At 46.3% G+C, this 144,179-nt stretch overlaps 1 protein-coding gene and 1 long non-coding RNA gene across 2 annotated transcripts; one reads left to right on the top strand and one right to left on the bottom strand.

Annotated features, from left to right (window-relative positions):
* Window positions 1–36,706: 36,706 nt before the first annotated feature.
* On the top strand, window positions 36,707–52,963 carry RAX (retina and anterior neural fold homeobox). The gene is made up of 3 exons (XM_069627068.1): window positions 36,707–37,519; window positions 39,980–40,215; window positions 51,435–52,963. Exons 1-3 carry the CDS (start codon window positions 37,231–37,233, stop codon window positions 51,891–51,893), a joined length of 984 nt encoding a protein of 327 aa, XP_069483169.1. The 5' UTR covers window positions 36,707–37,230; the 3' UTR covers window positions 51,894–52,963.
* Window positions 52,688–126,731, bottom strand: LOC138511405 (uncharacterized). The gene is made up of 2 exons (XR_011280613.1): window positions 126,399–126,731; window positions 52,688–56,768 (listed from the first exon to the last, which is right to left on the bottom strand). It is a non-coding gene; the product is annotated as an uncharacterized lncRNA (long non-coding RNA).
* Between the last annotated feature and the right edge of the window lie 17,448 nt (window positions 126,732–144,179).

The following is a 144,179-nucleotide window of genomic DNA, read 5'->3' as shown; positions in this document are numbered from 1 at the left end:
GACGTCCAAAGACGTATGTGCCGAACTTGCCGCAGTGCGCCGTGTGCTCACTGAGCTCTCACAAACCCTTAGGGACATGCATGGACGTGAGCAGGCAGAGACATCATCCGTTGCAAGTTCCGGCCAGGGCAGCCCCCAACGTAGATCTGGGAGGAACCTGCGCTCCACAGGCAGGGGTGCCCCTGATACCCGCAGAGGGGGCTTGCAATAGCGACAGCCCACTGACAATGAGCATCTTTGGACACTGGTGTTCGGGGGGGAGGTAGGAGGGTGGAGGGGGTGTGTTGGGCTCACTTGGGTGGCGGGTCGATAGGGTGTTCAACATGATATCACATATGCCATAAACAGTGCACGATCAACCAATGAGATGTGTGGACAATGATCTTTGTGTACTAGGCCATCATAGGCGTACAGTCCATATTGTGCATGTACCAGACACACACAGTGCCACGAGTCCCGTGTCCATGTATCAGCCACCAGGCGTGAGTGCTAGAAGCATGCATCAATGAGATGCTGACGAATGTCACGGCCCTCAGGTGCCTCGCATACTCCATGAGGTGCTGCCACATCCCCACCCTCATCATGACCATCATCAGGTGCTTGCAGTTCTGCGTCAGGGGGCATGGGCACATTTCTACGTACACACATGTTGTGGAGCATGACACATGCCATGACCATCTTTGCAACCTTCTCATGGCGGTACAGGAGTGCCCCGCCAGACCTGCTGAGGCAGCGGAAACGAGTCTTCAGTAGGCCGAATGCCTGTTCAATGACTACACGGGTACGTGAGTGGGCATGGTTGTAGTCCTCCTCATGCTGGTCCCATGGGTTCCGGACTGGTGTGAGGAGCCATCTCTTCAGTGGATACCCAGCATCACCTGTATGTGGACGATAAACGTATGATGTGGAATGCCATTGCTACGTAAGCACACCCCCCCCCTTCCTGCCAGGTCATTGCCGCATCACATACCCCACATCATCATGCATGAAATGAGACTCACCGAGTAGCCAGGATCTGTTCCCTGCGTGTCGCTCCATGTAGCGTGGTATAGTGGAGTTCCTCAAGACCATAGAATCATGGGTTGATCCAGGGAATCTGGCACAACAATGTGTAATGATCCTGTTGGAGTCACACACCATTTGTACATTCAGGGAATGGAATTGTTTTCGGTTGCGGTACTGGGCCTCCATGGCATGTGGGACGACCAATTCCACATGGGTGCAGTCGATGGCACCAATGCAACCCGGTATGCCGGCAAGTGCATGGAATCCCACTTTTGTGTTGGTAATTTCCTGCTCCGAGCGTGGTAGAGAGATGTAGTCGTCTGCGTGCTGCAGGAGGGCATCGAGCACTTGCAATAGTGTCCGTGAGAACAGTGGCTGAGAAATGCCATGCAACTGTCCGACTGTGTGCTGGTAGGTGCCTGTGGCCAGGAAGTGGAGTACAGACACCACCTTCAGTAGGGGTGGGATGGCGGTTGGGCTATCTATCATGCTGACAAGGTCAGCCTGTGTCATGTCCACAATGGCGGCTATGGTGTCCCGGTCCAAACGGTAGAGGGTGTGGATCTGCTCATCAGTGAGGTTGAACGGATGTGCTCGGAGGCGTGGGATTGCGGGCTGCCTGCGTGGTGGTAGTGGCTGTGCTGGCGGCCCTTGCTGGCCCTGCCTTGGCCTCCTCCTCCTCCTGCGTCTCCTCCGTGCGGCCGGTTGTAGTTGGTGTTCGTCTTCTTCTTGGAGTTGGAGTACTTGCAGTGCTATCAGGTCCCCCAGGGCCAACATCGCGAGTCCTGCCGGTAGCATTTCGGAGTGGGTGTGGTTGTGGGAGGAGACCGGGTGTGCAATTCATGTGTTTTCAGGCTGTATGGCCTCCACCTGTGGTGATTCATTCCACCTGTGCAAGCAGCTCTCCCCTTTGGGCGAGCACGTCCCGCACACAACGCTGCAATTCGAGGAATGGCATCTTGCAATTGCAATCATGTATTTGTACCCGATGGCCGTGTAACATTTGTTGACATGTACATTCGGCTATGGTCCCATTGTTTCACATACAATCTTTGCAGTCGCGAACAGACTTGTGATGGGTCAGTGGAACGTAGTACTCGAGTAACGGTGGGCCCTCATGCATCACTGTACCGAGTTGCGACGACGGGCGGGGCGTCCCATTAGTGGGTGAAGGCAGTTGCCATTTTCACACACAGCCGCACTAGATGGATTAATTTGTGATTTCAAACGGCCACAGATGCCTTTTCGACGTGATGTTGCAAATGAGGAATTCGAAGGGCGGCGCTTTCGGTTTTCAGCTAGCGGCGAGAAGATTCCCACAGGTCTGACTGCAAATATAACGTTCTATTGTTCAATGTCCTTGAGACAGGGGCCATGGCGAGGAAGCAATGATTGATATGAATAGTTTGGGATGCGCAATAGCGACGTGGGCGATGAGGCCGGACGTTCCCAAATACATGTTACTTCACAACACTGGAATTACGGGCTGGGGCACTGTGGATTTTGCAGGCTGCATAACGCACAGACTCAATGGAAATTTCTAATGTTATGTGAGTAAATATTCAGGCGTTTTTATACCGGGATGAGGGAATGATGAATGGATGCATGGGCAGGTGATTTGATACAGGGTTTGCCATGTACAGGGCTTGTTGGAATCTATCCGCCTCCCCTGCGCTATGTGATGCAGGGCTGCCATAGTGGGACCATCGTCTATCTGGCCTTGTTGAGCCCTCCCTGTCTCGACGCGCCTTCAGACACTTGTGTCCATGCACGTTAACATTCCCATCTGATGGAATCTGTTTTGACAGACGCATGCACAGGTACACTCGTTTGTGATGGTGTTTACACCTCGATATAGATGGTTATGAGTCGCAAGTGGTTTTGGGGTGGTGATGATCCTTTGGAGTGGGCTAGCATGCATATGGCTGTGGATTTAGTGTGATCATTGAAGTGAGTTGTTCGAATGTAGTTCTGATGGCCATTCTGTTCTTTTTCTTTTCTTTTGGTTGACAGGTATCTCCTCCCCTTTTGCCACTGCCATCTGTATGCCACTCCTGCAGATGGCTTTTACTCCCGACACCTGCTGCTTCGTGTTAATCAGTGGAGCAGCATTACGATCTTATGGGACGATCGCCAATGGGCCACATGCCCTTACGCAGTACTAGTGGCTCGGAGCAACATTTCGGCCTTTCAGCTGGACTAGTGCCTCCCCATTGGGACGGCCCTGCGGTTCTGTGCGCTTCCATGTTGCCTTTTCGTACGTGAATGTGGCTCTGTGTACCATGATGGAACAGGGCGTCTCACAAGTAGTAGCTGGTCATTCCTTGCGGATGCAGCCCACAATGGTGATATGTGTTTTGGAGTTCATGGACTAATGGCTGTATGGGCTTGGTGATTTTGTTGTGCATTAAATTTCTATTCTGATATGGGCCGTGTAGCGTTCTTCTTTGCGAGTGATGTGGCATATTCCTATTTGGGGAGCGATGTATTGTGAGGAGATCTGCATTGGGTTCCAGCTTCGGAGTTTAGTTGCGTGGTACTGTGCTGGGCGCGTTTGCCTACGGAGCCCAGTGAGGTCAGGGATGGGGGCTGCCAATATGACTGTTTGAATGTTGTCATGCTCAGGGGCGGGGGATTGGGTTTTGTGTAACAGATGCCGGTCAGCCAGGTGGACTGGTGGAATGTTGTGATTTTCGGAATATTGCTGGTCACAGGTGCCTGTGTTTGCGTGCGTTTCGGGGGGGGGGACTGTGGTCATGTCCATTGGAATGGCTTCTGTATTCGTGCCATCTGTGCCCTGCAGCTCCCATTGGCCCCTCTTGTGATTCTTTTGTTCGTTGGCATGCATGGGTGACTTGTACATTTCACTGGTTGCATTGTGACTTCATTGCACCTACGGGGAGTTGTACTTTGTGGGCCGGGAGCGGTGTACAGGCACTCAGTGGGGCCGTTTACGGTTGATTCGCGATGCCTTACTTCTCAACATGGCGGAATGGTACTTTCCGCCATGCTTGATGGCGTTAGGTACATGTCCGCTAGGGTCGGAATTCGCGTACCCTTGCGCCATGGTGGTATTAACGGTTTGGCATGGCGCGCGCGCGTACTTGGTGCAGTTAGCGTTGGCGTTCACTACGGTGTCGCTAATGGATTCGTACTTTGCGGTGACGGGTCATAGTCGCACCGAGCGCTATTCGATGGCGGTATTGCATTTCCGCCATCGTTTTCCGATTTCCGCCAGGGTCGTAATGAGGCCCAGAGAGAGTTAAGGCAGGTAGAGGAGAATGTGCTACAGAGGCAAAATTTCGGAGTCAGAATTAGGAGATATCATTCAGCAGCTAAAGGAAGAGTTGGCAGTGCAGCAACAAATTAATTCAAAGCTAGAGTCCCAATACTCTGCGCTGAAAGAGGAGTGCCAAGAAGGGGTTGAGAACCTAAAAGAGAGTCAGCTAAAATTGAGTCAACGAGTGACATACATTAGAATTTGCTTAGAAGACATATCCGCTTTTCAAAATCAGATTAAGCAATAAAAAGAGGAGAATAACCAGTTCATTATTAAAGAGGTCCATTCGCAATAGGAATTTGACCAGGAGCGCCGGAGGTTGAGCACCATGAAAAAGCAGAGAAATCACCTCGGTGAACAGAATAGCACACTGTATCAGGAAAAAGATGCCCTATGCCAGGAAGTGTGCCAGTTAAAGGCAGGCCTGGAGAAAGGCGAGTCATGTTTTCAGGAATTGACTGAGATAAAAGTACAAAATGAAAAATTGATGGGTGACAAATTGAATGTGACCTAGAACAGACAACACAGACCAGAAAGGCACAGAGTGAGGAGATTAGCCTCCTGCAAAATAAATGGTCGGAGTATTCCCAGACAATGCAAGACTCACAGAAAGAAAAGGAGGCCCTTTATGATGAGAACAAGGGACTCTATGGCCAAGTAGTGGCACAAGGTAAGGTCATAGACGCCAGTCAAGCCCTGATAGCAGAGCACATAGCTCAGGCCTCTGCATACTACCAAGAAATAGGGGCTAAGAACGACAAATTAGAGAGATTAGAACAAGAACGGGCTAGATTTAGTCAGGCCTTGAGGAAAAATTAACAGTTAGGGAATGGAAGGGCAACTCCGTATCACAGTGTGATGTCCTCTGTACCAGGGGCCTCAAGCTAATTCACTACCATGTATGCGCAAGATGCTGCTAGCTTCATGCCTATGAGTTCACAAGAACAGGGGAATATGATACAGCTAGATTCAGGTAGGCCTAGCATGACTGAGCCGAAAGGCCAGCCCCATCAGAGATTGATGGACGTGCATTGTTGCTTACGTTAAAAAACATTTGGGCAAATACATCTGATCAGGAGGACTCCTATTAAGAGAGGATCAGGGAGCTAGACTGGCAGAGACACAGGTTACAAAGGCACCAACAGGTCCACTTTGAAGATAAAGAAGAGTCTGAGTTTAAGCCCCAAAAGAGCATCCTGAAAACCTCCACGCAATCAGGGAGGTGAGGGGAGTTCTCTGCCATGCCCGGAAGAAGGGAGGAGTCAGATGAGTACTCCCCTGTGCGAAAAAGGGAGTTCAAGGGAAGTGAACCAGGGAGCCCACAATACAGTAGGGGAGAAGAGACTAGACCCCATCATTCTGGGAGAGACTCCCAGTCTCAAAGAATCCGGGAGCGCCTAGAGGATAGGGGCGGAAACACAAATAGTAGCAGCTCTGAGTCTGAGGGTGATGGACTCAGGTGCAGTGGGAAAAAAAAGGCTGCCAAACAAAAGAGAACTCTAGTAAAATAACCCATTCAACAAATAAAAGCCATCCGAAACTTCATGACTCTGTACCACAGAAATGCCAAGTACTGAGTCTGTGAGAATCTGTAGTAGTATGACCAGATGATGATGTCATTTGGCATGAAAAATTGCCATAATTCCATGGGAACATTCTCCCCAGAATACTCCACCTTCTTTGCTGGGCTGGAAGATCAAAATCATTCAAAATGGTCTACCTACAAGGCGACCATCTTGAAACACTTATCCGTGTACAGGAGCACCCAGAAGGCACGCAGGGCGGTCTACAACCTGCAGTGTGGAGAGGACCAGGCACCGAGAGCATTTGTGCAAGAATTGAAGCGGGCATTTTCCCAAACCTCTAGACGGGTGCGCACAAATAGTAGGGAGTTTATTAGTACCTATTTTCATGCCCTCTCTAAATACTTCATGACACAACTGGTTAGGGACTTCCATGATGAAAGGACCCTGTATTGGGTAATAGAAGAGGCTACCGCGATCTATGAGGTCCGAAGGACGGTGGAAAACATAAATTCTCCCAAAAATCCCAAACCAACCAACATCCGCGCTGCCACCAATGTGGCAGAGGTGAAGAATACCCCATTTTGGACTTAGAAATTAGGGGGCCTAAAAATACCACTCCCTCCAACAAACCAAATGAGAGGAAGAGAAGACCCTCTGACCAGTCCCAAGTGAGTGGTAGCCAGACAGGATATCCCAGCAATGTGTCACCTGACTCTGCCACCTACGTTAGCCCAAGGTACAAGAGGAATAGACCGGCCCCAGGCAATTTTCCTCCAAACTTCCCTTCAAATTTCCCACAAAACTTCCCTCAGGAAGGAAGTAATATTCCACCCTCCAATTTATGCTTCATTCCTAGGTACCCTCCAAACCCCAACCTTCAGAACAATCCTCCTCTCTCTCTCTCCCCTTTCAGGATTCTAGACCCGCAAATCAGGGAGAATGGTGGACAAGAATGGAGGGCTTCCAGTGAAACCCTCAATACCCAGGCTACTCTGGAAGAAGGGACAGTTAACCTTCCTGAGAGCAACAAAGGTTTGATCCTAGACCCCCATATCAACCAGAGAGGATGTCACAACTGGAGAGCCAGGTCCAAAGCTTGACCCAAGACCTGAGTCGCATGTTGAGGCTTAGCAGAGCCCTCAAATGAACATGGCTGCCCAGAACAGGTCAAACCCAGGGTTGGGTGTCCCGGAGCAATGACGGGGAGAAAACCCTGACAACCAACAGGTTTCAGAGGAGGAGGCCCGTGGGGTAAGGGAATGCAAAGCCCTAGAGGAAACTTCCTTCCTTGCCTGTGTAAAGCGCCTAGAAACCTCTGAACCTAAACTACCCCCGCAAGGCTGCAACCTAGGGAACAGAGGGTAAGTAGGAGAAACCAAGGGACAAAGAAAACCCATTTTTTGGAGGAAGTCGCATCCTCCAGTTTGAAGGGGATGAATCCCTGTAGGATTCAGGGAAGAAAGTCTTCTCTTTCAAGGAAGGGGGATTCCTCTCAAAGTAAAATGAGTTCCAAAAGACCCTAATTTAGACTGGGTAAGTATGGGGACTGACCCAGAACAACTAACTCTTGAGCCCCAAAAATATCTTCCTGATGACTCTGAAATAAATGAGGCAGCCTCCCCCAAAACTGGTTCAAGTTACTGTCTCCAGGAAAATGGGGGACAGCACAGAATCAGGAGAAAAAGGGAATTCCCAAATCCACCAAATCTCAGGATGCCAAATTTTCTTTACAGATTTCCGTACTCCGACACAGAAAATTGTCCAAGATCACAGTGTCGGAGTTCAAAATAAAGAAATTAACTGCCCTGATTGCCCAAAATGCACATTTCCTTTGCCTCCTTGAGGAGAGGGAAGGCCGGTTTTATTCCCCTGTCAAGGTACAAGGCCATTGTGCATTTTCAACGCTGGTGGATACAGGATTCCAAGCCACCCATCTCTCCAAAAAGGCATTTGATCAAATCAATTCAGGAAGGGGGGAGAGTCACCAAATTCCCCTCACACCTCTTCCTAGACACCTCCAAAACTTCGATGGAAATGGCATTCCTGTTGAGGGGACTGCGGATCTGGAGATCAAAATTGGGCGACATAAGGTGAACCACCCGGTCATAGTCGTCACTCCAGATGGCACACCTTGCCTCCTAGGGAATGGCCTCCTTCGGAGGTTGTCACCCCTAATAGACTGTGTGAACAAGGTCCCCTGGACACAGACTAACCAGCCAATAAAACTAAAACAGAGCACGAACTATGTACGTTTAAATGGCACATGCCATAGGATTGAGCAGCGGTCTGAAAATTGAATTCCACTTTAGGAACAATCAAGTCCCCGACATAACTGTAATCTCAATAGGAGAACAATCTGGTGATGGGAACCCGTCTCCATTTTGAAAATCAACCTTCCTCCCAGTTTGAAGTGGCATTCCATACTGGAAGGAATAACCCGAAATTTTATACTGATACATTCTTTGAAGGTAACCCAAATCCCATTATAAAAGGTGATGAAAAACCAGCCCAAGGTTTGGCTGAGATTCAGAAAAAAGGTGAACAGCTGTTCCTCCCCATTCAGGTAAATGAGAGAGGGTGGGGCGGCCTGTTCTAGCCAGATTATGCGTGAATAAATGAAAAAGCTTTATCAGCGAAGCGTGCTTCAGGAACCTCCCAAAAGATCTCCTGCCTAGCAGGTGCATGCTAAAAGTTTCCATTGGTGATAAAAGCATAGATCATAATTTTTGGCTTGTAGAAGATGTCCCCTCTGCATTTTATTTAGGGAGTGACATTCTCAATCGATTTGCAATGAATTTGGACCTAATTAATGACAACGTCTGGTCCCGACTGGGGTGTAACCCCGTGGGCTTTGACAATCCTGAAAAGCATTTTAGTCAGCTCAATTGCTGCCATATGCCATTGAAATTCAAACTGGAGAAGAGGTCACCATTCCAGGACTGGTCCAACAATTCACGATAAAGAGAGGACAGAAACTCCAAAACCCGGATACTTATGTAAATTTAAATGATCACATCCAACAGCAGGGGTTGTATTTGAACCCAACACCACTAGTTGACCTATAACGCAACGCCATTCGAATATTGGTGGATAACAGCGACCCTAGGAGTATCACTCTGGGAACAGACTCCTTCATTGGAATGGCGTTTGATGCCCAACATTTCTCCATTGACTTAGGGAATGAAATCATGGGACAGATAACCAATGACTGCTTCGATTATGCCGATGACTTTCTTCCAGAAAGGATTTTCACCTGGCAAGGGGGGAATTTCCTGGTGTACTCTTTCTGCCCTTACGGGGGGGAAGAGGTGATCTGCGACATCAGGAAGGATGAGGCGGTATTTCAGGTCAACAGTGACTGCCTCTCCTACTTGAAACCTCCTGTCCAGGCTAACACCATAACAATAAGAATAGAAACCTCTCCACGCAGTTGGAGGATACCGTGGAAATTGCAAAACCCAAGGTATTTCCAGGCTTCGGGCAGATGGTTGAGGAACGGATCAACCTCGCTGATGCCTGTGAGACTGAGGAGCAAAAGCAGAAGCTGAAAAAGATGTTTCTGGATTTTCAGAAATCTTTGCCGTGGACTCGTACAACTGTGTTCGCACCGAGATACATTTTACATCCATCCCCATGGACCCTGGGATAGCTCCCGTATTCGTTAAGCAATATCAGCTGCATCTTGGGTCTATGGAGTCACTTACAGAAATCATAAAGAAGCTAGAATCTTGTGGGATAATTCATCCAGTCCACAGTATCTTTAATATTTGTGCACTGGGGATACTAAAACCCAGTGGCAAATGGAGACTGTGCACAGACCTTAGTGAGTTGAACAAACGGGTCCACATGTCCGATGGCCTCTTCCCTACATTGATCATGGACTGGTCCAGAATCAGGGGTCAAAGGTGTATACCGCCATTGACCTCACCAACCGTTACTGGGCAGTACCTGTGAGTAGGGAAGACCAGTACAAGCTGGCCTTTAGCTGCGGGGGGCAGCAGTACACTCAGATCCGTACCCCCGTTGGATATATAAACTCTGGCAATGAATTTTACATTTTTCTACACAAGGCCAAGCCTGACTTGGGTGAAAAGGAAAACCTGGTCTATCTAGATGATCTTCTCATTAAAAGCTCAACCGTGGGGGAACATATAGTTGAAATCCGCTATGTTCTGACCGAGTTGAGGGGAGCCGGAGTGAAACTGTCCTTCCAGAAGGTTCAGTGGTGTAAGACCAGCGTTAACTTCCTAGGGCATGAAATCACCCCTGAGGATCTCAGTCCCCAGGCAAAAAAAGGTGGCAGCCTTATTTAAATTGAAGGACCCTAAGCCTTCTTGCACATACTAATTATAGAAGAAAGTTCATAGGGGACTACTCAGAAGTCACAAGACCCTTGGTCCATTTACTAAAGGCCAGGGTCAAGTAGGAGTGGGGTCAAGAGCAAGCCGAGGCAGTGAAACAGCTGAAGAGAAGCCTCTCACAGGCACCTTGTTTGGCTTACCCCATCAAAAACAAGGAGTTCTTCATGGAGACAGGGTTTTCAAATACTTGCTTAACAGCAGTATTATACCAAAAGAATAACAAGGTGAACAAAGTCATCTGCTATGCGAGTAAGACTTTGTTGTCTGTGGAGGAAAAGTTCAACGATTGTGAGAAGGCACTCATGGCAACAGCGTGGCATTGAAAAATTACCACCCGTTCATCCAGGGGGAGCACATCATTGTCGAGACTCCTCACCAGCCTTTGTAATATCTCCAAAGTGACAAAATCCAGACGGGAATGTGAGTAATTCCAGAATTACCTCCTGATTTTGTCCATGCAAGGCTTTCCTGTGGAGGTCAGATATGGCCAAAACAAAAAGATTGTCCTCACGCAAGGTTTGGCTGACTTGCATGATTGTGCTCAGGAAAACTGTCTCAAGGATGAGAGTCTAAAGACGGATGGATTTCAGATGTTTCAATTTCTCCCATTGAAGTACATGACACGTTTAGTCAGTAAGCTCTGGCAATGCAAAGGAAAGTGTTACAGGTGATGGTAGAGTATCTACAAGATGAATTTATGAAGAGAAAGGAATGTTGTCCCGCAGATTTGATGGTTATTTATAAAAGAGCATTTTAGCCCGATACTTCTTAGACTACAACAACATGGAGGCGTACCTGATTTCCCCGCACAAAGTCTATGAGGAAGACACATCCCAGGGAATACCCACAGTTTATGTGGACGGGTGCACCTACCATGTTGATAACAACAGGGAAAAGGAACTGATGGCCGGCGTTGGGAATGCCTGGGTGAATGATGCCCCAGAGCCCTCTGCTGGGTACAAGATTGGTCGCCTAAGTAGTCAGGTGGTAGAGTTTATGGCGGTTCATCAGGCCATCCTCATTGCCGCGCAACACTGACTCCACAAACTAGTCATCATCAGTGAGTCAGATTATTTCAGGAATGGATTTGTGGAGCACCTGATAAATTGGAAAACCTGAGGCATGCTATGTGCAAACGACAAACCACTCAAGCATGGCAAATTCATACAATCTATTGACAATCTGGTCAGCTCTAATAAGATGACCATCTACTGGAAGAAGATCAAGGGACATTGCAGAATAGAGAAACAAGACAATTACCAGTTGGCCAAAACCAGAGCCTTCCATGGGGATCTCCTTGAGACTGAGTCCCTGTTGGGGGAAAGCCAGGTCGCTGCTGTCACCAGGTCCCAAACACTTGCCCAAAATGAACTCTCAACTGCCCAGTGGAGTAAGGAAACCCCAGATGCTGATTTGATTATGGCACAAAAAGGCGATCCGATTGTTGAGTAGCTTTATCAACACATTTAAGACCCCATTAATTTTCCTCTGACCAGAACCAATTACATCAGGAAAGAGGGTCTCTGGGTGTTGATGAAGGTTCCCAAAATGTTCTGAATCCAAGACAGTTTATTGGTATGGTGATCCATCTCTGGATGTGACCAGTGGGTGGTACTTACCTCATTCCAAAGCCTGATGTTAAGTCATGGTCATGATGAGCCACAGCCGGCCATCAGGGGTTTCATACTACTTTGGAAATCTTGCAAGAGGTCGCATACTGGCCACACATGGGTCAGGACCTCGACCAATACTTGAAGGGGAGTCTGGTGTGTGCGCAATTTCAGCCAAGTTCCCTCACACACCGAGCTCCCATACAGAAAAGGAGGATGGCACTGCCTTGGTAAGATTGGCAGGTAGATTTCATCTTGCCCATGATTCGCTCCTCTAGAGGAAACAAGTACATGTTAACGGTAACATGCTTGTTTACCAGGTGGGTGGAATTTCTCCCGGCCCCAAATTGCAAGGCAGAAAGAGCAGCTGCCCTGATGATCATCCACATCTTCTTGTGTTTTGGCCTTCCCCAAAGGATTGTGTCAGACCAGGAAGTCACTTTACGAGTGAGGTGATTACAAAGATGTGGGAAATACTTGGAGTAAACAGAAAGCTCCACATTGCCTACCACCCAGCCTCCAGTGTAGGAGTTGAGAGGTACAATAAAATGATTGTGGGCATACTAACGAAGTTTGTGGTGTACTCTGGGCCTAGTTGGGACATCCGACTAGTGCTTGTCCTGATGGCCATCAGTTCTACACCCTCTTCTGCGACTAAAATGTCTCCATTCGAGCTAATTACTGGATGAAAAATGGTTCTACCTCAGCATCTGCTCTGCAGAACACAAGAGCAGACTCTGATCAATGCGTCCACGACACATGAATATATTGAGAATTTGAGAAAACACCTTCAAAATGCGTTTGCTTACGCTCAACGCAATCTGGAGAAATCGGCAGAGGGGATGAAAACCCACTATGATTTAAAGACCACTAAAAAAGAATATCAAGTAAGAGACAAGGTCTACTTGTACAATTTTCAAAGGAATCAGACCAAGGAGTGGAAATTCCTTCCCTCCTGGCATGGCCCCTTTGAAATTGACGCAATATCTCACCTGTCGCCTATAAGATCTGCATCCCTAAAGATGAACAAATGGAAGAGAAATGGGTGCACATCAATCAGTTGAAGCGCTGCCATCCCAGGCAGAAATTGTGACTGATTGAAGAACCAAGTAAGGGTAGATCCCAGGAATCCTCCGATGGGTAAAGGTAAGGAATTGGAACCTGGATTAAGAAAATCATACCTTTACAGGGAGTAGAACAATTATTCTTATTTTGAAATGTGTATTTACAATGGATAGGTAAAACAAAAATGTGCATTTGCAATGGATATGTAAAACAGAAATGTGTGTTTGCAAGGTCTATGTCCGAAAAATGTGTGCTTCCCATGTATACCTTGAATGTGTCTCTCCTGCTGTTTAGTTGTCCATGTTCAGGTCCCTACCTGGGAAAATGGTATTAAATGAAATACTTAATCTCTCTGTTCTTCTTGGCAGATGCACTAATTTTCTTGCCTCTACAGGCTGGAGGGGAGCCGCCTGAAGGAGAGAGTCCCAGGACCCACAATCTGACAGAAAAACAAAAATCCAAAGACAGGAGGCGAAAACCAGTGCACCACTCCATCAGGACCAGGAATAGAGCAGACGCGCTCTGAAGGAGAGCCCGGGGACGAACCCAGGCCATAATAAAATGAACACCCCACTCTCTCCTAGATCTTCTCTCTGAATAAAGTTCCCAAAGAGCTAGGAAGGGGGACTTTGTGGGGTGGAATAGCCCTGAATGCCATAACTAAAGGCCAGAGTCAGTATTGATTAAATAAGCCAAGTCTATTTCTCTTCCCCTACTGAATACTGATAGCGAATTTTGAATAGCCTTTCCTTCCCAGTGCTAGAGATTGCCTGTCATTTGCAGCCTTAGTAAAAATGAGTGTCATTTACATTTTCATTTTCCTGGAAATGTAGCAGAAATTACGCGAAATTTCTAGGATCCTCCCCTGGTCAGTTTGCCCACAAATCTATATTTGATTCAAATACATCCTTCCCAGATATACAATTACATGTGCACATTATATATTCCTTATGGTCCATGCTTGTCCGCCTCTGATCTTCTTGGGGGCTTGCATTCAAAAAATGACAACATTTTGCGCTTTTTAACTGGTTTTGCAATATCGGATATTTACCCAAAATTACACACATGTGCGCAAGGAGTATGGACATTAATTGATGAAGTGTCCGATTTTTAACATGCAGACATTTGGAGTGAGACCCTATTTTCCGCTAGCAACCCCCCAGAATACACCACAGGGTCCTAACGCCTCTCAAAATGTTCACAGAAAAATCACAAAAATAATGATATTACATATATAATTCTGACAAGTCCGCACTATGAGTTATCTATGTTTTTAAAATTATGCCCTGGTCAAAAAGGGGTGTGGCTTCCCACATCACAGGGTGGAATAACTGGTTTATCCACTTCCCCAAAGCTCAGCTGCTAGCAGAGGCACTGCCCCTCCCAGTTTCCCCTAAGAGGAAGCCACTTTACGGCCCCCCAATATAACATTTGCCTGAGTCCAGGCAGGCCTTTGTTCAACTCCCTGTAGTCCTCAGCTGCTCCACCCCTAATCTAATCAGAGAGGTGACAACTCCTTTTGGCAAGGGGAGTGGCTGAGCAGGTTTCAACTCCTGTCGGGGGTAGTTGTCAGGCAGAATCCAGTTTCATTAAGCCAGGTTTCAGCTAAATGTCACTTTTTGTTCCCAGTTTTCTACATTCAAATCAAACTGACAATTTTTACATATACATTAATTAATTACTTCCTTCAAGTCATTTCAGAATATAGTTTTACATTGTATCCACCTCTTAGCAAGTCTTTCCTTGGTCTGGTTTTGTTTCATTTGTTCAGTTTTACACAAAAGTCTGGTGGTTTTAAAACGCTGGCTTTCTGATAGTGGTGAGTACTGGTAATGCAACCATTTTTGGGATTAAGAAAATGAATTCCCCACAGTTCTGAGTTGCTTTTTTGGCAATCAGCATTGCCATTCCCAACGGTTTCAGGCTACTGTGTGTGTAGCCCACTGGTGGTTTTAGGCAGTGCCCTCATGTGCTCACAACATAGGCACAAATGGGTGGCAGCCTATTCTTCATGTTTTCCCTGTGCACTCTCTGGGGAGTTCTGGCCATCATGATGTTTTCCATGCCAGTACTGCACAGTTTTATTGTAGGGCTTGGATGCATGGGTAAAAACATCCCACAAGCCCCCCCTCTTGCGATGGCCATTCTGTCCTTTCACTGATGGAACACGCAAGATCTGGGATGTTCGCCTCCTCTTCTTCCAATTCCATAGGTGGCACAGTTCAGCATCTTTTCCTCCCTCCAGTCGATCAATCAGTTCTCCTTGCTGGTCCTGATGGGAGGATTGGGCGGTACCCCGGGCCCCTTGGGTCTCTGCTCCCGGTCTCCGGATCGTCCTCCTTGGCCAGTCTCCAGGTTTTCTTTCTCCTAGGACGACAAAGGAAAAGCGGCAATACCTATTTGTAGACATTTTTCCATCACTACTAATGGTGTGGTAGACATATACATTTTATACTTTAACATACCTAACATTTTACTTTTGAGATACAAGTTATCATTCAAAGACAGTAGCTTACAAGAGTATAATATTTTAGAGACTATATGTGGGATATTTTAGGGTTGGAACTGAATTAATCTGGAGCGGTCCCCTCTGGTATTGCAGAGGACTCCTCCAGTTGCTGCAAAGTGTGCCTGGGATGGCAACACTTTAGCTGGTTAGTATGGACCCACTTGTCTTCCCCTTCCGCCAGACTGCCTTTGGGGATGCAGATCTTATAGGCAACAGGGGAGATCTTGTCTATAATTTCAAACGGTCCCTTCCATGTAGGCAAGAATTTTCGCTGTTTGGCCTGGTTCCTTTGGAAATTGTATAGATAGACCCGATCACCCACCTTATATTCCTTTCGGGTACTTTTTAAATCATAGTGGGTCTTCATGCTCTCGGCTGGTCTTTCTAGATTCCGCTGAGCATAGGCAAAAGCATGCTGAAGGTGTTTCCTTAAATTCTCCACATACTCATGAGTTGTGGAGGCATTTATCAACGTTTGCTCTTGGGTTCTGTAGAGCAAATGCTGGGGAAGCACCATCTTGCGTCTAGTCATCAACTCAAATGGTGACATTTTGGTTGCGGATGAAGGGGTAGATCTGATGGCCATTAGGACCAGAGGTAATCGGATATCCCAACTTGGCCCAGAATCTGCCACAAACTTTTTTAAGATGCTCACAATGGTTCGGTTATATCTCTCCACTGCTCCAGAAGAAGCTGGCCGGTAAGCAATATGTAGCTTTCTTTTGACCCCCAGTATCTCCCACATCTTTGTCATTACTTCACTGGTGAAGTGGCTACCCCTGTCTGACTCAATCCTTTGAGGTAGACCAAAACGGGAAAAGATGTGGTTAATCATCAGGGCAGCTGCTGTTTCTGCCTTGCAGTTTGGGCCTGGGAGACATTCCACCCACTTGGTAAACAAGCATGTAACGGTCAACATGTATTTGTTTCCTCTAGACGAGCGAATCACAGGGCCTACAAAGTCGATTTGCAAATCTGACCATGGCAGTGTCATCCCCCTCTTTTGGAGAGGCGCACAGTGTGTGAGGGATGATGGCTGAAATTGTGCACACACAAGACACCCCTTCAAGTATTGGTCGAGGTCCTGCCCCATGTGTGGCCAGTATGCAACCTCTCTTAAGATTTCCAGTGTTGTGTGAAACCCCCTATGACCGGCGGTGGCCGCATCATGGGCGTGACTTAACATCAGGCTTCGGAATGAGGTAGGAACCACCCACTGATCATGGCCAGCTTGGGATTTCCTTACCAACAAACCGTCTTGGATTCGGAACATTTTTGGACATTTCATCAACACTCTTAGGTCCTCTTTCCCAATGTAATCGGTATCCGTCAGGGGAAAGTTCTCAGGGCCCTCAAGGTGTTGGTAAAACTTACCAATAATTGGATCCCCCTTCTGAGCTGTAATTAAATCAGCATCAGGGGTCTCCTTACTCCATTGTGCAGTTGAAAGATCATTGTGAGCATTTCTCTGGGACCTAGTGATAGCAGTGACCTGGATTTCCCCCAACAGGGACTCTATTTCTATTAGATCCCCTTGGATGGCCCCGGTTTTGGCCAGCTGATCAGCTAAGTCTTTTCCAGTGTTGTCTGGTCCCTCTACTTTGGAATGACCCTTGATATTTTTCCAGTAGATGGTCATCCCATTCGAAGTGACCAAATCATCAATATTTTGGATTAACTTCCCATGTTTCAGGGGTTTGTTATTAGCGCATAACATGCCTCTGGTTTTCCAATTAACCAGGTGCTCCACGAACCCGTTCCATACATAATCCGAATCGGTGTTTATGACCAGTTTGTGGAGTTGATGTTGGACAGCAGTGAGGATGGCCTGATGCACAGCCATCAACTCTGCCACCTGACTACTTCGGGGACCAATTTTGTATCCAGCGGAGGGTTCTGGAAACTCCTTCACCCAGGCATTCCCTACGCTGGCCACCAGTTCTTTCTCCCCATCGTTGTCAACATGGTAAGAGCATCCATCCACATAGACAGTAGGCATTCCCTCACACTTGTCTTCTTCAAAGACTTTGTGTGGGGAATTAAGGTATGCCTCCATGTTGTCCTTGATTTTTAGACTTTCGTCCTCGAGACAGTTTTCTCTGGCACAATCATGCAAGTCAGCCACACCTTGCGCGAGGGGGCTCTTCTTGTTTTGGCCATATCTGACCTCCACAGGAAAGCCTTGCATTGACAGAATCCAGGAAGTAATTCGGGAATTACTCACATTTCCGGCCCGGATTCTGTCACTTTGGAGATATTGCAGAGGCTGGTGTGGAGTCTCCACTATGATGTGTTCCCCCTGGATAAACGGGCGGAAATTCTTCAATGCCCACACCGTTGCCAGGAGTGCCTTCTCACAATCGTTGAATTTTTCCTCCACAGAGGATAAAGTTTTGCTCGCATAGGAGATTACTTTATTGACCATGTCATGCTTTTGGTATAATACTGCCGTCAAGCACGTATTAGAGAACCCAGTCTCCAGGAAGAACTCCTTGTTTCTGACAGGGTAAGCTAGGCAAGGCGCTTGTGAGAGGCTTCTTTTGAGTTGTCTTACCGCCTCGGATTGTTCTGGACCCCATTCCCACTTGACCCCCCCCTTCAAGAGATGAATCAGGGGTCTAGTGATCTCTGCGTAGCCTTCAATGAACTTTCTGCTGTAATTAGTCAGTCCAAGGAGGCTCCTTAGTTCCCGCAGGGTTGTGGGGTCTTTCAGTTTCTGGAGTGCTTCCACTTTCTTTTCTTGGGACAGAGACCCTGAGGAGTAATCTCATGCCCCAAGAAATTAACACGGGTTCTACACCACTGTGCTTTCTGAAAGGAAGGTTTTGCTCCGGCGGCCCTCAACTGTGTCAGAAGATAACGGATCTCTGCTATGTGTTCCTCCACAGATGAACTTTTGATGAGGACATCATTTACATAAGCCAGGTTACCCCTTGCACCTAGGTCGGGCATGGCCTTATGTAGGACAATGTTGAATTCATTGCCGGAGTTGAGGTATCCGAAGGGAGTCCGGGTCCATGTGTACTGCTGGCCTTCAAAGGTAAAAGCCAGTTTGTATTGTTCCTCCCTTCTGACAGGCACGGTCCAGTATCCATTGTCAGGTCTATTGCTGTGAATACCTGTGACCCCTGAATCTGGGCCAGCCCTTGGTCAATGGAGGGCAGAGGCCATCGGGAAGTATGGACCCGTTTGTTGAGCTCCCTAAATTCGGCGCAGAGTCTCCACTGGCCGTTTGGCTTCAATATTCCCAGCACCGGATTATTGAAGGTGCTGTGTACTGGACGTATTATTCCCCGGGACTCAAGGTTCTTAATTATTTCAGTAAGGGACTCCATGGATGCGAGAGGCAAACGATATTGCTTCACAAACACTGGAGTCATTCCAGGGTCCGTGGGAATTGTTGTGGTGTGGATGTCGGTGCGACCACAGTCATATGAGTCTACCGCAAAGAGATCTTGGAAATCCAAGAAAACTTGTTTCAACTTTTGCTTCTGTTCCAGAGTTACATAGGCATCAGCTAGGTCGACTCTCTCGTCCACCATCTGCCTGAAGCCTGGAAAGACTTCTGGTTTGACTATCTCAGCGGCCTCCTCCAGCTGGGTGGAGAAGTCCCTGGTCAGAGTGCTGATTTGGAAAGGATGCTTCAGGTGGGAAAGGCAGCCCTCATGGACCTGGAAAATCACCTCATCCCTCCTGAAGTCACAAGTCACATCTTCCTTACCATAAGGGCAAGAAGTGTACACCAGGAAGTTCCCCCCGTGCCGGGTGAAAATCCTGTCTGGTGTTGTATTGTCCTCACTGTCACTGTCAAAACAGTCCTTGGGGATTGGTCCTAACAGTTCATTTTCTAAATCAATGGAGAAATGTCGGTCATCAACCGCCATTCCAATAGTGGTGCCTGCGGCTAGAGTAATACTCTGTAAATCGCTGTTATCCACCTCTATTGGAATGGTGTCATGTTCTATGTTGACTAATGGTGTTGGGTTTACCCCTAACCCTTACTGTTGGAGAGAAGCATTTAGATGAATATAAGCATCAGGGTTTTGCAATTTTTGTCCTCTTTTAACTTTCACTTCCAGGGAGAATTGTCAGGTCCTTTCTGGGATGGTGACTTCCTCTTTGATCTGAATTTCAACTGCATAAGGTAGCAATTGAGCTGACCTAAATGCTTTTTCTGGATCATCCAAGCCCATGGGATTATCCGCTAATCGGGACCAAACTTTGAAGTTTATTAGGTCCAAACTAATGGCAAAGCGATTGAGAATGTCACTGCCTAAGTAAAAGGCGGCAGTGACGTCTCGCACGACCCAACATTTATGGACTATGCTCTTGTTGCCAATGGAGATTTTGAGCATACACCTGCTTGGCAGGAGATGTTTGGAATTAGGTGCTTCCAGGTCCATTTACCATTTGTCTATCAGTTTGAATGTGGGAATGGCTGGATCTTTTGGGCGTTGGCGGAACATGGCTTTGCTGATGAAGCTCTTACCGTTGTTCACACAAACTCGAGCGAGAACAGAGTCCTTCCCATCATTTAACTGAACAGGGATGAACCACTGCTCTCCAATTTGCTGAATATCAGCCAGGCTCTGAGCTGATTTCACATCTTTCTGGACTATAGGAGTGGGAGTGTCTGATTGTGGATTAGTAAAGAATTTCAGGGTGTTTCCTTCCAGTGTGGAATACCACCTTAAACTGGAAGGAAGGTTGATTTTCAGAAATAGAGAGGACCCCCCATCACCAGTCTGTTGTCCTACTGCTATTACTGTCACATCTGGAGTTTGGTTGTTCTGGAAGTGAAATTCTACTTGGTCAGATTTTTGTTCAACCATGTGGCAGGTGCCATTTAAACTAACATGGTTGACACTCTGTTTTAATTTTATTGGTCGGCTAGTCCGGGTCCAGAGGACCTTGTTTACACAATCTATTAGGGGTGGCAACCTTCTCAGGAGGTCATTCCCTAGTAAACAAGGGGTGCCCTCTGGAGTCACTACGATGACCGGGTGTTTCACCTTGCGTCGCCCAATTTTGATGTCCTTCCCGTCAAAGTTCTGCAGTTGTCCAGGAAAAGAGGTGAGAGGAATACGGTAATTCTCCCCCATTCCTGCATTTAGTTCCTCAAAGGCCCTTCTGGACAGAAGGGTAGCTTGGGATCCAGTGTCCACCAGTGCCAAAATTGTACCCTGCCCCTGTACTTGTACCGGGGCATAATATCTTGCCTCCTTCTCCTCAAGGGGGCACAGATAATGCATATTTTTGGACAACTGGTGGGCTAACTTTCTGGTTTTGGACATGGCGAGAGACGAGATTTGGGCAGAATTCTGTGGAGAGTCTTGGGAATCTGAAAGGAAAAGTTGGCAACTGGAGATCAGAGCCATTGTGGGTTCCCCTGGTTTCGGTTCTGGGCCGCCCCCCCCTTTTTGGAGGCAGTCACCAGGATGGGTTTGAACCAGGGGATTTCGGTATTGTGGGTTCTGGGATGAGATGATGGGCGGCGGTAGCTCAGTCTCCACATCTCCCCAGTCTGGATTGGAATTCCTTGGGACCCATTTTTCCTTGGGAGGAGTTCCCCCATCTCTGAAGGAGAAGATCCTTTTCCCAGGATCTTCTGAGGATCCCCCTCCCTCAAATTGGAAGACCTGTACCTCCTCCACAAAGTGGGTCTGTTTGGGTCCTTTGTTTCTCCTACCTCCTTTCTGCTCCTTGGGTGGCAGACTTTCAGGGGCAGGAGATTTTGTTTCCAGTTCCTGGTTTTCCAGGGGCTATTTACAAGTTGGGAAGGAAGCTTCCTCCAAGGCTTTACACCCCCCTTCCCCTTGTGCCTCCTCCCTGGGAACCGGTGGGTTATCGGGGTGCTGCCCCCGTCATTGTTCTGGAGCACCAGGTCCAGAGTTTGGGGCATTCTGCGGTGGCATGCTCATCTGAGGGTTCTGTTGAGCCATCAGTATGTGACCCAGATCTCGTGCCATATTTTGGACCTGGCGCTCAAGTTGTGAAACCCGCTCAGGCTGATACGGGGCTCTATTTTCTCCCCTGGGCTGATCCCGGGAAGGGTAGCTATCCCTTCTCTGGTAGTACCCCTGGTTGGGAAGATTTTGGTACCCCTCCACCCTCGGCCGCCCCTCTCCCGGATTAGGTTGTCTGGGCTCAGGGAATTGGGGAAAGAAGGATGGATGATTTTGGGGCTGGAAATTGGGTGGATACCTGGGGAAAAAGTTCTGCCCAGGATTTGGAGAATTTCTGCCCTCCTGTGGGAAGTTGGGAGGGAAGTTCCCTGGGTTAGGTGCTTGGCTGGATCCTCCCCCTTGGGCTGGAGGAGTCCACACATAACCCAGGATTGGTCGGTTTCCCTTGTAGCGGGGACTTACATAGTCAGGGGAGCGGGGGACCCCATTTGTGGGACTACCTCCTCGACTCCCTGTCTGTGACTGGCCCGAGGGCCTTCTGGGCTGTGAATTATTTGGTGCAGGCAGGTTTTTAGGCCCCCCCATCTCCAAATCTAAAACGGGGGCAACCTTTACCTCTGCCACCTTGGCAGCAGCAGGGTTGCTGTTGGTTTTGGGGTTTTTCGGCGCATTATTTTTATTTTCGATGGGCTTCTGCACCTCATAGATCCGGGTCGCCTGTTCAATGACCCAGTCTAAAGATCTTTTCTCATGAAAATCTCTCACGAGCTGGGTCATTATGTATTTGGGTAAGGCATGGAAAAACGTATTGATAAATTCTCTGCTATCCTGGTGGTCTGCGCAAAAGCACGCTTTAATTCTTGCACAAACTCTTGTGGGGCCTGATCCTCTCCACATTGCACATTGTAGGCTGCCTTGCGAGCCTCTTGAGGATTTCTGTGAACAGAAAAATGTTTCAAGATGGCTGCCTTATAGGTGGACCATCTTAAATGATTTTGGTCCTCCAGCCCCGCAAAGAAACTGGAGTATTCTGGGGAGAATGTCCATTTGACGTACTGGATGCAGCTACTGCTGTCCTTCAAATGGAAAGTCTCCATCATTTGCTCATAGAGCTCCAAGTGTTCCCAAACGGAATACTTGGCGTTCTTATGATAAGGAGTGATGACACTCCTGATTGCCTTGATCTGCTTTAAGGGGTCCTTAAGCAAGGCCCTTTTTGCCTTATTGGCCTTTTTGGTTCGGGTAACCCTGGTCCATTCATCCTCCGACTCAGAAGCACTGCTCCCAGAGGTGCCCGTCTGATCTTCCAGGTTTTCCTGGATTCTGCGAGCCTGGGAATGGCTGGCAGAATGTGGGGACCTGGTCTCCTGTGTCCTGTAATGCTCAGAGGAGTCTTCAGACCCCTCCTTGCTGCCAGGATTTGCTGGGTACCCCCCCCACTGACCTAACTGGGCAGAGGTTTTCAGGATGCCCTTAATGGGCCTACTCTCCTGGGGTTCCCCACTAAATTGCACTGTGCTTGGGTGCCCATACCCGGATGCCCGCCCATCCATTCCTGGGAGGTACTGGCCTATGAGCCATCCCCGTGGCTCTGGGCTCATGTGCGCGAGGGGACATGGGGGTGGCAGAGTCCAGGACTGGGAGAGATGAAGTCCTCTGGTACTAGGGCTCCTGAGGTTATGCTCAGGAGTTTCTCTTTCCCAGCGAACCTCATCTCTATCCGCCCCTGCTTCCTGTTGCAATGCAAGAGCCTGCGCTTTCAGTTCCTCAGTTAAGGCCTTACTAGACTCTATTATGACCCAGGCGGTAATCTGCCGACATTACTGCCATGGCGTAATGAGCGTTTACGCCGTGGGTCGATGGCGTAAAGAGCGCCACATTACGACCCATCGTGCACGAGCATTACACCATGGCGGTAATGTAAATAACGCCATGGCGGAAAAGGCCCCTACCGGCATCGTAGGGCGAGCAAGGTGCACTTCCGCCACCGTAAGTAGCGGCCACCGTAATTAGCGGCCACCGTAATTAGCGGTGGCCGCAATTAGCGGTCACCGTAAAAAGCAGAACCGGAAATAGCGTCATCGCGGCGGAACGGGAAACAGCACGTTGGCCCTCTTTAAAAACACAATCCATTGCCATCCTTCCGAACAACACCAGATCCAACCCTGACACCTGTCCCAACCCATCACCCACCCATCACCCACCCATCCAACCACCCAAAAATGCCTAAAGTTGTTAAGAAAGCATGTGACCGCCAGCGCCAGGAAAGATTTAGCCGGGAGGAACTCTGCATGCTGTTGTTTTCTCGCCGGAAATTACCAGGCCAGCGATAGCAAAAAAGAAGGCCATATGGGCCCTGGCGGCCGAGCACGTCAGCGCGGTGGGGACCGTACCCCGCACCCCACAGCAGTGCAGGAAGCGCTGGGATGACCTTCGCATACGGGTCAGAGCCGTCATCTCTGCGAACCGCAACCTTGCCCTGGGTACCGGTGGAGGTTCGGAATCCCCACTGAAACTCCAACCATGGGAGGAGATTTGTGCAACCACGATTGGCATGGAAGGCATTGAAGGCGTCGGAGGGATGGAAAGGGGAGTTCCGACATCAGGCGATGAAGGTAGGTGCCTCAAACAAGACATGCCATAGTCACTGCAGTCCATTCATGTGTAGCACAATGTTGCCCGAGAGTGTAAATGCAACACATTAGCTCGACACTGCCCATAGTCACATGCGAGCTCCACCCTGTATACACTGCTGGCACCCACATACCTGCATCCACATACCACACAAAAAGGAGACAACCTGCATGGCCCTGCCTGAAATCTGCCTCATCTACTGACCAGATGCATGTCAATCATTGTCATTCCAAAGTCCGCAGACCCATCAATAACGCCCTCCCTCCTTTGCTCCACCACAGGCACAGATTCACACCCCGAGGACCAGGACACCCCTGCGACGAAGAGAGCCAAGAAGGCCAATAATACCATCCCCGCACCCTCAACCTCAGCTGCAGTGAGGCAGACCCCTCAACAAGCAGAATCCACTGCAAGCAAACCGGACGGCCCAGTAGGCAGCAGGCCAGCAGCAGCAGCTCCACCTGTGCCAACATTGCCTGCCACAGAAGGCACCGGGTCTGCGGCCAGCAGCAACATGGGTGAAACAGCTGCAATTGCTGCATGTTCAGACTCTGACATTGAGGAGCACGAAGTCAGAGGCCCCACTGACCTTCTACACTCCCCCTGTTTGTCGAATGCCAGCCCCCATGAGGATCACACACAGGGGCACACAGAGGAAGAGGAGTGGCCTTCTACCCCATGCCCAGTCCTCAGTCCACAGGAGGGGAGCAGCCCCTCCATCACACCACCAGCACTGGGCATGGCCCAGCAGGGGCAGCAGTCCCTCGAGGACATCATAGAACGGCAGCAACATCTGTCCACGATGCTGACTGAGCATGCTGGGGAATGTGTGGGGGCTAGGGCAACCGTTGAACAGGCCACGGAGACCCTAAGGGCCGAAATAGCGCAGAGCACTGCCACCCTGAGGGATGCTATGCAGGCCATGTCTAGGGACATTTGTGGTGAACTTGCCGGGTTGCGTTGTGCGCTCACTGAGCTCACCCACACCCTACAGGGAGTGCATGCACGGGGGCAGGCAGGGACATCCTCCGCTGCCAGTTCTGCTCAGAGCAGCCCCGTCCGATGTTCCGGATGGAACCTGCGCTCCACAGCCAGGGGGGGGGGGGGGCGGGAGAGGGGGCTTGTAACAGCCTGTGGCCACTGTCACAGGCATCTGTTGACACTTACATGGGGTGTATTGGGGTGTGCAGGGGGGAGGGGGGAGGTGGGAGGGGGTGTGTTGGGGTGTGCAGGGGGGAGGTGGGAGGTGGGAGGGGGTGTGTCACAACCTTTTATGATTGAAATACACTTTTTGCTTTTCCGAAATGAAATGTGTGGACATTTTCATTGCATATGTCTGCTTTATTGGTGTACAGTCCACAGTGTGCATGTCCCAGAGACACACAGTGCCCCAAGTGCAGTCTCCATGTGATACACACCAGCCGTGTGTGCTAGAAGCAGTGGTCGATGATATTTTGGTGCATTGCACGCCCCTCCTGTGCATCGCCTCCTCCATGGGGTGCCGCCCCATCTGCACCCTCCTCATCCTCATCGTCAGGTGGTTGCAGTTCTGCGTCAGGGGGCAGGGGCACATTCCGTCTGACGCACATATTGTGTAGCATGACAATCTTTGCCACCTTCTCATGGCGGTACAGGAGTGCCCCACCAGACCTGCTGAGGCATCAGAACCGTGCCTTCAATAGGCCGAATGTCTGCTCTATGACCACACGGGTACGTGTATGTGCACGGTTGAAGTCCTCCTCGTGCTGGTTCTGCGGGTTCCGGACTGGTGTAAAGAGCCACCTCTTCAGGGGATAGCCTGCATCACCTGTATGTAGGCGAGAATGTATGTGTCAGTCATGACGTCTGAACAAGAACATGATGTGCCATCATGGCTTGCATCCAACTGTTACTTTGGCTCACTTCTACATGCACTAATTGATTCACACAATCCAACCAGTAAATGCTCATGGCTCCCATGGCCTGTTTTGCATGCCATCACCCAATGTATGCAGAGGGGTGTGGTGCATTGTGAGTGCCCATCCACTGTCTCTGTTCATGCCGTTTGGTTAGTTGGCCTGGGACATGTCCTGTGATGGCAATGCGCACATCATTGCAACATTGCTGTGGGCCTCATCATGACCCCAGTGAGCAATGCTGATGTAGACAGGGACATTTTGGGGGCCCTGCTGTCTGTGTAATTGTGTGTTGATGTTTCTGTCTGTCATGTGCCTCCTTCGTGGACAGTTATGGGGGACAGGCCTATCGGTTGATGGTGTTTGGTGACGTGCATGTAGGTGCTTTTCATTGTTGACAATGTGGTCTGATTTGGTAGAATGCACTTGCAGATGGTTGTGTCATGGTTGGGACACAACCTCATTCACATGGTAGGGCTGCATACATTGGGTATTGGCTTTACTGGTGTTGGGTGGAGTTTGGGTTGCTTTAGGGTATCATCTGTCTCCGTTCTCTCTGCTACTCACAGCCAATTGGTGTATGCATCATTCCCCCCCCTTTCAGCCAGGTGGAGTATGCATCATTCCCCCCCCCTTTCAGCCAGGTGGAGTATGCATCATCCCCCCCTTTTAGCCAGGTGGAGTATGCATCATCCCCCCCCTTTCAGCCAGGTGGAGTATGCATCATTCCCCCCCTTTCAGCCAGGTGGAGTATGCATCATTCCCCCCCCTTTCAGCCAGGTGGTGTATGCATCACCCCCCCTTTCAGCCAGGTGGAGTATGCATCGGTACGTCATTCACCTACCCACTTCATATTTCCATGGTCATGACATTGGACTCACCGAGTAGCCAGGATCTTGGGCCTGCATGTCGCTCCATGTAGCGTGGTATTGTGGAGTTCCTCAGGACCATAGAATCATGGTTTGATCCGGGGAATCGGGCACAACAATGTGTGATGATCTTGTTGGAGTCACAGACCATTTGCACGTTGATTGAGTGGAACTGTTTCCGGTTGCGGTACGGTACCTCCATGGCACGTGGAACCACCAATTCCACATGGGTGCAGTCGATGGCACCAATGCAACCAGGTATGCCGGCTAGTGCATGGAAACCCACTTTGGTGTTTGCAATCTCCTGGGCAGTCCGTGGTAATGAGATGTGGTCGTCTGTGTGCTTGAGGAGGGCATCGAGCACTTGGATGAGTGTTCGTGAGAATAATGGTTGTGAGATGCCATGCAAGTGCCCCACTGTGTGCTGGTAGGTGCCTGTGGCCAGGAAGTGGAGTACAGACACTACCTTCAGTAGGGGTGGGATGGCGGTTGGAGTTTCTATCATGCTGACGATGTCGTTGTGTGTCATGTCTACGATGGCGGTGATGGTGTCCCGGTCCAAACGGTACAGGGTGTGGATCTGCTCAGCAGTGAGGTTGAATGGATTGGCTCTGATGCGTGGGATTGGGGGCTGCCTGCGTGGTGGCACTGGCTGTGCTGGTGGGGCTTGCTGGGCCTGCCTTGTCCTCCTTCTCCTCCTGCGTCTCCTCTGTGCTGCCTGTTGTTGTTGTTGCTGTTGTAGCACTTGCATTGCTATCAGGTCCTCTAGCCCCAACATTGCTAGTCGTATTGGTATCATTGTGGAGTGTGACTGGGTGTGGGAAGGGGTGGGGTGTGCTCTTTTTGTACTTCCTGAGTCTGTATTGCCTTCACCTGTGCTGTTTCTGTGCACCTGTGGCAGCTGCATTCACTTTACATGGCCATTTACGGTTGGTTCGCGATGGCGTAATTAGCACCATGGCGGTAAGGTACTTAACGGGCTGGGTGATGGCGTTAGGTGCATGTCCGCTTGGGTCGGCATTCGCGTACCTTTCCGCCATGGCGCTAAGTACGGTGTGGGAGGTCGCGTGCGCGCGCCCTTGGCGCAGTTAGCGGCAGCGTTAACTACAATGCCGCTAATGGCATCGTAGTTAACGGTCACGGGTCATGATCGGACCTAGCGGAAAACGATGGCGGTAACCATTTACCGCCATCGTTTTTCACTTAGCGCCAGGGTCGTAATGAGACCAGTCTCTCCTGCATGGCTACCTGTTGCTGGAGCCTATCATTGTGCTGACAGAGAGCCTCATTTTCTCTCTGTGCCTCCTGATTGGTCCTGGAGTACTGGGCCAGTCTCTGCTGCAGGAGGGTTACCTCCTCAGACCCATCCCTACTGGCCTGTTCCTTTCTTACCAGAGCCTCCTCCACCCTCCTGGTGTGCTCTAACAAGTTCGGGTGTTCTTTTTGGAGGTCACCCAGTCCCTGGAGGGCCAGGTGATTTTCTTCCATTTTCCTTTTTAAGTGGCAGACTTCCTGGCCTAAGGTATCCCTTTCCTGACTAAGAGCCTGCATCTGTGCCGCCAGGTCGTCCCTTTGCCTTTGGGAGGCACCAGCTTTCTGGCGCTCCTGGTCAAACTCTGCCTGGGTATCCAGGTCTTTCAAAATCAGTTTATTGCTCTCTGCCTTCTCCCTATCTAGGAGGCTTTGCAGGGTGACTACCTGCTCAGCACATGCCCTATTGAAGTCTAACTGTTGCTCCAGCTTTTTCTGGCTCTGCAGTAGGGAGTCCAAACCTTCTTGGTACTCCTTCTTCAAGGCCAGAAATCTGGTATCCTGGTCAGCCTTTTCCTGTTGCAGCACATCCATATCCTCCTTTATTTTAGTGATGTACTGTCTGCTGTCCTTTTCTGACTCCTGGCTCCTGAGCAGCCTCTGCTCAGAAGAGTCCAGATCAGATTGGGCCTTCTCTAATGCCATCTGCTGCCTATTTGCCAGATCTTGGCCTTCAGCACATTTGTCCTGCATGGCTCCCATATATAGGTACAAATATGCCGCTATCCTGGCAATCTTATTATGTTCATCTTTGGCTTTAGTGGCCATATAGAGTTCACTCAGGGCCACATGTAGGGGACCCTGATCTCCCCATAAATCTGACCCTGTTTCAGTGACCTGTTGCGCGATTGCCTGCAACCAGACCGTTTGGTCCTGATGAGTCCACTCACCTCTCACAAATAGCTTATGTAAGAAGTGCTCTCTGGCTATTTTGATGTCTACCAGTGTCGTCATTCTGGAATTTGAGTTCCTTCCTGACTTACAGAAGTTTGTATTTTATTTTGCAAAACAGACCGTTTCCTTAGAGTGTTCCTTTGAGGGATGCTTTCACAGTGTAAAACAGTGTGGTGATCTAACCGGATATGTGTATCTGGTCAGTTGGTACACTATATTAATCTGCACAAGTGGTAAGTCTAACCCAGAATATCCCAGCTCGAGCCCCCACTTTGTAAGAGGATTCAATTCAACACTACAGCTAAGTCAATGCCTATTCTGGGATACTGAATGGAAACCCTTATTGATATATCTTTATGTCCAGTTCATGAGTTCTGGATGACTACCCCTATATAACACCCCTCTCTTAGAATCCCCCTGACCCCACTGAGCCAAGAAGTAGTTCTGTTTTGCAAGTTTAAAAGGTTTATTTGAGAATGTAAACAATATATATATATATATATCACACTTTATAATAAATGAATATCTGATAGTACACTTAGACATATGATGTTGATCAACAATGGGTAATCTGGCACTAGCACACTTCTTTACAATCGATGAGGAGTTCGTATCGGATGGATAAAGTAGCAAAAGTAATTTTATGATTTCAAGGGGAAAAGCAATGAGGAATAAAATGCAGTACAGAAATACTTGATATGAGTTTAGCAAAAGATAAGATAATCACTTTTTCTGTGGCAATTCACCCCCCTCCCCTATGCAATGTAGGAAATGGAAGGAGATGGAAAGAGGAGCACACAGTTCTCAGGAATGCAATCAAATACAATACGAAATTCAGTTCCCCCCAGCAAGCTTAGAGGAAACAGGTAGGAGTTTGAAACACAGGCCCAAAATGCTTTTTAAATGTGATGGCAATGGATGAAAAATATGCTGAAAAAGCTTTTAATTCCCTTTAGGAGGTTCAGGGTGAGTGAGAGATACTTGGGATGAGCACAGGCTCGCTTTAGCAATGATTCAGGGATGGTTATTAAGAGACAAACGAATTTTTAGCACAGGAAAGCAAAAAGCTGCTATCTTTTTACAGGTAAAGAAATCAGGCCAAATCGCAAATCGCGGCAAAATTCGCGAGTGCGTGAATCGCGATTACGGCAAAACTACAAGGAGTAGCACATCGGTTTTAGATTTGTTGGAAAGCTTAAATTTCGTTCCTAGCCCAAACGGTTCCAGAGATACGGACGATTAAATAAAGGTAGTTTTTCGGATTTAAAGTAAACTCAAAATGACAGGTGACAGCTTGCAGCTGCAGAATTGACAGGTGACACGATTTCTAGGAGGCAGTTCTATTTAGGTTAAAATAGTTTGGATTAGATTATTTTAACTAAGAGATTGGTTCTGCACAGTTCTGCTAGGTACTCACAATATAAATTTGAAATAGGCCTTGCCACGGATCTGGTCAGGTTTTGGACTGGACTCCGGTTCTGGTCTCGCCACTTCACAGTGATCTGGGTCAGCTCTCTGGTTCTGCTCACAGCGGTCTGGGTCAGCTCTGCTCTGCTGTCTAGCCTCTCTGGATTCTGGATGTAACACTGCTTTCTGGGTACTGCTACAGGTTCTTGCAAAAGAATTCAGACAGCTTGCCCGGCTGTGGAATAATTTGCAAATGATTTTAAGGTTGCTGAGGCCTTTTGAGAAGAGTTCTCAGTTTGTGGGTTTAGGCCCTTGCTTTAAGTTCTGAAGTAAAGTTCTGGTCTTTGGAGATTGATGGATTTGAAGTCTGGATCTCTGGATGTGAAGTCGTCGGTCAGCATGCTCCGCAGCAAATGGTATTGAATGTCTCTACCTGTCCCAGCAGTCTCTTTTTATGTGTTTTGAAAATGGGTGTGTGCCTGGGCCTAGCTAAGCCTGCCCCTCTCTACTTGTCATTGGCCCAATTCTCCCCTCTCCCATGATTGGGGGAAGGAAATGGATTGTCAGCATGATGAAGTCTGTTTATGGGTCAGAGGATCCTCCCCTGGTCAGTTTGCCCACAAATCTATATTTGATTCAAATACATCCTTCCCAGATATACAATTTGTTGAAATTACATGTGCACATTATATATTCCTTATGGTACATGCTTGTCCGCCTCTGATCTTCCTGGGGGCTTGCATTCAAAAATGACAACATTTTGCACTTTTTAACTGGTTTTGCAATATCGGACATTTACCCAAAATTACACACATGTGCGCAAGGAGTATGGACATTAATTGATGAAGTGTCAGATTTTTAACATGCTGACATTTGGAGTGAGACTCTATTTTCTGCTAGCAACCCCCCAGAATACACCACAGGGTCCTAACGCCTCTCAAAATGTTCACAGAAAAATCACAAAAATATTGATATTACTTATATAATTCTGACAAGTCCGCACTATGAGTTATCTATCTTTTTAAAATTATGCCCTGGTCAAAAATGGGTGTGGCTTCCCACATCACAGGGTGGAATAACTGGTTTATCCACTTCCCGCAAGCTCAGCTGCTAGCAGAGGCACTGCCCCTCCCAGTTTCCCCTAAGAGGAAGCCACTTTACGGCCCCCCAATATAACATTTGCCTGAGTCCAGGACAGGCCTTTGTTCAACTCCCTGTAGTCCCCAGCTGCTCCACCCCTAATCTAATCAGAGAGGTGACAACTCCTTTTGGCAAGGGGAGTGGCTGAGCAGGTTTCAACTCCTGTCGGGGGTAGTTGTCAGGGAGAATCCAGTTTCATTAAGCCAGGTTTCAGCTAAATGTCACTTTTTGTTCCCAGTTTTCTACATTCAAATCAAACTGACAATTTTTACATATACATTAATTAATTACTTCCTTCAAGTCATTTCAGAATATAGTTTTACATTGTATCCACCTCTTAGCAAGTCTTTCCTTGGTCTGGTTTTATTTCATTTGTTCAGTTTTACACAAAAGTCTGGTGGTTTTAAAACGCTGGCTTTCTGATAGTGGTGAGTACTGGTAATGCAACCATTTTTGGGATTAAGAAAATGAATTCCCCACAGTTCTGAGTTGCTTTTTTGGCAATTAGCATTGCCATTCCCAATGGTTTCAGGCTACTGTGTGTGTAGCCCACTGGTGGTTTGAGGCAGTGCCCTCCTGTGCTCACAACATAGGCAAAATGGGTGGCAGCCTATTTTTCATGTTTTCCCTGTGCACTCTCTGGGGAGTTCTGGCCATCATGATGTTTTCCATGCCAATACTGCACAGTTTTATTGTAGGGCTTGGGTGCATGGGTAAAAACATCCCACATAATGGAAAACACAGATTTGCACAATTCCTTCAATATTTATGCCAAAATGCACTCTACTTCACAGTAACTGTAGCTCAAAATGCTGCCGTCCAGTTTAGGGTTCTGTTATGGCATCCATGGCTATTTCACACCACAGCTAACGGAATTGGCTAGTCTTTACTACCCCCTCCCACCTGTGTGCTGATAGGACAAGGGATGGGGGAGTGCTTTGGGATAGCTGTGGGAGGAGAGAGCTCTATCTCACTTTGACAGGTGGGCTTGGCACACTTTTAGGACATAGAAATCTCACTACATGGCAAGTACCATACATTTCCAAATCTTTACATGTCTGAATATATTTACAAAAACCAACATTTTAAAACAAATCAGATGAAACTAGTCTGGAGTCTGCACGTCCTTTCTGTGCAGAGATACGTTTTTTCTTCATTTACTTAGGAACTATATAAAAAAATATGCCATTTTACAGTGGTCATATTAATTACTACCGACTTGCTTTTACCAACGTTTGCATCTATTGGCATCACAGGAAGACCCAAATCACATTTTCATCAATAACTTTAGCTGTATTTAGCCCACCAATATTGTTTTAGCATGGTTATAAGGAGTTGGCTGTCACCTTTCATAAAAGCATGGAATGACGGTTGTGCAATGTATGCTCTCCATTTTATGGGATGAAATGTGTTTCTCGCATTATAAATCAAGGTGCTGTTTCACTTTTCCTTTGCTTGGCCCCCACCTTTTTTTTAAGTTTCTCTTTTTCTCTTTAGGCATGTGATCTAAGCACAGATGCCTGTGTTTAGATTCCACCTCCCCCTCCAATGCCTAATGGCCATTTTTTTATGGGACTTGTGACCTCGAGGTCACAAGAGCTGCCAGAACTGACATGGCGTATCTGGTCTTCCCCGTGTTTTCAATCTAAGAGTATATTCTTTCATGTATTTTTAAGGAAAGGCTCTGATTGATTAAGACAACTAGTCCTGAATCTCCAGGGCAAAAGAGGGAGGTCCTGGAGTTTAGTTTCACATCTCAAGAAATGGCCAGCAGCACATGGCCTTTTAAACTCACCCACAATTACTTCTTTTAAATTACTTCTTATACGGCACACAATTCAACAATATATGTGTATTGCTTCTGAATGTTACATGTACATGAGAACACCATGCCCAAGCTTGAAAGACTGGTGGGTATTTCGATTGGCATCCTGTCAATTCAGAGGGAAAAACTAAATTACATTCTTTTACTTAATTTACATGTGAAATGCTCTGTTTCCTTGCAGCTGCTTGGTGCACAATTCTGGCATCCCATTGAAGATTGTGCACTGCTGTTTCATATATGTGAGTGCAGCTCGCCATGGATTTGTCAAAACATCATTCCCACATGCCTTTCTCTTCCTTCATGAAATGCATTTTGCATATCTGCACATTTTGAAATGGAAGCCCACTATCTTTGCTTTGGGATTCAGGTTCACTATGTTTTAGGTCCAACAACATTTTGTGCTAGCTTTTATTTTGGTGCGTGTTCACAAATTACTCTGGCTTCTTTATTTCTGGCACCCTGGGGCTATATATCACCCCACAGGTATAACCATAGGACACAGCCTGCCCCAGCTGTAACAGTACACTTTACAAGCTTAGGTAACCTGACAGTGTATGGTAATTATGGTATAGTGTGATATGCTTAGGTATGGTAGCAATCGTATGATATGGTATGATACTGAACAGCACAGAACAGTACAGTATATTATGACATGGTATTCTGCGGTGTTTTGTGAAGTGGTATGGTCTTGTATAGTTTAGTACAATTAGGCTTAGCATGGAGTATGGTACGGCACAGATGGGATGGTTGTCATAGTATAGTACGCTAAGGAATGTTATTGTATGGTATGGATTTGGTATGGCATAGAACAAAATGGAATGGTACTCTAGGTATGGTATTGTATTCTAATTTATAGTATGGTATTTTATGGAAACATATGGTATGGTATGGTATGGTATTTTAGCTAAGTATGCTATGGCACAGTATTGTATGCTAAGGTATGTTAAGATGTGGCATGGCATGGTATGGGGTGGTATGGGATGGCATTATATGCTATGGTGTTTTATGGAAAAATATTGCATAGTACGGAATGATATGGTACTGTTGGTAAGTAGATTATGACACAGTATTGTATGGTAAAGTATGGAAAGATATGACATCATTTGATGCAATGCTGTGTGACATGGAACACTATGGAATGCTGTGGTAAAATAGGCTATTCTTTGGTGTGGTAAGTATGGTAGGAAATAATATGGTTTGGCACCACATGGAAAGGTCAAATACATTATAGTATGCAATGGCATGTTTTGTTTTGTATGTATGACATCGTTTGATGTGGTGCAATGTAATATGTCCTATGTAATGTAATGTTATATCATATTCCATTGTATTTTTTTGCGTTATATATTGTATGGGAATGTTTTTGTTAGGTGGCGTTATGTACTCTCATATAGTGAGTGTTCAATTGAATTAGTTTGTGTTTTACTGCTGTGTTGTAATGTGTCATTTGGTGTTATTTTGTACTATATCACACAATGTTTTAATATGTGTTGTGTTTTGTTTCATATTTTATTAAGTGGAGTTGCCGTTTTATGTTAGGCTGTATTATCACACCACTTTAGTATCCAGGATTACAGTGAAACGACCGCGTGACAAACAGGTGTTCAGTACACACAGTGATATTGCCATCCTCATAGAGCTGGGCTTCCCCCCCCCTCCACCCCCCAGTGCGAAGAAGCAGCCTCAATACCTTGCAGGAAATCGCATTAGCTTCGGCTGTGCCGGTACAGTACACCTCACTAGTTAACTCCATAAAGGAAGAAACGGTATGTGTTGCTTTTAGATTTATTCCAAAATATGGTTTCTTGGCCGTTTGTAGGATTTCTCTGAATAGTTTTCTTATTTATAACAGCAATGTGGTATATATTGGCATGGGTTGGACTTTTGGCATGGGCATTACCTTAAAGAAGGGCCCGGGGTGTCGGTCCCTTATGATATACCCGTGTCCACCTGACAGAAATGGGAGTCATTCAGTGCACTGCAAACACCGTTTCTGGAATTTTCCAACTGGGAACCGTGAAGCCAGAAGCTCTCATCCAAACCATGAGAGAAAGTGGTTTGTATGTTACTTATATTGCAAGCAGTGGGAACCAAGCAAAGTAACAGTGTGTTTTATCATAGTATATGGCACCTGCGTTGGACAATATGTGCTGCATAGAATATTCATGAAATTTTATGCGTGGTAAATAGGGATTTTGCGTGCCAAACCGCGTGTGAAATCCTGTTTGCTGATTCATGGAATTGACTGTGCAGGACTTTTGCGTGCTCTGCAGGGAATGTGCACAGGCTCAGCGGCATGTCTCTGCAAGGGTCGAGTGCCCTGCGCGAGACACCTCGCAGAGCGTTGGCATGCGCATAGACCGGAGTAAGCGGCAGAACTCGCAAAATGGGGAAAAATAACAGAAAATGTGGGCGTTCCGGGGACGGCCCACGCAAGTCGATCGCACGCCCACAACTGTGCAGGTAAAATCATATTCATGGATCTGACAGCGCAACCTCACGTCAGGGAAATGACCATGCAAAACGGTCAACATAACCTCCACCCAAAGGCAAGCGTACAGACACTTGCACATAGGAATTATTGCACATGTTGAATTTAGGGGTGTGTGCGAGCAGTCCGGGTTCCGATGGAATTTAGGGTGGCACACAAGCAGTGTAGCGGAGACAGGGACGGTTTACGGGGGTTTTTACGCATACTTACTGGGAAATAACTTTTATGATACATGTTGCGCGCATGTTATTGGGGGCTGGGAATAGTTATGGGGACCCCGCGTAGTGTCGCTGAGGTGCAGATTTGGTTGCAGGGGATTCCCATCACTGTTTCAGGGGTGCATGTGTTCACTGCTGCAGAGCACGCAAAGCTAGCTGTATCAGGCTCTTTTTGCTTTGCCAGGGAAGTGTCGGGGTTGTTCCAGCGGAGACTTGCGTGTACGGTCACTTTGCGTGAACAATTCCATGAATACGCGGACCACGCAGAATAACTTCTGCATGCAGGCTCACGCAGAGGCGTTCTCAGCGCAGCAATTACGGGATCTCTGCGCACTTTTCCATGAATCAGGCCCTTAGTGTTTGAAAGAGAGGGGCTACTGAGAGAGCAAGGGATAGGTAGAAAGGGGGAGAGTGAAAAAGCAGAGAGGGGGAAGAGACAGACATCAAAAAGCGAGAGTGGGGATAGAAAGAGAAGCGCAGCTGACAGAGCGAGAGAGAACATTAAAGAGCGAGGGAGAGGAAGGTGGAGAGTGAGTGAGCAAAGAGAATGTGAGAGGGAAGGTGAGCGGGAGGCGTGGTGGGGAAGATCAAGGGGATCCTAAAGAGAGAGAGAGAGGGGGGGGGCGGGAGAAAGTAACGGAGAGATAAGAGATAGGACCCAAGAGAGGGTGGATGGGCGATGGAGAGAGCGCTGTGTGTCAGGAGTGGGTATTAATTTTACATTAACTGCGTAATAATGATATATGTTATGTGTTGTTCGCTGGGTGTTTTTTTTTCTTCTTTCCAAGTGCATTAGCGGTCAGAGGATGAGATGTGCCGTGAGGAGGGCTCGCCTTAAAAGTCCATGCTGGGCAGGACAGAGCCATTCCTGACAGGGGGTCACGGGGAGCAGCTGATCCTCCGCCCCAGGGACAGGCGGAGCCTCTGGGGGGAGCTGCGCGAGTGACTCAGAGCAGATTAGCGGAATCCCAACTCTTCTTAAGAGAAGCTTGTGCGGCGCGCCCGGCCTCAGAGCGCCCGGCCCTTTCTGCAGGACTCGCAGTGCTCGGCCTGGGTAATGCGGTACATTTCTAAACTTTGCGCGACTTTGACCGAAGCTCTATTGGAAGCGTAGTTCAGCCGACTGCACTGGAGTTTTCGGACTGACCACTTGGATGTGTGTGGTGACCGTTTGGGATTAACAGACCGCTCCTGTGCATCTGATGTGGTTCCAAAGCGTTTAGACAGCGAACGACTGCGAGTTCCTTGACGCAACGCAACTCAAGCAAGGGCTGCGCCTCCTCCATGCACCTGCACAGCCCCTCGGTGAACATGGCCGACGGCAGCTACACCCTGGCCGGCCACCTAGGCAGGAGCCCCGGGGGGCACCCGTCCAGGCTGCACAGCATCGAGGCCATCTTGGGGTTCACCAAGGAGGGCAGTCTCCTGGACTCGCTGCAGGGCGAGGAGGAGCCCAGGGGACCCCAGGAAGCAGGCAAGGGGGGCCACCGGCACTGCTTCCACAAAATGTCCGCTAGGGAGCAGCAGCCCCAGGTCCCGCAGCTGGGGGGCTCCGAGATGGAGGGCTTCGAAGGTGAGTGCGCTTAAAGAGAAGGCCAGTGCAATATTTGGGACGACCGTACTTCGCTATTCAGTAAACCCCAATACGGCTTTCTGAGATGGGGGCAGCGGGGTAGAGGGAGGGCGGTGGGGGTCATCCCTGTCGCAAGTGCCAGGTGATCCTTACAGGTGTTCTCTACTGCATCCAGCTGCTGGCACGTGGGGTTTTGGCATCAACTGGACTTTTTATTATGGCGAAAGCGACAAGGGGTGGCTGGCTCATTGTGACTGTTGTTTTCATTTTTGTGTAACTGGTAGTACTTTCCTTTCCTCCCCCTCTGGGCATATATAGTTGAACAGCAAAAAAAAACATAGGTCAGTGGTATTCAAACTTTTTTGCGCCACCCCTTGAGTAAAAACATTGCTGCGCCCCCTCCCCCTAGATACAGTATATGCTTACATGTTCTATTAAAGGCCGTCACCTACTCCGTGCACCCTCCCCACACACCCTTCGCGCCCCCTGCGGGGCCAGCCTCACAGTTCGAAGACCACTGACCACCGCCATAAGGCGGAACTGGGGGCAGTAGAGCCCACGTGTAGGCAGTTTGCTGGAATTTGCAGCATGGAAGGGAACTTATTCAAGCCCACGAGCCCTCCCCCCCCTTAAACGTGAGGGACGCTTGGAGGTGGCAAGCGCTAGCGTCACGCGCATGCTGCGTGCTACTATGTTGCATTCCTGTTCGGAGAACCTAATGACACATTGGCACAGAGGTCCGTTTGCAGGTGTGCGCATCCCGCGCCCGCTTCTTGCTGTAGCCTCAGGGCACAGGGAAGAACCCCGCGTGGACGCGAGAGCTGCGGCGCCGCGCCACCCGCGGGGCACTTCTGCATCCGGGGGCCAGGTGGCAGCATTGCACGTCCTCGGCCAGCCATCCCCAGTGTCATGCCGGTCTCGATAAAGGAGCGTGTCTCAACATTACAGACACCAGGCGGGCAACTTTACAGGTGTGTGTGTATGTTTTTTTTTAGAATTTCGGCTCTGCCCTGCCGACTTCTACAGGTAAAATGATAACAATTCTTGCTTGAGAAGGCATGCTTGTGTGTACTCCTGGTATGAAATATGTACATTAAAACTAAGGGCTTTATTCGTAAAGCGTTTTTCAGTTGGTGCATCGTATTGAAACCGCTTTGTGAACCAGACCCTAAATAGCCCATGTGTTCTATATTTATTTATTGTGCATTTGTAAGGCGCGTATACAGCAAGAAACTGTGTTTCAAAGCGTGCTGGGCCTCAAAGCATATACACGCATTGGTGTATTTTAATATGTGTAAACTGCCACACACACCAAAGCTTCAGAGCACTACGAGACAAGACACGACACAACGCCTGTCATTTAATAACTATAAGACATGTAGTTTACAAGCCTCGGGCGCACCTACGCGGCCGACGGGACCTGTGGAAGTCTTTACCGGAGGCGCATAAACGCGCCGAGCTGTCTTAGCCAGCCTCTAGATTTGCTTTCTGTGGCCGACGTCACCTGTAGAAGTCTCCACAGGAGGCGCATAAGGGCACCGAGCTCTCTTAGCCAGCCTTTAGGTTTGCTAGCGGGGACTATCGGCAGGCTCTCTGATAACGAAAGAAAAACGGTGCACGACATGCCAGTCTTGTTTTAATGTGTAATTATTATTTGTAATTTTCCGTGTTCCAAATAATTGCCTCGGTGAACACGTGCCTCTATAGCGCAATGAGGAGGGACGTTTGGGCACTTTAAGTCCTCGGTGTCAGGTGAATTCACCGGCCGCGTGTGGTGTTTCTGGCGCACCTCTAGGCGGGCCGTGGTTGACACGGCGCTCATATGAAGACATGTTACTGTACCCGAAGACCGCTGACTGCAGCGGGGGCAAGTGTCAGACACGGTGGCCGGCAGAGGCGGCGGTGTTACAAATAATTCCTTGCATTTTGCAAATTGTATGGGGGGGGGGCATGTTTCTTTATCTTCGTGCGTACCAATACACAAACCAAAAAACATCGCCGTTTGTTATCATCATTATTGTACTGTACTGTAATACAATAAGTAAATAAATAAATACAATTACAGCAATCATCATTCAAACGGCAGGCAGGGAGGTGCGCAATAGCAAACACAACAGACGACACATTGTGTAATCAAATTCAAATTAGATTTTTTTTATCCATGCAACAGTCGCGTGAATCATTGATTGATCGATTGATTTATAGAGCGCTTTACACCAAGGCGCTGGTTTGTGACTAACATTTACAAATGTCGGAAAGAAAAGTGTCAAGTGCGATTTTTGTCTTGGGAATACAATTGCATAACAATGCTGGGTATTTTGATGAAAGAAATGACAGAAACATCGATATAAATGCATGGGTTCTTGTGATTAGTGACGCATGATAATAATAATGGCGGGCCGTGGGCCGTGCCTCTTGTGTCAGTGCACCGCTCTGAGCCTCCTTTCCCTGTCTCCGCAGAGAGCTTCGGCAGCGCCCCCTCCGAGGAGGGCCTGAGCCCCGGCCTGTCCCCCTGCAGCGACGGCAAGGGCTCCGACGAGGAGCCGCCCAAGAAGAAGCACCGGCGCAACCGCACCACCTTCACCACCTTCCAGCTGCACGAGCTGGAGCGCGCCTTCGAGAAGTCCCACTACCCGGACGTGTACAGCCGCGAGGAGCTGGCGCTCAAGGTCAACCTGCCCGAAGTGCGCGTGCAGGTACTGTGCGGGTGTGGCGTGCGGGCGTGGCACGGCCTCGCGGGGAGGGCGTGCGGCAGAGGGGGGCACGGGGCATCACAAGGCAGCAGGCACACAGGCATTGCATTTCAGAGCCTGGCAGTAGCTCTGGAGAGCGTCACGGGACACCGGCATAGCTTAGCATGACGTGAAAAATCACAGGTCAGCAGCGCATATGCATAATTCAGCGGGGTGTGGGGGGGGGGTGCTAGATGACAGCTGAGCAGCGCGGGGGGATGCTAGATGACAGCTGAGCAGTGCACACTGCACCGGCATAGACAGCAGGGCACGCTAGATGACAGATGAACCGCAGCAAAGTCATATTTTAGCAAGGAATATTAGATACCAGGCGAGCAGCCATACACGCACAGTTTAGTAGGGAATTTCAGATCAAAGAGAATTAGCCGCACAGGTATAGTTTAGCAATAAATACTAGATAACTGTTGAGCAGCAGCCCAGGCATAGTTTAGCAAGAAAGAGCAGCTGTGCACGCATAGTTTAGCAGGGAATGCTAGATGACAGATGAACCGCGGCAAAGTCATATTTTAGCAACACATACTAGATAACAAGTGAGGAGAAACCCAGACATAGTTTAGCAGGGAATGCTAGATGACAGAAGAGCAGCTACGCAGGTATAGTTTAGCAGGGAATGCCAGATCACAGGGGATCACCCACACTGGCATAGTTTAGCAGGGAATGCTAGATGACAGATGAACCGCTGCAAAGTCATATTTTAGCAATACATACTAGATAACAAGTGAGGAGAAACCCAGACATAGTTTAGCAGGGAATGCTAGATGACAGAAGAGCAGCTATGCAGGTATAGTTTAGCAGGGAATGCCAGATCAGAGGGGATCACCCACACTGGCATAGTTTAGCAGGGAATGCTAGATGACAGATGAACCGCTGCAAAGTCATATTTTAGCAATACATACTAGATAACAAGTGAGGAGAAACCCAGACATAGTTTAGCAGGGAATGCTAGATGACAGAAGAGCAGCTATGCAGGTATAGTTTAGCAGGGAATGCCAGATCAGAGGGGATCACCCACACTGGCATAGTTTAGCAGGGAATGCTAGATTACAGGTGAGCAGCAGCAAAAGCATATTTTAGCAGAGAATGCCAGTTCACAGGGGATCAGCCACACTGGCATAGTTTAGCCGGAAATGCTAGATCAGAGGTGAGCAGCCACATGGGCATAGCATAGCTGTTGCAGCGTGAGATGTGCACTGCCAACTCTCCGGTGTAGAACGGTAGCATTGAGCAGCAGCTGTGTGTTTCTTGTATATTATATTCAGGGGGGGGACTGGGAACCAAAAGAGGCCCTGGAAATAATGTTCAAAGTGGTCCCATATTACACATTTTCAGCAAGCCCAACCCTTTTCCTATGGGAACGTGTGGAAATACCACACAAAAGAGGCCCAGGGTGTAGAGTCCTACAGGGAAATCTCCAGAGTTCCATATAGGCCAGCCCACCCCTGATTATATGGCACACTGCCTGATCCCGAACTAGCAATTCCTAGCGCCAAGACTATCTTTCATCTATGCAGAGACCCCCAGCCCCACCCCTGAGTTCTGCGGATGGTTTCACGCTAGAGATGTGTGTTGTTACTATATGTGTTCTGTTTGTATAGTGCCAGTTGTCCCCGGAAAGGATGGGGCAGGGCCCCCAAGCTGCCTAATACATATGCATAGCACGTGCAATAACCAAAATGCAAAACCTGGTGCCAAATTCACAAACAAGCCCAGCAATAACACTACTCGTGACTGGAAAATAGCGGTCATAAAATGCGCTACTTGTGTCCCGCCCTCAGTACAAGAGGGGATCGAATACCGGGTGATGTGGGCAGGACGCCTCCTTACTTCCCCTGGGGCAGTTCACTTCATAGATCCATGACACAAGCGCGCAAAAGGGCACACACCGACACACGAGGACAGAAAGAAAACGGGGGCAACTCGTCGGGCCGATATGCAGAGCGTTTCATTGATTAAAATGTGTTTGGGGCCACAAACCCTGATTCATGGAACCGTGCAAAGTTTATTTTTTCCGGGCAAAGTCATTTTGTACTGCAAAAATCACTATGATGTGACTTTGCCTGGACTTTGCACAGCAAAAATACACTTTGCACGGTTCCATGAATCAGGGTTTGTGTCGGCGGTGCAGTGTCACTTTGAATTGGGCAAATATTCCATGAATCGGGCAGAAAGTGACACTGGGCGAATTGCACCTGAGTCACAAAACACAAAATAGTCCATTTGGTAGAACCTATCCCCGAACAGATCACGTCGTCAACGTGGGAAGGAGCGGGTGTGCAACTCTGCGAACATCCAATTTGCATATGCAAAATATATGCGTGTGGAGGACTGGCCAGGGGGGCGGGCAGTGCCAGTGAGCCACACACCTACAAACACAGGCAGGGCATCCGGCTGAAAACGATGCGCCAACTCACCATGTGGCCTGGTCCAAACTTGCGCAAGTGACGCTTGGGAACTGGGCACATCCGCAAGGACAAAGGCAACTTTTGTTAAAAATGGTTCCAAGGCGCAGATTTCCTGAGCGAAACGAGTACTGCTCACTGAGAACAGGGGGGCAGCTGCTGCCCCGACTCAGGCTCGCGGCCGCTGAAACATGTTTCATGCCACTTTTTTACCTTCTCACATGAATGTTCCCTACCGAGAACTTGCACGTGGAGACAGGCTCATTTGTTGTGGGTCAGGATGTTTATAGGCAGTTCAAACCCCACACAGGCTGCAATATTTCTTTTGAATCAAAATCCGTGTGAATGCATGAATGTACAAAGTTATTTTTTTGTGAATTACCGTACACCTCCCAAAGAGTTTCAGAAATTGGCCCGTGTCTTGCAGAATGCAATACCTTTCATAGAATTTGATTATTTGTATGGCAACGGGGTGCAGTACATTTAAGGCCAACGGGGGAGCTCATTGTTGCAAAAAACAATGAACAAACATATCGATAACTGTCCTTAGCATCGCAGTAAGTGTGGCTGCCACGCAGCGCCCCGAAGCGCTCGCCGGCATCATGAGGGCGCTTCAGGCACAAACGAATACGAAGGGTCTGATTTACACCAATGTTTTAAATGGGAAAGTCAGTGGTCAGTACTTCTTTTCCGTGCCCGCCATTCCAACCGCACAACCCCGGGCGTCTTATGTGTGGACTTTTAAAACAAAAGCACAATGGCCTTCACTTTTCTCACGTGTCCACCGTTTTACCAAGCGATGCACAAGTCTAGGCTGACCGGCCTTATTTAAAAGATTCATGGAATTTGTAGCGCGGTGCAACACACACCGTATTTAATACACTTTGCACTGCTCCATGAACCTTTATAGTGTTTGTTGGCAGTGCAAAGGCGCTTTGCACCAGTGAAAAGGCGCTTTGCACCGCGCGCTGAACATTCCACGAATCAGGCCCATGTTTTCGGCCCCGAGCTAAGTGGACTCGTCTAATCCTGAGGAGGCGGGGGTCAATGCTTATGACTTGCTTTATTCCCATGGCTAAACTTTTCTTTTTCTATTAAGCCCTTTAATTAGGGCCGGTTTATCTTTAATCCACGGTCATTAAAATGCTGAAAACCCTACATTATTTACTGGTCATCTGTGAAAAATCTGGGCGCGCCTCCAAGTGGTTAAAGATGTGTGTGGGGGAGGGGGCGCCAGAGCGGGCACCCCCGCTCCTGCGGCGACGTCTTCTCTGGCAAAGCGTCACCACACGGCACATGCACAGGAGTTAGCGAGTTCTCTAGTGGGAGCGCGCTTTTATTGCTGTGCAGTGCTCTTGCTGGCATGCTAGGTGTTTTTAGCATGCAGGCCCATCCCGTCCGTCAGGTTCTCAAATATTTTGACTTAAAACACAAAACGCGGGTTCGCGAGGAGGTTGCAATAGCTCGGTAGGGTCGCCCTTCCTCCTGAGCAGTGCTGGAAAAGGAAATAAATAATAAATAACTGCGGGATCACTGGTGTAGTCTGGCGAGGGGGTCGGGGTGGCGGCGGCAATGGGTGAGGGCGGGGTCGGGGAGCTGTTGGCGTGCTGGTTGTTGGTGAACGTGGAGATTTTCCAAGCCCCTCTGCCCCTCCCCCTATAAATAAACATTTATATTTCGGGACATTCATTCATAAAGTAATCAAAGAGAGGAGGAGTGTTTCAAATAATGTTGCAAGCAAAGTATAAAAGGTGCACACCTTTTAAACCTACACATCTGCTTAAATAATTTGTGCAAAGTGCAAACCTAACACGCACATTCTCTGTGTTTCGACCAGACATTCAAGAGGTCTGGTAGTTAAGTTTCTCCTTTGAGCTTTGGACGTGTGTTCGCGTCCTGGCTTTGGAAAAAAAAAACAAATTGAAACCCTTGAAGGACACGGGATCCGGGAAGACATGTTTTGCCGGATCGCGGATCGGGGGAAATCCGGCCCAAATGACCAGAGCTGCTGCTGAGTATTCTGTGCATGTAGGTGTTTTGGGATAGAAGGGAATAAATCAAGCACACTTCCCTACACATTCACTGAGAAAAACACAAGTGTTGGCTTGCAGTGTAGCCCGCGTCCGTCAACGTACATACACAATAATATGAAAACGCGAAGATGTTGAGACAATACATCAAAAGTGACCCCATTTACCCTCGGAAGTGCAAACACCACTGCGTTTGGACTCCTAATCCATGAAATCCTTTGGAAGCATTTCATCCTCTGAGCTTGACCCGAGGGAATGAAAAGAGCAGACTTTGGTCATAAATGCCATGGCAGGCAGTGCGGGGCTTGGAGAGGATGAGGTGGGTGCTTGAGGGGGGGGGCATGGAAGGTTTGCGAGAAGTCACGATATAAATGCATCGGGAGTGGGCAGTTCAAAGGCGCAAACCTTAATAAGAAATGCATTCCCAGAACTTTAAAATGGTGACCGATTCATGAATATTGAAATGGGACTCACACTCCTGAGTGGAGCCAGTGAACGTTGTCCGATAGCCCTTTTTAAAATTCCTCTAGGTTCTGGCACATTTTATCGTCTAGTCAATGCTTGGAAAATGCTGATTCATGGAATTATTTGCGCCGAAAAACGGGGATTTGTGCGCCATTCTGCCCGCAAATCCCCATTTATTAAACGGATTTGCGGGCAGGACGCACAAATCCCCGTTTTTCGGCGCAAATAATTCAATGAATCAGATTAACCTGTTATTCAAATTATTTTCTTTCAGAATTTCGACTTTGAAGACATTGCGATCCAAAAGATTTGTCCATCTGAAGTGCGCCTTGTGTGTCACAGTAAGAAAGATTATGGTAGTAAAAGGGAACTTGTTATGGAAAGTCATAAGAAAGTCAGCCAGCTGAGATCGAAGTCAGGAGGAACTAAGGGGGACCGAATTCAACTTCACTCTTTATAGTCACACTACTCTTATTGCAACCACAGTCACAGTTTCATAACTGTACTTTTTGCATTTAAAGCAGAACCTTTTGACTTTACTTGATAGTTTCTTTTAAGCTACTCAGATGGCTGAGCGGGCAAGCAGGAAATCGGTGCATAAGACCTTGGTAAATGCTGCTTCCTGGCTCCTGTGCGTGTGGCTGGGGATGCTGGGGGGAGGCGCTTGCTCTGTTGAAAGATGTCGATCTTGGGAAGTATGCTGTACAAGTGAAGAAGGGACCCGGATGTGGTTGGTGATTCCTTCCGGACTGCTTCAGAACCCCTTCCAGGAGAGAGGGGAAGACGATGAGGGCAAGTTTGTATGTGTCGCTTGCACCTTCCTGGGAGAGGCCTGCTTGTAGGTTGAGCATAATGGGGACAAGGTGAGCCCTATGCTGGGCACAACGTCTGCACAGTGCGGTAGAGTGCAGCATGGATTAGGGGTAGCCAGGCTACGATTGGCCCCTAAGCCTTTCGGCCCGTAGCTGGCCCGAAATCGTTCCTGGGAAGTGGGGGCCGGTTTCTGCCCATGCCTGGGACGGTTTTTGCAACACCATATTTTTTGTAGTGTACTTAGGAACAATGCTATCTGATGCCACTCCCTGTTTTGTTAAAGGGTGAAAGGTCGTGTTTCATCGCTTCTCGGGATGTCACTTTGGGGTGGGGGTCAAATGACATCACTTCCGGTGATGTCATCAGTGGTCAGGTGTCGTGAGGAGAGGGGTGGGCCACTTTTTGGAGGCGAGGGGTGGGCCACTTTTTTATGGGTGTCCGGGCCTATTTCTTGTCCCAGTCCGACCCTGAGGGTAGCGTGCAGTTGCAGGAGGCATCCAGTCCCTATTGCTCGATAGTGTAGCAATGCTGGCCTTCTAGGTGTCGCTAAAGCGCCATCTCTAAAACAAAACTATTGCATTAGAGTACAGCTAGGGAGAAATGGCATATGATGAGGGACACAAAGCTTGTGGGTATTGTTTGGATGCTTTCCCAGTCATTGACTGCTCACGGTCATCCTAATCCCTATGGCCATTCCCATCCAGTTCATTCCCCTCCCCGCCCAAAAAACCTCATCAAAGGAACTCTTTGAGCTCTCTTTAATCAAGCCTTAGCATCAGACTTTGCACTCGAAGTGCCTACCAGTCTTTTCTCAAAGCAGTCTTCTGAGAGTTATTGACTTAATTGGAGTTGTAAACATGCTACTGGTGTAATAAAAATGTCTTAACCAAGTCTGCCTTCAGGCACTCCATTTATGAGCACTATGCATGTTGTTCACTGAAGTCTTGCTTAAAACAAGCATTGGCAAAGCCATCAGTTTTGGCTTCTGCACAAGTATTAGGCATTTCCAGGCACTGCTATTAGATGCCCAGGTACTCGTACCATTTTGCACCTGCTACCATCAATAGCCAGTTAATAATACTACAGTAGTGACTGGCAAGTGCTTTCCCCAGGCCTACACTAAAACACCCAAACTGTTGGCATTTCCAGTGCTTGTTTTTTAGTTGGTGGGGACAGACGGGGCAGTCTATGCCCAAGGAAGCAGTCTTCTAAAAGAAAAGATGTGAAACGCCTCCTCCTCTTCCTCTGATGCTAGATATCAGGAACGGTGCAGAAGAAGGCTCAAGCGATCTAGACGGCCGATGCCCCGCTCCATGCCCCGCTCCATGCCTAAACAAGGACCGGCAAACGTGTTCTGTATTCTGTGAAGGAGGCAAGTGCAGACAAAAGGCAGAAAAAAGCAACCCTTCGCATGGAGACTTTCCACGAACCCCTACTTGTGCGCAGAATCAGAAATGTTTCATTGAGGAGGGGAAAGAGTCTCCACTCAAAATGGAGGCGTAGTATGGTTCCGTGTAAATCATGCCCAACAAGCACTTAATACACCACGTGATGAGTCGCCTACAGCCGTAAAACCATCACAATACTTTTCAATATGTTCTTTATTGCCCCACACCACTCCTCCCTTGTGTCTAGAGACTGAATGTGTGGACATGTGGGCCCCTATATTTGTGCTGCCCTGCTTGGTTTTATACACCTATAAGGAGAGGAACCCAACAGGAGGACTGTACTAACAGGTGTAATTCATTCCCTGTTTCATAATGGCATTGGATTGGTCCTGTGCAATGTGATATGATAGATTTTTTATAACGCCCTTAATACCCAGAGGTTTATAAGCGCGGACCAAACCTGTGTTGCTGTGTCATCTTGTTTCCAAGGTGAGCACGTTGCCCCTGAGCTATCCTCCCAAGACAATAAGCACTTGGTCTTCCCCCAGGAGTTTCAAGAGCCAATGACAGAACACATTCAGAGAGAATTTAATTAGCAAGTCAAAATTGGGTGCCCTCTGTTCATATCCATGGATAAGTTGATCCTCAGGGAATGGCAGCGACCCAGGAAGATCATTCGGCCCCTGTTCATGTCAACATTATATTCATTTTCAGCAAAGCAGAACGGTGATGTCTGGAAGGTTTTGAAATAACCATGTCGAGGGTCTTAAGTGGGGTGGTTATTTCTGGGGCCGGGCCCCAGCAGTCTCCAAACATTTCTAATGAGCCGGGGCACATATTGGGCTCCTTCAGTCGCCACAAAAAAGCACAAGCCAGGTTTTTTCCTGAGCACGTACTAAATTGGGTGACAGGATTTTTCCTGAGTGAGCACTAGATTGAGTGATTACCAAGCTGTTCGCAGAACACATTAAGGGAAGTGAGCATCCATTGCTAATCAAGCAGGAGAGCCACCACCACAATCCAAAAAGCAAGGTTGTCCAAAAGACTATGGCCCTGATTCATGGAATTCATTGCGCAGTAAATAGGGACTTTGGACGCCAAACCACGCACTAAACACCTTTCGGCAATTCATGGAATCGACTACGCTGAACTTCTTTTTTACTTTGCAGGGAATTTGCGCCAGCTCAGCATGTCTCTCTTATCCGCCGAGTGCTTTGTGCGAGTCACCAGGCAGAGCGTGAGTGTGGCCTGCACAGAGGCCAGAGTAGGGGGATGAACACAAGAAATGAGGAAGAACAAGGGAAAACGTGGGCGTTACGAGGGATGGCCCGCAAGCAGTCCAATGCAAACTCAGAAATACGCACAACCAAGCGTATTCATGGATCTGACTGCACAACCTCACATCGGGGAAATGCCCATGCAAAGCTCTCGATCTATCCGCCAACCGAAGGCGGGCATACAGACACTTGTGCATAAGAAGCACTGTAGGCTTGAATGTTGGATGTGAACGCAGACGGGGGTCCGATGTAAGTTAGGGGTGTGCGCACGCAGTGTAGCGGGGTGCAGGAACGGTTTACAGGGGTTCGAACGCAGATTGACCTGGAGTATTACCTGAGTTACGGAAAATGGTACGCATGTGGTTGGGTTGCCGTTAACAGTTAAGGGGGGTCCCGCGCAGTGTCACAAAGGTGATAGCTTAGTTGTGGGGTACCCTATGCAGTGTTAGCAGGCTGCATGAGTATGCACACGTGGGGAGCACGCAAAGGTAGGAATATGTGGCTGGATTCGCTTTGCGTGGGAGTGTTTCGGGGGCGTACTGGCTGCAACTTGCAGATAAAGTTACTTTGAGGGAAAAATCTATGAATACGCAAAGTGCACAGGATGGTGTAATATTAATTATCTTGATACACTCTCAGGTTCAGTAGCTGATACTTAGGGCCTCCAGGGAGCCTTCGTTATGGGCATTAATTGGTGATACTCTTGGGACTTAAAGGTTTTCCTCTTGATCGATCCTCAGCAAGGTCTTTGGTTCCGGCCTCGGATTTACCATTAGTATTGAATGTTCTGCAGTCACATCCCTCTTGGGCCCTTAGAGTCGGTAGATGTTACATGTTGTTCAATGGATTTGATCTTCACGATGGCTATCACTATAGCTAGGCACCTGGGTGGATTGGTCTCCTTGTTAAATAGGGAGACCTTCCTAGTAGTGAGAGCAGCTACTCTGGGTTGGTTGGAGAGAGGATCTAGCCTTTTGACCTAAGATTCTGCCATCATTCTAAAGACATGTCCTTCTTCCATGGCCTATGCTTTGTGGGATGAGTGTAGGTTGTTACATTATATGAATGTGAGACGAGGCATCTGGTCTACTTAGAGTGGAGCGTCTCCTTTAGGAAGTCATGGTTGGTTTGTCGAGCCTGGGCAGAACGGCTCCTTCCATGAAATTGAGGTGATTCATTAGATTCCACAATTTTATTGTGGACCAAATATAGTGGTGTTGCTTTCATCTGCAATTCAGGGAGGCTCTACAAGAGGCATAGTGTCTTCATGGGCCAAAGTCAAGGTATCTGTACGGCAGCCACATGGCAGCACGTTTGGTAGAGGTGTGCTGAAGGCTGCTGTTCAGTGATCTTTGTATACTGAGTTGTTTAAAGTCACTGGTGTTGCGTCAATTCTGGAAAAGTGTTGATTGATGGACTGAAGCCCATGGACCTGGGCCTGGCTCAGTTTAAGGATTTACGCAAAACAAAACAGGTGATGGCTGGATGGTTGGAATGAATCCTAACCTCTGGCATTGCTCTGGGGAACCCTCCAGACCATCGTTCTTCGCCTGCCAAGCCATTACAGAAGGGGAAACAACCATATGCAAATCAGGCTTGGTCTGAGGAGCGACATAAGGAAAAGGGAAGGATAGGTAATCACTAGATTACTTACTGGTAACCCTCATTGCACTCCTGGTTCTACCCTTTCTTGGGAAAGTCTTCACATCCCACCTTCATCCCAGAAGTTGATGGGCTTCATCCTTGAGACGGGGTGAGTTACAGGATGCTAATGGGGTGAGGGTAAGCTTTATACCAAAAATTGTCAGTTTCACTGTATTCAAAAGTGTTCCTGTCTTGAGGCGGATCAAAACATTTTTAAGGACTGCAACGAATAAGAGGCAGACTAGGAGTAATGAGGATTACGGGCAAGTAATTTAGGCACTCATGATATGACATACAAAATTACTGATTATGTCATTCATGAGGACAGTGATATCATCACATATAACACCCGCAATCGCATTTTGTATAATAGATTACGTATCTTTTTTGAATTTATAATAACACTCGTGGTTTTCTGCTGTAAAGTGCATCTTACAAAACACAGCGTTAAACAAAAAGCAAACTATTGTAGCAAAATATGACACACTTCTAAAGGACATAACACAATGCACATTAGGGTGGGCATTGGAGTGATTTGTAATGTTGCAGGAGCCACGAAGAAATGTTTGCTCTCACAGAGCACGGTGCTGAAAGCCTTGTCCTTGGCACAGTGTCTGCTTGGCATTGCTGCCGGCACGGCGAGGAGGTTCGCTTTGCAAGACACAAGGCTGCCTTTAGGCCACGCCTGGGAATCGTTAGAAGAGGGACACTTTGAATATCTACAGCCCGCCTCTCGGTGTCTGTGCCGGAAACGCCTGCACCTCCCTGTCTCGGTACTAACGCTGCATATATAAGATTACTTTGGGGGGGGGGGGGGCAACAGTCCAAGAGCAAGACCCGATGAAGGGATCCTCCTTCATCAGTGTCCGCATTGCTCTTTCTGGGGGCCTATTTCATGCTTACAATAAACGATAAGATATTGATTGATTGAGGGGGGAGATGTCCAGTTATGATGCAGCAAACGTTTTAATGCCCAAAAAGACATAATAAACAACAGGACATGTGGTAACTGCTATTTTCTGTGATTGTCGGTGACGCAGGATTGGGTATAAAGTAATTGATTTTCCCTGCTCACCAGATGGTCCCTCATAGTTTTCATCAAAACTGTCAAAAAGCTTCTAACAAATGTCAATTTCAATTTTCTAGGTCTGGTTCCAGAACAGAAGAGCGAAATGGAGAAGGCAGGAGAAGCTTGAGGTCACCTCAATGAAGCTGCAGGACTCACCAATCCTATCCTTCAACAGGTCCCCCCAGTCATCCACCATGGGTCCGTTGAGTAGCAACCTCTCCCTAGAGTCCTGGCTTAACCCGCCGTTGCCCAGCAGCGCCCCCTTACAGACCCTGCCAGGATTCATGGGCTCACCACAGAACCTTCCCAGTAGCTACACCCCACCTCCCTTCATGAACTCAACCCCCATGTCCCACAACCTGCAGCCTATCGGGGCCATGGGAATGGGCCCTCCTCCACCATACCAGTGTGGGGGCAATTTTATGGACAAGTTCCCCCTGGAAGAAGTGGACCCTAGAAACAACAGCATAGCTGCCTTGAGGATGAAAGCCAAGGAGCATATCCAATCTATGGGCAAACCCTGGCAGACAATATGATTTGGGCGGGAAACCGACGCGGGTAACTGGACAGGCATTTTGCCTGAGTGAAAGACTATTTCAAAGCCTGGCATACAGTCTGACTCAAGTGGAAACATTGGGCAAACCATGGCAAAATATATGACTTGGGCAGACATGTATGGCAAACTGTAGAAGACAAATGTATTATGGAGGAACAACATTGCCAACAGTGGACACACGAGGACAATCTATGGCAAACAGTGGCAGATAACCTGACTCCATAGGACACATATGACAAGCAATGGTCGATAATGAGGCTAACACGAAAGAGTAACGCAAGCCCCGGGTGACAGTGTAAGTTAGGCGGGAACTTTCGCAAACCAGGGCAAGACCGTCAATACGAAAATAAGCACCAGCTAAAGATAAAAAAAAGACTCCATCTCGGGACAAATTTTAAGTTTAATCTGATACACAGACAGCACTGATTCTTATGATAATTTGTTTAGTTTCTTGTGTGTATTTTCTCATCTGCGTTTTTGGTTGCACCCACTTGTTCTTGTTTCCGGATATGGATACTTTGCTGTTTCATTTTATTTGATGGTATAGTTTCTAACATTTATTTATCTGTGATGTTTTTGGGTTACTCTGCAGTCACCAAGAGTCCCTCTCTTTCGGTTCCCAGCATTGGTGGCAGACTCTGTAAAATGATTCTTTTTCTTTTATGTACCTATCTGATATTATATCCTGCAAGTCTTCATTACCTGGCAGGACTGGTCATCAATTTCTTTAAAGTTAGCAACCATCTATGAAATGCCCAGCCAATCACGCGTCGCACAGAGAGCAACCATCTATGAAATGCCCAGCCAATCACGCGTCACACAGAGAGCAACCATCTATGAAATGCCCAGCCAATCACGCGTTGCACAGAGGGCACCGGAAGTATGAATCTGAAGGACTTTTTTTAATTGTCAGTATTATTTACTTCTTAGATTTATTTTACTTTGTGAAGCCCCAAGTATTTCTACTAAATGTTTAATTTCTTAATATGATTCTCACATTAGGATTTACGAACTGGATTATTTTTCTAAATAAAGATCCGTTTAAAAATCTATTTTGGGAAATATACTAGCACTGGCAAACAATTGTTTTTATAGAGCACTTTCTGCCAGAGCCGGTTATTTTTGTATCAGTTTAACAAACAAGTCCACAACTGTGCTGTTGTGACTTGATGAGCAGATCTTTCTCATTGTTGTAGGGGGGAGTTGTGTTGTGGCTTGATGCACCATCCTACTGAGGGATGATGCTGTGAGTGGTGATGCTGTGGAATTGTGTTTGTGTGAGTTTTCTGAGTATCCTGTAAGTTATTGGTCAGTTAGAAGACAACTGCTTCCATATTATAAAACATCTCCAAGCAAGCACCTGGCTTGGGAGGCGGAAGCAGAGCTCAGGGCGGTTCTTAGAGTAGTCTCCCGAGCAGGGCTGAACATGTGAAGGACATGTATGGGCTGCAGTGAGCACTTAGGTTACCGTTCACATGTGTAAAGCAGCACTAACCTGGAAGACAATTTTCTGGAGCAAAAGGCTTGCATGTGGGCTAATTTGCATACCCACCATGCCTTACTGATGTAACTTTGATCTGGAGGTGAACACCCAGCGACGTTTACCAGGTGCTCTGTGTTACTCAGCTCAAATGAATTATTCTACTTTCACATTTCAGGTGAAAGGATGTTTTACAAGCCTTTCCAAAGCCACCATAACTTTGCTGGTGTTTGTGACATATGGCTGAAAGTTAGAGAATAAGCTCTTACAATAATGCCCATCCATTTCTTTGCTTTTTGAAATCCAATCAAAGATACTTTTCAGTGGACCAATTTGAGTATCTTTGTACACTTCTTGATACATCATTACTATTGAGTTATACAAATACCAATCATAAGGGTACTAAAATGAACATAATGTTCAGTTTATGTGCATCTTTGGTGCAACAAATTAATTATGTTTGCAAGTAACAGTAGGTGTATGTGTACAGATTTGTAGGACATAGTCTTGCAAGAAATGATAGCCACCATATGGGCATGTGTTTCTCCCCTGACGCCTTTTCTCAGACGTGAAGTGTTTAAACCCGTTGCCTGTTTATTATCAAAGTTGTCATTATTTCCTTGATTGGTGACAAAGAAGTAATCATTTGCGAGGCATTTACAGTCTCACGGAATAACAGATCTTACTAGGCTATGGACCTGCCAAAAATCTTTGTTTCATATAAAAATATATGTCAATCTTACTTAGCAACTGATACTTTATATGCAATCCTACATAATTACTTCTTCATTAGTGTCACCAATAGCGAAAACAATAACAGCGTTGTTAATAAACAGGCAACATCCTTTCACTATAAGCCTTGAGGAAGTGTATGTGCACGAATCACAGCCCCACATGCATTTTTGCATGAATATTTCCCGTGTTATGTAAAATGTCTACACTCACCGACCTCTGTTACTTGCAAGACTATTTCCTTTGTTGGACAAAGGTGTTACATAAACAGGGTGTTTATTTTTAATTTGATTCCAAACGTGAGCTAGAGATGCATAACTCAGTATTCATGATTTCGAAATAAACAAGCAAATTGAAATTGGTCCTCTGATCAATAATGAAAGGTTGGGCATCTATCAATGAAATGTTGGGCACATAGGTAAAGGCTTATTCTCTAACTTTCAGCCATTCAGTATTTCTATGGCTTATCAAGAACCCTTTCCTAAACATCCTCAGGCAACCACACACAATTTGTTTTCAAATGTGAAGTATTTAGTATACCAGAGGACCGGGGTTCGTGCTACACAATCACCATTCAGCAGAGTACGGAGGTCCCAATGAACCCTCCCCCGGTAAATGACAGAGGACTCAGCCACGGGCAATTTAGAACTGTCCTTTATTTTCCATAACAGACAAGGATCATACATGAAACAAGAACTCTCCAGCAATCACAGCTTCCGAGCCAGTGTCAGGAGTGTCAGGAGTTTTTGTTAGCACATGTCACAAGTTGGGGTTCTTCCCCAAAAACCTAAGAGTTTACACCATTGGGTGGCTGGGGTGGTAGTGCCTTAGATCGGCACACCCAATAATGATCCACTAATACTGCCGTCCCAACATTCATGCCTGGACACTTTACTGTGTCCTTGCAGTCTTTGTTTTCTCCAATCTTTACTTCCCCATCATTCTGGAAACGTAATGCTGCTTTCTTCAGTGGTGTTATGGGCATTGGTCCAGCTTCATTCCCCACCCAGGTCAGTAATTTCGCTCTTGCATCCCATTCCTTTAGGCGTTTGTAGTTCTCTGCCTGTATTGTGTTTACTGGAACTGTGAGGAGTGTGTGTGCTTTGCTCCCCACTACAACTTCTTTTGACCCTTCAGCTTTGTATACCTGGCCATAAACAAGCATCTGTGGTCGTTCCCAGCATCTTGATTCTCCTCCTATTTCCTTGGATCCCTTCTTAGGACATGGCAATTCTTTCAGTGTTATTGTTTTGTCTCTCCTTTCTGTGGGCTGCCAGTTATGTATTGTATAGCCTGGTCTTTTATTTCCAATAATTGACCATCATGTCAGGGGTTTTGATGTAGCTATCTTCATATGGGAATGTTGTCTTGGAATCTTCCTCGGGTAGTTAACATGGACAGGTACATATGGCATTGTGTTCTTGCTGCTGGTATTTCAGTTGCTACACATGTTCTGGAGGCACTCATGGCATAGGGGATAAGAGAGAAGACATAGCAGCTCTGCCCTGTGGTTTGTGTGCCTACTTTAGTCATGTGCTTGTACCACATGTTATGAGATACTCAAGCACTATCAGTGAGATAGAGATCCACCCCTCTAATGTCTGCATCAGCACTGCGTCTACCTCTCCTTACTGTACTTACAGTGCTTACCTTTCCACCTAACATGGTCGTTCCTCCTTTGGGGTTGTGTTAGTAGGGGTTACAGCTATAGTACTTGTAACATCCAATATTTGCCAGAAGATGAGGGCAAAAATATTACATGGGAATAAGACACAGGACACAATAAGCATTCTTTTAATAATATCACACATCACTTACTCTTCTCTGCACTCTTGTGTAGCGTTGAAGATGTTTGTTGCCCGCCTTCAATGCGCACACAAAGGTGTTATTGTATAAGTATTTTATTAATTCAAGCTCCGCCAACTTGATGTTGGGTCATTACAAGAAAGAATCATTGTTCCCAAAAAGTGCATATTCTATTATCACGAAGAACTGCAAGCACAGAAGGGTTTCCTATCTCTAGGTGTGGATAGGTTTGGGACAAATAAGCTATAAAAACCCAGAAAAACATTACGATGGCACCTTCTTGCGCTGTTCGATCGCCTAACAAATTGAACAAATTGGTCTTGGAAGGTTTCAGGATGAGGATCAAGGGGAAACATGGGACAATGCAATAAAAGCAGTCATACTTTCGCGAAGAATCCTGTCAGTGTGCAGAAAGAAAAATAAGAAACAGACAGTGTGCCCTCACTCCAGATGGGTAGGAAGTCCTTTCCCTATGTCTCTTGCTCTGGAACAAGTAATTATAGGTTGGCCTCTGCTGGGATGTGATGCTTCTAGGCAATTTATTCGTTCTTCTGCTTGTGGATCATTGGCCCTTTCGTTATTGGTGCTAAGAGAGGCCACTGCTTTGCAGTGCTTGATGTCACAGAGGTAGTTCCAGGCCTCCTTTTCTCACAATTTTACTGCACGATTAGTTACTTGTTCTACTATATATGGTCCTGTAAAACGTGGTTTGTACCACCATCTGGTAAAATCTCTTAACAGCACCTGGTCTTCAGGATACAGTTGTGGTTGCTTCAAAAGTTCCTTGTTTGGTTCCAGGTTGTTCTCTTCTGTTTCTTCAGGCCTCTCCCGTTGTCCCTGCAGTTAATGAGAAATAAAAGAGGCATTAGCAATCAAAGAAGTGGTGTACTCGTACATTTCCTGACCCAATACATCAGAATTGTTTTCTGCATATTTCAAAGTCCTAGTGGGAGGAGTCAGGCGAAGTCTCATGCACCGTCCTATCACCATCTCATGTGGGGTTAAATGGTGGTGGGACCCTGATTTTTTGCTCAGCGTGAATAATGCTAATGGAAGACAGTGAAGCCAACTCTTGTTAAACTTCTTTTTAATTTTGGCAATGCTTTTCTTGAGAAGCCCATTGAGGCGTTCACACATCCAGTTTGCTTGTGGGTGATAGGCACAAGAGAATGTGTGTTATATTCCCAAAAAGGTTGTGATGTGGTGAAACATATCATTGTCCAAATGAGGACCATTGTCAGGCCACAGGATCTCGCACATGCCCACATGCCCCATAATGGGAATATTTGTCGAACGAGGAATTCTGCTGCTCTAAGCGCATCAGGATAGGAATAGGGACCGGCTTCGACCGATCAGGAAAACGGCCATATGACCACTATCATGTAGCGGTAACCCTGGCATACTTGGAACATGTCCATTTAGTTGACATGAAGGTGTTGAAATGGACCCATTGGGTGAGGTATGTCTCCTCTCACTACCCTTAGTGTATGGCCTGCTGCAAATAGTTTACAAACTAGACAATTAGTCATGAATTCTGCCACATGTTCCGCCAAATTACGACAGAACCTTCTTCAATATGAGCACCAAGCACCTCCTTCCCCGTATGGGTAGGATAGTGTAACTGTGTCAGTGCAGTGTGCAATATTGAGAATGGCATTACCACTTTTCCTGTGTTGTTTCGCTGCCATAATGTCAGACAATGTACATCCCATCTTTATCCTACATTCCTTTTGTTCCCTGGGTGCAGCTCCCTACAATTCCATGTTCTGTGTCACTGGTAATGTGTTATATCTTTCTTTTAATATCATTGTTCATACATAGTTGCACGCTGGGCACAAAGCATCTATTTCTAAAATGTCCCCAAAATAGGCGGCGCGTTTTGCTTCTGCATCCACTTCCTCATTGCCACTAGAGTTGGGGTTCTCCTCTCTCATGTTGTCCTGGTACTTCTCCACTGCCATGCGCTGTGGGAACTGGAGTGCCTCAATCAGTCTGCCCAATAGGAGTGTTTTTTGCACTGGTGACCCATCAACATGCCTGAAGCCCCTCCTAAACCAATGTGACAGCCCAGAATGCACTGTGGATGTCACGGAGGCTGAATCTGAATACAATGTCACTTCATTGTTTTTGTTGTGTTCAAAAGCCAATATTAAAGCTACTAGCTCTGCAGACTGTGCTGAAAAATGTGATGGTAAATGTGTTCTTGTCGCCACTTGACTCATTCTGTCCTCTTTTAATCTCACTACTGCTGTCCCAGTATGTCTTTCCCCGGTCGTCTGGTAAATTGTTGACTCCCCATCAATATAAAGTACGCCTTCCCCTCAAGTGCGTTCTTCTGTACTTTTGGGATGTCGCTGTGGTTTTCTATGTTGGCCGTGCAGTGGTGAACATATGGGTTTGGCATCAAAGGTCACCAGGTTGACAAGTCGGCATCCCACTATTTTGAGAGCTGGATTGGGCAGTAGCACCTCATACCCCGAAGCTCTCTGGATTGTCAGTGTACTTTTGGGTCTTTGCAGTATTGCAAAGAGAGCGTGCTCCACAAAAAGAGTGGTGCTGCATCCCATGATAATACTCGCTGATTTGTCTACTGCGAATGCTACAGCAGCCAGTGCCTGTTCGCATGCATAGTATACTCTCATCACTGGGTCTAACTTGCCACTGTAATATGCTACAGGTCTGTCCCCCATGCTTGTCTTTTGTGTCAGTACTGCCATCATAACCACTCCATTAGAGTGCAAGAATAAGAAGAATTCATTTGATAGTCTGGGATCCCTGACACGGGAGCTATGCATCTTGCTTCCTTCAGCTTCTCAAATGCCTCAGTGATTTAATTTATCCATTGTAATGTACCCTCCCCTCTTTGTGCTTCTTTTTGTGCACTTAACAAGGGCCTAGTGTATGATATGATATATGATATGATATGATATATGATATGATATGGCATTTATAACACGCCTATGCACAAGTGCTTCAAGGCGTGACGAGGCAGGGAGGGGAAACAGAGGGAAGACAAACAACAATCCTACAAGGCCAAATGTCATTCAGATTGCACAAGTGCATGGGAACGGGGCAGGGACAGTGCAGTACAAGATGATAACAATAAGTAAGTAACGGCCAGCATGTGGCAAGTGCATGGGTAAGTGCGGATATCAGGTGTTGGGGCTGGTAGGGGGCTTTAGGGATACAGAACAGTCCCCAAGTGCAGGGCTTGCCCGTTGGGCCGTGCAGGTGTGAGACGCTGGCAAGGGAGGGACCTGGGCTCGAGATCAGAGGGTGTCCAGGTAGTCAGTGTGGTTCAGGTTTCAGCCAGGAGGTTAGCAGAGGAGAGGAGGAGAGAAAGCTGAAGCAAAGAGAAAGGTTTTGAGTTGCTTCCGGAACTGGAGATGGTTCTCCTCAAGTTTAAGGGAGGCAAGGAGGCTGTTCCAGAGGGATGCACTGGCCGAAGAAAGAGATCTACCACCAACACATTGCTTGGAGAAGCGACTGACCCTGAGGATGGTGGAAGCGGATGAGCGGAGAGCACGAGAAGGAAGATATTTAGGAAGGCAGAATTGAAGGTATTGAGGACCCAGGCCCCAGAAGGCTTTGTGGACGATGTAGGGGGTTTTGAACTTAATCCTCGCAGCCACCAGGAGCCAGTGCAGATTTCAGTCCTGGTGAGATACGATCCCTGGGTTTGAGGCCAAGGACAAGTCTCGCAGTCCTGTTTTGGATAAGTTGCAGAGGGCGGAGAGAAGAAGCAGGCAGATTTAGAAAAAGGCTGTTGCAATAGTCCAGCCTAGAGAGAACCAGAGCTCTGGAGACAATGAGCTTCTGGGGGAAGGAGAGGAAAGGAAGAATCCCTCTGAGGAGGTGCAGCTGGTATTGTGACTTCTTAGAGAGGTCAGAGATGTGGGGAGAGAAGGAGAGTGTGGAGTCGAAGATGACCCCAAGGTTTTTAGCCTCGCAGGTAGCTGGAAGAGAGCCAAGAGAGGCTGGCCAGAGAGCTACAGGGAAGGAGGGAGCGGGTGTGCTTATGAGGAGAATCTCGGTCTTACTGGCATTAAGGCACAGGCCGTTGGCGGCACACCGTTCCTGGATAGCAGACAGACAGTCAGAGATGAGGGAAGGAGAGGAGGAGGACGAGGGTAGCCTGAAAATGAGATGGGTGTCATCCGCACAGCACTGAAAGTTGGGGCAGAGAGTGGCGATGCAGTGGGAAAGAAGTGCCAGGTATTGGTTGAACAGTCAGGGAGAGAGGTTAGACCCCTGGGGTACACCACAGGTAGAGAAAAAGATAGCAGAGAGGAAGGACCCAAGCTGGATCTGGGAGGGTCGGTCAGAGAGAAAAGAAGTCAGCCACGCCAGAGCCTGACCAGTGATACCCAGATTATCACAGAGACGGTTGAGCAGGATGGTATGGTTGACAGTGACTAAGGCACAAGAGAGATCAAGCAAGATAAGGACGCAGGGGGTTTTAGAGTCAAGGTTGTAGAGCAGGTCTTCATGGATGTTCAGGAGAGCATTTTCCGTACTTCTGGCAGCTCTGAAGCCAGACCGATGGTCATGGAGACAACCAACTGATTCAGTGTGGAGAATAAGATGGGAGAAGGGCAGTTTCTCCAGGAGCTTGCCCAGGAAGAGGTGATGGAGATTGGCAATAGTTAGCTGGGCAGGAGGGGTCGGCAGAGGGTTTCTTAAGAAGAGGGTGCATAAGGGAGTGCTTCAAGGGGGAAGGGAAGAGTCGATGTTGTCCTTATGGTTTTGGAGGAACATGGGTGGAACTGTTTCAATGAGACTTTCATAGATCGGACTTATCTAGAAACCTCATCCGTGGAGAACAGGGGAATGGCAGAGAAGGAGGGGGGAGAGGTGGCTGCAGAGGGACCAGAGGAAAGGCAGGGAATAGGGGGGGATAGGAGGAGAGTGAGGACATGATGTCCTGAGTTATAGAGATGAAGTGAGAAGCCAGTGTCGTGCAGAGGGCCTGGGAGGAGACAGGAGAGGTAGAGACTGCAGCAGGATTGGCCAGTACCTTGCAGATTTTAAAGAGTTCAGCGGAGTTGTTAGATGCCGCAGAGACGCAGACTTGGATATGAGCTCTCTTCTTCGTTAGGACAGAGAGTCGGTATTGCCTTTGCAACAGGCAGCAGATCAGTTTGTCGGAGAATGCACATGAAGCACCCGTGGAGTCCCGCAGAGTCCTGCTTTGCCTTTGTCGGAGCCGCTGGACCGTTTGGATTAATATTCTGGAAGTGCTTTCAAAGTGAAACTACGATCCCCACAAGGCTCTGTCACGTCAGGTGGGCGTGTTATATAAATGAGAGCCCGCGCGCACCACGTGCGTGCACCCATGGAGTCCCGCGGAGTCCCGCTTTGCCTTTGCCAGAGCCGCTGGACCGTTTGGATTAATATTCTGGAAGCGCTTTGAAAGTGAAACTACGATCCCCACAACGTGGTTTGCATACAAGTGCACTTAACATTGGACTTTACCAGACTATATTAGTCTGTATATTTATATTTATTGTGTTTGCTTATAGGCTCTGTCACGTCAGGTGAGCGTGTTATATAAACGAGAGCCCACGCACACCGCGCGCGTGCACCCGTGGAGTCCCGCAGAGTCCCGATTTGCCTTTGCCGGAGCCGCGGGACCATTTGGATTAATATTCTGGAAGCGCTTTGAAAGTGAAACTACGATCCCCACAAGGTGATTTGCATACAAGTGCACTTAACATTGGACTTTACCAGACTATATTAGTCTGTATATTTATATTTATTGTTTGTTTGTTTGTTTGTTTGTTTGTTTATTCATTTGTTAAGCGCACCAGACTCGTAAGTAAAAGGGCGCAATGACAAGGAAATGCAAGGCTTACATGATTACACCGGTTACAGACAGGATATATACAATATGAACAATAGGACTGTGGCTAGTTTGCATGAATGCAGGAAATATACAAGATGAACAATAGGGCTGTGGCAGTATAGTATGATTACAGGATATATACAATATGAACAATAGGGCTGGATCAAAGGTGCGTGCACTAGGATATAAAACTTATATGAGTACACATGCATGGGCAGCAGTATTTACATAAAGAGAGAGTATAGCAAGGTATACTGTTTCTTGATTGCAGGATAGTGTCCTCAGGGAAGGGTGAAGGGTAACTAAGGATTGGTGGCAGTGATATGCTTTATTAAGTTTTTCCTGAAGAGTGGATATGGTTGGTCAGCTCTTAACTCCTGGGGCAGTGAGTTCCAGCTTCTGGCTGCCTTAACAGTGAAGCTGTTGCCCCCGATGGTAGTCAGTTTGTATTTGGGGATATTTAGGCAGTTAGTGTACCCCATTCTAGTGGGTCTGAGAGAAGTTCTTCTCTGAAGTTTGTCTATGAGGTAACTGGGGGCCGCGTTGTTCAAAGCTTTGTGTGTCAGAGAGAGTGTTTTTAGAAGTATTTTATTGGATGTGGAGAGCCATTTGTGTTGATGTCTCAAGGCAGAGATGTGGGTTTTCTTATTTATGCCAAGGGCTGCTCTTAAGGCATTATTCTGTAGCGTTTGGAGTTTATTAGTGGTGGATTTGTTAGCCCCAATGTAAAGGGCATTGCAATAGTCGATTCTAGAGAGTATAAGAGCTCTAGCCAGGATCAGACAGCTATAGTCAGAGAGGAATGGTTTACCAGCTCTAAGAAGTTTGCATGTGTAAGCCGTAGACGAGGTAAGGGATTTGACCTGTTTGTCAAAGGATAGTGTGGAGTCCAAGTAGAATCCCAGGGTTTTTACTTCCTTGGAGACTTTAATGGTGTTGCCGTCAATATTGAAGGAAGAGTAATCTTGACCTAGTTTTTTAATATTGGCCTGCGAACCCAATATTATTAGTTCAGTCTTATCATCGTTCAAGCATAGGCCGTGTGTGGCCATCCATGCTTGGATGATAAGGTAAATTTTGTTCACTAGGCCCGTGTCCGCACTGTAATCCCCAGAAAGTGGTAGGAGAATCTGAGTATCATCTGCATAGTTAGTGTAGGTGACACCCAGCTGGTCCAGATCGTCGAACAATGGCTTAGTGAAGATGTTATATAGGGTGGGCGAGACGCAGGATCCTTGCGGAACGCCGCATAGGATGGGTGTAGGCTCGGCAGATGCTGAGGAGGAGAAGACTCTCATGGTCCTCTCACTCAGGAAGGACTCGATCCACTTGATAGCGTCCGTGGAGAAGTGAGCTGCAGAGTCAAGGTGCCGACATAAGACCTTGTGGTTGACCAGGTCGAAAGCAGCGGAAAGGTCGAGTAGGAGCAGGAGTACCGTCCTTCCTTTGTCTCTCAGTTCGTCTATCTGGGACTTAAGGTCGATTAAGGCAGTCTCAGTTCCGTGCATTGGACGGAAGCCGGATTGTCTGTTGCCCAGGAGTTTGTGCAGTTCTAAATGCTTCTGTATTTGAGTGTAGGCGGCTTTATCCAGTATTTTTAGTAAAAATGGGACCGTGGTAATAGGTCGATAGTTAGCGGGAATGAGGGGATCAAGTGTCTCTTTCTTGAGGAGTGGTAGCACCCAGGATTGCTTGAGGTTGGCAGGTATAGTACCTGTAGCAAAAGAGGCATTTATCAGTTTGGTTATAAATGGGGAGAGTTCTCTAGCAGCGTCTTTTATTAGCTGTGCAGGGCAGATGTCCCCTTTACAGTTTGAGGGTTTTAAAGATAGGATGATTTTTTCTACCTCTAGGATGGACATTTTTGAGAAGTGGAATGTGGCATTGTGTGCCGGTGGTGGCTCATTGGGCTGGAGAATGTTAGGCAGGTGCTGTCAGTTTAGAGCCTTCTTTTTTAATTGGATTTTGTTCTGAAGTGTATCGATTTTATGCTCTAAGGCTTGTTGTATGTCACTACACCAGGATTTGTCCTTGGTGCAGACGTCCGGGGTAGCAATAGGGGACTCTAGTTCTTTGAGTATGCAGAAGAGTTCCTTCATGCTTGAGTTTGAGCTAGCAATGCGTTGGTCATATGAGTTACGTTTTGCTTGGCAGATTTCCTTTTTGTAGAGTGAGGAGAGTACAGTTAATTTGGCTTTATTCTCGCTAGATGGGCATCGTCTCCAGTTTGTTTCACTTTTGTTCTTTAGGGTGCGAAGGTCTTTGAGTTGTGGGGTGAACCATTTGTTTAGGTGGGCTATGGGTTTGCTCGGTCTGAGTTTGATAGGAGCAATTTTATCCAGAGTGGTAAGCATAATATTGTTGAATTCCTGAACTAGGCCGCTGGGGTCGAGATTATCAGACAGTGTATTGAGAGTAGGCAGTATGGCGGGGATGATTTTTTCTACCGTAATACTTTTATTACTTCTGGTTAGGCATGGTGGCGCTCGTGGTCGGACCAGTGGAGTGGGTCTGACAGTGGATAAGAGAAAGGAGATCAAAGAATGATCTGTCCATGCTAAAGGCAGGATGGATGTGATAGTGGCAGAGCAGTTGAGGTCGGCTACCCAGTCCAGTATTCTCCCTTTTATGTGGGTGGGTGTAGAGACTTTTTGAGTAAGTCCTAGTGCTTTGATCGTATTGGCTATTTCTGTGGCATTTTTGTCTGTTTGGTCGTTGAATCCTAAGTTGAAATCGCCTAATATAAGTAGTTGGGTGGAGGGTTTCAGGTTGTTTATGATTATATTATGCAAGTCTTCCTCGAAGGTACCAAGAGGGCCAGGAGGTCTGTATATGAGGTGTATGTTAATGGATTGTGACTCATTAATCTGCATTTTGGCGGTGAGGGATTCGCATGATTGTAGAGATTGGGTGGGGGCAAGTCTGAGACCAAGAGCCGTTTTAGAGATGATAGCGATGCCGCCTCCTCGTGTATTATCACGGTCTTGTCTGAGAATGGTGTAGTCGTCTGGGACAGCTAACATGAGGGTAGGTCCTGCTGCAGTATGGAGCCACGTTTCCGTGATTGCGAGAAAATCCAGGTTCCCTTCTGTGATTAAGTCGGCAATATCCGTAGCGTGAGCGACTAATGATCTAGCATTAAGGAGCGCTCCCTTGAGAGGGGGGTCCTCGGGAGTTTTGTTGACTCGGATGGGTTTGTCAGTGGTAGTGCAAGCTTTGGGATGGAGGTTATTAAGCTGGAGGGTGTTCTCATTCGAGGTAAATGTTTGAGTAGGCCGTTTGGGATGGCTAGGCATTCGTGAGCTAGGTTTGTAATTGGTTTTGAGGTTGGAGGCCGGAAGGGTTCTTCTCAATGGTTCATGTAATTTGGTTAGTCTTGCGCGGAGTCTGTTGTTTCTGTTAGGAGTGGTACAAGGAAGGGAGGCATATAGTATTGTTTCTTGGGCCTTGCAGAATGTGGGGGGCTTAAGTTGCATATCGTTAGTAGTGAGTTGGCTTAAGTTTGAAGTAGGTATTGGTGACTGAGTAATGTGGATGTGACTGCTGAGGACCGATTGTGTGAATGTAGCCATGATGCAGAGGGCTAATGCTAGGTGTGGCATCCTTCCAGTTCTAGGAGAGAGCTGTCTAATGGCGACCATAGGGCACAACACAGGGCACAATATAGGTTAAATGTGGTCTATTGGCGACCATAAGGCACAACACATGGTTCAGCATGGGTTAAATGTGGTCTAATGGCGACCATAGGCACAACACAGGGTTCAGCATAGGTTAAATGTGGTCTAATGGCGACCATAGGGCACAACAGAGGGCACAATATAGGTTAAATGTGGTCTATTGGCGACCATAAGGCACAGCACAGGGTTCAGCATAGGTTAAATGTGGTCTAATGGCGACCATAGGCCCAACACAGGGTTCAGCATAGGTTAAATGTGGTCTAATGGCGACCATAGGGCACAATATAGGTTAAATGTGGTCTATTGGCGACCATAGGGCACAACACAGGGTTCAGCATAGGTTAAATGTGGTCTATTGGCGACCATAAGGCACAACACAGGAAGTATCACGATAACAGAAATGCAGTTCGCGTGCCCACGAGTGGTGGCGTGCTAGCGAGATTGTGAAGTCAGTTTCAAACGAGGGCGCTTGGGCAAGTAGGCAGCTCATGCAAGGACACCATGGATCTTACAAAGAAGCTGAGTGAACACAGGTGTCAGATATGGTGTCAGCTAGATTCGAGATCTGTCAGGGTAGCAGGAAAGGCACTACTGCAACTAGCATAGCATAGCAGATGAGCAGCCAGTGATTGTACTCACGTGGTTTGCGGTCCAGTATACTGTTGATCATCCACGTACAGAGCATGCAATTGAAAAAGAAGAAGAGTTCCCCATATGAGGCAATTGTACAGCGCGACCTTTATGATGGTAATCGGGGTCCAACAGTATGCTGCCGTGGCGAACAGGGGCAAACAGGGCGAGCAGCCTTATGGTGGCCTTGAGGTGGCCGCCGGCTTCCGCCTGCCGGCGGATGTTTAGGCTTAAGAGCAGCCTACGCAGGGTTGCTCAGCAACGTGGGACGCTCAGCCTCGCTTTCAGGCCGCGTCGCGCCCGACATTTTGTTTTTCAAAAAGTCGGCGCGAGCGGACCTGGGGGATGTAGAGGCTGCGGGGGCTCCTTTGATGAGGTGGGGTGCCCTGGGGGGGCAGATTGGCTAGATGCAGGGGCAACAGGGATCTGCTTTGGATCCTATGAATGGATCACCGCTGCCGTGTGATCCGATGCTTTCGGCCCAGTCGAGTCGTCTGTATCGATGTCCAGGACGGTGGTGGGGGGCTCCTGCCCACTCCACGGCGAAGGGGGTCTGTGGGGGCAAACAGGGCGAGCAGCCTTATGGTGGCCTTGAGGTGGCCGCCGGCTTCCGCCTGCCGGCGGATGTTTAGGCTTAAGAGCAGCCTACGCAGGGTTGCTCAGCAACGTGGGACGCTCAGCCTCGCTTTCAGGCCGCGTCGCGCCCGACATTTTGTTTTTCAAAAAGTCGGCGCGAGCGGACCTGGGGGATGTAGAGGCTGCGGGGGCTCCTTTGATGAGGTGGGGTGCCCTGGGGGGGCAGATTGGCTAGATGCAGGGGCAACAGGGATCTGCTTTGGATCCTATGAATGGATCACCGCTGCCGTGTGATCCGATGCTTTCGGCCCAGTCGAGTCGTCTGTATCGATGTCCAGGACGGTGGTGGGGGGCTCCTGCCCACTCCACGGCGAAGGGGGTCTGTGGGGGCAAACAGGGCGAGCAGCCTTATGGTGGCCTTGAGGTGGCCGCCGGCTTCCGCCTGCCGGCGGATGTTTAGGCTTAAGAGCAGCCTACGCAGGGTTGCTCAGCAACGTGGGACGCTCAGCCTCGCTTTCAGGCCGCGTCGCGCACGACATTTTGTTTTTCAAAAAGTCGGCGCGAGCGGACCTGGGGGATGTAGAGGCTGCGGGGGCTCCTTTGATGAGGTGGGGTGCCCTGGGGGGGCAGATTGGCTAGATGCAGGGGCAACAGGGATCTGCTTTGGATCCTATGAATGGATCACCGCTGCCGTGTGATCCGATGCTTTCGGCCCAGTCGAGTCGTCTGTATCGATGTCCAGGACGGTGGTGGGGGGCTCCTGCCCACTCCACGGCGAAGGGGGTCTGTGGGGGCAAACAGGGCGAGCAGCCTTATGGTGGCCTTGAGGTGGCCGCCGGCTTCCGCCTGCCGGCGGATGTTTAGGCTTAAGAGCAGCCTACGCAGGGTTGCTCAGCAACGTGGGACGCTCAGCCTCGCTTTCAGGCCGCGTCGCGCCCGACATTTTGTTTTTCAAAAAGTCGGCGCGAGCGGACCTGGGGGATGTAGAGGCTGCGGGGGCTCCTTTGATGAGGTGGGGTGCCCTGGGGGGGCAGATTGGCTAGATGCAGGGGCAACAGGGATCTGCTTTGGATCCTATGAATGGATCACCGCTGCCGTGTGATCCGATGCTTTCGGCCCAGTCGAGTCGTCTGTATCGATGTCCAGGACGGTGGTGGGGGGCTCCTGCCCACTCCACGGCGAAGGGGGTCTGTTGTGTTTGATTACAGGCTCTGTCACGTCAGGTGGGCGTGTTATATAAATGAGAGCCCGCACGCACCACGCGCGCGCTCCCGTGGAGTCCCGCAGAGTCCCGCTTTGCCGCTTCGCCGCAGCATTGCGGGTTGCGAGTCCCGGGTTCAGGGTCAAGACTCCTGTTGTGATTATAGGTATTCTAGCTCGGTGCAGATGTAACTGGAAGTAACTCGAAGTTCACTTAAAAGTGAAATGTTAAGCTTTCTATTGGGCTATTTATCTATTTTCAAGTTTGTTTATTGGCATTTATCATAAAAACAGTGACACTTGGCAGGTCAATCATGCCATACATTGCAAACTCTTTGGAATAGTATATTAATGAACAATGGTGAGGGGGGAGTGAAAAGAAAGAGGAAGAGGGAAAGGAAGGGGAAAGAAAAGAAGAAAAAAAGGGGGGTAAAAAAGAGGGCGGGAAAGGGGGAGAGAGAGGAGGTAAGAGATAGGAGAAGAAAGAACTTCTGAACAGTAAACAATAACCTGATAACATTAACATAAACTGTCTCCTTATCCAGTCTTCATCATCCATTTACTGAGTATGCAGTAGGGGGTGTTATAGGGGAGGGGGGGTTTCTTAAGTGCGGCAATTTCCTTAGGCGTTTAGGGGCCTCCCTCGTGGGTTTCTAGGTTTCTGCAGTTCAGCATTGTCCAGTTAGTGTTTGCTCATGGGGGTTTATCGTCTGAGGGGTAAATTATTGTTCTAACTATCTCCCTCCATGCTTCTAGGGTGGAGCTGGACTCTTCGGTGGATCTGGCAACACTATCTTCCCATGCCCTAGTTTCTGCGTTAATCCATCTGATAAGCTCGCTGTGCCAGGCGTCATGTCTGGGCCCCGCTGACTTTTTACAGGACATGGCGATATGTCTTTTGGCCAGGAGGCACAATAGGTCCATTAATTTCACCCGATGTTTAAGTTTGGCCGGTCTGGGGTACGTACCTAAAAGGCATTCTTCGGGAGTCCATCTGTAATTGGAGGTTCCTGCCTTCTCGTATGTCAACTTGACTTTTGCCCATATGGATTGCACTGTGTTGCACTCCCAGAACATATGAATGAGATCAGCCCTGTCCGCTTTGCACCACGGGCAGTTAGGGCTTGCATTCTTGTTAAATGTCGCAAGCCTGTTTGGAGTGAGGTATGTCCGGTGCGGGACGTTTAGTTGTATAAAGCGGAATCTGTGGTTCCTTGATACGGCCTTGGGAAATGCCAGCACTCTGCTCCATTCTCCCTCCGAGAGTTCTCTGCCAGTGTCTGTTTCCCATTTACTTTTCAGGGTCTCTCCGTTTGGATTGGGGTTATCGTTGGGATGTCCGTATATTTGGGAGACCAGTTTCTGTCCCTCGCCTAGGTTATATAATAGAGTTGTGAGGGGATCAGGTTTGGGTTCTTCTGGCCAGGTGTCCCATTTGTGTCTTGCTATTTCGCGTATCTTCCGATACCACAAGTATTGACTAGTGGGTATCCTGTCCATGTTCTGTAGTGTGCTGAACTCTTTAAAGGAGCCTTCTTCGTATAGATCTACTCACATGTAAACTCCCTTTATCTCCCAGGCCCTGAGGTGTAACAAGTCTGTGTCTGACCTGCACAGGTCCCAAATCATTGGTATTTCTGGGGAGTACAGGTGTGTTAGGTTTCTTAGTGATTTCGTTCTTTGCCAAATTTCTTTCCCCAGGGTGGCTATAAAAGGTGTGTCGCTCATTTGGTGTTGTGGCGCCCAAATAAGTTCTTTCAGTTGCAGTGGAGAGATCAGGGACTGTAGCAGGGGAGTTTCAGATGTGTTCTCGTCGGCTAGCCATTTGGACACAAAGCTGAGTTGGGCTGCTAGATAATATTTTTCGAAATGCGGGAGTTGGATTCCGCCCTGAGCATATTGTAGGACTAGCGTGGAGTGTGCTATTCTATGCCTGCCCTGCCCCCAAATGAATTCTCGAGTTATTGACCCTAATAGGTGGAAGAACGGGCTCTTGATGTAATACTGCACATTTTGGAACCTATACAGGAGACTAGGGAGGACAATCATTTTGGTTATCGAAATTCTCCCCATTGCCGACAGTGGGAGTTTTGCCCAGAAGGACATTGATCTGCGCAGTGCGGGTATTGCTGCGTTTGTGTTATGCTCGTGCATTAGTTGGGGAGTGTGCATAATCTGGATGCCCAAATAGCGGAACATAGTGGTCTGCCACTGTATCTCTAGTGTTGGGAGCTCCTCCGGGCATCTGTCTTTAAGGCCTGCTAGTGGGAATAGGCAGGACTTTGCCTTGTTGAATTTTATGCCTGAGACTTTGGAAAAGTTGTCAAGAACCTCCAGCATAGTTGGGACATTGAGATGCGGGTCTCTGACGTACAGAAGCACATTGTCCGCTTAAAGTGAAATTATGTGGTCTATCACCCCTAGCCTTATTCCGGTATCAAAAAATTGTTTACGAAAATAAATAGCTATGGGTTCTAGCCCCAATATATAAAGCATGGGGGATAGCGGGCAGCCTTGCCGGGTACCTCTGCATATCTCCCAAACTTCTGACACGTGTCTCCCAGTTTTTACCCGTGCCCTTGGTTCACTGTAGAGTATTCGGATCCACCTGATAAATCGTAGGCAAAACACACATTCGTTCAGGACCGCTAATATCCACTCCCAAAATATGGAATCGAATGCCTTGATGGCGTCTAATGATAACAGGGCGTAGGGTTCAGTGCTCGTGTCTGTTTGTGCAATGATGTGTTGAAGTCTGCGTAAGTTCATGGTCGTGTTCCGGCCTGGGACAAACCCACATTGATCCGAGTGTACAATATCCCCTATCTGTCTGGACAGTCTCTGGGCTAGGATTGTGGTTAGCAATTTAACATCATGATTGAGCATAGCCAGCGGGCGATATGAGTCGCATTGCTCCGCCGGCTTGTTTGGCTTAAGGACGGATTACCAGGGTTTCCCTCATGCTGTCAGGTAAGATGCCTCGTTCGTATATTTCCTGGAAGACCTCATGTAAGAGTGGTATCAGGGAGGAACTATAAGTTTTAGAAAATTCCGAGGGTAACCCATCGCTCCCGGGAGCCTTGGCTGTAGCTTGTGTTTTAATCGCTTCGGCAATGTCTTCTGTGGTAATATCTGCCTCTAGTGCTTCGGCCTGTGTTGGAGAGAGCCGGGGCAGCCCTATCTCTTCTAAGGTATCCGCTATTTGGTCCCCAGATATTTCTATTTCGTGAGAGTATAAGTGCTTGTAATAGTTCTTAAAGGTATCATTTATTTCCTGTTGGGTATGGTATGTGTTGCCCTGTTCGTCTTGGATCAGGGTAATGGTGTGTCTGGGATGTTCCTTCCTGCAGAGCCAGGCCAGGAGCCTACTAGGTCTGTCTGCTTCTGTGTGTGCCCTGTTTGTTCTGGTGACAAAATCCAACTTAGCAAGCCTGCCCCAAGCGGTCGAGCACTCCTCGCGGAGTGCTCTAAGTCTGTCTTCGTGTCGTTGTGGGTCTGTGAGGTCCGCACTAAGCCTCTCAATCTCTGACTCGCCCTGCTCTAATTCTTCGCGTAGCGATCTTCTGATGCCACCTGCTTTTGCCATGACCTCTCCCCTGGTCACTATCTTTAAAGCCTCCCATACCGTGCTTACATAGTCTACGCTTCCCTTGTTTAGTTCTATGTAGTCGTCTATCGTGTCCTGTAGCTCATCTCTGAATGCTTGGTCCAACAGGGCCGTTGTTGGCATGTGCCACATAGGGATGGGGGGCCCGGAGCCAGTGTGGTTCCAATTTACTATTAGGGGGGAGTGGTCCGAGATTGTCCTTCCCAGGTATTCTGCTCCCTCCATCTGAGGTAGGTGTTCTCTACCAACAAAGATGTAATCCAGCCTCGTATGGAGGCTATGTGAGGATGAGAAGTACGAGTAGTTTCGTGTGTGGGGATGAAGCTCCCTCCATATATCAGCCAAGTCTAGCCTGTCTATCAGCGTGTTTAGCGCTGTCGTGGCAGCCATAGTGGTGGTAGGCGGCGGTAACGACCTGTCCAGCGTGGGGTCTCGCACGCAATTGAAATCCCCACCCCAGATGAAGAGGCTGTCTCTGTGTGGAGTGGTTATGTCGTACATCGAGGCCAAGTAGGCGGGGATGCTGTTGTTAGGTAGATAAGTGTTCGCTATGCATAGCTGTTGCTGTTCGATGTGGCCCCATACAATCACATATCTGCCCTCTGGATCGCTAACAAATTTGGCTAGTCGGAAAGGGAGTTGGGGGTGAATCCACGTATATACCCCTCTAGCATATTTCGAGTAAGCAGTTCCAAACCCCTGTCCCCCCCAATGTTCCTGATGTTTGCCCATAGATATCGCCGTGCAGTGCGTTTCTTGTAAGAGCACTATTCCCACCTTTTTCCTATGTAAGTATGACTTGATTCTATTCCTTCGGAGGTAGGTGCCGAGGCCCCTCACATTCCATGTCATTATTTTTACTTCCCCTTTCATGTTACTTTATGTTGGGAGTTGCTGGTTACGCTGTCCTGTAGGGAGGTTACCCACATAATGTCTTCCTCCCCAGCCCTTTCCCCCTCTTCCATGTCGATGTTTTCTGGAGACTTACCAACTGTTATAACTTTCATCCGAACAAATTAATAACCTAAAACGTTTAACGGCAAACTGCCCCCAGCATTTGCTTCTAACTTGCAGCGCTCAGGGGCTCCCGAGCCTTCTGGGCCTCTCCAGGCCTTTCGGTGCGGGTAGTGTGTAGGCATTTGACCTGCACTTTCCATGAGGGGGTGTGTCAGCGGTGTATTTGCGTGGGGTTCTTTGTGGTCCTGCCCGGCGTAGCTATATTCGCAGTGCGGTCCTTTGTAATATCTGGTTAAGCGTCTCATCTCCATCGTGGGACCTTCCATAGGTGTTTATTTCGTTGTCGTTCACTTCTCTTTTATCTGCTTTTCTATGGGTCCTCTCCGTTTGAGGATTTTCGCTATTATCGGACGCGGGTGCGACGCCGACAGGGAACGCTTTTGAAGAGATCTGTGGGCGCGCTCCACTGAGAACCCCTGGGAGAGTTTTCCCGCCCCTATTTCTTGTAAGAGCAACGTCTCTATAAAGTCTGTAGGGTCCGAGCCCTCTATGTCCTCCGGGACCCCAAGATCCTAACATTATTGCGCCCCTCCGCATCCTCAGATCTCACCTCCAGCCTCGCTACTTTCAGTTCCAATTCTGTTACCTTTGCCTTCAGGTCTGAGGTGTTAGCGACGTTGTCTCGCAGGGTAGCTTCATTCGTATTTATTCTTTCCGTTAGGTTGCGGGCATCCTGGCGCATAAATTTCATGTCCGCCCTCATTTCCTCTATTTTAGTTTCAATAGAGGTGCGTAGTGCTGCAATAGCTTGGAGGACTAGGGTGTCTTTAGGTTCTGTTTCCAGCTGCGGTGACGCTGAATTGAGATCGTGTTGCAGCGGCTGCTTGGGCCGACCGTCGTGTAGGAGTCCATTGTCGTTGTTAGTTTTGTCTTTGCTTTAGGGGGGGCATCTCTGCCTTTAAGTCCAGTGTACTGTCCTATTCCATCCTGCGCTCCACTTGATCAGCCTAGCCTTCCCCCAATTCTATTAGCGGCGTAACAGCGTGTGTGAGAAGATTCTAGTTCCGTGACTCACTGTTTGACCCGGGCCGAGGCCCCTCTCCCTCCGCGGTCAGGCGTCCTCCGCTTCGTGGGTCATGCTGGGCAGTATCACCGAGCCCCGGTTCTCCTCACTCGGTCGCCTCCCGCTGCCTGCCGCCTGCCTTCTCCGACGAGGGCCTCTTGTTTTTCCCGCTTCAGGCAGCGTTCAAGAGTCTCCGTCCACTATCCATCTGTCTGAGGGTCCGCCTCTTCCTCTGCTGTAGGGAGCCTCCGGATCTCAACACCTCCCAGGCCCAGAAGCGTTGCACCGCTCAGCGGGTGTAGAAGGTGGAGGTAGGTGAGAGTATTTCCTCTCCTTCTCGGCGGGACCTCTCCGTTCAGGAGCGCCAAGTCTCATCAGCGGCAGCGAGCGCCGCGGGCGCCGCCATCTTGGATGTCAGGGGGGCGCCTCTCCCTCCGCTCCGTTCAAGACCTTGTTAGGTCCGATTTCGTTTCGGAGTGGGGCCGAGTCATGGGGGAGAGGATCCCCTTTCCGCAAGTATGATTACCAAGGCTGTCCGTGAAGTTTTTACTGCGTAATTCCACTCATTTCAGGATCTCGGGCAGGAGCGCCACGGGTGCTCGTCCTCACTGCATGCCACGCCCCTATTGGGCTATTGTATACATTCTTTTTAAGCTTATTTGTGCATTGTGTGCTTACTTCTGTAATACTTCTGTAATTTTTGGGGTTTTTTTGTTTTATAAGAATACCAATATTGAAAGTCTAAAGGCTGAATTTATTATTTTTATTTCTTAAAAGTTTTAGAAGTCATGTATAATTTAAAAAGAGGGATGACGTGCATGCAGGACAGAGCCCCCTGTGATAGCAATCTCTGCACAACGCCGAGTAGCGCTGTATTAAAACAGCTTCCAAATACACCGACAAATGAATTTGTCCCTAAATCTAGTAAAAAGTCTAAAAGCCTCACTCGAACATCGAAAAAAAATATTATTCTGACGCCGATAAATAAAACCCCTGTTCACAATCGTGACATTCGTAACTTTTATGGAAAAATTACTAATGCATCGGCTTCAAGTGCTGTAACGAGCCCTATGTCAAAATCCAATGAAACTACCACACCTCATTTGACCAATGTTGTGTCCCAGAAATCATCAATTAAATTAAGTAATCATAATGTCCCCGACCCATGTGTCACCATTTCTGATCTAACTATTTTAGCCATACCACAGTCACCTAATAAAATCATAAAACGTACGCAAATGTTTTCAGTAGTTGAAGAAGAATCCTTGAATGAGGCCGATGTAATAGCCAAGGTTGATTGTGCCATAGAAGGAGATGGCTCATGTGTGAATGATTCTGTGGTGTGTGAAGGCTCTGAAGAAGTAGTGGAAGTCATCCCTAATGAGATCCTGATGCCAGATAGTTCTGTACATGTAGATAGTAGAGATCGAGAAAGCTTGAGAGTGTCAGTTCTGACTGACTACAATCGGCCAGGATCCATGGACTCAACAAGACAGGTTGAGGATGTATCTTTTATACAACCTACGCCGCGACGCTGGCAATCCTCCAGGAAACCGGTTGAACCCTCTACTAATCCGGTGCTTCTGGAGATAACATTAGGGGCCATAAATACTACCATAACCAGTCTGTTCAAGTTGTTTGAGTCTTTAGATCATAAAATTACTATTCAAGCAACTAAACTAGATCAGATTGAGGACTGGATGAAAAATAGTTCGCATAATTCTCCTAATGCTTCAACCATGAAAGATTTAATGCAAAGAATAACGATTTTAGAGATTCACTGTTTTCCTGGCCAAGATGCAGAAGATTCCGTTGGTGCAAGCGTTGTGCAGAGACTCGTGAAATTAGAGTATCTTTGCAAGCTTCCGGCAATGCCTGAATCGGTTTTACCCTTATTTTCAAAAATTATTCGCCCTGTGGAGTGTGTGGAAGCTCTGGTGGAAAAGAAAAATGACTCATGGGTTAGAATAGACTCACCCGAGAGGAGTGCATCTCAAATTCATGTCAGTGCTAATTTTTGTGAAGTTTCCAATCAGCTCACACAAAAAGAGGCCCTAAAACAATAATTAATATAAAAAGTAAAACCGTGGTAAATAAGTTACCACTAGGAAGCAAGAATACTCAAACCTAGTTTAAAAAACAACAAGTACCAAATGCTTCTGCAACGGTTTCAACAATTTCTGATTGCACTACAGAAGTGACAATAAAGGCCTCACGAGAAAATGTAACTAATGAATTGGTCTCTTCCTCGTTGGGTCCGAGTGTATGTGAAGATGATTCTGTGAGACCCGTTCCTTTCCCATCCATTCCAATTGAGGCGCAGAATTTACCACGGGAATATGCTCAATTGAATGAGCTTGTCAAATTGCTGTCCCATAATTCAGATGTAATTCCCCCAGGTCAACCCTCAAGGCCTGCAGACACCTTGACACATACACATACTAGAGTGATGGTAATGGGCGTTGACAAACCTTCCACCTCAATTGCTGCCCGTTACCGGGTTTTGAAGATCGATTATCTACACTCAAAGCTGCGGTTGATACTTACCTTTTGAGAAGGTTGACAGAGGTGCTGCCTGAAGCTATTCCAACTATTCCAACTAATACACAACCCTTCTGAATACATAAAGCGCCTTTTAGTAGCGAACAGTTAGATGTTTCATCTAAAGATTTAACAATCACTTGCTCAAAAACTAAAATAGCGTCATTGGTTGGTAGCTGTACTCAAGATATGGCTGCACAAAACTCTCAAAAAAATCCTGACACCCGTAAAATAAATTCTAAAGCTCATATGAATGACAAAAGAGACTCTGATATGCAGAGATTTAAAATATACCATACCCTGATCCTGAAATGTCGAGATGGTGCATTCCCAAAATATGATCTGTGTCGCGCAAGTGTGCTAAACATTTTTGGTGATGTTGAGGGATTGGAAGCTATCTCCTCTAGTGACATAGATCAAATTGAATTTCTCTGTGACAGAAATCTATCTGTTGTTCGGTTATGGATTAAATCGGGGATAGTTCGCAACACTCTTTGGAATGCAAGAATGGATTTATTTAATCTGGGCTTTCTATTAGCCCAGAACCCTGCGTGTCATAACCTCAGGAGTCTGAAAATACAGGGTCAATTATAGGCCCGGCAGTAGAGCCAGTTTGTGCATGCCATTTTTGTGTTAAAGAAAATGTTCAAAATGTAATGTCTACGTCAACGTCAAATGCTCACTCATAACCACGAACAAGAAGCACAAGCATTGAAATTTCGTTGGCTAGTTGGAACATGCGAGGCTCTTCTCATCTTCAATGGACTCTAAACGATAAGCTGAATAATTATGATATTGTAGCTTTACAAGAAACGTGGCTGTCGCAATCTCCCATATGGGATGACCATGATCTTATTTTACTGATAGCAGAATCCCCTGGTATAGGTAGGCCGTCCTCTGGTTTGTTAGTGGCAGTGAAATCCAGCAGGGGCTTTGAAATCTCTGCGTGGCAGTCTCCTAACAAGTTTATGCAATTAGTTAAGGTCACCTTTGGTTTAGAAACGTATGCTTTGATTAATTATTATCGAAACCCAGTTGGTATTCTTGTTCACACCTTTTATTGTGCTCTGTCGCTTCTTTTTGAAACAATTGCTACTCATAAGGAAATTTCTGGTATTTTGGTAATGGATGACTTGAATCTCACATGTTTTCAGCCAAACAAAAAGGGTATGAACTCTGATAGTTTGAGAAAGATCTTAATTTAAAGATGGCTAATGGTGCAATTCTGGGTGACATTCCTCCAATGAATACCTGGGAGAGAGGAAATTCTAAATCCACTATTGACTACATTTTTATGGGTAATAATATCTTTATGAATACCAGTAAATTTGTTGTTGTTAATCAGGTACAAAGTGACCATCATTTGCGTTCTCTATTTTGGACTATTGAAGATCAAAATTGTCCTGCTTTCAAACAATGGTCCAAACAAGTCCTAACTATTAATAATGGCAAGAATCGTTTTAGATGGTCAACTAATAAGCGTTCAGCTTTAAACTGTGCTATTCTGAACAGTCATAGGTTGAATAAAGCCGAATCCTATGTTGATATGTTAAAAACTTTTAAGAATATTTGTTCTGTGCATATCAAGACTTTTAAGAATCACACTCATGGTATTGATTTGGCCCTTCATGAGCGGAAAAAAGCTTACAGAAAAGAGATTAGGAATTAACGCGAACTACCCATGATTGATCAGATTAAAGCCATCAAAGTGGCTAGCTGTGGTTATCGCAACTGGGTACATTCGAGAAAAGCGGTTTTATTTCAAATGGATAGCAAACATTTCTTAGCCGCATGCTACAATAAGAACTCTGCCCAGGTGTGGGAGTTATTAAATAAATGTAACGCTGTCTCTCAAGTTAATTCTCAACTTAATGGGGTCACAGAAACACAATGGGTTAAACATTTTAACAAACTGCATGCTGATGAGAAGATGAATAGTTATAAATACAATAGGAGCTTGGATAGTTGTTGTCATTTGAAGTGTTCAGAATCAATTATCGAGGACTTTATTAAGAAATCGTCCTCTTCAAGAGCAGCGGGCCCTGATGGCCTTGCAAATTATATGTTTAAACAAAACCCAAATGAGTGGGCGAATATTCCAAATAATGCTTTTCACCACATCATGCAAACCAAAATAATACCTAATTCATGGCGCACATCTTTGATAGTGCCAATATACAAAAAGGGTGACCGTAAGGATCCTAAAAGCTATCGACCGATTGCGCTTTTTGACGCGCCGGGAAAAATGTTTTCTAGGCTGGTCCTAAAAGAATTTAATGATTGGACGGTGAAAGTTGGGCAGCGTAATCCTGCTCAGACTGGATTTGTAGCAGGTCTAGGGACCACTGTAAACTTGATTACTTTGAATGCTATCAGGCACCAAGCTCAAATCAAGAAACAACCGATGTATTTCACATTCGTGGATCTACATTCTGCATTTGACTCAGTGTCAAGACCAAAACTTATGGACAAACTGGTCAAAGCGGACTGTCCCTCGACCCTAACTGATATAATTGTTGCTCTTCACTCTCACACAAAGGTATTTATAAGATTGAATGTGGAGGGTTTGCTTTCAAAAACAGTTGTAACGAATAGAGGATTGAAACAGGGATGTATTTTAGCCTCAGCACTTTTTAATTATTTTATTATTGATGTCCGTTGGATTTTTACCAAGGTTGTAGCTGATGCCCCTAAGTTGAATGGTGTGAAAATGAATGCCTTGTGGTATGCAGACAACCTTGTTTTAGTTTCTAAAACACTGAGTGGATTACGTAATCTGTTGACCGCACTCTGCTTTTACTTCAGAGATAATGACTTGGTTGTAAATAGAAATAAAACTCAAATCGTCATATATGTACCTAAGGGCCTTCGTAGACATAAATTTGAGTGCAAAATAGAAAATACATTTTACAAGTAGTCCCAAATTATGTATATTTAGGCCTCATTTTTGATGGTTGTCCTTCACACCATTCGCAACTATGTAAAATAGAACAGAAGCTAACCACTGCTATATATCAAAGAAGATTAACTGTCTCTAAATATGGCAACTTTTATATAAAGACTGCTATGATATACTGGAGTCAGAATGTAGTAGTCCCTCGTACCGTGCCTCCCTGTGGTTGTCCTTCTATGTAAATCAGGTTCTCGCAGTCCCCCCTCATAGAGGACCCAGTGTTGGGTTTGTCTGGCAGTGTAGCTGCCCTATCACTTTTCCTGCAGCAATCTCACCCTACTTGCTCATCTCTTCCTTCTTTGTCATTAAAACTTGCTAATCCCAATCTCAGTCATATGTCTCTCACTGCACGCTCCTCCTCCTTGCGTTTGTGCTCTCTTATGAGATGCTCTATTTCTAACGTCATCCTCTCGCTCTTTATCAAAACCTGTTTTTTCTTCTTTTCTTCCACCCTTTTCCTCACTATCTCCTCGAGATCCCTCTTGCTCCTCATATCTAATTACGCCCACTCTTTCTGTTCTACCTTTTACTTTTCTCTTCACACTCTCTCGCGTTCCTCCTATTTCTGTTTTTCTTGTCTCTCCACCTCTTCCATTATCTCAGGCTTCACTAATGTCCCTGCAACCTGCTACTTCCTTACTCGCCCCTCCTGGTTCTCCCGCTGTCTTCCTGTCTAATTTCAGTAATATTTGTCCTCCCAACCACTTGTTCGATACTATATTCTCCAGCCCATCCCTTCTTCCCTCTGTTCCCAGGTCACATCCCCTTGTCTGCATTTTGCTGCGCACCCCTTTTCCACCTCCTACGCTTGCTGCTCCCCCTCCTGCGTATCCGACCCCATTCAGTCCCACCTTCTTGCTATATGCTTGAGGTGCAAATGATGGGTTTGTGTACCCCTCCACTGCTCTTAATTCTCATAAAGGGTATAATCCCATGGCCCCTGCTCTAGCCTCTCCGGTCTCATGTTCAGGAGGAGGTGGGGAAGTAAGGGACCGAGGGCTTTTCACCCTGGGTCTCCTGTTGGCTCAGCATCCATTGATGCCGTACCACATCTCCTCTGTCATTCTGGAACATCTTGCAGAGCTTCAATATTGTCATACAATTGCTAACCTTTTTCCCCTTATAAACATCCTGTATGTGTGAGTGTAAAGGTTGCTGCACATATTAGGAGAAGCTCTCACCATTTGGCAATGGCATAAACAATTTACCCTGTGTGATTTTTGTTATTCTGTGCTATATTTACATATCTTGTCCTTATAGGGTGCAAGGGGCCTGCAAAGATGCTGTAGGGGCGTGTCCCCTGCACTTTTTCCACAATACATTGCTTTTAATACTTACTTGACCTCAAATTGAGGTTTTCAGCACATCCATTGTTATTCACACACAAAAAGACAGTTATTTTTCTTCAATTTCTCAGATACCAGTTCTTTTCACAACCTCACAAACCTCTCTGGCTCCCAACCACCTTTGCAGGTGTGCCCCGCGCATCTCCCTTCTGCAACTCTTTGCTTTCTCAGTCACACCCACCAATCACATGCATGCGCCTTCTGCGTACCGCCACAGAACAGCCTACTCTGTCAATTTTGATTGTCAAAACCAAATTCTGCACCTTCTCATGCTCTCCTAGTCCTATAAACAGACCTTACTGGTGACATCACCTCTACAGTAAGTAAGTGAATGATAAAAACCCCTAACAGAGCTCATAATGACATTGTCCCGAATTATGGCGTTTACCAAAGGATTCATACTTGCCGGAAGTGCTAGGTGACTCTGACAACACTCACCTGACCTATCTCCTGGACAAGTTTTCCCTCATCAGACAGAAAACAGTAAGGGATACCTCCTGTAAACAGCTCTGGTTCACCCCGTTGCTGGTCCAAACCAAACAAGAAAAGAAAAGATTACAAAGAGCATGTGTAAAAGATTCATCTAGGGAGAACAAAGATGCTTGGATACACGTCCACACCATCTGTAACAGTCTAATCTGCGATGCAGAAACAGATTTCTTTAATAAAGAAATTGAGACGTCTAGTAAGCAAGAAGTTGTTTGAAACTTAACATAGCTTAGAAAAACCTATGGTGCAACTCAAGCATTTCTCTCCCTCCAATGAAGACACAAAGTCCAACAAGCATTTGCGGACAAAATATCCTTAGCTTGTAGTAAGATTTCTGCTTCTATGAAAGTCCTCACGTTGCACCCCATGCCCCCCATTAATACGGATACAAAGTACACTGGGGAATACTCTTTCACGCCTGTCACCTTTACGGACATTATCAACATCATGAAAACTACACGGCCGACTTCTTGCACAGGTGAAATCCAGCCGGCTAAATTTGTGACAAATAATCTGGAGACTTTTTCTCCCTTCCTGGCTCCATACCAGACAGCCTTAAGCATGTGGTCATCTCGCCCTTGCTGAAAAAACCCTGCTTAGATCTAAGTAACTCCAGCAATCTGAGGCCTATAACTAAAACAATCCTTTTGCTCAAGGTGATCGACAAGGTCGCCAACAGTCAGTTCCAAAACCATCTGGAATCTAAGAACATCCTCCATCCATATCAGTCTGGTTTCCTGGTTGCTCATGGGACATAGACAGTTTTGGTGGACCTCCAGACCAAAATGCTAAGCATTGTTGAACAGGGGAAGATAGGCATGCTGATACTTCTAGATCTAGATCTGTCGGCTGCTTTCGACCGGTTAGATCACTCCTGCAGTTGGTTGACCTCCCCAGGCCAATGCTCCGAGAGTGCAATCAAATGGATATCCTCCTTTCTCAGTAATAGGACCTGGCGTGGGTGCTGGGGAAGGGCCTCCTCGGGACCCGAACCTATTAAGGAGTGGGTACTTTAAGATGCATGTTTATCCCTGGCACTATTCAATCTATTTATGAAGTCTTTATGTGATCTGCTGACATCTTTTAACGTATATTTCTCTAACTATGCAGATGACACAACTCATTTTCGAGTTGAGTGGTGATTACGACCATGATCTGGCACTGTTGGAGTACATACATCATACCATTAACAACTGGATGGACCTTAACTCCATGCCTTAACCCTTCAAAAACCGAATTGCTGGTTTTCGGTTCAACACAAGCCAGAAGCAAACTTTCAGATGCATACTCCTGTATGCTCATCGACCAACATCCCAATCCTACTCGGAACAAAGTGAAAACTCTTGACGTTTACATGAATGCAGATGTAAACTCTGCAGCCCACATCGATGGGATTACCCAATGTGCACAATATCACCTCAAAGTGCTAAGACATGCCAAATCCTTTCTGTCCGTTAGAAATCAGGCCACGCTGGAGAGGGCAATTCAGCTACCACGCCTTGACTACTGCAATAAGTTGCTATTGGGGGCTTTGTCATGCTGCACTGACTGTTTGCAGATTGTACAGAACGATGCTGTTTGTTTTTTGTATGACTTACCTAAAGGAGAGCACGTGTCTAGTGCCCGTAAGGAGCTGCATTGGCTGCCAGTTATGACTAAGATACGTTTTAAAGAAATTACCATGCTTCAGAAGTGTGTATCCGGTAACGTCCCAAAATACTTCGAGGAACACTTTATGCCACACATTCCACTGAGGCCCCTACCCTCCAGTACTAAGGAGCTGCTGGTGGTGCCTAGAGTAAAAAAATGCAGGGGACTGGGAAGATCTTTCCCCATCCTGGCCGCCCAATTTTGAAATACTATCCCCCTTGGATTAAGGAAAGAAACCCATCTGCCAGGTTTCAGGAAACTCTTGAAAACCCATCTCTTTACATAGGTCTTCTGTCTTACCCTGTTTAGAGCTTTTGAGTGTTATGTCCCATCTCATTGTCCTTGCGTGCTCTTGTGGCACCCTGATGCCTACAGCTTTCGACGCTTGATAGATTAATAATGACAGACATTTTCAAAAACACACCCAACAGATACCCACAGCCATCGTCCTGCCTCCAACAGGGTATACCAATATTTCACGTGCTCAATCTGTACCTACAGCATCGCCTTGTAGATAAAATGCCTCTGCAAGACTGAACCAGAAGAACACCTGCTGCAGTTCAAGCGAGCCTCAATTGCTAAGCCCTATACAATGGGATACCCTCATCTATGACCCGAGCTAAAACGCCCAATCCACAGGAAATCCAATATTTACAGAACTTCTGTCATCCTTACCCTTAATTCAATAGCCTAGGCTAACCGCCTGAACCTCTTACCTCAAGATCAAATGTTCCCTAACCACCAACAAATGACATCTACCTCTGCTTCTTTCTCAAATATACTTCACAATACTCAGCAATACTGAACAATACTCATCACCACCCCACACCCAACATCTTTTTAGCACCCCCTAAATTGCCATATGGCTGAGTCAATACTTACCCTCTGTGATCCACTAATGCTGCTCAGCCACCGGCTCTCCCCAAAACTGCCACCCCATCTTCTGGTCTGCTGGGCTCCTCACGGACCGAGGGCAGGATATTTTCCAAGGCGGCCTCTGCACGGGTGAACCACTGTGTGACGCGCGCTGCGTGGGGTACCTCACAGCCCTCCAGGCATTGCAACGGAAGAGGCAGCTCTATGCTGAAGTGGCGGAGTGAACTGTCTTCTGCTACCAATTTTTAAACTATTTGGTATACCAGAGGACCAGGGTCCGTGCTACACAATCACCGTTCAGCAGAGTACACAGGGCCCAATGAACCCTCCCCCAGTAAATGACAGAGGACTCAGCCAAGGGCAAGTTAGAATTGTCCTTTTTTTCCATAACAGATAGGGATCATATAGGAAACAAGACATCTCCAGCAATCACAGCTCCTGAGCCAGTGTCAGGAGTTTTTATTAGCACATGTCATCTCAAAATGGGGCTCTTCCCCAAAAACCTAAGATCTTACACCATTGGGTGGCTGAGGTGGTAGTACATATAAACGGCACCTTTAGAGGTTAGCTGACTGGTCGTTGCATGTCAAGTGGTCTTGCCTGAGACGTCCCCAAAAACGATCTATTACATTGCTGCAGATTCGAAGGAATACCATTGGCCCTTGCCCTTTGCTATCCACCCCATAATTTGTGTTCCCTGATTAACTGGAGCGGGTCTCCTCAGGCCTGGCACCCAGATCTGTTCTCAGTCCCCCAGTGTACCTTCTGTAACGCTCACCTGATTCTCGCAGAGGCGCCGGTCTTGACTGGGCGACTACCGTATCTTCAAAGGTGATGTGTAGCACCCGGTTGGCTCTTTGGGCTGGACCTCTGTGCACTGTATGCCTGACGTGTAGAGTAAGATGTCTTAGGTAAGTGAATGCCGAGCTCTCCATCTGCCTCGGGGCAGGGTGCTGTAACCAGTTTCTTCACTGGATAGGTAGCGCAGGCCTCTTGACTTCAGAGGACTGCTGTCCGTCGTTTACTGCACGAACTGTAAGTTTCGAGTCATTCAAATGTCTTTAAAGTCTTTAGTAATGGTGTCTCTTGTTTTGCAGGGTTCCGGCGATGGCGGATGACGGGCTGAAGTGAGTTGAAGATGGAGCCCGTGTGATGAATAGAAGCGCCTGGAAGCACGTAAGTAAGCGCTTGTTGCCTGCTTCACTATGCGCTCTAACTGTCTTTTTATTTTGCAGGTACGAGTTCGGAGCGGCTGCAGGGTGCCGGAATACCCACTGGATTAGATGTGAAAAGGAGTAATGGCACGTGAGTATTAAAGTTCCCCAATGTCTTTAAACGCACCTTGTTTTGTCTTTCAGATGCGGGATGCAGCGCCGAAGGCCTCCGGAGCGTGCGAAGAGTTGGTAAACTTTTGTCTTTCAGATGCCGGAATGCAGTGTGAAGACCTCCGGAGCGCACGAAGAGTAGGTAAGCCTTTGCCTTTCAGATGCCGGAATGCTAACCTGTTCTTTCTTGTCTTTATAGGTGTTGCTGAAGACTGGATTCAGGATGGTAAGCCTTTGCCTTTCAGATGCCGGAATGCTAACCTGTTCTTTCTTGTCTTTAGAGGTGTTGCTGAAGACTGGATTCAGGATGGTAAGCCTTTTTCCTTAGGCCCAGGACCGGATGCAGAAGACACGATGAGCGTTCTGCTGCAGAGGTTGCAGAATAACGCAAAGCAAGATTCATCCACCGGGTGTGGTTTAAATAGCCTCCTGTAGTGCTTAGGTGTCTCCTTCCACAGCCACGCCTAAGTAAGAAAAGAGTTCCTGGTAAGAAAAGAGTTCCTGCCTTCCAGAAGAGTTCCAGTGTTCTGAATCTAGGGAGTGGCTCCAGCCCCACCCAACAGGAAAAGTGGTTCCAAACAGAAGAGGATCAGAGGCTCAACTGGCAGGCAAGTAAGCAGCATGGTCTGCTGAAGGTAAGTCCACCCAAGCATTATGAGCCCGGCGCTTCCAGCGCTGGGACTGGGCATATTTATGAGCCTGGTGCCACTGGCGCCAGGAGTGGGTCCAAAAGGTCCCAATTGGGACTGGTTGGCACTCGGAACCTGGGTTATGGATCTGCTTCCAAGGGAGTTGGGAAAACCCTGACCTTTTGGGAGCAGAGATCATGACAGTACCCCCCCTCAAGGCCCCTCCCAAACCGGGCTTCTCCGGGGGTTTTGGCTTGTCAGGAAATGTTCGGTGAAATCTTTTGATTAGGCGAGGAGCGTGGACATATTCAGCAGGTTCCCAGGATCTCTCTTGGGGGCCGTAGCCTTTCCAGTCAATTAGGTAGAATAGTTTAGATTTGGAGATCTTGGAGTCCAGAATGCTTTTGACTTCAAACTCGAGTTCTCCATCCACTAGGATAGGTTTTGGGGATTTGGTTAGTCGGGTTTGAGGTTGCACAGGTTTTAATAGAGAGACGTGGAAGACCGGATGTATCTTCATGTGCGGGGGCAAGTCCAACTTGACCGCTACTGGGTTTACTATGGTAGTGATGGAATAGGGACCAAGGTATCTTGGGTTGAATGTGCGTGGCCCTTTTAGAGATAGATATTTGGTGGATAACCAGACTTGATCCCCTACTTGATAGTGAGGGGCTTCCTTCCGATGTTGATCTGCTCCTTTCTTGTATTGTTCTTTAGCCCTTTGAAGGTGAGAAACAGCTTCCTTAAAGGCTTGGGTGATTGTAGAATGCAGGTAGTCTACTGCTGGTGTTTCAAGATCTTGGAGGGGATCCAACTCCGAGGTTCGAGGGTGACTGCCGTACAAAAGAAAAAACGGGGTTTTCCCAGTTCCCGAATGGACAGAGTTATTGTAGGCATACTCGGCTATCCAAAGGATATCTTTCCAAGTTTTTTCAGTTTGTTGCAGCATGCAGCGTAAATACTGTTCCAGAGTTTGATTGGTCCTCTCGGTTTGTCCGTCGGTCTGAGGGTGGTGACTGGTCGATAGTCTCACATAAATTTGAGCCGACCGACAGCAACTTCGCCAAAAATGAGAAATAAATTGACTACCTCGATCCGAAATTAGAACCGAAGGAAAACCGTGCAGTCGGACGATGTTTTCGAGAAATTCTCGGGCCAGAGTTGCTGCTGTTGGCAAGCCTTTGAGCGGAATGAAATGCGCCATCTTGGAGAATAAGTCCACGATTACTAGAATCGTATTGTATCCAGAGCATGGAGGTAGATTGGTGATGAAGTCCATAGAAAGCGTATGCCAAGGGCGAGGTGGGATGTCAATAGGGCGTAAGAGGCCTGCTGGTCTTTCCTTTTGACTCTTGTTTTGGGCGCATACTCCACAGGACATTATAAAGTCTCTGATATCTTTTTTCCAAGACGGCCACCAGAAGTAGCGCTTGATCTTTTCTGAGGTCTTGGCTATACCGGGATGACCTTCCATTAAAGAGTCGTGATAACAAGAGATTACTTTTTTCTGTAAATCTGTGCTGGGTAGGTATAATCGTTCTTGGAAATACAATAAGTTGTCCTTTACTGCAAAGTCCTTTCCCTGCAGATGCCAATTCTGTATGTCTGCTGGAGTTACAAGTTGCCTGGCTTTATCCTTAACTTCCTCTATGGATTCTGTGGCGATTACACCCAGAATTCTTTGTTCGGGAATGATTGGTACAGGTTTAGGGTTGACCAAGTGTTCTTCCACTCCCATCCGAGAAAGGGCATCGGCTTTACCGTTCTTTGTACCAGGTCGATAGGTAATTATGAAGTCAAACTCGGCAAAGAATAATGCCCAACGGAGTTGTCTAGAGGATTGGGCTTTTGCGGTCTTCAAATATTGCAGGTTTCGGTGATCCGTAATCACAGTAACGGTGTGTCGGGCCCCCAGCAGATAATGCCGCCAAGCCTTAAAGGCAGACTTGATAGCCAGAAGTTCCTTGTCAGTAATCGTGTAATTGATTTCAGGAGGCGAGAATTTGCGGGACCAAAATGCCACGGGATGCAACTGATTGGTTACCGGGTCCTTTTGTGATAGAACTGCCCCCATGGCAAGGCTTGAAGCATCAGTTTCCACGATGTAGGGGAGTTCGGGGCGAGGGTGTTTTAAGATTGGTGCAGAGATAAATTTAGTCTTCAAATCCTGGAAAGCTTGTTCCGCCTCGGTAGACCATTCAAAACGTTTGTTTTTCTTTAACAAGGCAGTGATGGGCTGGACTATTCGAGAGAATTCGGGGATAAACCTGCGGTAAAAGTTAGCGAAGCCTAACATGCTTTGCACACCTTTTACGGAGGATGGTGATGGCCATTTGAGAACTGCATCGACTTCTTTGAATCCATACGCACTCCGCCAGGTGATAATATGAATCCCAAGAATTCAACTTCAGTCACGTTGAAAACACATTTTTCCAACTTAGCGAAAAGTTTGTGTTGACGCAATCTTTCGAGGACCATTTTCACGTGTTTCCGATGTTCAGATTCCGATGAAGAATAAACGAGGATGTCGTCAATGTAAACAACAACACATACATCTATGAGCTCTCTGAGGACATCGTTCATAAAATATTGAAAGGCGGCCGGGGCATTGCAAAGTCCGAAGGGCATGACCTGATATTCAAATAGCCCATACTTGGTGCGGAAGGCCGTCTTCCATTCATCGCCCTCTTTTACTCGTACCAAGTGGTAAGCTCCTCTAAGATCCAGCTTTGTATATATGCATGCTTTTCTGACTTGGTCCAGGAGTTCAGGGATCAAAGGTAACGGATATCTATTCTTAACGGTGATCTGGTTCAGGGAGCGATAATCGATACAAGTTCTAAGGTCTCCTTCCTTTTTTGGAACGAAGAACAAAGCTGAAGAAGCAGGGGACTTGGAAGGACGAATAAACCCATTTGCCAGGTATTGATCCAGGTATTGTCGAAGGTGAAGGTTCTCAGGCTCGGTGAGGGCATAAATTCTACTATAAGGAGGAGTAGATCCAGGTATCAGGTCTATCTGGCAGTCATAAGACCTATGAGGAGGTAGAGAGTTAGCCTGATCCTTCCGGAAAACATCTTGGTATTCTAGGTATTCGGGAGGTAACTGGGGAGTCTCTGAAGAAATTGCGGCCAGTGCAACACCAGGTGGAGGGTGACAAGTAGAGACACATTCTGGAAACTGGACCGTTCTTGCTCGCCAATCGATCAGAGGATTGTGTTTCTCTAACCAAGGTATTCCTAGAATAATCTGAAACTGAGGGGCCTTGATCACATCGAACACGATCTTCTCATGGTGTCCATCTTGACTTACTAGCGTCACCTCTTGAGTGGTATGCGTTACTGGCCCGGAGGCTATCTCCGTACCATCCACCGTAGTAATGACGTCCTTTACAGCCTTGGGACAAAGAGTTAGATTCATCCTCAAAACCATTTCATGATCCACATAATTGCCGATGGCACCGCTGTCGACGTAAGCTTCAATTGCATGTAATCGATCCGGATTATCAGGGCTAATGAGGACCATAGGTATCACGAAATGCGAGGTCACGGAACTGGTTTTCACGCTCGGCAAGAGGACCTCTATTCTTGTCGGGCGAGGTCGTTTCCCTGCTCAGAGTTTGTAACTTTGGTAACTGCAGCTCCTACTGCTTTCTTGGCAGGTTTCACCGGACAGTCTCGAAGAAAGTGCCCTGAGTTTCCGCAATATAGGCATAATTGCAACTGTTTCCTCCTTTCCTGCTCCCTTTGTGTTAGAGGACCTTTCAGACCCCCTATTTGCATGGGTTCCCCGGAGTCTACTCCTTTGGAAGGAGTTGGCGGTTTGGAAAATACTCGAGCATCAAACTTGGAACGATCGGCCTTCCTGTTCTGCAGCCTGTGATCTATTTGAACGACCAAGTCTATATAATCCGAACAGTCTTGTGGGGGATTCACTACTTGGGCTAAAACGTCTTTGAGCTCTCCACGTAGACCTCTATAAAACAGCGTAATCCTTTTGTCCTCAGGCCATTGAGTTTCCACTATTAGTCTATTGAAAGATGCAATATAAGCCAAAAGGTCTTGATTACCCTGTCACAACGAAAGAAGCTCATTGTCCAAGGCCTGCCCCTGTGAATGTCTTGCGAACAGTTTTTCCATACTAAGCTGAAAGGCTTGAAAATCATGGAGAACCGGATCATCTTGATTAACTAGAGGGATCGACCAGTCTGCCGCATTGCCACTAAGGTACGAAAGTACAAAAGCTACTTTTGCTTGATCAGTTGGAAAGGCTGCTGGCCGGCATAAGAAGTGCAACCGGCACTGATTGATAAATACTGCAAACCTCTTTGGGTCACCAGAAAATCGTTCGGGCGGAGCCAGAGGTACATTCCCAGGTAGGTTGATCTGCACTGGATTCATAGACGATGTTGAAGGAAGATTTGCCCCTGATGCGGGTAACGGGGTCTGTCCGGCTTGTGACTGTAGCACTTGTCTAGCAAGATTGTCTGTTCTCTCCTTGGAAATAATTAGTTCCCTTCTTAGAGCATTCGTTTCCTGACGAGCTGCATGCACTTCTGCCCTTAGTTCCCCAAGTAACCGGGCTAGGGGGTCAGTATCCGAGGTTTCCATAGCGCCTGGGCGAGAGTTTTGCGGTAGGCTTTGCGTTCTGTAACGCTCACCTGATTCTCGCAGAGGCGCCGGTCTTGACTGGGCGACTACCGTATCTTCAAAGGTGATGTGTAGCACCCGGTTGGCTCTTTGGGCTGGACCTCTGTGCACTGTATGCCTGACGTGTAGAGTAAGATGTCTTAGGTAAGTGAATGCCGAGCTCTCCATCTGCCTCGGGGCAGGGTGCTGTAACCAGTTTCTTCACTGGATAGGTAGCGCAGGCCTCTTGACTTCAGAGGACTGCTGTCCGTCGTTTACTGCACGAACTGTAAGTTTCGAGTCATTCAAATGTCTTTAAAGTCTTTAGTAATGATGTCTCTTGTTTTGCAGGGTTCCGGCGATGGCGGATGACGGGCTGAAGTGAGTTGAAGATGGAGCCCGTGTGATGAATAGAAGCGCCTGGAAGCACGTAAGTAAGCGCTTGTTGCCTGCTTCACTATGCGCTCTAACTGTCTTTTTATTTTGCAGGTACGAGTTCGGAGCGGCTGCAGGGTGCCGGAATACCCACTGGATTAGATGTGAAAAGGAGTAATGGCACGTGAGTATTAAAGTTCCCCAATGTCTTTAAACGCACCTTGTTTTGTCTTTCAGATGCGGGATGCAGCGCCGAAGGCCTCCGGAGCGTGCGAAGAGTTGGTAAACTTTTGTCTTTCAGATGCCGGAATGCAGTGTGAAGACCTCCGGAGCGCACGAAGAGTAGGTAAGCCTTTGCCTTTCAGATGCCGGAATGCTAACCTGTTCTTTCTTGTCTTTATAGGTGTTGCTGAAGACTGGATTCAGGATGGTAAGCCTTTGCCTTTCAGATGCCGGAATGCTAACCTGTTCTTTCTTGTCTTTAGAGGTGTTGCTGAAGACTGGATTCAGGATGGTAAGCCTTTTTCCTTAGGCCCAGGACCGGATGCAGAAGACACGATGAGCGTTCTGCTGCAGAGGTTGCAGAATAACGCAAAGCAAGATTCATCCACCGGGTGTGGTTTAAATAGCCTCCTGTAGTGCTTAGGTGTCTCCTTCCACAGCCACGCCTAAGTAAGAAAAGAGTTCCTGGTAAGAAAAGAGTTCCTGCCTTCCAGAAGAGTTCCAGTGTTCTGAATCTAGGGAGTGGCTCCAGCCCCACCCAACAGGAAAAGTAGTTCCAAACAGAAGAGGATCAGAGGCTCAACTGGCAGGCAAGTAAGCAGCATGGTCTGCTGAAGGTAAGTCCACCCAAGCATTATGAGCCCGGCGCTTCCAGCGCTGGGACTGGGCATATTTATGAGCCTGGTGCCACTGGGGCCAGGACTGGGTCCAAAAGGTCCCAATTGGGACTGGTTGGCACTCGGAACCTGGGATATGGATCTGCTTCCAAGGGAGTTGGGAAAACCCTGACCTTTTGGAAGCAGAGATCATGACACCTTCTCAAGGTGATGAGAAAGACTATGGCCCTCATTAGGACCCTGGCGGATTTTTTCCGCCGTCGGCGGACTTTTCCGCCATGGCGTAAAGTCCCTTTACGCCATGGCGGATGGCGGACTTACCGCCCCATTCCGAGGTCGGCGGGGCGGTAAGTCCCCATTGACCCATTTACCCTTCCCCATTCCCATTTCGGCCCCATAGGGCTCAATGGGAGTGGGGAAGGCGTTAATTACGCCACCGTAAATTACGGTGGCGTAATTAACACCAAGGTCCCATAGCGCCATGGATTTTTACGCCCGCAAAAAGCGGGCGGAAAAATGACCATGGCGCTATGGGAACTCGTAGTTGGCGGTAAGGGGTCGGCGCAGCTAACGCTGGCGCAAACCCCTTACCGCCAGGGTCCTAATGAGGGCCAATGTGTCCCTATTGTTGCCACCAGTACATTCACATAGCTGGAGAGAGGGCCTGCAGGTTGCAACGTTGTTAGACAACACATGTATCAGTTCTTGTGCCTCATTAGGACCCTGGCGGCCACGTACTGAATGGTGCTGCTAAGGGACCGGCACCATTCATTACAGGCCGCCCTATACGAGGTCTGCAGCGGGTCCCGCTCAGGATGCCTGGCCAGACCAGGCATCTTTAGCAGGACCCGCTAACAGTCGAGAATGCTAACAACAAGCCCATAATTAACAGGCCTGTTGTTAACATCCTCCCCATTCCCATGGGGAATGTTTTTTTCTGGAGCCCAGAAAAGGGCAATAACCGGATCCGCCAAGGTCGGCATGACCCTTTTCTGTGCTCTGGAAACAAATCATTACCGTCGGCAGCCATTCCCTTAAGGGCACGGCTACCGGCTGCCTCGTAATGAGGCCCCTTGTCTTGTTTGCTTGGAACTGCTCCTCTTCCAACCGTGGGTAAATGGCTACTGTTCAGCTTGGCCGCACCATGTGGGAGAAGACTGCAAAACTGAGCTTTTTGGTCTGCAATTAGTGAGGATTTATTCTGCTTCAACCTTCAATACCAGACCAACACCTTTTACTTCACACATAAATCAATTACTTCTGCATTGCAACGATGAAGAAATAGAAGCACGTAAACATCTATCCACTTAATATTTAGACATAACAGACCGACAAATTATACTAACAACGTTGAACATGAAAAATGAAACATTAAAGCCTGTCCCTTATACCCCAGTCCTTTGTTAGTTAAGAATCTGTTTCCCCGCTCACATTCAATATTCACATCACCTCTGCCCCTCGTGAGCCTTCCTCAGAAAGATTATAGATACTAAAAGAAGAACTACTACTGTTTTCCCGAGCCCTCTTAATATATGGGGCTCCTACCTTTTCCTTATCTCCACTTATATTCCTGTACTGGTCAGGACAGCGCTATGTGGCGCCACCTTCCACCCCCTTTCAGAGCTAGATTCCCATATCACCTCTTATTTCATCACCTTATTCATATAAAAACCTAATGGCCATAGAAGAAAGAACAATCTCTTTAAATTCAACAATCACTCTATTCACTCATATAAAACCCAACCCATAATGATGTTCCCTTAATAAAATCTGTTCCTTGCCCTTCATACTTCGCACCTTTAATTCTTCTTGCAAACAACACTCACATGTCCATGGTATTCCGAGAGCCTCCGTTCGCAGTCTATCCACAAGTGGGGTCCTTCCTGTGGAGGACTCTGCCCGGCTCTGGCGAGCAGTTGGGTATTTGCAAATCTGGGACCCACTGAACCTGCTTAGGAGCGTACGCCTTTGAAGAACCTGGTCAGCCGTAGGTGGCATTTGGCCCTCCAGGGTAAGCCCTAGATCTCACCGCAGTATGGGGGCATCAAGAAATATCACGTCGGGGTCACCACTTTGAAGTCGCCTGGTCCCAACATGATACAAAATATACCCACTAAAAGGGCGCACCCCAGTAGGGAATGAGACCAGGAGATAGATTGCAAGTTGAACAAAGTTTTATATCAATAAAGATATGCACAAGGAGAACTCTGCTGTCCTGAGAGCGCTCTGACAAACAATACACGGGCAGCACATTATGATCCAAAAAATCTTCATGCGTGATGTAACGAAATATAGTACAATATAACAGTTTCAGTTGGTTGGCCCACACGGCACAGTATGGAGTGTATGTGATGTCAGGCTTCAATTGGTTGCTGTGGCTGGAGCGGTCAATTGGCACGTGGGTCAGCTGGGCTCATCTTCACAGGGTGAAGGTCAGACTTGTTTCACAAAGTGTCAAAATCCTAACTAATCCAAACCCCACAATGACCATTGACATGCAAAGAGTGATGTTAGAGATGAAACCATAATTTAGATGGAGGTGGCTGTAAAATGTGGACCAATATATGCACATTCTAACCCATGCCTTTATGGGGACAAGGGTACCTTTGGCCCTTCTCCCAGGTGCTTTATCTACAGGTTCTGATCTGTGATTTATTCTCCCTGGTGCCTCACGATTCAAACAAATAGATGGATGAATGTTAGTTTAGAGGAGGATATAAAATCACACGGGATTAGGTATATGGTGGTCCGGGGGGAAGGGTCTTCCAACAGCTAGTTCCAAAGAGAGGGGAGGGGCAAAATGTCTGTAAGCTGTAGCTTCTGAAGGTGGGGGTCGAGGTGGCATAGGCAGGTTTGTGGAGACGATGAGCATTCAGGCCAAGGTTTGCTCCGGTCACACGCAGGGCAATGAGCTCAGAGGAACAGAAAAGGATACTGAATATTTGAAACAATACATGGACAAAGCGCTTCCGTGAGAAATGGGTCTGTGCAGAGCTGCCAGGAGCTGGAGGGGGAGGCTGGGCTTTCTGTGCACTGCGCTAGACAGAAGAAGAGGTGGCTTTTTTTAAAATCATGACGGGGCATAGAAAAAGATGGCGTTTTAGGGTGGCACAAAATTGAGTCTGTACGTCTCACCAGATGTCTTTGTTTACTGTCTTTTTTGTGATTACATTGTTTCCGAATTATTAGGACAGACAAAGAAACGTGGGGACGTCTCCCGCCATTTGGGTAAACACAAGATACATTTCACATGGGAATATCAGGGGGACTGAAAAGACCTTTACTCCCTTACAATGGCTCCCTGTCTCTGTAGCTAGGAATGTTCTGCTCACCCCTGACCTTGGCTGCAAGTACCAGTTCTGAGCAGCCTGCTGTAAAATCTGTTTTCCTTTGTCCCTTAGTATGAGGCCTGTGAGTTCATGTAACTCTACTATAGTTATGCTATGATTTCTATATGTCTATATTATACTATTTTCCTTATGGGTTAGTGGTACTTGGCTCATCCGGGTTCTTTATATGATCCTGTAGTTCCATAGGGTTGGTTTCAACAAGAGGTTGCAAGCTTGCTTTGCATCTCTTCCTTTCTTGCGTTTCTGAATTTGGCTAATGAAAGAAGATGAGAAAGGATTTCAAAGGTATGTGTCCTCTTCTACAGAACTGTGTAAGCATGTTCTTTGTATGTGCACTTGTGTGTCCGTGTAACTTTGTGCAGGGATGCAAGTTTGCTTCGTGGCTAATGTTACTATATCACGGTGTCTCTAATGACGTCCGCACAGCTGTATATTTATTTTAGTCAACCAGGTCCAGTGTTGAGGCACCTGTATCCATGAAGACTACAGCTGGATAAGGTTTAAATAGCTGTCTAAGAGAATATCTGTTTGCATATATAGAAGTCACTGGCCCTCCTAGGAGCTGGCCAAACAGTGACTGGCATCTTGTGTTTCTGGATCTTCGGGTTGTCATGCTTATAGGGGTCCAGAAGGGCATTCCAGGGACCCCCTCCTCAGAGAAATGCCAACATTTCTTAAAATAAATCCATGGAGTAGCATGTATCAACGGTCGATTTTATTGCTAATTTAAACTCTGTGAGCTTCCCTTGACTCAAATTGTACCACATGTTCTCTGGAGCTTAAGTATCATTTCTATGTAAATTATCTCACCTTTGTATTGAACAAGGGTTACTCTGTAACTCTATGGTGGAAGCCAAAGTCACCTTAATTTCGTAGCTCCAGGAAGATTTTAGAATTTGCGAGAATGTTAGACCAATTTCCCAGCAGAATTTCGATTTTAAGAACTTATCTAAACTGTTGCCTAGAAAATTGTTAGTTTGTTTGTTTATTAATTTATACAGCGCACCAAACCCTTAGGTATCTGGGGGCATTACAGGTACGTTTGAAGGTTACCGTTACCTATGTAATTACAGACATTGTATACACGAATACGTTTTCAAATATACAGGTAAAAGTATTGCGAGCATTAAATACAAGAATTTACATACATTGTATATATATATAAAAAAAATTCTAAAAGTACATACATGATTTGCTTTACATCAACAATTTACATAACAGGAAACAAGGTTATTCCGTGAGAGGGCAACCTAGAGTAGCCACACGCATTTCATGAGTCCTTTGTGAGGAGCCAGCTTTTGGTGTTTTTCCTAAAACTATAGAAAGATTGGTCAGTTCTCAGGGCAATAGGAAGCGAGTTCCACAGTTGAGCAGCCAGGACAGCAAAGCTACTGCCTCCAGCTTTTTTCAGATTAAATCTTGGGACTGTGAGGCAGAAGGAGTTGGCTGACCTAATTGGGCAAGTGGATGTTTTTGTGATGAAGTTTACCGTTAAGTAAAGTGGGTCTGAATTATTATGGCATTTATAGGTGAGCGAGATGGTTTTGAACTGGATTCTCTCATTAATAGAGAGCCAGTTGATGTACCGTCTAGTCTCTGAGATATGTTGTCTCCCCGGTATACTGAGGGCAGTTCTTAGGGCATTATTGTGAAGTATTTGAAGTTTATTGACAATGTGCTTACTTGCCCCTAATTAAAGTGCATTACAATAATCAATTTTGGATGGAATGAAGGCTCTCGCTAACATGATGCTACTTTCAGTAGAAAGGAATGGTTTTCAAGCCTGTATCAACTTACATGCGTAGGCTGTTGCTGAAGCAGTAGCCTCAACTTGTTGGCCCCTGTACTGAGAGTAGAATCTAGGTAAAAACCTAGGGTTTTAACCTCCTTAGCCACATTAATGTCAGTGCCGTCGATGTTGAAGGCTGAATACTTACTACTAAGTTTGTTAATGTTGCCTGATGTTCCTAAGATTAAGAGCTTTGTCTTCTCGTCATTCAGGCAGAGGCCATGAGTGGCCATCCATGCCTGAATGACTAGGTAGATTTTATTCACCAAGGCCAAGTCGGTATCATCGTCTCCAGTAAGTGGGATCAGGATCTGGGGGTCATCTGCATAGTTAGTGTAGGTGACACCCAGATGGTCCAAGTCATCATTATACATAGTAGGCAATACACATGAGCCCTGGGGAACACGACATGTTATAGGTGTAGGATCTGCTGAAGCTGAAGGTGAGAACACTCTCATTGACCTATTGTTAAGAAATTAATGGATCCACGCAGTAGCTTCCTGGGAGAAATGGGCTGCTCTAGCCAGGTCTTTGCGGAGCACTTTGTGGTCCACCAAATCGAAAGCAGCAGATACGTCCAATAAGAGTAGGAGGGCAAGTTTTCTGTTTGTCTTTGATTTGATCAATTTGGGTCTTTAGATCTAGCAGAGCCATTTCAGTGGCATGTAGCGGTCTGGAAAACCAGAATGGCGAAGCCCTTAAAGGTTATTAGTCTCCAAATAGGCTTGTATCTGGAGGCAAGCTGCCTTGTCGATTATCTTGAGTAAAAATGGAACTGTAGTTATCAGTCTGTAGTTCATTGGGGTGGACGGGTCTAAAGAAGTTTTTTTTAGAAACGGCATGAACCAGGCGTCCTTCAAATTAGTAGGGATGTTACAGGAAAGAAATTAAGCACTAATTAGTTTCGTAATGAAGGGAGCCAGCTCTCTGGCCGCCTCTTTTATAATCGGGGCTGGGCATAAACCAGCCTGACACCTTGAAGGTTTAAGCAAAAATGATATTTACCACTTCTTGGGTAGTGACTTGTGCAAATTTGAAGTGCAGAAAGGGTTTGAGGATATGATCTCAGTTTTTTTTATATGAATTGGTTGTAGACAGGTTCAAGTTTTTTTCTGCGATTTTTCTTTGGAAGAGGGACATTTTATTGAAGATTGTATTCTGGATGTTAGTACATCATACTTGATCCTTAATGCACATGTCCACGGGAGAAATAGGTGTTTCCAATTCTCTAAGGATAATAAAGAGTTCCTTAGTACATGAACTAGCTTTATTGCTCCTGTCGTTGCAGGTTTCTCATTTAGTGAGTAGTATTTCAGCTTTATATTTAGCAGAGATTTTCAACAGGTTGCATTTGTTATCCTTGGTCGGGAGGTTTTTCCACTGGATTTCCAATTTCCTTTTTTCTGCTCTAAGGGCTTTTAGTTGTGGTGTAAACCATGAGTTCAAGTGGGCTCTGGGTTTACTCTTACGCTATTTGAGCAGGGCAATAGTATCTAGGGCATGTAATATAGTGGAGTTGTACAAATCCACCAAGGTTGCTGGGTCAGAGGTAGCCGGCAGCGGGTTAAGGATAGGCAACAGGTGTGGGATTAGCCTGTCCACTGGGATGTGCGTTTGTTCCTAGTAAGGAGTGGGGGAGCTATTGTCACAGCCTTGCTAGATAGTGTATTAGCTTGTATGGTGAATGATACTAGGTGGTGGTTCGTCCACGACTGGGGTACAATGGAGGTAATGATAGTCTTGCAGTTGAGATCAGCCACCCAGTCTAAGAATCTGCCTTTGTCATGGGTAGGCAGCTTGACTCTTTGTTTGAGAACAAATTCAGTAAGGGTGTTGGAGAGCGCCAATGCGTGTTGGTCGTTAGGGTTGTTAAAGCCAAGGTTAAAATCTTTTCATACTAGTATTTGCGAGGAGGGTTTGGTGTTGGTCGATATTATGGTGGTAATATCTTCCTTGAAGGAGCCAGTGGGACCTGGAGGTCTATAGATTAGATGTGCTGTTATAGTCGAGAAGCCGATATAGGGATTTTCACGAAGAGAACTTCGTAAGACTGGATGTGGGGTGACGAGGTGACTCTCAGCCCTAGATTTGACTTACCAATAAAAGCAAGGCCGCCCCCTCTAGAGGCTTCTCTATCTGCTCTCAAGATGGTATAGTTCTCTGGTATCGCGAATAGGAGAGAAAGGCCAGCAGCTGCATGAAGCCACGTCTCTGTGATAGCTATGAAGTCTAATTTATCAGAGGTGATCAGAACAGCTATGTCTATGGCATTTGCTGGTAAGCATCTTGCGTTAATTAGGGCCCCTTTATTAAGGGTAGTATTCATTTTTAGGGGGTTACTGAAGGGGATTCTATGAGTAGTTTTGTTTGTTTTTATGTTGTCGGTCTTCGAGGACGGGTTATTAAGCACAGGACTAGTTTTAGAAAGTGGACTGGTTTACGGACAGTCAGGTTTGGTGAGTCTTTTAGGCTCTGTGTTGGGAAATAAGGTGCCTTTTAAGCCGGTGTCTCCAGTGGAACCTGGTATGTTATGTGCTAGTCTGGAGGGATGTACTGGAAAACAAATTCACCCACCGCAAACTAGATTCATAAGAATTTGATATGGTGAAGATCATTTATGAGAAATCATCAACCAGATGAATGTTAGCTAGAAAGGTACTGCTTTGTATATGTTAGCCTTTTTGAGTCTTAGAGGCGTTTGGCTAGTTATTCTGGAGCTATCTTAAGTAATACATAGAAAAATTTCTTGGTGAGGACTTTGAGTATATTTTTCACATCCAGTAGTGGGGACGGCTCTTGTACCTTGCCTTAGGGGATTACTTCAGTTGATTCCATTGAGTTAGGGCAATAGGCAGGGATGTCCCTTTCATTGTTTCTGTTAAACTACAGTGAAGTATCCACTGACTGCTTATAGACACTGAAACTATATCCTCTCAGGGATAACACATGGTGATTCAGAATACAACTTTAGAATGTATGTGGACAATATGGTTGTCTTTATTACTGTTCCAAGTGAAACAGGGGGTCCTTTAATGAATGCTATGTTAGAATTAGGAAATACTTTAGGACATAATCACTGTGTGACTCACTCTCCCTCCACTTTTACACCACAGCTATTGAAAGGACAAAAACTCTAAACACCAAACTGGCTCTCTTACAACCAATTGACAATCCTCCACCCGTACCGGCCAGCCAGTCAACTACAACCTCAACTCAACCAACATTCGAATGCTTTAGTCCAATATCACCAGAACAATTTCTCAAACTTCTATCTGCCCGCAAACCATCTGGATCCCCTCTGGACCCCTGCCCAGCCACAACCCTTAAAGAAATCTTTGCCTCCACCTGCGCAGGAGAAGACGCAAGATCTATCATAAATGCCTCCCTTTCCTCCGGTATTTTTCCCGAAGCATTCAAAATGGTACACGTCAAACCACTAATTAAAAAACCCTTGCTCGACCCTCTCGAGCCCAAAAACTACCGCCCAATCTCAAACACCAGATTCCTCGCCAACCTCATTGACCGAACCGCCTACTCCCAACTAAACGCCTTTGTTGAAGCCAACAATCTCCTTGACCCCGCCCAATCGGGTTTCAGAACACGTCACGGAACTGAAACCACCTTAACCTCGATCTGGGATGACCTTAAAATGACAGCAGACTCCGCGGGATGTGCCGCTCTAATCCTTCTTGACCTATCCGCTGCCTTTGACACGATCAATCACTCGATACTCACTAGGAATTTGTGGAACCGCTCTTAAATGGATAGCTTCATTCCTCAAAGACAGGCACCAAATAACGGCACTCTCCAGCTTTACCTCCCAAGCCCGACCAGTCAACACGGGAGTCCCTCAAGGAGCATGTCTATCCGCCCTCATATTCAATCTCTACCTGATCACCCTCCCACCAATAATTCGTTCACACAACATCCTATGTTACAACTACGCCGACGACACTCAACTAATTCTAAAATTCCTGAACTCGAAACCCAACTCCCAACCCGACCTGGCATCCTGCCTCGTAAACATAGAGCGCTGGATGACCCAAAGCCACCTCTTGTTAAACCCCTCCAAAACAGAAATCATGGTTTGCGGCAACTCCGACCTTCTTCCGCACCCACTACCCTGGCCACCCGCCATGGGCAACTCACCTACACCCTCCAAAACAGTAAAAAATCTTGGATGCACCCTAGACTCCGACCTAACACTCTCGCGCCAAGTCAACAATGTCTCAAAGTCCTGCCACCATCACCTTAAAAACCTAAGGCGCGTCTTTCCATACCTCTCATTTCCCAACAGAGTCTCCGCTGTCCAATCAATCGTTATATCCAGACTGGACTACGGAAACCCCCTTTACCTCGGAATCCATACCTACCAACTGAATAAACTCCAAAGAGCACAAAACGCAGCGGCCAAATTACTACTTGCGCTCAGTCCAAGAGACCACATATCCCCAGCCCTTAAAACACTGCACTGGCTTCCTGTAGCCCGTAGGGTAGCTTTCAAAACCTTATGCCTCTCGCATCGAGCACTGCATAAAACTGGACCGCAATATCTTCAAGACAAACTAATACCTTATCATCCCACTCGCACCCTAAGATCAAGCTCAGCCGGCCTCCTAGTAATTCACAAGACAAACTCAGTAAGGCTAGAAGGATCATGATTCTCTGCCCTGGCTCCAACCCTGTGGAACTCACTCCCACCCCACATCCGCTTAACTGAAGACTTAACGTCCTTCCGCAAACTACTGAAAACCTGGCTCTTCCCATAAAACCAATCCAGCATCATCACAATAATACCGACCCATCAAACTACCTGAAGCGAGAATGACAGCTAAATAAACTCGAATGTAAACTAGAAAGACAAGCAGGCTTAAACGAGTAAAGTAGATCAAAACAATGAAACAGAAAATACGAATAAATCATTGAGAAACTCAGGAAATCTGAACCGATCAAAACGACATAATGAATGAGAAGGGAATACAGTGAATGACATAAATGAAACAGTTAGAATGGATGAAGCGTACAGAACAGACAATTACACTAAACGGAAGCATGAGGATGTGACTGGAGAGCAGATGAGTTGTGGAAAGCGGTTGAGTGTGGAAAGCGGTTGAGTGTGGAAAGCGGTTGAGTGTGGAAAGCGGTTGAGTGCGGAAAGCAGTTGAGTGTGGGAGCGGATGAATGTGGAGAGCGGATGACTGTGGAGAACGGATGAGTATGGAGAGAGGATGAGTGTGGAGAGCGGATGAGTGTAGAGAGCAGATAAGTGTGGAGAGCGGATGAGAGTAGAGAGGGGATGAGAGTGGAGAGCGGATGAGAGTGGAGAGCGGATGAGAGTGGAGAGCGGAGGAGAGTGGAGAGCGGATGAGAGCGGATGAGAGCGGATGAGAACGGATGAGAGCTGATGAGAGCGAGAGCGTAGTGCAGATGAGAGCGAGAGCGTAGTGCAGATGAGAGCGAGAGCGTAGTACGGATGAGTGTGGAAAGCGGGTGAGTGTAGAGAGCAGGCGAGTGTGGTGAGTGTGGTGAGTGTGGTGAGTGTGGTGAGCGGGTGAGTGTGGTTGAGCGAGTGAGTGTGGTTGAGCGGGTGAGTGTGGTTGAGCGGGTGAGTGTGAAGAGAGGATGAGCGTGGAGAGCGGATGAGTGTGGAGAGCGGATGAGCGTGGGGAGCGGATGAGCGTGGGGAGCGGATGAGTGCGGGGAGCGGATGAGTGCGGGGAGCGGATGAGTGTGGGGAGTGCGGAGAGTGCATGAGTGTGGAGAGCGCATGAGTGTGTGTGAGCGGATGAGTTGTGGGGAGCGGATGAGCGCGGTTGAGAGCGGAGGACTGTGGAGAGCGGAGGACTGTGGAGAGCGGAGGACTATGGAGAGCGGATAAGTATGGAGATCGGGTGAGAGCGGAGATCGGGTGAGAGTGGAGATCGGGTGAGAGTGGAGATCGGGTGAGAGTGGAGATCGGGTGAGTGTGCGGAGAGCGGTTTGAGAGTGGAGAGCGGACGAGAGTGGAGAGCGGACGAGAGTGGTGAGCGGATGACTTTGAGAGCGGATGATTTTGAGAGCGGATGAGTGTGGGGAACGCATGAGTGTGGGGAGCGCATGAGTGTGGGGAGCGCATGACTGATTATGGACTGAACGAGTGTCCTACCTCGACCAGTATGTAGACTGGACGAGTGGATAAACTACACGAGCATATAGTCTCGACAAGTGTCTAGACCTGACGAAGTGTGCGGTCTGGACGAGGGTGCGGTCTGGACGAGGGTGCGAACCAAACGTAGGGTGCGGACTGGACGAATGTGTGGAGCGATCGAGTATGAGGAACGGACGATTATGTGCAACGGACGATACTTAACATGCCTTGGAATGAAGGAAACTCTTGAAAACATACATCACGCCACACCCCACGCTTACTCTCTCCCTTACACCACCACTCATCTAGAACACAGAGATACTATGACACCATTCGGTATAACTGTTCTCATATCTACATCTCCCGCTTACTCCACATCACTCTAAGTAAACATTGCTGGTTTCTCACCACCCAGCCAGGCGTTCTTCTCAGGCCTAACGCAGCCACACTCGTTCCGGATAAAGCCGACCAGAGCGAACACATACTCCTGATCTCTCAACCACCACACCTACAGCTAAGAAGCAGCTACCACTTGTTTTCGCACCAGCTGCACACATACATGGTGCGCACACGCACTTTTTGACTCCCCCCTACTCTCTCTACTGACCTGAACTTCGGTTCCCAAGGGCGTTCAACCTACCAGCGCCTTCAGACCATACCAATGGTATATAAGGCGCTATATAAATGCAAAATAACATAACATAACATAACATAAAGTTAATTAGCACACTCTTTTTGACCATTCCTAATAGATATTATTTTTATGCACGTGGGCAGGTAAGGGAGTCAAGCACCTGTGAATAAAGTTGTTGAGAGATCTGTTGAATCTGGACCTGGTGTTGAAGGAGATAAATATAATTTTTAATTTAATTTATTTATTTATCACTTTTAACGTGCATCTCGCAAAACGGCCTCTGTGCGCACAAAAGAACAGGACAGAACAAACAACACAAAAGGAAACCAGCAGAAGAAATAGATAATGAACAGAGACATACAAGCGCACAGCTGGAGTGCCAGCTTAGTCATTAGAATTAAACACGTAGGTCTTTATAGCTTTCTTAAAGCTAGAGATATTTAATACCTCCCCTATCTGCATTTGTAGTTTATTCCAGAGTTTCGGGGAATAGTGATCGAAGCTCGTTCCACCAAATTTCTTAGGTTTACACCGTGCCTGGAGGAATTTGTTATTTCCATTTGACCTGATCACCCTAACTATAGGGGCCTCTTGCAAACGATCCTGAAGATATTTTGGGGCATTTCCTGTCCTACATTTAAAGTGATCATCAGGTCTCTGACACATGTGCAGTTGTCTTCAGGACTTTCACTGCTCTGACAGCCCCGTTTGGAATTATTTGTAGTGATTACCAGTTGGTTTTAGATGTACCCATTAACAGGCCATTACAGTAGTCGATTTTGGTATAAAGGAGGGCACCCACAAGATACGCCAGATTCTTTGAAGACAAATAGGCTTAAGCAGTTTGGTAGAATAAGCACAGGTAGATCAAAGGTTTCACATGATTTTTCATGGTCAAAGTTGAGTCACAAATGACCCCTATTGTGTTTACTGTTTGAACCACTGGAATGATACATCCTGCAGTTTTGAATTGATGATATAAACTGTTTAGCTTTTTTAGACCCAGAGCTGATCCCACTAATACCAGTTCTGTCTTGCAGTTTTTAAGAGCCAGGGAATTAGCAGCCATCCATATTTGTACCACCAAATAGGCTGGTTGATGGCAAAGGAATCGGAATCATAGTTTCCAGACAGATGAAAGACAAGCTGAGTATTGTCCGCATAATTGGTGTATTTCACCTCAACTTTGTCCAAAAGATTGAATAGCAGACGAATATATATGTTAAACAGTAAGCGGGATAAGCATGTTCCCTGTGGTACCCCACATGAGAGAGCGACAGGGGATGCTTTAAAGTCTGAGGACGATACCTATGAAAGTCTAGGACCAAGGAAAGACCTGATCCATGATGTGGCAGGAACAAAGCACTTAGTAAGCTCTGCAAGCCTTTTGAGTAGTAACGAATGATCCACAAGGTCAAAACCCACTGACAAGTCAAGCAGCATAAGCATGGCAGTATGAGCCCCTTCTATAATTCTGGTGAGATTGGCTCTTAGATCAATCAGAGCAGTTTCATTTCAATGGGCCTCATCACGAGTTGGGCGGTAACGCCGGCGCTAATAGCGCTGGCGTTACTAGCCCTACTGCCAAACCCACCGGCGCTATTAGCGCCGGATCACAAGTTTGGCGGAACGGGTATTGCCCATTCCCCATTGAGCCCATTCAGGAATTCCCCATTTCTTATTGGGCTCAATGGGGAAATTTTGCGCTTTTACCGCTGGTGGATTTCCCGCCGGCGGTAAACGTGCCAAAAATCTGCAAATTCTCGGCGGATTTCCCCCCAGCTCAGTGCTGGGGGGAAATCAGACGAAGTCGTGATTTGGCGGACCCTTAAATGCGGTGGTAACATCGCTACCGCCGCATTTAAGAGCTACCGCAAAACTCCTGATGAGGCCCAATGACACTTCCTGAACCCAGATTGGCGCTGGCCCAACAGATAATTGTCTTCAATATGATCCTGAAATTGCAGGTAAACCATTTTGTCCATGATTTCCAATAAAAAGGGACATTAGTGATAAGACGGTAGTTCCCCACAAACTCTGGATCCAACATAGCTTTTTAAAGCAAGGGTATATCCCATAACTCCTTCAAACCCATAAGTATACATGAGGTAGAGAATGAGGAGTTGACTACATGGGCAATCAAAGGCGAGAGACTATCAATCGCTCTCTGAGTGGTACTGGTGGAACAAGCATCGCCTTTGTATGATGCAGGTTTGAGACTTAAGATTATCTAAAGAAAATCCTCCTCAGAAACCTCATGAAGATTACATTTAGGAGGTAATTGCACAGATTATTGCGCAGATCCTCTTTCTCAGCCGATGGCATGACATCATGCAGTTCTAACTGGCGACTCCTGGCGTTCTATTCATGAGTCTTGACTTTTTTTTTAATTCAGCTGAATGGTTTCACACCACTTGTCACTCTTCTGGCATTCATTGCCTTGGTGTTCACTGCCCTCAAGCTCTTTAAGGATGGAAAATAATTCCCTGGCCCTGATTTACAAGGCATAAATTCATTTTCAAAAATTGATTAGCATAGTTTGCTAATAAAAATTCTCTTGATTAGCAAACAAACCCATTTGATTAGCAGTGTTGTACTAATATTATTAATGTCACCAGAAGGTATTTGTACCCAAGACATAAAATGAGCATCAATACAGCATTTTTGACAGTAATGAGATGAGACAATCCTTACAAATTCTTGCAAATTCAGCTAGACCTGCAGATCGAGTAACTACGTTTACCTACTCGACCTAAGAGAAATGCATTTGACCCATGCAACGGATGACACAAAATGTAAATGCCCTCTCTGTAAAATGGCACATGTCACCACAAATCCACTTTTTTGGCACACTCCTGCCACCCAGAGGCCAGCCATTCACAGTGAAACCTTTACTAGATATGCATTGCAAACAAATAAAATGTTAAATAAACGTTTCAAACATCTCCTGCAAATGGTACTCGCCTTTCATAAAATAAATTCGACTATGCAAGTGGATGAGTAGATTTTGCATACCCGTGCCTGTAAAATGTGAAAGGTTAACTGCATGAATGGACACACATAGATATGATAAAAAGGCTCTGAAACAGCTTGCCCACCTCCCTCCTGCAGGTTCTAATATATAATGCAATCATAATCTGAGCAAAGCTAGCTCTGGAGGCTACCTACAGTGTATGATACTTCAGTAGACCTGAAGATATACAGACGGGATGAAACTATTGATCACTACTTTGTGTAAACCTCTAGTTAGCCTTGTGTATTTATTATACAAGAGGAAAGAAAATAAGAGACAAGCAAAGTAGATGGTATAGCAGGCAGAGAACTGGTAAATCTAGGTAGAATATTGTAGTTTGCGGCCATCTCACTTTCAGGGTATCTGGTATAAATCAACAGGGTTATACGATAGAATGTCAAGGAGTATGGGATCAGCTCATTCGTTGAGAACCAGTTGCATAGATGTATGCAACCAGAAAGTAATGAAAAGCATTTGGCAGTGTAATCATGTACATTTTCAAAAGTGTTCACTTGTCAATGTGATGCATCTTCCCCAACAAAATGAAGAATAGTTGACACTATAAAATGTAGACACACTAAACTTTTCTGTAAAGCATGGAGACAATGCAGTATTCTTTACAGTAGCAATACTGTAAAGAATACACTTTAACTCCCCGGATTGAACTCTCTGAACACTGCTGCTCGTTGAGCTACTGTATTCGGCTTTGTGCTGCCTGACTGCTCTGCTCAAGGACCGGCTCGAGTACCATTGAGGACCACAGCACAGGTGAACGCAGCCTTTGAGGCAAAGTGGTGCCTGCGCTTTAACTGTATAGGGAAGTCATATATTCCCCTTCCAGGTGCGGAGCACCTGCGCCAAGTCCAGCGTCGAGTCCAGTCACTCACCAATCAGCTGAGTGGCTGTTCGAGCAGTCGGCTCGGTGCCTTTCAAATGACCAAGAAGCTGGAGAAAAAATCTCAGTCAGAGCCCAACACGACACGGGAGCGTGTCAGCAACAGGAGGCGCTCCCGTTGAGAGAGGACGATTGAGAAAGGCTCTGACCTCAGTGAAGTTATGGAGTTATCCCTGGTAGTCCCATACAGGACTCCAATTACAGCGCCCGGATGTGTCACTTCAATAATGGACATCCAGGCTATAAGTCTGCCGGATGATGCCTCAATGACCCGGAGTCTTGAAATCAAGGAGGCAATCTGTCTCCTTATGGAAATAGCATAGTTTTCTCACACTGCCAAAAACTCACCGGTTCTGGCTGGCACTGTATTCCTCCCCCTTCTGCTACCATCCTTAGACAATCATCCCTCAAATGGAAATGGCGGGGCCGACTAAAACAAAAGCAGAAGGACGAGCCACAGTCATGACTACCCCTAAAGCAAAACATTGGTCAACTAGAAGCTCTGCTGGTGCCAGGAATTATTAATCTGGATCCTTTTAGGGGGCACTCTGAAGCCCAGCCTGCATACCTGATAAATGATCTGAGAGATACAGAACTATTGGAAGTGACAAAGGACGAAACTACACTCGCTACCTCACCATTGGCACCCTCACCACGACATGGGGATAGTGAAGCTGCTGTTGGCTTCACCAAAGAAATGTCCACTCGTGTTACACCCCTGAGAAAATGCCCAAGACCCACTTCACCTGCATCTAGAGACTCCCTAGGCCTGCAACATATATTCGGGGGCTCAGACAGTAGTTTCTTACAGCCTCCTCAGAAGTCTCCACCACTGACGGTTTACACCCCCCAGTCTTAGCAGAGCCAAGCGCAAGGGCCACTGGAAAGAGGCCCTGGTCAGAACATGGGCCGGACAATGCTGGGCATGAACACCCCTCAAAAGCCCAACACAGGACAATGGGCTCCTGGATCTACAATACTCTGTAGCAGGTCCTCACGGAGCAAGGACGACTCCGCCAGGAATACTCCACACACCAACTTCATGGAACTTAACCTTGAGGAAAGCAATACTAGTAACAGGTCACCTAGTCCACCTGATGATCAGAGGTCCATGAATGCTAGCTCTGGACATACAGCCAAACATAGTGAATCTAAAGAAAATGATAAACAGTCAATGGACCACAACTCCCACTCTAACCATGCAACTAAGCAACAGAAATCACGAAAACAGGATCCATTTGCACAGATGTCCATTGTTACAATAGCAATGACCCCGTTCATTAAGCTTTGTGAAGCCATTCATGGGACCGTAGCTAACCATGCTAACTTGTTAGCAGTGATACACACAAAACTTATATATACAGAGGGATACAATCGCGGCTAAGGAGTCGTTCCCTAGACAGGTAGAGCCCACGGTCCCCTCAGTTCCCTCTACTCCACCAGCTGAAAACGCAGGGCTAGCACTGTCGAATTCTAGAGACAGAATAAAGGTGCCGGCTCACAGCCTGCCAAACACAGTGGATGCGGCAAAGAAGCTCAAAACTCTGCCAAAACTAACCAGAGGTAACAGCGGAAAAGATGGAGAAGAAACTCCAGCCGCTTCTCCTATGAGATGCTCAGGGACTTGTGAGGAGCCTAGGCACTCAATTAGTGATAAGTGAAAAGGCGAACTGGAAATGCCTCTAAAAAATTGCAAAGTAAGCAGTGTAGATCAGATCTACCCCCTCTTTGAGAAACCTGGGAAGAGCCCTTTTCCAGCAAAAGGGAGTTTAAATTTCAGACAAAGAAAAAGAGAGGCAAAAAAATCTTTCTCCAAACCACCCGAGTTACCTAAAGTGTCTAGATCGGAGAATCTAGATAAGGATCACAGGACCCAATCCAATTGCCATTCAAACACCTTTAATGGGAATGGTCCTGATCCCTTAGTACAACAGCTGGAACAGTCGAACCTGGATCTCTTGGACTTATCAGTCTATTCAGTGGAAGAGGTTGTAGCAGATATACCAACTCCTGAGATGAGATCCCACTCACGGGCAAGAATCGGGGGCAATGTAAAGCAGATACTGCTTAGTACTCCTTCTCTATCTTCCCCAGGAAACGGACACCATTATCCATCTCCAGAGAGATTGCCATTTCTGACTTTATATGAAAAACAACAAAGGCTCATTTCTAAGTTCTCAAAACAAACACGAGAGGGCCATAACTTCAAAAAATCAAGTTAGCCTAGGGCTCAGACCAGAGTCCTTGCAAGGGTACTATCCCAGAGTCCCAGTCACCACAGTCAACATCGAAATCAAAGAGACAATATTTGATTAAACAACAGGGGAAGCTACACAACAAGATCACGGAAGTCAATGAAAGACTCCATTATTAAAAAGATGGGCCAGCCGACCTATGCTAAACACAGGGATGACACAGATCCAGAGATTGTAAAACCGGCCGAGATACAGCAGCCCACCAGATGCCTTAGATTAGCGAGAGTCATTGATAAAGGGGACAGACTCATTCTTAATGGTAAAAACGTAGTTGCCTTGTGTCACTTGATCCCATGACTGAAAAATCTGACCACGGATGACATCGCAATCATCGAATTTCGAAAAGAGTCGCGAGTGGACCGTATACCCATACATCTACACTAATTGGGGACAAAAAAAACTCATCTTATCAGCGGCTCCCAAATTCTTTGCTATGGGATTCGATATCAACGAATTATCTACAAAACTACATTTTCGGAAAATATAAAGAAGAACAAAGGGGGTGAGGACACAATAAACTCAACGACACCCAGGCACGTAACCCAACTCAAAATGACAAAACTGAGTGGAGAACAGACCCACCCCTAAGAAATCCAAAATCAATTTCACTCAAACGATCGATAGAGAGGAAAAACAGCTGCAGCCCTCAATAATCCAGGATAGCCTAGCGATTGCAAGTTCAGCAGACATATTAGATCCCTGGGCATGGCTAACTGGGGCTTTAGCTACTAAAAAGAAGATATAGCCAAGAAAGGAAAAAAACAAGGTCCTTAATACACAATCCCTGGTTTCATGGAACACGAGGGGTTTTATTCATCTAACCCAGTACGACTCTTTACCATGGAACAACTTGGACATAGTCTGTCTACAGGAGACATGGCTCCTAGAAGAACCAACTCTCGATGGTTTCACAGTTTTGATCAATCCGGCTATCAGAGGTTTAACGGGAACACTGAAGGCGGGCCTGATAACCCTAATAAATGCTCAGGCTGGATATGAGATTGTAGGAAGCAGCAATCCATCTCACTACATCCAACAAACAATCCTGCGAAAAACATACAAGCCAGGCAAAAAAGGACAACTAGTCAGACCTACTTATTTATGCTTACATCTACTGGAATGATCTATATACTGACCCTCCAGCCATTTTGGAAAAAATGGCAGATGTAATTGACGTGGGTCTAACATACGAAAACACCTCCACCATTATCTGCAGAGATTTCAACATGACCGCCTGTGATACATGTCCTACTACTCCAGTGGAAAATTCGACCTCAACAGGTATGAAGGACAAAATAAGACTCTGAAATGATTTCGTGATAAAACATGATCTTCACATGGCCAACGGCCACTTTGAGCAAGACAAATTGTGTCATGCTACATGCAAGAGGGGCCGCACATCCTCAGTAATAGACTACATTTTCATCTCTCGAGAGATGACTCTACTAATAATAGCCCTGGAAGTGACGTCAACAGATAAAAGTGACCACAACTAGCTGAATTTTACTTGATCCACCTACTCTCCCATCTGTGAGGCTGAATTAACATTTGGAGTGACAGCCAACACACAAGGAAATCGCCTGAGAATGACAGCAGCAAAAATTGATCAAGCAGCAAATAACTTGGCCAACGCAATCATCCTGTCTGAGACTGATCAGCAGGAAGAGATGGTGGACTACACAAGGCAGCTGACATGCTACAGGGCAAAGAAAAAAATGAAACTTGGATATAGACTAGAGACAACCCCATCATGCCTACAACCTAATCCTCGAACAGAAATGTAAAGAAATTAGGAAAGGTATTCGATCCACAAAAGCTCTCTCGCCCATGTTACAAAAGACTCAACAGAAACAGATCAAATCTACATACAGATCTTGGTGTAAAAACTATAAAGCCAGCCTTATACAGAAGGACGCAGAAAGAATATTGGCAGCAATTAAGGAGTAATCGTCTGCCAAAATTTGGTCACTTTTAAGAGCTCCTTTCAAAACACAGCATTGCTTGCAGGCAACAGGAGTCACGGAAGCCAATTGGTCGAAATTCAACTTTAAGCTCTATGAGGCCCCAAACAGGGATACCACTGCAGAACCCAGAGCTTCAGGCAATTGGCTACTATCATATGACCAAGAGTCCCTAATGATGATGATAAAAAGATTGAATACCTCAAGAGCTCCGGGACCGGACAGGATCTCAAATCAAATGCTGAAACTATACACGGTCCAATGGGCTAGATTACTGGATATGATATACCAAGAAATCTTGAAAAAACAAATGACCCCGAAATCATGGAAGACCACCAACATCATCCCAATTTTTAAAAAGGGGGTAAGATATGACCCGACTAACTATAGGCCTATAGCCCTCCTCAATGTCATGGGGAAACTATGCGCCTCCCTACTGCTCAAAAGACTGACCCACTGGTTAGAAGCTAATGCCCTAAAGGACAAATTCCAAGCAGGATTCGTAAAGGTCCTGGGGTCTATACCCCCGGTGTTTATGATCTCTTTACTGAAAGCAAAAGTCTTGACATCTAACATCAAAATCCATCTAGCATTCGTAGACTTTTCCAAAGTTTTGGATAGCCTTTGTTAGACCACTGCTATGGCATAAACTGAGGGTGAACAACTGTCCTAAAGACCTACTGGAACAAATAATAGGTCTGCACTCAAACACCACCATTAGAGTACGGCTTACATCAGCCGACCAACTGAGCACAAACATCCAAATGCAACGAAGAGTAAAACAAGGGTGTGCTTTAGCACCGGCACTATATCATTTTTACATCTCTGGCTTTAACCATCATATGGCGAATATCCGATGCTTTCCACCAAAACTTGGCAAGACAGTCACAACACATATTAACTACGCTGATGACCTTGTCCTTTTAGACCTCACGGAACTAGGACTCCAACGGCAACTGGATGGATTACAAAAGTATGCTACGCAGAACCACCTACAGATTAACATTAAAAAAATAATGACACTGAAGAAACCAGAAAAAAGGACCATAGAAGAACTTCAAAAGGTACCTAAATAAAGAAGAGATTGTGAGGACTAAGTCATTTATCTACCTAGGAATAACAATCTCATGTAGTAAGGTGGAATCAAAAGCATTGGAGTCATTGGGCATAAAAGTTAGATCCTTGACAAACCAGGCTCTGGTTCTAAAAAGAAAATACTGTACATTTTCTCTGATTCCCCCAATCGATTTTATCGAGGAAAGTTTGTGCCAAACCTAACCTATGGCTCTGAGGTGCTTACTAACCTACAATCCAAATGGTGGCCGAGACTGGAGGGTCGTTTTTGGAAAAAAGCTTTAGGGCTCCCTCATACAACTTCAATCCAGCTGATAAGAAAAGAATTAGGCCTAACTTCGCTCAGGATGGTCGCACAATGAAAGGAATTTACCATGTACGCTAAATATTTGACAGCCTCATCAACACCTAAGCTGCAAGCGCTGAGACAGGAATTAATGAGCAGATCTAATCCCCTAATCATCACTTGGGAAAAAGACTGTAATAGCCTATTAGAGTCCTTGGAATCACGAATTGATGATTTGTAGATCTCAGAGATATCAGTGAAAAAGAAACTAAGAGCCAAAGACTGGATAATGACTATGGACGAGATCTCCCAATTACACCTCCACCAGGATCTGGCAGCAGAATAGAGGAAAAGAGGATCTCCTCTCCCATACATAATTAAATGCCCTGAACCAGAGGTCAGGAGAATCTTTATGAGGATCTGTTACAATCTGTGCCAAACTGGAGAAATTATGGCAGCTCAAGCTCCATCCAGCTCAAACAACCTTAAGTGCCAATTCTGGTTGGGGTAAGGAACTAAAGAATCACTCAAACCTCTCTTCACATTGTGTTCTTATTTTACAGAGCAAAGGACAAGGTTCTTTGGACATTTCTTGACAGAATTCAGGACAATTACGGAAGATCTATGGTGGAAATGTATCTTAAAGGGGACAATATTTCCTTGACCGTAGCTACGGTCGCTTTTTACAGGTCTATCTTGGAAAAATAACTTTAATAAAATGAACTGATAACAAACTTTAAATGACAAAGAAACTGGTAACGGCCTGCTGCATCAGAAGCTGTTTCTTTTTGTTTGCTATAAAAGCTAACGTGTAAACTAAATAGCAATAAATAAATAAATGAAAAGTAGCAATACTGTAATTATGCATTCTATAACAACTCACATTTTGGGAATTTCAGGACTGTCTTTTCACAAAATAAAGTTGACACATAATGCTCTTTGACATACAGGATATAATTAGCTTAATAAAAATATCATCCTGATTACTTCTGGGGTTCAATTGTTTGAAAAAGAAAAATAATCTTGCCTAGCACTTCCACACAGGCATTTGGCACTTAGAGCGGAGATGTGTATTGCTGCACTCTCACTCCATTAGCCACTTTGAACTTGCAGTCAACAGAGACAAGAGGGTGGAGTGAGAGCTATGCTTTCATTGAGCAGGGTAATTTAAATAGCTAGTTTTGCTACACCAGTGTCAATTCAATTACCAAACCTACAGAATTGCATTGCAAATTGCTATGCAAAAGTGCTTATTTTATGCCTTGATTTAACACCCAAGCTTGAAGAATCACTTTCTTAGAGGCTGCCGCCTTAAGTTGATATGCTTTCTTGGTTTCATTACATGGCTTCCTATGCCAAGACTGCTCACTGGACCTTTTCATTTTCCTGTGCAGTATTATATTTCTGTTAAACCACTTTTGTTCTCAAACTCACTCATTTTAATCCTCGTTCTTTCAGTGGCAAGAGTGGCAAGTGCATGCATTAGATAAGATTTTCTGATATTGCTTCACCAATATGTGAACAGCAGATGAGGGGCGTAGATTCCTAATCAGTGGAGTCACGAGATTAGCAAATGCCCCAAGAGTGGCCTTTTTGAATTTCATAATTTCTGAATTAACCTTTGATTGCTATCAACGCGATAGGGAGCATTGGGAAGAGATAAAACAAAAGATATTAGATGATGATCTGATCAGGGGCAAGCAGTGCATTCAAGAGAGGAAATACAAAGATTGTGGGTAAGTACCTGTAGTATTGTAATAAGGTTGGAAGTTATCAGGAAACAGGTAAAGCACTGGAGACTTATGTATATAAAAATTAGTAAGTTTATTCATAAGATACAGGGCAAGTTAAGCAGGAAAGGCAGGCGCTAAACAGATACCATCCTTTCAGTTAGGTTCTCCCATCCTGTAATCCCAACTGTAGCTATTGGAACACTCATGTCCCATATGATTCTAAATGACACCACTTTATTCCACCATCTGCACAGTGTGCACCCAGTGCAGATAGATACTACAGATGCTACAGTACCGAGTCCAATATAATACCCTCTTTGTGTGGGGGAACATCACATGCCTGAAAAAAACAATGGCTGATAAAGCAGAGATTATATATCCGAGGTGGACTGAATTTAAGATGAGTCTATGGGTCAACAGCAATGCCATGAAAATGAAATGTATGTCTTTTAAGCCGTAGCTCTGGCTGTGTTTGGTAAGCATCTGGGCTGAGGGTGAATCAGCTAGGATCCTCCACTTTGTACTACCGAGAAGCATCAAGACAAGCGGTGTCAGCCGTTTCAATTTGAGTAACTGCCACAATGGTGTTGTCCTTAAAAATTACATTTTTGTTTTAACTGTAGCACACAGGTGAGGCCAGACTGGCTGGATAATCAGAGTCACTCAGTCACTCAGTGAGACCCTTTGCAATGTGAAAGTCCTGCCTCCACCCCCCAGTGGTGCAACTGTGTAGGAAGGTGGTGGTGGTTAGGAAATAATAGTTAGGGCTTTTGTGTGCAAAACAAGCTGAACTCTTCAACCATCCAGCCATTGAAATCAATAACAGAACACTTATTTCAAAGTGAGAGTTTCCTTGGAAAATTATGAGATTGGGGAGGTTTATGCAGATAGTGAAATCATCTCCATTGCATATTTTAAGGCAAACTTCATTCTACATACTACAGAATTTGGGCGGTGTGCACCACTGAGGTTATTTCTTGAAACAGTGTCAGGATGGTAAGCCTGACCTTGGCAGTACGATTCAACAGGTACCCAATCCCACTTCAGCATTGTTGAATTTCATGGCGAGGGGCATGCAATGAGGACAGGGAGAAAATAAGACAGAGGTGGACTGATGAATTGGGATTTAACGTTCCTGTAGATGTGGGGAAAAGGTCACATTCTCAGACCTTCTTAAACAAGGATCTGGGTCTTAGGATCATGTAGTAAAAGTTTGTGTACCACTTCTACCTGGACCCCAGTTTAGGATGAATGACGTTGTCCTCTCAGACTTAGATAGGCAGTAGGGCCGTGTGGTGCATAGTAGCAGCATGAGTCACCTACTTTGTATAAACTGTGGGGTGACAGATATTTGGAGAGAAGTCCTGACTATAGTAGACTTGGTTACAGTCAGGAATTTTCACATTTGGCTTGGTCAGTGCTCTTAAATATTTTGGTGATATTGCTGACTTTGGCATAGTTTAGGCAAACAGGCGTAAACATTGAGAAAGAAACTTTGTGTGGAGGACTGGATCTTAAGTTGTCATAGGTCAGCAACATTTGGCTCTCTGGATATTTAGGACTAGCCAGCACATTCAATGGTTAGGGATGATGGGAGTCATAGTCCAAACTGCCCGTAGAGACAAAGGTTGCGGGTCACTGTCAGTAGTTAGGAAGCCGAAACTACCGCCCATCAAGGGACAGAAGATCGAGCAGGGAGACGCACATCAAATCTGAAACCTTGAAAAAGTCAAGTGAAAGCATGAGGGAACTGATGAATGTATTTTTGAATAGAAGGTGATTGGGGGTGCTTTCTAAATCTTTATGTTTGCCTAATTTTTTGATAATAAGGGATAAACTATTGCACAATTTTGTAGTCGCCACCAAAAACGGATGTGCTACTAACTTGTTCATACTGGTAGTCTAGACCAGTTTATAGTCATAATGCCGAAATGACACTTATTCGAAAAAAAAATGTCCAAAAAAAAGTCGACCGGCAATGCTAACATACCAATGTAAAGTGTCAGCAATAGTAATGTTTTTATGGGGGGTTCTCCTCCTAACCCCCCTCACCCAAACCCCTGCAGTCACCCCCTCCTCACCCCCCCACCCCCACCACATAACCATTTAACTATCTGTGAATAAAATACATTATGACTAACGAAAACCCCCCAAAATGAAAAGTAGTAAGGGTTAAACGAATAGGTGAAACCCACGAGTAAAGAACCTTGCCTAAATACCAACGAACAGATGACGGTTGTGAAAAACCATCATTACCTGACAGAACCAAACGTCAGAGCGGACTAAAGTACATTCGATACAGCTACTTCAGGCAAATACAGGTAATATTACCATAACAAATATGTAACTAGATATTCAATTCGAAAAGTATATGACTATTAATGTGTGACAAAAATAGTGAAAACATCTTTTATCCTTGTTTTAGATTGAAAATGACAGAAAAAGTGGAATATGTAACTTCACAAAAGGGAGGAAAACAACTGGTTTACAACGGATACATTTACAATAAGGAATCAGAAAAAAATGAACGCACATATTGGAAGTGCACTGAATATGGGAGAACAAAATGTACCGCACGGGTGATAAGTGAGGCTTCGAATATAAAAATAAAAGGAGAGCACAACCATCTTCCAGATAAAACAAATATAATAATAAAAAAAAACTCTTCATGAGCTAAAAAGAAAGGCAGTCGAAAACCCAGGTCAAGCCAGTGGCTCTGTAATTGCAACAGTATGTGACAAATGACCATCTCAGCACAAATGCCTGGTGAAAAACACATGCAACGAACAGTGAACCGAAAAAAGCAACAGAAAGAAAATCTCCCACCAGCACCCATGATAGACAGTGATACAACCATCCCAGATGTGTTTAAAGTAACGGAAAAAGGAGAACATTTTCACCATGCTCCCATAGAAATGAAAGACGAAAAAATATTAATATTTTCAACGGCGACCAATTTCCAGCAACTTAGTCAAAGCGAAATGTGGCAAAGTGACGCAACATTCAAGGCATGCCCCCAGCCATTTCAACAATTTTTTACAGTACATGGATCAATAAATAACCGAATCATACCGCTAGTATATGTATTGATGCCCAAGAAAAGTGAAGAGACTTACAAAATTGTGTTTCACAAAATTAAGGAGACTGTACCAGATTCAAAACCGACAAATATAATCATGGATTTCGAAATAGCACAAATTAAAGCATTTTCGGCAATATACAGACACAAGCATACAAGGGTGTTTTTTTCATTTTACGCAAGCCATTTGGAGAAAACTGGGACTGAGCATAAAATACACGGAGGACAGTACATATCAGCATAACATAAAAAAACTTTTCGGATTGGCATTTGTTAAGGAGGATCACGTTATAAATTTTTACAAACATTTAATAGACAATGAATATTTCAAAAATCATGAAGAGGAAAATTCGGACTTGTTAGATTACATGGAAAACACTTGGTTAGGACAATTAACAAGGAGTGGCACAAGACGAAGACCTAAATATAGTGTAAAATTATGGAATTGCTACCAAGCCATACTAGAGGGGAGACCGAGGACTAATAATACATTGGAGGGATGGCATAGCCGAATTAATAAAAATGTCAACACAAAAAACCCAAATTTATGGCATTTTTTAAAATAATTACAAAATGAACAATCCCATCAAGAATTTCGTCTATCACAAACCATTTCACTTGCAAACGCCGAATTAAAAAGGAAAAAATACAGAGACTACGACCAAAAACTTGAGCAAATAGTACAAAAATGTAATCAAGAAGACAAAGAAACTACCTGGATTCTATCGCATACAATTTACTCACGTTTTTGTAGATTCCACGATCTGGCATGGCAAATCCAACAGTAGCCAAAAACACCGACCCAACAAATCCAAAGATCCCAAAGTCCAGAACGCAATCCATAGGAAAAAAAAATAATATCCAAGAAATAATAATATCCAAATCCATGGTCAAAAACAGTTAAATCCAGCGAACAAAAAAAGTGAAAATCCAAAAAAGCCCAAGAAAACATCCACCATCCAACAGGAACAGTCCATAAGTCGAAAAAATTCCATTGACTCCATGAAATCTAAAAAAAAACATCCAAATCCCAAAACAACCTGGAACGGAGACAAAGAGACCCGAACACGACGGAAACACTTCCAAAATGGACTTTAAAAATGGCGCCCACGCACACGTAGACTTACGCTACCTTACGTACAAAACAATAACAAATATCTACAAAATGCACATTCACATATGTAATACGATAGCACCATCTATCGGAGAAAACGTAAACTGTTTGTTCACAGTTGAAAACACATTTCTAACTATTTATTAAATATGTATTATTTATTATTTATTATTTATTATTATTATTATTATATTTAAAATATATAGTTATCATAGAATCTATTTTAATAACATACAAATTTGTAATGTTAATATTATTATTATTAAACCTATGTTACTATTTTACTGCCTAATGAAATATTAAATATGCTTAATAAAATATGAATGAATACTTACCCTTGTATGTAAAATTATTCGGAAAAAAATCGACAAAATTTAGAATTTTTGTATTTTAGACATTTATATTTTTGAATTAATATTTTCAACATTATGACTTTCGAAATTATTACATTCGAAAATATGACTGCACACCGTCTAGACCATGTAGCAGCCGTCCCCATCCTAGACGATAAGGTTTGGCCTGGGGTATATTTAACAAATGTTCTCACTCTGAAGGCTCACCTCAAAAAGGCTTTATAAGTGAGAGCTCTGTAAGGTTTACCCATTGGGCTACTGGAACCCAATGAAACTCCTGGTGTGGCTATATAAGGATTTAAGGAGAAGGCTTGGGGCCGTGTTCTGCACTCTCTATAACATATTAATATACTGTGCTTGAAGGCCTAGTTAGATTAAATAATCTTGTGATAAAGAGGCATTTACTGTGGTTACTTGCTTAGAGAAAGGGAAAAACAGAGGATCCTCCTCAACAATATTTGGTGATTGAAACCTAGTGACTCTATTTGAGAAGCAGGCAATAATTGACTGTCGGTAATAATAACTATGCTCCTGACTGGCATAAGGGACCATGGGAGACCCCACATCTTCAGGCCATGTGTCAAGGTTCCAAACCATCTTCTGTGAGCTGCACAGCATGCCTACAGTCTTAGTTGCATTGAATTACAACCAATTTATTTTCATCCAATGTTGGACCTCTGGATGGACATGATGCCCTTTGAAATGGAAATAAGCAATTATTTCACTCAGCATAAGAGAATGAGCCACATCCTGATGGAGTGCCTTGGAAGTGTTTAAATAGTTAAATACCTTAAAGAACTCTTGAGAAAAGTTGGATGCAGAAAATATCCTTTAAAAATAATATAATGTTACCTAACTACTGTTTGCAGTTTGCCTAGACAGGGTTTTGATTTAGTGATCTGTGTGATGATTTGTGAGAATGTGTCCCTTCTTTTTCTTTCCAAGGGACAGCCCCTCCCCCTGAGAGGCTACGGAGGTGAGCCCGCTCTGTAAAACCCTCCCTAGGGGTGGAGGCAAGTGAGACCTCACCGGAAGAGACTCCCCCTTTGAGAACCAGGACTCCCGTTGACATGAAGAACTCCCTAGAGAGCCTGCCAAAATACCTTCTTTAAGACTTCCTAATCAAAATACTTGTGTAGTAAAGGCCAATGTGTGTTATTGCCAACCTACAATGGAAACCCTCCTTGATAACTCCCATCCCACTGAGATGAAGCAAAGGACGTTTAGAGGAGAAGAGAATCCACCAGAGATAGAGAAACATTTACAGATTATTTTGCAGGGGAAGCCCCATGACTACCTCAATCCAAAATGGGAAGGAGCTTTTGGAAATGAAAACACAGCCTGCAAACTTCAAACAGAGTCAGATGCTGGCTACAGAGAACAGCAGCTTGAGACAAGACACGCAGCGTCCTACAGCTGTGAACAACCAGGAAGTATCACGTGTGCTACCACCGGTAGCAAGGACGCTGAATAAAACAGAAGCGGGATGCACTCCGTCCCAAAACCAAAGAGGAGGAATACGCTGAGATTGGTGGTGCCTCCATGGGAGGTCCGTGGTGGACCAGAAGTCCAGATAACAATGCTGATATTATTTGAGACACACCAGTACTATATATATGCAGCGTCATCCAAGACAAATAAAAGAAAAAGAAACTGATGAGAGAAAACGAAACACCCGACTAGAAGAAAGGAAGCTAATCCTCACCAAACGAGAAACCAAGGGACGTTAACCCTTCAAGCTGAAGGTAAAAGGCATAATAGAAGATCTGTGGAAGTCAATGATTGTTGGAAAGCTCATACTCGTCACAATCAAGAGAAAGAGAACCTAATAGGAGTGACTGAGAATCATTATTGGAATGCTCATACTCATCACAGTCAAAAGAGAGAGAATGTAACAAAAGTAAATGAAATTCGTTATTGGAGTCCTCATATTCATCTTAGTACAAAGAGGAGTATTGAAATGTCAATATCAAGAAAAGAGAAAGAGATATATTTTGGAAAAGTCCCAAAATATGATAAATCCAAAAAAGGCATTAGAGAAATAAAAGAACAGGCTTGCACCGTAAAACCTGAGAACAAGTTGGACTTTGTAAAAGTAGAACCAGGGAAGTCGAAAAGGAGAAGCAAGGAGTATGAACTGATCGAGAATTGTGAGCTAAGCATATTAGGGAAGAAAAGAAGGATAATTCCTTTTAATAAAATACAAGAGAAGAATCAAGAGTCCAAACCCCCAATAGAGGAAATGTACAAATTGATAAAAGTGGTCACTAAAAAATATCTAAAGATCTTGTATTGAAAAGGGGCTGAGAGACAAGTCATCAAACCCCAGGAGAAGGGGGGCATTCCCCTGACTTTGAGTTGTTAAAATAGTGGTACGGTCAGATAGGTTAGAGTTAGATGGTATACACTTTCATTTATAGACATTCACTGATGACGGACAAACACTTTGGGTAGTTTTGTTAGGTAGGGACGCCTTGTAGAGGAGGGAATGATAGGCTTTATTCCTATTCTTTAATAAATACCTTTGCATAATGACTAATCAGCGCCTGTGTCCTTCTTCTGAACTACCCCAGCTGCCACTTCCTTTCAAGTCTTCTAATAAGTTGTTTTTCAATTCCTAGGTCTGCTCTGCACAATGGGCTAGATTTACTCCAGTTTCCTGGTATATTTCATGTTTCAAAATCTTTTTAATAAATGTATTAATTAATGACAAAACTATAAAGTAATATCAGGAACAGATTATAAAATTATTTGTCACTTATTATACATCAGGTATAAAGACCAGTAGTAAAGAGTAAACATATAATAAACAATAACCCTCCCATACCTTCCAACTTTCTTCTCTAGCAACATGTTTGTTTTGGGTCCTACGAATTCTAGAAAAGTGCCCCAAATAGCGAAGAATTTCAGGAGAAAGCGCATGTGAGTTTCACACACCGATTACACACATTCATCGATTTTGCAGAGACGCCAGCGCAACAGGAGTTGACAAATCCATCATTCCTCGACCACTGCTGTTCCCTTGTTCAACCCCACGTTCCTTGACTCCTTCTCTTTTGGAAGCCTCTGAACATTTTGCTACCCCACCTGCATCACCTTTGCCCACAACAATATCCATACGGCTAATGGGGGACACCTTCGGAGCCTTTACCACTTAGGCTTACTAGACTTCCTCCTCCCCTTTACTCCCAGCTCTTCCTCCCACTTACCTGACCCAGCTCCTCTTGTCCACTCAGTTGCACTGGCCCAAAACCCTATGCAGATGAAGCATTGTAGAAAAGATGTTTCGTGCTTGATTACATGCAAACTGTTCTTTTGTCAAAGTGCACCAGGGGCCGAAGCAAGCATGCAGTCTGGAACTTGTCCATAGTGCCAATGGGCAGCAGTTAACAGTCTCGCTTTCAAGAAGGCACTGGAAATAAGAATGCCCTTCGTTCGTGGCCATGGGTAGGCCCCATCGGATGCAGCTCCCAGCAAGCAAAGCTCAGGTGTTTCAAAAAAAAGTATATGGAGAGATCTTGTTACCTGCTTCAACCAATACCTCCCAGAATCTAGTGAACTTATGCAAGTTCACGCAGATATGTGCCTGGACCGCAACATCCTATCCACCAGAAGCCTGACGTGTCTTTAGAGAAATCTGTTGTGCTGTCTAGGGTGAGATACCAGTGGTACATTATCTTATAAACCTATAAGCCTGCTTAGTACACTGAACATTGGGTGAGGTCTTTGTTGCTTGAATCAAGAATGTATTCCATGTTTCCAGCCAAAATTCACTGCCTTTGTCTATATTTTGCTTGTGTATGAGTAGGGCTGGTCGAATTATGAGACAGAATCAGTAATCTATAGGTGTTAGAGATCTGGCCTTTCGTCTTCTGTGAGAAGAGCACCATTTTTTCAAAGGGAGTCAGATGCCTCAGACTCCTTCCTTCATTGTATAGCTTAGAGCCCAACGACGGAGTTGGAAGTATCTCGTGAATTCCCGTTACCCTACCCCAAAAGTGGTTTAACAGTCCTCAAAAAAATAAGAGAATCAGAGAAATAAGTGCAAATCAAACTCGTAAAACTCCTTTCAGTTTATAGTGATAGCATTGAATGCAAAAGATTCGAATGCAAAAGCCTCCAAAAAAATGCATCAAAAAATACTTTTTTTTCTTCATTTTTTCAAATGGGGGTTACCCCCAACCGCCGTTTCTTTACCCCTTAAAACCCATTTTAATAAAAAAAACTTCCAAAATTAAAAAAAAAATCCATTTTTTCGAGGCTTTTGCATTCAATGCTTTTGCATTCGATGCATTGTATTCGATGGACTCACCGGATGCCCTCCTTTCTCCAAGCCTCAAAATTGTTTTGTGTGAATGCTGGGGTAAATTGGGATTATGATGTATGGGATAGTCAGGCCCAGAAAGGAGGTTAGAAAAGCCTTCCTAAATAATGTATCAATTTTTGTACTGGTGGTAGCGGTTGATGTAAGCTTGTATATGGCTGATGATTTGTCTGCCTTATGGAGCAACAACACATAGGGTAGTGGTTTCCCTACAACTGAGTCCTCCAGATCTTGGTAGAGGTCAGATTAACTCAATCGCACATGTCTTCCTTCTTCTCTGGGAGGGAAAGTGTGTTTGTACTTTTGAATGGGGCCCCTCCATTCAAAGACTAGGAGATCACTCTGTTGGCACAAAACAATACCTCTGGAGACAAGCACTAGAATGGTTTGGAACAGATATAGCAGGAGTGGCAGGACATCCATCTTGATCAAGCTATTCATTCCACCAAGAGGTAATACCTGCCATAAATGGAGCATCATTGGGGAAACATTGGCTGCGTAAAGGTCTGAAGGGTGAATGTGATGATTCTGCCCAGTCGAAAGCGGTGACTTTATGCAACACCTCAGCCCACAGAACCAATAAGTTGATAGTCAAGAATTTGCTCTTGTCCAAGTTGACCTTGAAGCCCATCACCATCCCAAACTCTTGATGCAGACTTAGCAGTGCTGGCACAAAGATCAAGGGTGTAGACAAAGTCATGAAAATGTCATCAGTGAAGAGCATCACTTTATGCTCTGGCCACCTCTATGCAATAGATGGAATAGGTTCAGAGGACTGGTGAACCTACGTGTGTGGTGGAAGATTTCTCCCTGGACGTGGCAGGTCCAGCATTGCGGTAGAAGATATATGTCGGATGGGTTCTATCTGACAGTCATGTCAGTCTTTGAAGGGTTGATGTCTGCTCTCATAGGCACCCTATCCTCCTCCTGAATCTCATTCATAAGTTGTCAAAGGGACCACAGACACAGTCACTTAATGAGACAGAGCGGCTGCATATATCTTTCCGCCTTATTACCTATATGTTGTCTTGCATGCATTTTCACATTGGTGCATCTTTGAATGTTGACAGCCATATGCATGGAGTTTGTCTCTTCAGTGTCCTGGACAAAGGTGCTGGCCATTGAGTGAGAGTAGAATGCTAGATACAGGTTGGATTTGTTATGCTTCGAAATGTGGAAACTATTATCCAGAGTGTGTTTGTATGTCCTCTGTCCCGCTGGTGAGGTGGGTGGCACAAATACTCATATCCTGATCAGGGCTTTTGACATTGGGAAAGGCGGACTAGAGTTGCTATATATTTACTCATCTCAAGTGGAAAGCTCAACACTGGTGTAACACATCTTACTGGTTTGATCTCTTTTTATCTAATACAATGCTGGATCACATGTAGAAGGTGGCTAGTTTGGTTAAAAATAGATGTCTATAAACACAGGAATATTTACTCTTGACTTCTGTAGAATGAGTGAAATATGGAGGGGACCAGAGAGTACAAACTTTCTTATCATCTGTAATTATAAGAAATACTAGTAAACTACTCTCTAGAGTTCACATTGTGACCGATATTGTACAGACCTTTCTGGATACCACCTTATATTTGTAAAAGATTCCAATCCTCTACAGAAATAAAAAGATGATTTTATTTTCATTTTAATTTTATTAGAATTTTCGATCAGTGCTGTCCCTAGCTAAAGGGCCTCGGGGGAGAAACTGATTTTTTTCAAGAAATAAATATTCAGCATTTTAAGTCTGTTCAGAGCCTTTTCAATTGAGCTATCAGCAGACCATACTTCCAGGGCTCCATGTAAGATTTTGAAGTGGGAATATTTTGCTCCCTATTTCTTAAAGTTGGGAATAGAATTATATTTTTAGGGAGTAAAATACAGATTTTCGTCCCTAATGGGAGGCTTTCATTTTACGTATGTACAAATATGTTAGACCTCTAAAACAAATCTTTTTATAATCCATACTTCTTAGCCACAGAGTAATTCATGCACATTAAAAGATGCATTGCTCCCTTAAAGTTGCTCATCATTCCTGTGCTCATCATTCCTTGCTCATCAATGCTCTGTAGGTACCACCGATACAAACATATCCATGGATCTGTGTGGGTAAAAGTAGGCTCCTCTATGTCAATTTTTTCCTCTTTATCTTAGTAGTAGTTTTACTCCCCTTGTCTTTTTGTTGGGAGAATGTTCCTATTTGTGGAAAGTTAAAAATGACTGGTAGCTGCTATGCGTGTACCGAATAGTAAATTTACCATTCCGATGAATTCTGAATAGTTGGCATAAGTATTGGGCCGAAGTCAAATAGTGAGAGGAATAGTAGTTTACTACTGGAATTGTGTCAATACATGTATAGAAATTTTCCTTTTGAAATATAACATAGGAAAATTGCATTAATTGGTCCTGCAAAATGAAGGAACTCAATATAGCTGTACTATATATATAAAAGAAAATCACTGAGAGTGCCAGCCATCAATGAGCTATGCAGCAGTAATTTGGGGAAGTACAAGGCTGCTAATTTGGTACGGTATGCAACTACTGTGCGAATATGTGCAGTGTTTGCTAAACTGGGCATGCAATACGCAGTGAGGCAGGCACAAACTAACAGCACAGTGTCACAGTTTGCTAAAAAAAAAAAAAACAAGACAATATACATTCTGCATATCAATTGCTACCAACATGAAACAGTATTTCTCCAAATACTGATTTTCAACATTTACTGAGTGCTGTGCCTATCAGCAAGCATCACAGACTGACCTGGAAACAAAAACTGGTCAAAATGTAAAACAAAGATCCTCTCAGCAAGCACAGAAAGATATGTCTACCATCAAGGCCCATGTCGGGGAGAAACATACAGCATTACATGAAAAGCACCCGACAAAGCAGGACGCACACAATCTATACACATTCTTCAGAAAGCCTGCAGCAACTGCAGTGAAATTCAAGTGATGTGTAAATGTCCCTGCAGTGGCGTCAATCAGAATGGGAGTTGTTTGACGGCAACATGCTCGCGACCATCATTCAGAAATCAAGTGCAAATTATTTTAGAAAACACACACTTAGCCCCATACAGATTCATGAAAAACGAATGGAATGAATGGCACGACTATCATAAAAGAACTCGTCCACTTTTCTTTATCATCACTACCATCAATAGAGCCCACAGTGTACACATTATACAGGAATAGAACACAAGCTGACACCGAGCTGCCCCCATGGTGGAAAGAGTCTAGTGTCAGAACTTTACCCTCTCAGGCACCAATTTCCTCACCTCTTCCTACTCTCCATTCTAGCAGGTCCTTCTTGTGGTGGATTCCATGAACGTCCACGTGCGCTTCTCCACCTGCATTAATAGCCAGACCACCATCTGTGAACACGGAACAGAGGGATCCTGAGACGGCCCCAATAAGCAGCAGGAGGCTAAGGAAGGGGGCTTTGAGAGGCACCATGACCACCGATCTACCTCCCTATCGGTCCCGTGAAGGCAACATGCTGCCTCTAACTCTCCCAGCTCATTCACTGTCCAGAGCCCTCACCGACCGAAGCACAGCCTAAACAGGCATGCACCAGAGCCGGCCAATAGGACCATGCCCCGGACGCCAGCTTATGAAACATTGACGCATTTCTCGTGATGTTGCAGAGTCATGGATCCATTTAGGCCATTGAAGATTCGACATTGGTAGAACGGGCGTGGCTGCTAACCAAGCTTGGTTGAGGCACTGCGTATACTGGTGGAACAGGTTGGATCGGGGTGACGGTTATATGCGGAAGTGTGCTATGCACACACAGATGGAAAAAGGGGATTCAGTGTGCGATATTCTCTCTACTAGGCAGCGCACATGCACTACACCTTTCGAGTCTTGACTTGCCGAACATGGCAAGACAATCTTGCATACAAATTAGCAAGTCGGGTCGGCAGCCTTGTTGGAAGTAGTAAGCAGCGTGGGGTGGAAACCAGTGGTGTACCAAAAGATGACTTTGAATAAGTATTCCAGTAAGTATTCGGCTGAAGACAAAAATCTGGTTTTCAGCTGTAATTCATCTAAATACTTACTCGAAGCCGAAGTTTGGTACACCCCTAGTGGCCGCGTATCTGTAGCAAGGACCTGACCAAGGACTGATCCCAATGGATGTACAAGATGACGAGACCATAACTCACAGAACTGTACTACTGTTAAAAGATAGAAACCCAAACGCTGGTTTCCCACAACCTTCACAGCGCTTTGCTGCCCTCCAAGCTTTAAACAATAATATGAATATAAAAACATATATATATATCTGCGGGGCTGCCTACTTATATTTTGATTTATTTTGCTTAAAGAATGTGTGTTGTCACACACAGATTGATCAACCATGGACTTGATTGGTCCCACAACCCAATTTCTTTTTTTAATTAAGGGTAAGTAAATGTGAATAATTATCCTGAAAGGAGTGTGAGGGTATAGGGATGTCCAAAACATGCTCACAAGCTACAGAGCCAGCCTACTGATAGGACTGTGGCCCTAAATCCGAAATATCTTGACCAAGGTGAACTTTCGCCTGAAATTATTATACACAGTTACTCACAGTTCTCAAGGTTGCATGGATCAATGCACCCATCCTGGTAGTTGTTAGCACATGTTGGACCTTCTGGACTGTGTTTGCTGTGTTTTGAGATGAAAGTTAATTTCTTCACCATCTGTCACAGGTCAGTGTTCAGGCTGCCATCATTTTGAGCCAAGGGGTCGATGCTGTGCAATGAAACATCTGCTGCCTACCTGGGCCCCTCAGAAGTCTGGCTTGGAAGTCTCATGAGCCCACCAAAGGCTCCCTGTGAGGTGCATGTCTTTTGCTGTCTTTGGGGCTCTGATCCTCAGTGAGCCCTTCGGGTACTGGCCTCAAGTGCTAAACAGTTCTGTCTTTTGCGTTTCTCTCTCAGTTTTCTTAATGAGCTTTCTTGAGTTCAGTCTCTAAGTGCCAAGGACGAGTATGCTCGTCCTTTTTGCATAGACTTGGGCTCCCTGATGGGTTGTGCCTTCCTTACCCCAACCACTAGCATCTGGTTCCCGGCAAGCCTGGCAATGTGTCTATAGAATGGCTCCTGATTAGCGTGTAACTATTTTCACTTCTAATTCTAGGCTCTAATTTGTGCTCAGGTACACACGCTCTTAACTCTGCCATTGCATAGGTCACTCCCTAGCTCTGGCTCTACTGCTCTAGATGTATGCTTCTCAGAACTCTTCTTAGTTATTGGCCCTCTCAGCCACTGGTGGAACGTTCACTGGACCTTTTGGTCGACCTCCACCACTATTCTTGGTCTTCAACTGTCCTCTGATGTCTTCCACCTTCTCCTGCTCCCTTCTACCTTCCCCTGAAGCTCTGCTGCCCCTCATCCAATGACTTCCTTTCCCTTCTGTTTCCTTTACCCTCAACTCTCTTGGACTTTCCCTCCTCCAACAGCTTCCCTTTCCTTCTCTTTTCTCCTTCCATTGTTCTCTTTCTTGCTCTCTCCACATGACTCCACACAGCTGCTTTTCACCAAACTGCAACACTTAACATAAGCCCCTTTTACACTTCTATCCTGCCAGTAATTGGGGACCTAAGAGCTGCAGTGAGATGTCTGGGATCTGTGTTGGATGCGTGTCCTTCTCTCTCTCTCCATATGTAAGCACTAGTATGTGAATTACTGATTGTCCACCAGTGGCTCGGTGGCATTTGGATTGAAAAGGGGGGTCTTCCATCTTGGAATAATTTGAAGCTCTGTTTGCACCACTTCTTTCCCACAGACAGCTGCCAGTGTTTGTTCACTGCTCCTTCTGATTCTCCACCTGCTGTGAAAAAACATTGAGCTTACAGTAATTATGCTAGTCAGTATGCATGCCCACATCACTTCTCTCTCTTCAAGGCCATGAGCCGCCATTGTGATCTCTGCCCATAGATAATTTGAACCACTGAAGTCTGCCTTAATAACAAGGTTGGGAAGAGGCCATAGCTGGAAACCTTCTCTGGATCCTGGGTCCTTCTCACTCCATTTCTTGGTTTCAGCAATTGGTCTATTTCACAGTTTTCACACTTAGGCGTGAATGAATTTCGATCCCGCAAAGTTTCATTTTCCATATTTGAAACTCTTCAGGGTGTTGACGAGGAGAGGTAATTACTGACGGGCCCATTGGTTAGCACTCACCCTCGAAAATCTGTAATACAAGATAGCTGCACCTTGTGAGGACAGGGTGCAGGACTTACATACTCCAGCACAAATCAATACTAGGGACTCAGTAAATTGGCAAAGAGAAGTCCGTTTAATGAGCTTATGGAAATCAGCAGCATCGCGAACACCTGTCTCGCTCCGACTTCCTCGAACTTCAGTACAACAGCCTCTTTTATGGGCAAACTTCGTCATCAATGACGTACACTTCTATAAAAAAATCATCATGCAATATAATTGGTTGGGAAAGGTAACTTAAGTATAGGTGTTATATCTGTATATGAAATAAGGCATACGGATTGGATAACTCTTATCGGGTGGGCGTCTATGCCCATCCCTCTACACCACACGTGATTGACGTCACTACAAGTACGACATCTCATTGGTTACAATGCCGCCCTTTGTTGGTTCAGCTGTTCCTCGTACGTCACATACCACGGCGAGTACCTTGCTGGCAACTCGCACTGGGGGGCAGAGGTGCAGATCATTTCTGGGATCTCCTCTACACTCCCCCCTCTGGTCGGTTCATCAACCACTCCAACTTCCTCATTTATATTCAGTTTCTTCCTCAGCTTCTTGCTCATCGTCTCCTGGGTTTACACAAGAAGGCCTTGCACTTGCGCGATCTGAATGACACCTGGCCTAGTAAGATCGTTGTCTGTCTCCCCTTGTTCCCCCCCGCCTCGTCGCGCCTTGAAACACTTGTGTATAGGCGCGTTACAAATGCCTTATCATATATCATATCATAAGGCCTGAAAGTATGCAATTTTGGTGTCCATATCTTTATCACCCCTTTCAAGCTTCCTGCTGTTTTCACATGCTCATCTTTATTCCAGGTCATCAACTGGCATTGTCCATTTGGACTGCAGTAAATCCATTTGCCTTCATACCTTCTTCGTTTCTTGGGATAAGTGAATTTTGTTCCCTCTGTTGCAAATTCACTGGCCTTCACAAAGTCCTTTATTTCCTCATCTGTCAGGTCTCTGGGCTTCCAGCCTGGTTCGACGTCGACCATAATTTTCATCCCAATGGCCTTCTTTGCAGTTTTATGGCACTGTGTGATGATTATCTTGATAACACAGAATCCTAGCAGCACCATTGCTAGCAAAGCTCCCAGGAACTTGAATATATCTGCCATCCATTGCGGAACCCATGAGAATAGGTTCCCAAATCAGCTGTCATCATCTACTTCATCTGTTTCCTCAGTCATCCGGTTATTCAGGGACGTTAACATGCTTATGGCCTCTGTGAGGGTTCCATTTTCTTCGTCGTGTGATGGTATAAATGTGCAACATTATTCTCCGATTTTTGAACAAACACCTCCATCCATTGCTGTGATCATGTCAAGCACATATCTTTTCTGGAGGGTCATCAGTCTAACCGCTCTCAGCGCTTCTTTGATCGCATTGAATCCTTTTATTGTGGTGTTGATTGTCTGCAGTAACTCCCATCTGGTTATCTGCAACCATTTAGCATTCACTCCAATTTGGATGTGTGGCAGGAGCATTGTGGTGAATACTGATGAAGTGAGGCTAAACAGCCTGTGTTCGTATGGGATTGCATTAGATGCTTCTTCTGATTTGGCAGAAAAGTAGTTTTCTCTCTTCATTCTGGATATCTGTTCTGCGGATCTCCTCCTTCTCAGATCAGCATCTGCTTTCGGGAAGCTGTCCAGATTCAGATTGTTTTTTGGAATCACCAGTGCAGTGACCAATGTACATATGCCCCCCAATTTCTTGGCAGTCTTATGTACGCTTTGGGTCCACACGCCCGATAGCGGTCCATCAGGACTGCGGTTCCTTGTGCCGTTTTGGTGCCTCATATATTCGTCCACAGTTTTGATGTTACCCCATTTTCCTTGTACCATTATTTCTGAAGCACAGTTTCGGGTTCTCCAACGGTACTATTGTCAGGAGTCCTCCTCTGTCTTTGACCCATGTTAACAGCTTTGCCAATTTTGGCCATAGAGGTTTACATAACCTCTGTGAGTTTTCTACTGCTTCCTTGCAGGCTTCAAGGACCATCCAAGCTCGGCAGATTACTACTCCTTCTTCCCATCCGTCTGGGGAAACCACTGACCCCCAGATCTGCATTTGGCCTCTGTTCTTCCAGATCTGAGCCTTTTCTGCAGTTTTTCCTTGGACGTTCAGTATTGGGTTTATTTCCCATCTAATTCCTGATCCTTTGACTTCAGAGTTTTCATATCTAATAACGTGATTCTTGGTGTGCGCCCTGTTTCTTGTTTTGATGTCCTGGACAAAACCGTCTTCATCTGGGAAGTCTTTTTGTCGTTGGCCCATATTAGTGAGGCGTCTCTTCCCATAAACTGCCCTCTGGTGTTGCACATTGCTACGTATGACATGCAGTGTGCCGTGGGGATGTCAACTTCTACTGCAACATTTTGGACTTGCCCATGCTGTATGGTAGGAGTGCACAGACGAAACATTCTCCTTCTGATTGCCTTCGTCCAACTTCCTTCATGTGCTGGTACCATATGTTGTTTCCAAGATGGGCTCTGCTGTCCAGGTAGTCGTTTAGTTCAGTGTCCGTTTCATATGGGCTTCTCTTGATTCTTAACATTTTTCTGTAGTTGGCCAACACTATGGGCCTCATTACACGGATGGTGGTAAGGATTTACCGGTACCGGTAAAATACTGGTACCGGTAAATCCTTACCGCCTTACTACAAGGTCCCTTTGCTGGTTGGGGGATTTAACGCCTGCATTTTGCAGGCGTTAAAATCCAACCCACAAAGGGACCTCAGAGCTAATTACGGCACCGCAAAATTGCGGTGCCGTAATTAGCGCCTTCCCCATTCCCATAGAGCCCTATGGGGCAGAAATGGGAATGGGGAAGGGCAATGGTGGAAGGGGGATTTACCGCCCCTCCAACCTTGGAATGGGGCGGTAAATCCCCTTTCCACCAAGGCGGTGCCGGTATTTTACCGGCATGAGCCATGGCGCTAATAGCGCCATGGCTCACCGCCTACCGTGTAATGAGGCCCTATGTCTCTGAATGCGTCTGTACTGCTCTTTCGTTAGGCAGTCTCTCGGGCGTTATCCTTGGTGGGGCAGTTCTCACTTCCTGTACTGTCATAGTAGAGGAAGGGCTTGCATTTCTTTTCTTTCCCTCGTACACTCTGTTGTAGAACTCTTCCCACTACCATTGGCTCGTTATCTTCCCAAAGCACGGTGGCATTGTAGGCCTGTTGCTTATCTCTGGCGTTGGAGCAGACATGCTCGTTATTACAGGTTCTGTGGTTTTCTTGCTCAACTCCTCATGTAGTTTCTTTGCTCTACGTATGAGCAGGAACACATACTTGACTACCGCATGCGTTTTCTCAGTGATTTCTTTTGCGGCTTCCTCTGTTTCATTGAGTGATTGTGCTATCTCACTTCGGTTCGGTTTCTCACTTTGCTCCCTGCTTTCTGGAGCTGCTTATTCCACCGGGGATTTCTCCCTTTCAATTAGTTTTGTAGCCATTGACACTTGCCCTTGTTTGTGTGCACTCAGTGTATGGGTGCGTGCCGTGGACAGTTCTATGTTATCATTCACTCCGTGCTGACCATGTCTCCAGCCTTTCTCACCATTCATTACTTCAAGTGTGTACGTGTTGCTGCTAATTACATTCAACTGTAAGTCGTTTGTTTTATCATCAGTTTTTCTTGGAACAGGGATGACAAAATAAGGTCTGGGTGCTTTTGTGGGCCCCAGATGTTCATTACCTGGTGGAAGCACGGACATTGGGATGCTTCGTGCACCAATAAGAAAGGCAGTTCTGACAGTTAGAGACAAAAATACTACAACAATCACTATGCATATACATATGACGGCCCTGAAAGACATCTTACAGCATCTCCTTCCAGGGAACCGGGGGCGCCCCTCCACTGGTGGCACAACTAAATTACTGTTTTGGGCCCCCATCTCGAACAAGTCCATAGTCAATAGTTTATTTATTTTCTTATCTTGATTTTTGTTACTTAAAGGTTCAGCAAACACTAAAATGGCGGGTGCAGTTTAATGTCCCCCCTCTTGCGAGTGATGACGGAAGTCTCTAGTTATGGAGTACAGATCCTTTGCTAGACTATGAAAAAAGGTTAGACTACTGTTTTTGGCACATCACATTCTTCCTGCATTTGTGTATACAAAGCATTTCCAGGGCCCCTTCCCAATTCGTCTTGGCCTTGAGGACATACAGGAATTTGTTCGCAGTGACACCATAAAAGGATGGCTTCGCTGCACATCACGCATAGATAAACCATTGAAAAAACAAAAATAAAAATAACAGTGAGCATATGAGAAGGTAGGAAAAAATAAGAAAAAGGTTGAAAAAAGTAAACACGGCAGTGAAGTTCATTGCTCTGCTCCTTTCGCTTGGTTCTTCGAGGTCGAGTTGCTGCAAAGTCTCTCTCCCCCCCATTTACTCCACTGCGGGAGGATGATGAAAAATAGAAAAACCAGAAAAATAAAATCACGATATTGGTATCCTTGTTTCTGCTTTCCTCGATCTGTCCTCTGTTAAAAGCATGGAGCACTGTGTCTTTATTTCCATGCTCTGACCCTGGTGGTGATGATGAAAACAGTTTTATCTTGGACCTCTCCCTTCTAAAGCCCTTCTCAGCAGCGGATGTCCATGGTTGCTTCTCAGCTGCAATGCAATAGCTCTCAGGAGTCTGTTGAGTTGGGCATTCTTTGCTGGATCATTAAGAAAAGTGGGCACATCGACAGTGATGGGTCTACCCACTAGTTCTGGAAAGTTCTCGATGAGGTGAAAGAAGACTGTGAAGGCAATTCTGCTATCTTCAGGTGACAATGACATTTGCTCGGATTCTCTGTTTCTTAGGTCACCAGTCTTTTTGCAGTGTGATGAGTCCTTGCCTTCTCAATCTGTCTCTCGCCGACTAATTTCCCTGGAATTCTCTCAGAAACTCCCTCTGAAAGCTGGACAGTTCAATTTGTAGCTGTATGCTATAGAAGAGTGTTCCTATCTTTCTTGCGTTGGCAGGGTCTCTGAGGAAGGTGAGGGCGTCAACCTCGGCAGGTCTCCCTACCATTTCCAGAAAGTCATTTACCAAGCCGAAGAGGATGTTGTGGGCATGTAGGCTGTCCTCAGGGGACAGGGACATTTATTCATTTTGCAGAGTCTCAATCACAAGGTTTTTTGCTGTCGTGAACAGTTTCTTTGCTTATCTCCCCGATCTGCCCCACGGCGGAAAGTCTCACTGGAACCTCCTGAGGTATTCTTGCTGGAAGTTAGATAGCTCCACCTGGAGCATGATTCCATGGAGAAGGGTTTTCATGTGTGGGAAATTAACTGGGTCTCTGAGAAACGTTTCAACGTCAACGTCAGCAGGTCTTCTCACCATTTCTGGATAGTCTGCAAGTTGTCTAATTAGAACATTGTGGGCTAGCTGCGTGTCTGCGGGGGACAGTGGCATCTGCTTCGCCTTGCTGGGTCCCGATCACACGCCTCGCTTTTGCCTTGAGCAGTCTTTGCACTTTCCTGCTGCGTTGAGGGCTACCACAGTGTTCAGTTTACTCCATATTTGGTTCAGGAGGTAATTATTTTGGGGATCTCTGATGAATGTCAGTGTATCTGTGGTCCTCCCGATAAGTTCTGGGCACTCCTCAATGATTCGAAAGAATAAAGTGTAGGTCACTTCGTCAATGACTGCTTGAGGCGGGAGCATTGGTCTTTGAGTCACTGTGCTCAGGCAACTCGGCGAAGACCTCTGCGATGACAGTCAATATTTGCCTGATTAACTTCTTATTTTCTGGATCTTGGATGAATTCTGTGACACTTGTTTCTCTCCCTATGAGTGATGGATAAGTCAATGTCACTAATTGGAAGTAGGTGAGCACATCCCACTTAAGGCTTCTGCTGGGGTGTACCATAAGTTTGTGAACAAAGTCTTTATGCTGGGTCCTTCAGGATAACAGGTTCAGTTCTCAGGAATATCCGGTTCTGTTGCTTACCAGAGTCTTAGAGCTCTTTGTCCACTACTCTGTGGCTCTACGTGTTTAAGTTACCAGTGTCACTGCAGGTTCAAAGTATGCAACTTTTTCCTTTGTCCAGCTGCCCATTGCGTTTGTCTGAAAAGTCTTGTATCTCATTCACTGCTTAGAGAAAAGTTCAATGTATAGCCACAGTTTTCACAGCGAGCTCTTCAGTTTGTCTTTTCTGCTTGTGCGTCCTTCTTCCTCACCCTAGACCTTGTCTGCATGTGCTGTGGTCCTTCCCCGTTGTCTGTAGCTTCCATGGTGGATGCAGTAAGAGCGCCTTCTCCTATAGAGGGCTTGACGTCATTCAGGAAGATCCAGGCTCTTCTTCCTTGGAGCTTGACAGCGGACGGGGTGCAGTCCTCTACGATGAAAGGGCCATTAAATTGTGGTTCGTCCCATTTCTTCCTCGTAAAGTTCTTCACTAGAACTCTGTCCCCCGGGAAGACAAGTGGTGCGCCTAGGCTGAGAGTTGCGCCTGCATCAGCATTGTCTGTTGTGGTTTGTGCTGTGCTGTCCCCTTTCCGCTGTCGCTGCAGCTGGCCTGAAATGACAGATGTACTAGAGGTAAGACAGTCAAGGTAATTCTTAATTTCTGCTCCCTGAACCTCCCTAGCAGGCTGGGCATCACATCTAGCTCTATCTCGGGGGGTAAGAGGGGTTCTCATCCTTCTACCAGTGATAATCTCGTGCGGCGTGAGGTGATGGTTGTAGCCTGGCTGGTTCCGAAACGCATATAATGCCAGTGGTAGGCAGTGCAGCCATCCCTTCTTTAATGTGAGCTTCAGTTTGGCTATCCTCTCTTTCAACAGGCCGTTGAGGCGTTCACATTTGCCATTTCCTTCTGGGTGATACGCCGACGAGAACTTGTGCTTTATACCAAGCAACAAGCTAATATGCTCAAATACTGAGTTACAAAATGAGGCCCGTTGTCTGACCTCATAACCTCACACACCCCCCACCTGGGGAAAACCTCCCTCACCAGGGACTTTGCAGCACAGGCAGCGTCAGGGTGTGTGCAGGGCCCCGCTTCTATCCATCTAGAGAATGGACACACCACGACAATTAAATACCTGTACCCACAACAAACCTGAATCATATCGACATAGTCGATATGCAGGTGCTGGAAAGGCCCTTCAGGCCTGGGAATGATTCCTCTCATCACTTTCAATGTGTGCCCAGAGGTGAATTGCTGGCAAATTATGCAATTGACCATAAAGAATGCAACATGCTCCGCTAAATTCGGTGCGAACCAGTCTTCTGAGAGTGTTGCAGCAAGATTTTCTTTTGACATATGGAAAGGGTAGTGGAGCTGTTCTAACGCTACCTTTAGAAGGGTGACAGGCATTACTGGTTTACCAGTGCTGTCCTGCCTCCATAACCCATCAGAGGGGTTTAAAGAACACCCTCAATGCTTCCATAAATTCTTTTCATCCTGCGGTGCCTCCCCCTGGAGTTCCATTAACTGTGTTGCCCCATATTGCTATAGGCTTCTGGAGTGGCTCGGGCTATCATCATTCACTCATGGGTACGTGCCACCTCCACGTCCATGATTGTCTCACCCTTGGATGCCATGCGCTTGGCTTCCGTGTCCGCTTCATGGTTTCCACGTGACACAAAATATGTTCCCTTGGTGTGAGCGGTGCACTTGACGACTGCTATGCACACTGGGAGCTGTAGTGCTTTTATCAGCCTGTCCAACAAGGCTGCATGTTGCACTGGCGTGCCGTCCGCTCAGAGGTAGCCCCTCCTTTTGCATCGTGCCAGGCCTGCGTGCACGGTGGACATCACATAGGCGGAGTCACTGTACACTGTTACTTCCTGATCTGCGTGATTCTCGATGGTGAGTATCAATGCCACTAGTTCTGCAGCCTGTGCCGAATAGTGGGATGGTATTCGTGCACTGACAAGTACTTGGAACTCTCCATTTGCCATGTGTTTGATCACGGCCACGCCTGTGTACCTTTGCCCGTCTTCTTGGTAAATTCTCGATGACCCATCAATGAAGATGACTTCTCCGCTTGGCAGAGCATTCTCACTTATTCTGGGGATTTCATCATAAAACTCTTCACAGTCATGCACAGGTTCTCCCTCTGTGACTGGCTCAGCAATAAACATAGCAGGGTTCACAGTTTTGCATCGCACTATTTTGATCGATGGATTTGAGATAATCACCTCATATGCGGATGCTCTCTGTGATGTCAAGATGCCCTTTGGCTTCTCCAATATGGCAAATAATGAGTGCTCAACATATAATGTCATGGAGCATCCCATCACAATGGATGATGCTTTCTAGATGGCAAACGCGGCGGCTGCTAAATTTTGCTCGCATGGGAAGTGGCCCCTCATGACCGGGTCCAAGCTCCCACTGTAATACGCTAGGGGCTTGTACCCCAGCGATGTTCGCTGAGCGAGCACTGCCATCATAAAATTGCCAACGGTATGAGAGAAGAGATAGAATTCCTCTGCATAATTGGGGATCCCAAGAACTGGGGCCTTACAAATTGCCCCCTTTAGTTCTGCAAACCCCTTTTCCATTTCTTCAGTCCATTCAATTTTTACCTCTGTTGCCTCGGCTTTTTTTAAGGCCTGGGTCAAGGGCTTGGTGTATGAGCTGTGATCAAAGACCCATGCTCTGACATAATTACATAGGCCTAAGAAGCTCTGCATTTGTTTTACCGTGAGCGGCTTAGCCGTGTTCATGATAGCTTCAGCCATCTCTGGTGTTACCTTTTTCCCTTCATGTGAGATTAGTTGCCCTATGTATAACACCTCCTGTTGGCAGTATTGCAACTTGTCCTTGTCCACCTTGTATCCCTTCTCAGCTAATATGGTCAATAGTTGAAAAGAGTGTGTCGGCATTGCTTTTCAGTGGTGCTGCAGATCAGAATGTCATCTACATACTGCAAAACAACACTGTCTACCGCAATGTTACTTAGGTCCATTTGCAGGACTCAGTTAAAAATGGACAGAGATTTACAATACCCCTGTGGCAGCCTTGTACTTTTCAGGCGCATTTGTCTGAAAGTAAATTACGTCAGGTCTTGTGAATCACAGTGCAATGGGATCGAGATTAATGCATTCTTCAAATCGATCACCGTGAAATATTTTGCCTCCATGGTATGTTGCACAAAATAGTGGATGGATTAGGGACTAGAGGGAACTCGGCTTCTACTATGTCGTTCAATGCTCGTAAATCCTGGATTAAACGCCAAGAACCTCCCTTCGATTTCTTGACAGGATAGATCACTGTGTTACAAGGTGATTCTGACGTTACCAGAATGCCCTGCTCCATCATGGCAGAGATTGTCTTCGCAATCCCCTCGTCCGCTTCTCTGGACATGGAGCATTGTCACGCTCTTGGTAGAATAGCTCCAGGCTTGAGTTTAATCTTCACCTCTCCTGCCCCCTTCAGGACCCCTACGTCATAAGGCCCTTTTGTCCATACTGTGACTGGCACCTGGGCCATGTCCTCCTCAAAGTATTCTGGTCGTGCCATCTCTAGCATCGTTTGCTGTGGCACTTCTCGTTTGATCATTTTGACACAGAATATGAGACTTACTTCCACACGTGTCTCCTCAAAGTCAGGGTGCTCTTCGAACAGATCATCATCTGTGACGTCAGTCACTCGATACCCTTCTTTAATGGTGATAACTGCGCACCATTGCCTTCCTTCGACATCGTATCCTTCTACTAAACCCACCTTCCCCTTTACTGCGGCAAACTGTATTACCAAAGGAAATATTTGTCCCTCTTCTTCATGCATGGGGATCCTTGGTCTAAAAACAAACTCGTCAGGGGTCCTCATAGTTTTCCCTGCGAGGCCAGGCAATCCCGCCATGAGCACTCGTATGCCATATTCGAAGACCTCCGGCTCCACCGGTAAAGCTCTCATAGCTGTACGTCCCGAGTATGCTCTTATCATTTCGCATACGTTGAAATAATGCATTCCTGGCGTGGAGCACACTATGCAATCCTCAGTGAATGAGACTGACATATTCAGCTTTGTCATTATATATCAACCCATGATGTTTACTGGGGACTGACATGAGTACAGTAAAGGCACATTCATTTCATGCTCTCCCACGGAGACCGGGAGAACGTCTGTGAAGGGATCTCTACTATGACCTCCAGTGAAACTCTGCGTGTCTATTGCCTCGCCGGACAAGGTAAACTTGCCTTCTCTTATGCACAAACGCGTTGCGCCCGTGTCAACTAAGAAGGAATACTCTTTTCCTCCTATGGTTACATTTACCCTTGGTTCCCTATTAGGGTCTGTGTCACCGATAGGATAGAGCACATCCGAGTTTCCCGGGAGCTGTCCTATTTTATGTATAGGTTCGGCACACTATAAGTTTGCGGAACACCCCCATTGTTCATCCCTTGTGGTACCGGCGGCGGTGCCTGCTGGGGTTGCCCCTGTTGCAAGTTCCCCAAGTTTGAGGGTTGAAACCCTTGCTGTGCACCTTGCTGCAAGCCAGCTGCCTGCTGTTGCATGGAATAGTTTTGTGCATTGCCCTGGTGTGGGGTAGCCGGTTAATTTACTTGCCTGCCCCCATCCCCGGATTGTTCTGCCACATGCCTTGGCTTCTGCACATGTGTGCCACATGTCCTGTCACTCCACACAGCCAACACACTGGCGGTGGTCGAGCCATCTGTCCATCTGGCATAGCTGGACTGCCCATTGGTGCGCTCTGGATACCACCTTGAACATTTCGAAAACCTCCTTGGGTACCTCTAAAGCCTCCCTGCTTACTCTGCCATCCTCTTCCTCCAAATCCCCTTCCTCTCGGATAATATCCCACGTTACCCTGATTGTTCTGCGGCGAGTTAGTGGCACATTGCGCACTCGAATCAGATGGGCTTGTTAGCATGGCTCCCTCGAGTGCATACTTTGTGAGCTTCCTTTGCACCAGCTTCGCCTCTTCTCCCTTACGCGTTGCCTCTTTCTTTCGATTCTTTTCTTGCAACAGCCTACAATAATGGGCAATTGTCAACTGGATTTTGGACCACGGTTTAGCTTCTATTCCTACCAATGTTTTGAGTTGTTTTTGCACCGGTTCTGGTAACCCTTGGCACAGTATATGATAGAATACAGGTATAGATTTTGTCCAAGACTCATGCGTTTCAAGCACCCACGCGTCTTGAAAATTCTGGATATAAAGCAACGGATCCTCTGACTCTTTCATCTTCCGAGTCATAATGGCTCCCATGTCTGATGTGTCAGGGTATAGCGGTTGCAGCGCTTTCCACACCTTGGCTCTACAATTATTAAATGGTGCTCCGTCATGAGAGGTGTTAGTTATGGTTACCCTACAGTAGCCTGCCCTCTTCCACACATCATCTGCTCTTTCTCCGAGTATAGCAATTAGGAGACCCTTGATGTCCCCTATGGCTAGAGTGACTCCCACCGTCATTTTTTCTAGCTCATGTATCCACTTCCCGGCTCCCGATGTCAACATTGGAAGCTTATTCTTTAAATTTTCCCGGTCCATGTGTGGCCATGGAATATATTGCGGTCTTACTCCCCCTTTCTCTAGCAGTGGGAATTGGAATGCGCAATCCTCCTTTCCCTTTTCTTTTCTTTTTTTTTAACTTTGTTTATTTTAAATCAAGGCAGAATGATAAATACAGACATTATATGCAAGGATTATCTCAGCAAGTTGACCCCCAGTCTTTAGACCTCCTCTGTGTCTTCTCTCTCTATCCTCCTCCCTGGGTTATCAGTCCCACAGGCTCTGCGAGCGGGCTCCTCCCGCCCGGGCGGTCCGGCTGGAGCCTCAGCGGTCAGGAGTCTTCCTCCGGACTCGCCTGGTTCGTCAAGATCCAGAGGGCTCTGGCGGGCCTATAGGTCAGGGCGGGGAAGCGCTGGTCGAATTCCAGGACTGGGGCCCAGATGTTCTGAAAGCGGTGTAGCATCCCCGCTCGCGCTGCCGTTACCTTCTCCGCTATCAGAATGTCCCATACTTTGGTCCACCATTGGGCAATGTGGGGGCCTTCCGGGGATTTCCAGGTTCGGGCCACCACCGTTTTCCCTGCCAGTAGGCAGTGAGTCAATAGTTTCGCTCTGGGTCCGGAGCGTGGGTAGATCCCGGGAATTGGAGCTCCTAACAAGATCAGTTCCGGTTTCGAGGGAATCATTGTTCCGGTAATCAGCGAAATAGACTCTAGACAAGCTTTCCAGAATGGTCGGATCTTCGGGCAGTCCCGCCACATATGGAAGAAAGAGCCAGGGAGGCCGCATCCTCTCCAGCAAGCGTGGTCTATCTGGGGGTTCATATGGTGGAGTCTGAGGGGCGAGTAGTACCATCGCAGCATGATTTTGTATGCGCATTCTCTGTTGGTGATGCAGGTGGATGCGGTATGTGTTCGGGTCCATATGTCCACACAGGTTTGATCCTCTATCGGGTGTCCTAGGTCCGCTTCCCATTGAGCCATACATTGGGTTCTTGTGGTTAGGAAGTCGCTTAAGAAGCGTCTGTAGAGGGTGGATACGCTGCCGCGAGTCGGAAGGTCTCCTAGGGTGAGTTCCAGGGCAGTGGGAGGACGGGTCGCTGCTTGCAAGGTTTGGGGGTGTGAGCACCAGTGGCGTAGTTGGATGTAAGTAAATCTGTCACATTCCCGAAGTTGGAACTTCTCCTTACATTGGGCAAAAGTGAGCGGTTTCTCCCCTGTATACAGCTGGTCTATGGTTTCTAGCCCACCCTTGGTCCAATTTTAGAAATTGCGGGGATGCATGCCCGGTGCGAACATTGGGTTGAGAAAGACCGGGGAGTGTGGGCTCAGTCCTCTTGGCACTCCCTTTCGTCTCAGTGCCCAGTCCCAAGTGCTAAGGGTGTGTTTGGTCGACAGCAGGAGCTCTCCCCCATGGGACCTGAGGGGGGGTGGGATGTGTGGCAGAAATCGCAGAGGGAGGGGGGTCCGCGACTGTTCCAGCTCCACCCATCTCGGGCGGTCTGTCGTATTTTGCCAGGCCTGGACCCGGGCCAGTTGGGCCCCTTTTCTTTACCTCCTCGGTCTCTTGCTGGGGTGGCGTTCCCGCCTTGCTTTCTACCTGGCAGCGCCCTTAGCCTATCTGTATAGGCAGGTGCCGATGCTCCCCTCTGACCGTGGGGTGTTTCTTCATGTCGGCTGGACTGTCCAGCAGACTTTAATGTCCTACTTACGGACTCGCCAGCCTCTGACCATTGTACCCCTCGGTTCCCTGTGAGCCGCCTTTCGCGCTGTCTCCCTTCGTCATGCATTGCTTCTTCCGCGTCCCCATCGGAGTCAGACTCCGAATACTCCCAGTTTGCACAACTTCTTGCATCATCTTCGTTCTGCCTATCTTCTAGTCTATCTAGGGAACGTCCCCTACTCTCACTACTTTGGGTGACATCCTCAGTGTCATATAACTGAGTGCTCTCTAAGCGCTCATCCTCCTTTCCCTCTTGGGAGATTCATTCCAGTCCCATTTCATCATATATTTTATCAATCGCTTCCCCGATGCTTCTGGTTTCGAAGTCATCATCAATAATTGTCCTGCTTGTACCTGATACTGCATCACTTGCTGGAAAGAACTCTTCTATGTCATCCCAGTCTACAACAGGATTGGGTTTTTTTCGTTCTATTTCCTCATCTGTTTCCTTGCGTTTCCTTGCGTCCTCTCTAATCTTATCTACTTCCCGCAGCCTTTTGTCTCTATGTTCCTTTTCCTTTCTAATCTCTTCCTTCCTTTCATGCACCCTACGTTCTTCTTCTAACCTCAACTTATTCAGTCTGTATTTTTCGTAGGCTGCATACTGAGTGCTCTTCGCGATAAAGTTGTTCTTGCCTCAGCCTGTCCTTTCAATTTCTTTCATCCCTTGTCACCCTATCCTTTTCTCTTCTCTGCTTTTCGTCAGGCCTTCCTCGTGGCCTTGCATCATCACTCCCCTTTCCATCTAATTTTAACAATATCTGTCCTCCCATCCATTCGTCCTTTGCGAATGTCATCTCATCACTCTCTCTCTGCTTCTTTCCCTCTCTCTCCTTATCGAGAGGTGCTCTATTCTGTACCTGATCCTTTCGTCCATCTCCATGCCTCTCCTTGTCCCTCGGGATGGCGGGGACTGGAACGGTTTCCCGCTCCTTCTCATTAGTTTCATCACTACTGAATGCAGGTGACTCATACGCGGGGTTGCTATACCCCGTGGCTGCTTTGAGCTCTTGTAGTGGGTAAAGACCCTCTGACCTGCTTCCCTCAATGACTGGTTCCGGCGGGGCCGGTGGCGCAGTAGGCGTCTCACCTCTTCTTCCTTTGTTTGTTCAAACATCTTCCCTAACTCGAGAACAGCAAGGCGTTTCTCGAGTTTCTTCCCGCTATATGTGGCATGTAGGAACATGGTCATGTGCTGTAAGACAGCCTTAGACAATGACCCATTCTGGGGCCATGGCATAAACATTTTATTTGCGGTGCCCTTAACCCACTCCTGGCTGTATTTGTTCAGCTCTGCTGCATGTTTTGGCAATTGCTTACAGAGATGCATGAGCGGGGTGACCTCCTCCATCTTTTTACTTCAATACCCACAATGTTTACACAATAACTTAAGTCTCTCCACCAATATGAGCGAGCACCACAACCGGAAGCTCCAATCCACTTTTTCCGCCAAAATGTATACCATCAATTTACTCAACAAAAACCATCAATTCACTGGCGATCCCCTCTCAGTTACAGAAGCGCAAAAACCAAAATGCATTTCACTCAAGCATCAACACATTTTTCGCATCAATACACTTATTGCGCATTCACATATAGCAAGACACTTACAACAGACGCTTGACAGACTAGACAGACACCAGCTGGTCAACATATACCTGCCTTCTAATTATTACCCCGTCATGGGATTTG

Source organism: Ambystoma mexicanum, chromosome 6p, assembly GCF_040938575.1.
Source record: "Ambystoma mexicanum isolate Mex_15411 chromosome 6p, UKY_AmexF1_1, whole genome shotgun sequence".
Taxonomy (NCBI): Eukaryota; Metazoa; Chordata; class Amphibia; order Caudata; family Ambystomatidae; genus Ambystoma; species Ambystoma mexicanum.
This window is presented reverse-complemented; position numbering and strand designations above follow the sequence as displayed.

What these genes read in the sequence shown, in the direction of transcription:
- RAX (XM_069627068.1), top strand. Translation starts at nt 37,231, where the DNA reads ATGCACCTGCACAGCCCCTCGGTGAACATGGCCGACGGCAGCTACACC. An exon ending in CGAGATGGAGGGCTTCGAAG is followed by an intron (nt 37,520 to 39,979) that starts GTGAGTGCGCTT and finishes CTGTCTCCGCAG; the next exon opens with AGAGCTTCGGCAGCGCCCCC. An exon ending in TGCCCGAAGTGCGCGTGCAG is followed by an intron (nt 40,216 to 51,434) that starts GTACTGTGCGGG and finishes TCAATTTTCTAG; the next exon opens with GTCTGGTTCCAGAACAGAAG.